We start from the raw sequence: 144,179 nt of genomic DNA on the forward strand, positions 1-144,179 counted from the left end.
GATAAATTCCAAAACTTTGACAAAATGTGTCCATGGTTTTCAGAGGAACAAAATAAAAACTTTGACCATCACTTCCCAAAGATTTATGGATCCAGGTGTGGCATGACAGGGTTGCGTAACAACAAATGTTTTACTAGTGCTTAAAAAAGGAATAAAGGAATAGGCCAGCTAACTATTTCATCCTTATGTTAGTGGAAGGGAGATTATTGGAAAGAATTCTGAGTTACAAGACAAATCTTCAATTAAAAAAGACATGGATGAATTAAAGACACCTAGGACAGATTTGTTAAGCAAACGACATGTCTGATTAACATAATTGAATTTTCTGATTGAGTGCCATTGAGGATTGTATATTTGATAATATACAATGATACTGGCAAGGGTTTTAATATGATCTCACATGCCTGACAGTTCGCAGATGTAACAGTCCATTGGATTCAATGCAGCTTCGGAAATCAAGTCTGAAATTGCCTCAGAGGCAACGTTCAATAAGGGAATCCAACCAATAACCCTTAACTTTTTATAGAATACCGTCACTGAATCTCCCACTATCAACATTATCATTATCATTGTGTAGACCAGTCACACAAATAATTTGGTTACAAGTGAAACTATAAATATGATATCAAGTAGCTCACTTCCCGACTTACTAAAGCCTGTTCACCATCTACAACACACCAGTTAGGAATGTTATGAAACAATAAATACTTATCTGGATGAGTGCAGCTCCAACAACACACAGAAAGCCCAACAGCACACATGCAAACACACAAAGAAGACAGGAGCAGGAGGTGATGATTTGGCTCTTTGAGCCTACTCCACTATTCTTCACAAGCATTGCTAATCACTTAACTCAATGGCCTAATCTTGTTTTCTCACAATAACCTTTGATCCCATTTGCCCCAAGTTCTATAACTAGTCGCCTCTTAAATGTATTCAAAGGTTTGGCATCAACTACCTCCTGTGTAATGAATTCCACAGGCTTATCACTCTCTGGGTGAAGAAATGTCTTCTCACCTCCATCCTAAATCGTCAGCCGTGAATCTTCATGCTGTGACCTGTTATGGAAACACCCACCATCAGGAACAGCCCCCTGCATCTGCCCTATCCAGTCCTGTTAGAATTTTATAAGTCTCTATGAGATCCCCCCTCAGTCATCTGAACTCTAGTGAAAACAATCCCAACATAGTCAATCTCTCCTCATGCGTCAGATTCGCCATCTCCAGCATCAGCCCGTTAAACCTTCGCTGCAGTCCCTCGAGAGCAAGAGCATCCTTTCTCAGAAAAGGAGACAAAAACTATACACAATACCCCAGGTGTGGCCTCACTAAGGCCCTGTATAACTGCAACAACACATCCCTGCTCCTGTACTTAACCTCTCGCAATGAAGGCCAACATACCATTTGCCTTCTTTGCCTCCTGCTGCACCTGCATGCTTACCCTCAGAGACTGGGGCACAAGGATACAAGTTCCCACTGCACACTCCCCTCTCCCAATTTACAGCCATTCAGGTAGTAATCTGCCTTCTTGTTTTTGCTTCCAAGGTGAATAATCTCATATTTATCTAAATTATTCTGCATCTGCCATTGCTTTGCCCACTCATTCAATTTGTTGAGATCATCTCTGCATCTTCATCACGCCCGACTTGGTAATTTCTGCAAACTTAGAGATGTTAAATTTTGTTCCCTCATCCAAATCATTAATATATATTGTGAATAGCTGGGGTCTTAGCACCAAGCCCTGTGCACCCACCCCACCTGACTAGTTACTGCCCGCGAATTTGAAAAGGACCCATTAATTCCTATTCTTTGTTTCCTCTGTGCCTATCAGTTCCCTATCCATCTCAATACACTTCTCCCAAACCCATGCGCTTCAATCTTGTGCATTAACCTCTTATGTGAAACTTTGTCAAATGTTTTCTGAAAGTTCAAATATATTACAATCGACTGGCTCTCCGTTTTCAACTCTAATAGTTACCTCTTCATAGAGTTCCAACAAATTTGTCAAGCATGATTTCCCCTTCATAAATCCATGCTGTGTCTGCCTAATCCTGCCACTATTTTCTACATAGTCTGCTGTAAAATCCTTGATAATAGATCGAGAACTTTCCCCACTGCTGATGTCCGGCTTACCTGTCCATAATTCCCTGCATTCTCTCTATCTCCCTTTTTGAATATTGGAGTGACAATAGCGACCATCCAATCTGCAGGGGCTGCTTCAGTGTCCATAGAATCCTGGGTGGTGACCACCAATGCAACCACTATTTCGAGAGCTATTTTCTTAAGCACTCCAGGATGTAGATTATCCAGCCCTGAGGATTTATTGGCCTTCAATCCTAACAAATTTCCCAGCACTGTTTCTTTACTGATATTGATCTCCTTTAGTTCTTTTCTCTCTCAAATTCTTGCATCCCCAACCAATCTGGTATCAGATTTGTGTCCTGTTTTGTGAAGGCCGAACCAAAAAATGTACTCATTGCTCAGCCATTTCTTAGTAAAAATTTCTTTGCCCCTTTTATTGCATTCTCCCAGTTCTGGCTGTTGGGGACCTACATTTGTCAGCGAATTAGGTTAATTACAAATATATTTATTAATGATTGTGTGAATTATTATTGAATTTACCTTCATAAAACCTGATCAAAACTGCTGGAACATATTTGCAAAGTATAGATGATCCAATCACATTTCAGCATCTTCACCTTTTGCAAACAAGCAGCAGAATCATTCACCATTACAATCTGCTGCTTCATTACTCAGCATATCTCCGACTCTACCATTATGATCAAACCAGGTGATCAATCCTGGTTCAATGGAGAATGCAGCAGGGTAGAGCAGCAGAATCATTATCAGCCTGACCACAAATGAGAGAGTAAAGACCAAGTAGGACCACTAGCATGCCAAACAGCTTAAACAACACGTGATCCCAAAACCAATAGGTCAGAACTAAGCTCTTCAGTCCTGCCACATCCAGTCATGAATGGCGGACAATTAAACAACACACTGGAGGAGACGTGTCCACAAATATCCCCATCCTCATTGATGGAGGAGCCCAGCACGTCGATTCAAAGGATCAGTTTGAAGTATTTGCAACAATTTTCAGCCAGAAGTGTCAACTGGCTGATCCATTTTGGGCTCCTTCAGTGGTCCCCAGCATCACTAATGCCAATCTTCAGTCAGTTTGTGTCATTGCACAGGATATCAAAAAATAGTTGGAGGCACTAAATAGAGTAAAGACTATTGGCCCTGACAATGTTCTGGCGATAGTACTGAGGACATGTGTTACAGAGCCTGCTGTGTTGCTTGTCAAACTGTTCCAATACATTTACAATACTGGCATCTACCTGGCAATGTAGAAAATTGCTCAGGTATGTCCGATACATAAAAAGCAAGACAAATCTAACCTGTCTGATTACTGCCCCATCAGTCTATTCCTGATCATCAGTAAACTGATGGAAGGTGTCATCTATAGTGCTGTCAGCATCTCCTGATCAATAATAATCTGCTCAGTGGTGCCTAGTTTATGTTCCACCAGGGCCACCTAGCTCCTAAACTCATCATAGCTCTGGTTCAAACATTGACAAAAGAGCAGAATTTCAGTTGAGCGGTGAGAGTGACAGCCCTTGATATCAAGGCTGCATTTGCTTGAGTGCGGCATCAAGCACCCTTAACAAAACCAGAACTTATGGCTATCAGGAGGAAAACTCTCTACTGGTTGGAGCCATAACTGGCACATAAGACGATGGTTGTGGATGTTGGATGTCGATCATCTCAGCTCTAGAACATCTCTGAAGGAACTCCTCAGGAACTCCGAGGCCCAACCGTCTTATATTGCCTCATTCATGATATGGACATAACTGAGGATTTTTGTTGACGATTGTACATTGTTCAACACAATTCATGGCTCTTCATATATTGAAGGACTCCACGTCCAAATGCAACAAGACTTGGACAATATCCAAGCCTGTGATGAATAATGTCAAGTAATGTTCATGCTACATAAATGCCAAGCAATGATTATCTTCAATAAGAGGCAATCTAACCATTTTACCTTGACATTCAATGGTGTTACCATCACTGAATCTTCTATCATCAACATCTTGATGGGTTATCACTGACCAGAAACTCAACTAGGCTCATAATATAACCACAGTGGTTACAAGAGCAAATCAGAAACTAGGAATACTGAAGTTTTTAACTCATATCCTGACTCTTCAAAGCCTGTCCACCATCTATAAGGCACAAGTCAGGAGTGTCATAGAATACTTCATGCTTGCTTGAATGGGTGCAGCCCCAACAACACTTAAGAAGCTTGACGACACCCAGGACAAAGCAGCCCGCTTGATTGGCACTACATCTACAAACCTCCACGTCCCTCATCCTTGATGTACAGTAGCAGCAGTGTGCACTATCAACAAGATGAGCTGCAAAAATTTACCAAAGACCCTCAAACAGCACCTTCTAAACCCATAACCACTTCCATCTAGAGGAACGAAGGCAGTCAATTCATGCAACATCATCATATACAAATTCCCCTCCAAGCCAATCCGTGTCCTGACTTGGATATATGTTACTGTTATTTTACTGTCATTTAGTCAAAATCCTGGAATTCATTCCTAACGGCATATCAGTCTACTGACAATACCTAGACTACAGTGATTCAAGAAATCAGCTCTACACCACCTTCAGCTAAGGACAAGCAATAAATGCTGGACCAGCCAGCAACACCCATGTACAATGGATGAATAAAAGGAAATTACAAGTCACTTAAAAGTTAACAAGTAATAACAAAATTACCACTGGTATAACATAAAACACCTTGAGTCCTGCAATATGTTACAGATCTCCAGCTAACTGCTAACTAGTATCTTTTCAGGGCAATCACTGATGAAACATAATGTTTATCTTCATTGCAATCAACAGCCAGGAGCACCTAAAATAGAAGCTGTTATTAATGCCTGGCTGTAGTTTGTCCAGTGTATATTTGTTTTTACTGACTGGGACTTCATGATAATCATTATGGCAGATTCTAATGGTGATACAAAAAAAAGATAGCTTTGTTGACCATGGGTCCCCATACATGCTTCATGTTTTAAACTGATATCTAATACTTTTTGCTTGCCACTGTAAAGGAGGGAAAATTGTTGTGTTTTAATGTTAATTATATTCTACGTTGATAGATATTTGGTGTTAAGAAACTATGGCAAATTGAAACAGAAGGGTGTTAAACTTGAGGGTAGCTTGTATCAAATATAATGTGTAAGCATCAGTTACGCTGAAATAATTTGATCTTGAATCAATTAATGACTAACACATCCAGATGATAAAATACACACAGCAGGGGTGCAGAACGAATTGCCTGTGGTGTAATACAGCCCCAGCTTGTTCAATCTGGCACATTTTATAATTCTTCGAGTTCTTAATCATCCAACAACATTGCAACTCAAATGTATGAATTTCAGCGACCTTAACAAATTCAGCAGCCTTAATTTCCTGAGCAGCTGAAACAATGAGAGGATTTCTGCAATCTGTGGAAACTCTGACTTGAAGCATTTTTTTTCTGGGATAAGATGGCTCCAAAGTTAGTGGTGTAGTGGACAGTAAAGAGGTTACCTCAAATTACAACAGGATCATGACCAGATGGGCAAAGGAGCCGATGAGTGGCAGATTGAATTTAACTTAAGTAAATCTGAGGTGCTGCATTTTGGAAAGGCAAATCAGGGCAGGATTTATACACTTAATGCCCTGGGAAGTGTTGCTGAACAAACAGATTGTGGGGTGTAGTTCTTATTCCTTGAAAGTGGAGTTGCAGGTAGGCAGGATAATGCCCACCTTTATTGGTCAGTGCTTTGAGTGTTGAAATTGGGAGGTCATGTTGCAGCTGTACAGGACATTGGTTAGGCTACTTTCAGGATACTATGAGCAATTCCCATCTCCATGCTCTGGGAAAGATGTTGTGAAACTTGAAATGGTTCAGAAAAGATTCACAAGAATGTTGCCTGGGTTGTAGGGTTTGAACTATAAGGAGAGGCTGAATAGGTTAGGGCTATTTTCCCTGGACATAGGAGGCTGAGGGGTGACCTTATAGAAGTTTATAAAATCATGAGGGGCATGGATAGGGTGAATAGTTAAGGTATTTTCCCCAGGGTAGTTGAGTCCATAACTAGGGGGCAAAGGTTTAAAGTGAGAGGGGTAAGATTAAAACGGACCTAAGAGGCAACTTTTCACTCAGAAGGTGTGAATGAAATGAGCTACCAGAGGAAGTGGTGGAGGCTGGTACAGTTACAACATTCAAAAGGCATCTGGATGGGTAAATGAATAGGAAGCATTCAGAGGGATATGGGCCAAATGCTGCCAGATGGGACTAGATTAATTTAGAATATGTGATCGGCATGGGCAAGTTGGACCAAAGGTGCTATACATCTCGTTGACTCCATGACTCTATTCCAATCTCAGTTGTGAAAGAAATGCAGAGCACACTGTGACGCTCCAGTAAGCCTTGGGAGAAAAGGCTAAATCACTTGGGACTCTACTTGCTGGAGTTTAGAAGAATGACAGGTGGTCTTGTTGAAACATACAGGATTCTTAGGGGGCTTGACAGAGTAAACGCTGAGAGAATACTTCCTGTCATGGGAATGCCTAGCACGAGAGGGTATAATCTCAGAATTAAGGGGCACCAATTTAAGACAGAGATGAGGAGGAATTTCTTCTTTCAGAGCCTTCTGAGTCTTTGGAACTTTTTGCCACAGAGAGCTGTGGGCACAGATTTTTTGTGTGCATTTAAGGCTGAGGTGGACTGATTCTTGAGGAATAGTGGAATAAAGGGTTACAGAGGAGATGTGGGAAACTGGTCATGAGGAATGTCAGATCAGCCATGATCCTATTGAATGGTGGAGCAGGCTCGAGGAGACTAATGGCCTTTTCCTGTTCCTCTCATGGTCTTATGTTCCTTGGGGAACTCAGTCACAACATGGTACATTCAAGACAAGGCAGGGCATGACCTTTTTTATAACACTAGCTGCCATATGGTAAGGTCTAACCTTTGTAAGATAATGAATGGACGAGTCAATGAATGGCAGTCGAGCTGGGTAGGGGAGGATCGTATGGTTTTGTCAGGGAGGGAAATAGTATTATGTCAGGGTTACATTTGGGGGTCTCAAGAGGCAATGAATCAGGTAGGATGGGTAGTTGTGTCCAATGAGTATCAGGCTTGGTCATTGAATGAATCAGGTGTTTGTGATATGGTTTGGTTTGGGAGGGTAAGAGGCTGTTGGTAGATAGGCCATGTAGGGGGGCCAACAGGTCGAGGTTATCAGGTCAGATTAGGAAGATTTTTGGGTGGTCACTGAGTACAGTCAGGTCAGGTGGTTGAGGTTGGATCAGTTTGAAGACAGTTGAAGGGTCAGAGATGAGGTGGTGACAGTTCGCTGCGGAATCATTCAATTGTTACACCAGGTTTTAGTCTGACAACCATTTTCTGCAAAACTGCCATGTAACTGTAGCACTTCCATGTAACTGCCATGAGTTAGTCCCATTAATTTCTCTCCTAAATCCCCAAGTCCAGTTTATAGTCAGAGACATTGGCAGAGAGTCCTGGGAGGTAGGGGTCCATGGGGAGGGATTTCCACATGGTTCTGAAACCTGTGATCTGTGATGATCTGATTGCTGGAAAGATTTGGCCTGATGTCCTTTGAAGTAACAAAATTAATCTTTTTCATGACACTTTTGTGATGAAAGCTGTTAAACATAACAAAATCAGATTTTTTTTGTCAATGATTATTCAGTCATCTTAGTTGCATTTAATACAGGCTGTTTGGAGTCTTGCTGATGAGTGAGAGACTCACACACCTTCCTTTGGGGAGGGCGTAATATATTAAATGTTATACCCAACATAACAGCAGCAATGGACCTTTCACTGAATCAAGGCGGGCTTGAAGAGCAGAAGACCCACCCAACAAAATCTGTTAGCCAATGAAGAATGTCAGATCTTTATTGATTGGCAGCTCCATTAGGGAGTTTGTGGCTGCTCCTGGGGCTTCACCCACCCAATGTTTAGGGTTGCCATTGATCGAGGTACAAGTGAGCGATGGTGTGGTAGCTGTAGGTCACAGGAGGATGGCCACAGTAGAGTGTTGGGAAGCAACTTGTCAGCAAAGCAAAGGGAATGATACTCACAGCAATACCCTGCCAATGCTGAGTTCTTCTATCAGCCACTGAGTGAATGGGTGAGCCTTTGATTGATGGAAACCCCACTGCCTGAATCCCACAAGCAAACACATTGCGCAGAATGCTAAACCAGTAAAATGTGTGAATGACAAATAATTACCTTATATACCTCAAAATAGAGATTCTGTGAAGACATGTGCATTTCCAAGTATTATCCAAGGGTTTAAAGCAGCCAATTTTACAATTTGGAATAGTTCCCAATGCTAAATATTGTAAGCATACTATCATATATAATTTTCAACCTTCAAGTTTGTATAAAACCTTGCAGCCAATAGTTTTATAAAGAAAAATAAGGCAATGTCCTTATGGGATCTGAGTTGATCTATTCTGAATTAAATTATAAATATCTTAATTTAGCCCGGGTTATATAATTTTGAATGCTTTGTAAACTTAAATCATAGATAGCCTTTATTGAACATTTTATTTTTGCTTTCAATATTGTGGGCTGTTGTAGAGGGTAATGGTTCTGAAAGGGTTAATAGTGGAGACTATGTTAAGGTTTTCCCAATCTGACAATGTTGTCCAGACTTGGCTCATGCCTGGCTCAAGATCCTGAGGGGGTCAGCCATGTCGTCATTGATTCTTGATGGTCTTGGCAATTATATCTAACATATGGGTGGCATGGTGGCTCAGTGGTTAGCACTGCTACCTCACAGCACCAGGGATCTGTATTCAATTCCAGCCTTGGGTAACTGTCTGTGTGGAGTTTGCACATTCTCCCTGTGTCTGCATGGGTTTGTTCCAGTTTCCTCCCACAGTCAAAAGATGTGCAGGGTCAGTGGATTGGCCATGCTAAATTGCCTGTAGTGTCCTGGGCTGTTTGGGTTAGACATGTGGAAATGCAGGGGTAGGGGAATGAGTCAGAGTGGGATTCTCTTTGGAGGGGTGGTGTGGACTTGTAGGGCCAAACAGCCTGTTTCCACACTGTCAGGATCCTATGATTTTAATAATAACATGTATTTATTTATTTCTTACATTCAATAAACATTAATTTGCACTAAAGACACATGCCTCTGCTTGTTCAGACTTCATGTTTTCTCATCTACCACTGCTAATTAGAAAAGCCTTTTGTTGTGTTTGAAGACAGGTTAACCTCACTGAGCACGAGGCCATTGACTGGGGTTATTAACCTGAGCCAGTCAGGAAAGTCCTGAATGACTGGTTTGGGAGGGGGATGGGAGCGGTGTTGGGAAGCAGATAGTGGGGGGGATTGAAATGGCTGTAGGGACATCAGCCAAATGCCACCTCTATGTTAGTGAAGCAATTTAATTCTGGGATGAAGTTTGCTGCTGCAACCATGAAAATGGCCCTGTATGGGTATGAAGCAAGGTTGATAGGAAGTCAGCTCCTGTCACTTACAAAGTATAGGTAGGTGGTGCAGTCCTGAACAAACATGTGGATCACCTGAATACTGTTACCTTACAAATGGGGTGGTGGGGGGGAAGGATGTAGTGATTGAAATCAGGCTGGCCTTGTTGACTGCAAGGTCATTGATTGGGATTGTTAATCTGGACCAGTCAGGAAAGCCCTAGCTGATCAATATAGCTTAGAGATGAGAATCTCCTTGTTTAAATGACTGACTCTGGGCTGTCAGGCTCGATAGCTCAATGTACTGTGCATAAGTTAATAAAGGGTCCAAAGCTGATAAGTCTGCCTTCCTGATCTTCTGATCCTGCCCGGCTGGCTGTGTTCCTTCAGCTCCATACTTGTTATCTCTAAATAAAGGGTGACTTGATGATGAGATGCTGGCCTCTGAGCAATCATTTCATTGTTAAACCAGAATATTGAATGGAGGATCAATTGTAGGCCTTTACCCTAACCAATAGTTGGTTTCACAAGTCAGATGACATGAGCTTTTATCTAAAACATTGGCAGTGATGACATTTGAGGATACAGATGGTGGATGATCAGCCATGGTCATAATGAATGGTGGTGTTGGCTTGAAGGGCCGAATGGTCTACTCCCATACCTATTGTCTATTTGGGGACTGCATTGTTCGACTATGTTAATGTTGTCCTCTGTATACAATAAAACATTTTCTGTCAAGTTGTCATAGTCTTGAGACCATATGTCTGTTCTCTCATGAGAGAGACAACTAGTGGTAATTTGACATGAATCACCATACCTCAGACTCGGGGAGAGGTTAAGAAGGACACTCCTTCATTGTAATCACAGCTGGTGATAGGATTTGCAGCCATGCTGTTGGCTTCACACTGCTTCACAAACTAGCCAATTGAACTAAGCTGACCCCCAACCTTTTTTTTATGTAGGTACTATGTCACTGGGATGTGGATTAATATAACACTGCTCATTACAAGAAATGATTCTCTAACTCTGTGGATGCACAGTCAGAACATTCCCCCATATCTCTTTTTAACTTTATATCTTACCATCTCCATACATAAATGTATCAAAAGCAAAGGGATACAATCTTAAGGAAGATTACTACCATTGCATAACCTTCCATACAACACATGCTAAGGCAATGTTTTACCTGAAAGTAAAATGCGCCAGAAATTTTCACATGGGCAGTGGATGTTGCCTACATGAACTTTAGTAAGGCATTTGGTAAGATACCTCATGGCAGGTGGGTGCAGAAAGTACCGTCACATCGTATCTAGGGTAGGCTAACTAGGTGCCCATGAAACTGGCTTGGTGATAAAAGATAGAGTAGTGGTAGAAGGGAATTTTCAAAATGGAAATCAGTAACTCGTGGTGTTCAGCCATGATCAGTGCTGGATCTTTATTTTTTGTAATATATAAATTATCTGGAGAAAAACAATATAGATGGTCTGATGAGAAAGTTTGTGGATGACACCAAAATTGGTGGAGTTGCAGATAGTGAGGAGCATTGTGAAAGGATACAGTGGGGTATAGACAGATCACGGATGGTGTTTAATCTGGCCAAATGCAAGGTGGTGTATTTTCGAAGATCAAATACAGGTGTAAATTATACTATTTTTAAAAAGATGAAGGCCAAGGGGGTGACCTGATAGATGTCTACAAAATTGAAGCATAGATGGGGTGGAAAGTCAGAGGCTTTTTCCCTAGCTGGAAAGGTCAACCACAAGAAGGCACAAGTTCAAGGTAGGAGGGGGAAAGTTTTGTGAAGAAGTAAAGGGAAAGTTATTCACAGAGAATAGTGAATGCACTGCCAGTCAAGGTGGAAGCAGGCACATGAGCAATGTTTAAGGCATATCTAAATTGACACATGAGCATGAGAACAGATGGATAAATACTGTTAAATGGACAATAAATAGCAGCTGCATATAAAAATTAGGAATTGCCACCAGGGCTGAAGGGCCTGTTTCTGTACTGCACTGGATTGTGCATGGTGGTAGTGATACCACTTCCAAATCCCCCAGCTGGATCCTGTTTTTTTTTCTGTGAATATTCCACTGTTTTAGGTAGCTTCCGGTTCATATCCCAAAAGATTTTTGTTTTGACTCCTTCCTGAAGATTTCCAAACATGTCTTGGATTCAATCTTTCGGCTCGGCATAGAAAATTTAGAAGTGTAGACTGGGGGACGTAATTGAGGAGAGGCAAATATTAATTCCTCAATGGAAGTTCAGTCTTTGTATTACATTCTCAACCTTTAGGTTGACCTTCTTTTCTAATCTTGATCTTTTGGAGCCTCTTTTGTATTTGTTAGCTTTCCATAAATACTCATTAACACCCCAGCTCCCTGGAGTTACATTCCTCGGTATTATTTTCGCAGGCCACAAGCCCATGAAGTCTGAGTTGTTTGTATATATGCCTATAGTGCAAAAAGTGAAGTCTGCCAGATGGGCAAGACTGTCCCCAAGTGAGGCAGACACAGGCTAATGCCAGAAAATCTGACTGTGGCAGGAAAACTGGGTTCATCTATAGATGTTCAAATAAAGATTGCTTGGGTAGAGAGGATAAGCACGAAATGGAACTTAGGAAGTGAGATTTATCAGGTCACTGGAAGGGTCCTGTGAAATAGACAAAGGAACTTGGGAGCAGAAAGGAGAGCCACAGTGCAAAGGCATGGACAGCAAGAAATATGGCAGCTACATATTTAGTGTGGGAACACAATGGGATAATTTGGCAAACAATGTGAAGTGAGAAACAGTAGATAGATTGAATAAGGGGCAGTGTAAAGGAAGGTTGGGCCTGGGAACCTGGATTGGAGTGGAATCCAGAGCTGGAATATCCTAGGGAATAGCGAAAGGGAATTGAATCAAAGACTGAAAAATACTGTCGCACAAGCTCTCAGTGAATGTCTTAGCACTATGGAGAAGCACTAACTGCAGGTAAAAGTTATGTACCAGCTCCTAAGGCTGACATTCCAACTTTATCTCATGATCCACTTAATTCTGGAAAGAAGGACATCTAAAGCTTACCAGAAGTGATGAAGGTGGCGGAAGAGGGCAAACCATACCACATTCAGCCTTGCAGGAGCCATTACAGGCCTAGATAGATGGCACAGTGGTAAAGTTACTGGTGTAGTTATCCTGAACCCCAGGCTAATAATCGGGAAACATGGGTTTAAATCTCATCTTGGGAAAATTTTAATTCAAATAAAATCCAACCTTAAATAAAATGTGAACCTAATGACAAATATCTAGCCACCACTGATCATGTTGTAAAAACCAAACTGAATTATTGATGCAATTTAGGGATGGAATTCTACCATAGTCACCCCTTTTTCTGATCTACATGTGACTCCAGAGCCACAACAATGCGATTGTCTCAGGACCAGTTAAGAGTCAATAAGCAATAAATGCTGGCCTAGGCTGTAGTGAATGAAGAAAAAAGTATCTGAAAATCTGTGACTGTTACACCAGCTGTAGATTCCAACCATGTAGTGTTGCATCATGGGGAATAATAAACGTCATTAAGGGCCACATTGCAAAATAAAAGGCTACAAAGATTTCACATGTATCAGGATGAGGAAAAGGATAACCAGATATGGTTCTTGGAGAATGCACCTCATTAGAGAGAGGCATTTGAAGGACAGACCTTTACCCATCAACTAGGTATTCTGTTAAGATCTCCAATGAAAATTAAACCACTAATTCCTGATCTTTCTTCACAGGTCTGTACTTCTATGTCAAATACCTGATTAACTTAACCCAACAGCTGTACTGGCATTGCTGAAGTTAAGGAGAGAGAGAGAGGAGGAAAAAAGAAGAGAGAATTCCCAGTGCCTATAGAAACAGAGGCAAAACTTTCAGGGAGACTGATGTTGTGAATGAACAAGCATCACATGAAGAGAGAAACCAGGGTCTTTAGTACCATTGAACAGTTTACTGGGAATGGGTGTACTGCAACCGTTCCAACTACTTGCAACTGTGTGAACTCAAATGTTTCCAGATGCATTTGTATGATGAATGACGCCAGCTCCTACATCTGCCACCTTTGGAAAGCCAATCTACAGTCATGCTGCTCAGTTGGCAGCACAATACCCATGGAACTGAAGATCATTGTCACATTGAAGTTCCAGTCCCAGCTTCTTACAAAACTCCACTAGAAATATGTGTGGCATCACCCAGTCATCAGACCACATGCATTTCTGAGTTCACTGATGCCCTTTACATGATGTCACACAATTGTTCAGTTCACTATGAACCCAGAAAGCCAAGGGATATAAGAGACTTTGTCACATCCCTCCAGATGCTCTTGGAAGAGTACTGCTCCTAATCCTCTAACCAAAACATTGATTGATTTTGAGATTGAGAAAAAAAATGTATAACATGTAAGACATTTGTTGATTTCAACATGTCTTTAATCTCCTGTTTATTTCAGCCTTGAATATACTTAATGACATAGCTTTAATGATGTTCTGTGGTAACAAATTCTACATTTTCACCACCTTCTGAGAGAAGAAATTCTCCCTCATCTGTCTTAGATATGTGACCCATTACTTTGAGATTATGCCCTCTGATCTTAGTCTCTCTCAAAGGAAAAATAATCTTTGCACACGCGCCCTTTCTAATCCCCGAAGAATCTTGTAGGCTTCAATAAAGGTCACTTCTCACTTTTCTGTTTTCCAATTAGTACAGGATGAATCCACTCAAACTCTCATCATAAGTTAATTCCTCCATATCTGGTATCAGCCTAACAAATCTTCTGTGGACTGCCTTCAATGCTGGTATATTTTGCCATAGTTAAGCGACCTAAAACCATTTAAGCTGTGGTCCGATTTGTGCCTTGTGTAACGTTAGTTCTCATCTAGGTCTGTCTGGTCAAGTTGCTGAAGAAAATGGGCCACAGTCACTCCCTTGGAATTGTCTGCATAAACTAAGGGGAAAAGAAGTGAGGGAAAAGGGTGGTCATTGCTACAGGAACTAGACGTAGCAACTTAGTCTTCAGGACTGAAGCTGCAAGCTCTGCAGAATGGAGGGTGACAATGATAAAGGGGGCACAACTATCTGCAATGGGATAATAAGGTAAAGTCTGACTGGGAATAGGGTAATGAGGAAGGGAGGTCCACTGTCAATAGCGCCCTGGCTTCAAGGTGGGGGAGGGCAATGGTGGCTCAGTGAACAATCACAGCTCGCATGTTCACCTCATAGGTGAGAGGCTGGTTAGGAAAGATGAACCAGTGTAGGTAAACGTGGATATGTTGAGGAGGGAGTTGGGAAACTGTGTGGGGTTTAGAGGGTGGGCTGTTAGGAAGGGCATGTGGATGTTTGGGGGCTGATTGATATGAGCAGGTTGAAGCTGAGGAGTTCTCACTTTTGCCTTCCATATTGCTGGCTATCAAAAGCGTGCAATGGGGAAGGAAATGACTGTGATCACTTCAGATTATTGATGCTATAATTACATCAAAACAAAGCGACCTTGCATCTGGATCCTCAGTGCATTCAGTGTGAAAAAGGCCAAATGCCTGCTTTAGCCTAGATTAAAGGGCATCTTTTGATTTGTCTTTTTCTAAATTGGCAGGTGACTCAATTCTAGGCAGAAGTGTATTAATGTTTTCTGCTCAAGGTCTTCTTTTTTCTCATTCATTCATGGGGTATGAGGGTCACTGGCTCGAGTAGCCCATCAGTATAATACAAGAAATAGGCCTTTCAACAAATCAAAGACATTAACGCAATTAATATGCAGCAGAAGAGTAGTACTTTAAAATGCACTATTAATTAGATTACGACAATGAGAGAGTATCTTACAGACATGCAGAAAATAACAGTATTTAACTTTAAACTCTTAATCACAATTCCTACCAAAAGGATTGCAATGCACTGTCACCATCCACCTTCCTCTCCCTGCGAGCTAGGTCAGAACTTTGGGGTCTTGGGGTTTATGCTCACTATTTACAATCCATCTTTGAAACACCAATAAATGTGGAGCTGGAAAAGCCAAGCAGATCAGATAGCATCTGAGGAGCAGGGAATTCAGTGTTTCAGGCCAAAATACTTCTTCAGGGCTTTGAAGTGTGCCTGGTTATTCTGGCTTGCCACACCCAGATCCTGGATGAAGACTTCAGATTGTGAAGGTTTTGCAGTTTGTGTTGAGTCTGCTGATGCAGTAAGGTGCATTTTGGGCTTTGGTGAGCATCTGAGTTTCTTTACTTTTGACAGGTTTTGTGATTGGTTTTTCACCTCAGGTTGGGATTGAGGACTTGTGGACTTGGTAGTTGACCTGGTTTGTTGGTGTTTGGTTCAGATGTTCGGGATCAGTCATTGAGGTTCTTGCTGTCGGTGTTCTCAGTTCAGAAGGACCCGTGTTCAGAAGCTTTGTTTGGATTACCTGGTTGGCTTCTCCCTCTCGCATGTCTTTTGTTCCAAAGAGGCCCTTGGTTTGGCTTTCCTGTGCTTGGTTTGGCCTCTGGGGTCATTGGTTCTGAAGCTGCTTATTTGGGAAGACTGTGGAGCAGCCGTTCGGGCGGAAGCTTGATGTTGGAAAATGCCACATAAGTTCTCTTGGATCAAGGTGTATCTAAGTAGTTCTTCTGATTCATTTAAAGGTAGTTAAGAGAAGATTCAACAGCATAAATTTTGTTTAAATATATTTATGTAAATAAATGAATGAAAAATAAAGTAAACAAACTGAATGAAAATGAAAGGGAGAAAAGCTTCACCCTGTTCTGCCTATGTGGAATCCATCAATCGATGACTGGTCTGGATGTTTAGATTTGATCCTGGAATAGTTCAGAATCTCAGTCCGAGGTGAAGTACAATGACTTGGAATTAAGCTCTCTTTCAAATACAACACAACAAACAGCTGTTACAGGAAAAAATACAAGCTGGTTGTGCTGGCTTTGTCACATATAGGAATGCTCACAGGACACATTCAAGGTCATGCAGCTGTAGAGTAGCATCAACAATTTTAACCGTTTAGCCGATCCTATGCAATCCACCCTGATGATATTTGACAGCGTACGTTAAAATTGCAAATGCAGATGCAAATCAGCAACAGCCGTACAAGAACGCATGATAAGTGTATTTAACTTACATTCGAAAATTACAACTACAAAGAAAATAACCAACAATATGAGCAGTACAACAATAGGGTATCATCAAATTCAGTGGTGAGTGGAGTTCCACAAGGCTCTGTCCTTGGGCCTCTACTGTTTGTAATTTTTATTAATGACTTGGACGAGGGAATTGAAGGATGGGTCAGCAAGTTTGCAGACGACACAAAGGTCGGAGGTGTCGTTGACAGTGTAGAGGGCTGTTGTAGGCTGCAGCGGGACATTGACAGGATGCAGAGATGGGCTGAGAGGTGGCAGATGGAGTTCAACCTGGATAAATGCGAGGTGATGCATTTTGGAAGGTCGAATTTGAAAGCTGAGTACAGGATTAAGGATAGGATTCTTGGCAGCGTGGAGGAACAGAGGGATCTTGGTGTGCAGATACATAGATCCCTTAAAATGGCCACCCAAGTGGACAGGGTTGTTAAGAAAGCATATGGTGTTTTGGCTTTCATTAACAGGGGGATTGAGTTTAAGAGTCGTGAGATCTTGTTGCAGCTCTATAAAACTTTGGTTAGACCGCACTTGGAATACTGCGTCCAGTTCTGGGCGCCCTATTATAGGAAAGATGTGGATGCTTTGGAGAGGGTTCAGAGGAGGTTTACCAGGATGCTGCCTGGACTGGAGGGCTTATCTTATGAAGAGAGGTTGACTGAGCTCGGTCTCTTTTCATTGGAGAAAAGTAGGAGGAGAGGGGACCTAATTGAGGTATACAAGATAATGAGAGGCATAGATAGAGTTGATAGCCAGAGACTATTTCCCAGGGCAGAAATGGCTAGCACGAGGGGTCATAGTTTTAAGCTGGTTGGTGGAAAGTATCGAGGGGATGTCAGAGGCAGGTTCTTTACGCAGAGAGTTGTGAGAGCATGGAATGCGTTGCCAGCAGCAGTTGTGGAAGCAAGGTCATTGGGGTCATTTAAGAGACTGCTGGACATGTATATGGTCACAGAAATTTGAGGGTGCATACATGAGGATCAATGGTCGGCACAACATTGTGGGCTGAAGGGCCTGTTCTGTGCTGTACTGTTCTATGTTCTATGTTCTATGTTCTAATGATTGCAGTGGGCTTTGGGAACTAATCCTTACACTCATGTATGCTGAAGGCCGTAATGGAACCACATTCCTGCTTGTATCCGATGGGATCAAAATTTAGGAGCCCATAACGAATTAGCATTTTCATGCTTATGCTACCATCAGTAACATTCTTAATTACAGTCACTGCACAACTGCACCACACATATCAATGCAACTTAATCTATTCTGGTTCTCATCCTGGGGTTGAGGACCCTGTTCATGCAGAGGGCCCTCAAAACCTGCAAGAGAGAGAGGGGAAAAGCGTGCCAGATTAGCTGGCTGTTAGCCAATTCCTTTCTGTTCTGGCATTTGGATTTTCCTTTAATTTTTAGTTACTGCTGCCACCAGATATGTGACTATGGTCTCATGTTTAATTGCTCTGCCTACTGAGGTAAGATAGCCTTGTCCTGCCTGTGCCATCGTGTAGTCATGGACTATGCCAAAGGCATTTTTACTGTCTGTGCAGATGTTAACTCTTTGACCTTTTCCTAGCTGGAGAGCAGCAGTAAGAGCTTTTAGTTTGGCTACCTGGGTGAGTGGCATCCTTCTATCCTCCGTCCTGCCAAAATTTCTCCTATCAAGTTAGCAAAGGCCCATCCCATCTGGGCCTTACTATCATAGTACTTCTGCACTCCATCTGTAAGCAAGCGTTTAACATCTGGTCCCTTTCATGGCTTTTCCATAACTCAACTCTGTCTCTCCTCTTCTGGCTCCATGAAGGAGATATTATCATGTCTCCCCTTCCTGATTCACATAACTTGCTGGGTTCTTCCTATTGCCTTTAACCACTCCCATGTACTTGTCTCCTGGCAACAGTGCAGCTTCCCTTTTGGCTTGCTGACTGTTCAGAATACCTCTAAGTTTGCTAGCTTCCAATGACTGGACAATACTAATGGGGAGTGTAATATCACCTTCCCCAGGGCAAGAATGTCGTTAGTGTACAAGTAACACATTAGATGGATAGGGAACCGAAGGGAAGGAAACACACAAAACGACACGAATGTTATCCCATCCTGACCGGATCCATTTTGCCTACGTAGTAACCCACAGGCCGGAGCTTGCGTCCATGTCCATGTAGCGCTACTGCAGACTGATTAACATTGCTTTCACTGCAAAAGAGGTGAAAAGGTTTTTTCTGGTCAGGGAGTCCCAGTGCTGGTGTGGAGGCTAGTGTCTGTTTGGTTTTGACAAAGGCCATCTCTTGCTAGGCCCCTATTCTGTTTTCTCTGAGCTACCCGCTCTCCCTTTTGTAAGTTCTTGCTGGGGTCTAGCTAGTTCGCTATAGTTTTCTACAAAGTTTCTGCAGTAATAAAATAGAACTAAGACTTGCCTTATCCCTTTAACAATAACTTTTATCATTTCCAACAATGCTACCTTACTGAGGAGACCAGAGTACAGTCTACATTTTTTTCAGTTAATCTACTATGACTTGCACATTCAGTATATTCCAGACTTACATTCATTAACTTATGATTTTTCCCCTTCAGTTCCCTATCCACAGATCACCTCACCCAATAACAACAGCAAAATAGCGTCATACATGGACTAAATTTCTCCAGCTCTCTTCATCGATATATGTTTTGTGGATGCTTCTACAATATGTTTCCCTCCATTCCAATTTTATGAATGATTGTACCATTGAGTGATAACTACTTCCATACACAGGTACCCTCTTTGAGTTACAATACACATGGTGTCAAACAATACAGAGCTAAAGTTCATCAGGCTTTACCTTCAACACATGCTTCCAGCCTTATATTGTTCACAGGGTTCCCTTAGCACAGCTCCTACATCACCTGAGTCTTTGTCCACCTTCTTTCACAAACACTACCTGTCCTAACACATTACAATTTCACCTACTGGTTCAAACACTGGAGTACATGCACCATGTGAACGCTCAAACTGGAATATCCATATGTCACCCAATGCACACTTTCATTCAGTACACCATTACTCGTCCCAGAGTCCACATTCTTTCATTCCTATAACATTTTGACATAACAGTCAATCACACTTTTTGTCTTGATTGTAATTCTTTTCATATCCCTTTAGCTAATACAATTTCCAATATTTCAAAATCAGTTCCTCATTGGGTAATGTGTCAGTGTTTGAAAATTTAAACTATTTTATGTTTACAAAGCCACACTAATCCTTTCACCAAGTAAGTATACATATCAGAGATCCGTTCTTTAGTGCATGTATTTTTTTTTTACCACATATTATCTCATGGTTGTTATCTAGAATAGAACAGTCACGTGCACCCGAATAAGTGCAGTGAAAAGTTTTGATGTCATCTCTCAGCACCATCTTGTGTAGACAGTACCTAGAATCTGAGGTAACATTCACTTTTTAGGACACTTACATTGGAGTTCCAAGACCACGTCACACATTCTTAACTCCCATATAATTTTGCCAAATGATCTGAGGTTTTACTTATTTCTCCACATATGGCCCCAATACCTCTGTTTGATTCAGGAAGAACATACTTTTTTGGCCCTTTCTCGAAGATGATCCACATTGTTTTCAATTACTTGATGACTCATTCTAGATAGTTGAAACAGCTCAATGTAAATTTGGACAGAATTACTATTCTGTTTACTCCCACAAAGTCACTAACCATTTCTAAAATTGAAACCACTGAGGCTGTGCGCACGCATTTTATTATTTCCAGAAATTCCTTTAAATTTTCAGGTCGCCATTCCATTTAAATTTTTTACAGTAGCAGGACATGTGTTTTTTTTAAATTTTTTTTTAATGATAAGCTTAAGTGTACCCAGGCTCAGTGGTTTCGAGATTCCTGACATCCAATGCATTTAATGTTTTCACAGTACTTCCCCAGCACTGCAATGTGTTCTTGTTGGATGGCATGATGGGTTGAGGGTGCCTCATTCATTATAGTGTTGCAATGTTGAAAACCTACAAACAAGTTCGGCATTCAGTGTCCCCAATTTCTTAAAAAAAAACCACCCTCCAACCGTTTCACATTAGGGAGAATGGTCAATTAGTAATATGGATTTTACATAGGTGTTGGGGTGTAAACTGTTGCATATAATTATGTCATCCATTATATTTTCCCTTTCTAAATTCCTCGCCCACAGACAGTTACATTTTCAACAATCCAATGTCCCTGTCACCTCGAATAATTTTACACCAAAGTACACTTACAATGTGCCAATCTTATCATCTGGAATTAAAGATTTGTTCGTTAAAACGATATTTGGGAGTTCACTTTGGCCTGAAAATGAAATTCCAAGCATGGTAATTTCTGGGATTAAAATTCACCCGAGGTTCTTTCCTCAGCCCAAACATATATGGAGCTAATTCCAAAGACTTTTTTTAACCAATATTTATGAACAAAATTTTTGAATCAACATTTTGGCTCAGATTTTTGCTTTACACAACCACTGATGGTTTCATAGAAGTATGTTACATTAACTATATATGTTCCACAATGATGCAGCACCGTACTTTCAAATCACCATGTGTTCCCAAAATACAAATAAATGCAAAATATCTCCAAATCTTGAGCTCCAAGGACGTAAAACACACAAATTGTACAGGATGACATTTAGCAACCAACAAACAAAGGTGCATTCAAACAAGATCACGAAGAGCTAACACTTCTACAAGGTTCAGTGCTCTTGCACAACACAAAAACCTGGCCTCCAGTTATCTCCTTTTTCCAGTTATAGCCATCCTCCATCCTCTTTGGGGGTCCTACTAATGCTAACATATTAGCTACAGACATGAATCCTAAATCTGTTGCATTCCATTCTGGAATACAAAAGGTCTCTGGTGTAGCAGGTTGTTTTTCCCTTTTCTTTAAGCATTTTCCCAAATCCCATTCTCATCGCCATTATTGTCTTGGAACACAGAGTATATCTGAATGGTTCTTTAGATTCAGTTAAAATATAGTTGAGAGAAGTTTCAACAGCATGGATGTGCTTAAATATGAACATTTATTAAGTAAATAAAAATAATGAAAAAGAAAATTAAGTAAATAAATTGAATGGAAATGAAAAGAATCAATAAATCTCACGCCCTTCTGCCTGCCAGGGACCCCTCAATCAATGGCTGGCCTGGGTGCTTGTGTTCATTTCTGGGATTGTTCATGATCCTGGTCTGAGGTGAAGCCCAACTGCATGGAATGAAGATGCTGGAGATTCCAAGATAATAAAATGTGAGGCTGGATGAACACAGCAGGCCAAGCAGCATCTCAGGAGCACAAAAGCTGACGTTTCGGGCCTAGACCCTTCATCAGAGAGGGGGATGGGGGGAGGGAACTGGAATAAATAGGGAGAGAGGGGGAGGCAGACCGAAGATGGAGAGTAAAGAAGATAGGTGGCAATGGGAGAGAGATTCCCTGAGGTTGGTCCGGAGGGAGGAGGGTAACTTCCAGGGATGCCTAACCTGAAGAAGTTACCCTCCTCCCTCCGGACCAACCTCAGGGAATCTCTCTCCCATTGCCACCTATCTTCTTTACTCTCCATCTTCGGTCCGCCTCCCCCTCTCTCCCTATTTATTCCAGTTCCCTCCCCCCATCCCCCTCTCTGATGAAGGGTCTAGGCCCGAAACGTCAGCTTTTGTGCTCCTGAGATGCTGCTTGGCCTGCTGTGTTCATCCAGCCTCACATTTTATTATCTTGGAATCTCCAGCATCTGCAGTTCCCATTATCTCTGATACTATTTTAACCTCACTGCGAAGCCTCTTCCAGGGATGCCTAACCTGAAGAAGTTACCCTCCTCCCTCCGGACCAACCTCAGGGAATCTCTCTCCCATTGCCACCTATCTTCTTTACTCTCCATCTTCGGTCCGCCTCCCCCTCTCTCCCTATTTATTCCAGTTCCCTCCCCCCATCCCCCTCTCTGATGAAGGGTCTAGGCCCGAAACGTCAGCTTTTGTGCTCCTGAGATGCTGCTTGGCCTGCTGTGTTCATCCAGCCTCACATTTTATTATATTGCATGGAATGAAACTCTCTCTCTTATACAACGTTACAAACAACAAGTACAGAATAAAAAACAAGCTGGTTGTGCCAGGTTAGCATGTATAGGAATGTTCACAGGACTCATTCAAGATAATGCGGTTGTCAATTAACATCAATTTCAGCCCTTTAGCCCATCCTATACACAGTTGACATCGGAGCTGGCAGTAGCATTGGCTGTGGCCCTGTAGTCTCTGCTAAATCTGAAGTTTTCATTGTGCTCTTGATGTTGTGTTTTGTAGTTAATTGGCTTTCCAATGGTTGGAGTAAGTGTGAATGGGGTTTAATCGAAGCTGAATGTCCAGTATCGGCCCCATACAACCTACGCCATGAAGTTCGAGGTGTAAAAGTCATCTTGGGCGAGGACCTGTTTGTTCTTTTAGGCAGGACGTGTAAATTGGGATTCCAGGATGAAGAATAGTCCTAGGCTATATCTGGCGACCTCCATTCCCAGGCCACCTTTGTTGTGTTGTATATTTCCTGCAGACTCAACCCAGCTGTCCCTTTTGTTTTAAAAGTGTTAAAAACCCAGGGTTCTGCCCAAAGGTGCAAGGGTTTGTCCAGATATTTTAATAATGGGGATCTTCCCCTTGATCTTACAATTGGATGGATTGCTAATCATACAGGCTACTTTGTTCAGATTATCCAGAATCTTCTTGATTTTGCATTCACCTAGTCAAGTGGAGACTGAGTGCTCCAGCATGGTAGATGGAAGACAGGCTTTAGGGGATGAGATGAGTTACTCACCACAGATTTCTGAGCTTTAACCAGCTCTCAGAGCCATAACATTTCTATGGCAGGATCAGTTATAAATGCTATGCTGAGAATTTTGATATTAGGAAATGTAACACTGATAATATTGTTGAACATCAAGAGAATATGATTGGATTCTCACTTGTTGGATAACTATTGTGTCGCACTTATGTGGAGTGATTGTTGCCTTCCACTTATCAGTCCAAGCCTGAGTGTCTCAGTCTATCTGCAAATGGCTACTGACCTTTATATTCCCAATAGCCATTCATAGAAGGAAGAATTAAAAACTAGTCTTTATCTGGAATGTTCAGAATGGATTTATTCCGACATATATTTAATATCTCTTAACTCCTCTCTGTACTTGTGTTAGTGAGACTTCTTTTTATAAATGCCCAAGATAGTTTCTAACTATCCCATACAACCTAATAGCAAGTAGGACTTGAACCTAGGCCTGATAATCTAATCAATGCCCTCCACCTGCATGCACTTAACTTCAATTGATATAATTAACACAATCTGAGCAGCAGACAATCTGCAATCATCAGAGAACATCCCACACTTTGACCTTTTGATGAGGGAAAGTCATAGATGAAATAGTTGAAGATGGTTGGGCTTAGGACAGTTCTCTGAGAATGAGATAATTGACCTCCAATAACCACAAGTATATTACTTTGTGTCAATTATGATTTTATACAGCAGAGACTGTTCCTGTTGTATCCTGTTAATTTCACTTTTGTGATGATTTCTTGATACCTCACTAGTCAAATGCTGTCTTGGTAACCAGGCACATTAAGAAGTCATATCACTGCCTAAAAAGGGGACACTAAACATGTCAATTCCCAATATTTAAAGGCATGCATATTAAAGTCAGCTGCAGCATATTTGAGGTTTATATGTATCAATGACAGACTACATGTACATCCTGGCAATCAGTATTTGCAATTTGCCTTCTGATGATATGGTTTCACATAAATCCCATTATTCAATCTGTTATCAGATACAAGAGTAATGAGAATTTATGTTATGTTTATGCTGCAACATTTTCCCTTGACTTTTGCTCATTAGAAAATTGTAATTTAACCAGCAATGATGAGAATCTCATACATTGGAAAACAGAACCACTGAAGAATAAGCTTTTACTGTGAGAACTCAAAATAATTTGCATATTGTGTTGTACAAACCTGTAGGGAATTTACAAAAGATATTGCTTCTATATCATTGTGTAGTAAGCTACTGCACCAAAATGTCAATCATCTTCCATAAAGAAATAAATATTTCCTGCCTCTAAATATATAAAGCCAATGAGATGGCACAACCTTCTTTTAACCTGGAAAATGCTAGCGCTTACAGAATTAACTGAGTGATCAGTCACAAGTTATTTAGGCAAACAAATATTCCTTTCAATAGCACTTTGCAAAAGATTTGAGAATCTACTCACAGAATTTTCAATGAGTAGCCTGTATCACATGCTTGCTGTACAACTGGGCAATAGTTATAAGATGGCAAAGGGTAGGTCCAATTAAAGCAGGCAATTATGTTTAATACTACATAAAAGTAGAAGTAAATTAACTGAAACAAAATACTCTTTTTAATTATTTGGATCCTGCAAATGTTGATAATCTTGAGGTTTTGAGAGTAGGGAGTGTATTGAAAATCTTTGGACCTTCTGACATATTTCTGCTACAGCTTCAGCCAAACTGTATGACAAATCCTGGAGATAGGATTCAGGTCATATCCTATCAGTGGTGTTGTGATCCAACCTTTTGAAAGGTAACCCAGGTCTCCTATGCCCTTTCCCTATCTACTCAAGATCCCATCCCCCCTTGGGACTTTACATCTTCCAAGTTGATTTATATCACTTGCTTATCCCACTTTCAACTCATTGCACCTGCACACCAATTCCCCCAATATACACTCTGCAGGGCCAATGATCAATGATGACATATTTGGCACTCCTTGGATAAAAAATTATGTTGCTGTTAAAGAAAACAAATATCTCTATAACCCTATAACAATCAGCTGACCAGATCTTTAAAGCAGCAGTAACAGACGGTGCAAATACTTGACACTTCCTTATATTGAATAAATAAATGATAAAGAACGACAAAGGAGATCATTAAAAGCAAAATTTATTATTACATCATAAATCAGTCAATTTTATCCCAATCTGTGTCAACAGAAGAAATTAATCCTTTCATGAGAGTCTGGGGTCTCAGCCAAAGAAACATAATAAGCCACGGCTAAGCACACGAAGAGTATATCGGCCATGGATTGTCCACGATGGTTCATTCGACTTGGCATGCAATCTACTACTTTATTATTATTCTTGGAATGTAGCAGGTCCTGTTCCAAGAACATTCTACACTGATAATCATTTGGTAGTATTGAACTGAGAATGATAGAAGAACAAATACAATTTTATTGAAGTCTTTCATCTTGCACTCATCATGATATTTGCAAAGAATACAAATATCCTGATGAACGCAAGCAAAAGCAGCTTTGGCAGAATGTGCATTCCTTTTAACAAAATCACCTGTTTTATTGAAGTTACAGTAGGTTGTGCTGATAGGACCATAGATTTGTGATCAAAGTATATCTAACCATTTAGGAGTTCTGTTGCCATTGTTTAGAAAATACTTAATAATTTGACAACCTTGTCAATCTACCAAGATAACTGTATTATTCCAGCTGATTTTATTATGATCAATTTGAGAATCTGGACAGTAAATGTTGACAACAGAGATTGTTAAGGTATGTACATGAAATCCCTTATTCAAGAAAAAAGTGAAATAAGATTGCTAGATTTTTTTTTCTGTTATAAACATAGAACAGAGGAATACTATGAGTTTCTTTGTTTTCACGCATTTTTTCTTCTGTGCATTTGCTTTCACTTATTTTGATGAATTTTATTTTTTGTTCTCTAACAGTGGTTGTGTTATTTGCTTCTCTTATCTATGACACATTTCACAAATACACATGACACATTTCCACTGTCTCATAATTTGAATGTATTTAAGGTCTTGTCATTATAATTAAGTGGAGATGCTTTTCAATCCTGTGATGTTATAAGAACTGTGAATGGGGCAGTGATGGATCTAGTTTCAAAGCTCTCGGTATTTTAACCAAATGAGGGTACAGGATCATGTATTGAATATGCTCTTGTCTAGTAACCCAGATACTTACACAAATAATCCAGAAAAGCTGAGCTTAAATCTCATTATGGTAGTTAAAAATAAATCACAAGATCCCTACAGTATGGAAGCAGGTTACGTGGCCCATTAAGCCCACACCAACCCTCCAAAGAGCATCCTAGACCCCCTCTTATTCCCATTGCCCTGCATTCCCACGGTTGATCCACTTAAACTTCGAACCCTTGGTCACTATTGGCAATTTAGCATGACTAATCCACCTAGCCTGCACATCTTTGGACTGTGGGAGGAAACAGGATCACCTGAGGAGACCCATGCAGACACAGCAAGAACATGCAAACTCTACAGTCACCCAAGGGTGGAGTCAAATCTGGGTCCATAGGTCTATGGGGTGCTTCATATCAATATAAAGTTGGAATGAGTAAAAGTGAACATGAAGCTGCTGGACAATGAATAAAGCTTAACTAATTGATTAATCTGTTTCAGAGAAGGAAATGTGCCACCTATATCTGTTCTTGCCTATATGTTACTCCAGCCTCAATCTAATTGCAAATACTCAACATACTCAGAAAACTCACAAGGGTGGATGTACTGGATATTGCAAAAGCTATGGGCCCTGACAAAATTTCAGTAAAAGTACTGAAGGTCTGCTCTTCAGAACTTGCTATGCTCCTAGCCAAGCTGTTTCAAAACAGCTACATTACTGGCAATGTGGAAAATTGCCCAGGTATGTCCTGTACGCCAAAGTCAGGGCAAACCCGACTTGACCAATTAGCACTGTAAAAGTCTACTCTCAATCAACAGTAGAGTGATGGAATGTGCCATCAACAGTGTTGTCAACAGCACCTGCATAGTAATAATTGGCTCAGTGTCAATTAATTTGACTTCCACCAAGGCCATTTAGCTGCTGCCCCCATTACAGCTTTGTTTCAAACATGGACAAAAGAACTGAATTCCAAAAGTAAAGTGAAATTGACAGACCTTGACATCAAGGCTGTATCTAACCAGAAAACCAAAACATTTAGGAGCAGAATTAGTCTATTCAGCCAACTGAGTCTGTTCTACCATTCGATCATAACTGATATATTTCTCAACACTACTCACTTGCCTTCTCGCGATAACCTGTGATCACCTTCCAATTCAAGAACCTACCCAACTCTATCTTCAGTACACTCAATGTCTGGCCCTCTACAGCAATGAGTTCCACAGATTAAGTTCTCAAGATATTCGTCCTTGTCTCAGTTCCAAAGAGCTCTCCCTTCACTCTGAAGTTGTGCCTTTGAGTCTTAGTCCCTCCTAATAATGGAAACATCTTCTCCATATGCACTCTATCCAGGCCTCTCAGTGTTCTGTAAGTTTCATTGAGATTGCCCCCACCCCTATCCTTCTAAACTCTATTGAGTATAGTTTCAAGAAGGTTCAGAGAAGCTATCGTCAATAGAAATCAGAGAAAAATAACCCTCTGATAGTTGTAGTCACACCTGGTATGAAGGAAGATGCTTGTTGCAGTTGAAGGTCAGTAATCTCAACTTCAGGACATTTCTGGAGGAATTCCTGAGGGAATAATCCAAGGCCCAACGTCTTCAGTTGCTTCATTGGTGACCTACCCTCCAACATAAGGTTAGAAGTGGAGATGTTTGCCACTGATTGCATAATGTTCAGCATCTTTTGAGACTGCTCAGATTCTGAAGCAGCCCACGTCCAAATGCCACCAGTCCTGGATAATATCCAGATTTGGGATAATAAGTGACATTCATGCCACATAAATGCCAGTCAATGACCTTCTTCAACAAGAGAAATTCTAGCCATCACCCATAAACTTCAATTCAATGAAATTATCATCATTGATTCCCACACTATCAACATCTTTGGGGTTACTGCTGATGAGAACTGAACTGGACAAGCCATATCAATACTATGGTTGCAAGAGCAGGTCAGAGGCTAGAAATCAGTAACTCACTTTCTGCCTCGCCAAAGCCTGTCCACCATCTACAATACACAAGTCAGGAGTGTGTTGACTCCCCAGTTTCCATAATGATTGCAGTTTCAACAATATTCACAAAGCTTGTCATGATTGAAGACAAAACAGCCCATTGACTGGCACCTGATTCATATGTATTCAATCTCTCCACCACCAAAGCTCAATACCAGCTGTGTGAACCATCTAAAAATCACTGCAGAAATTCACCAAGGCTCTTCAGAGAGTACATTTCAAACCCACAACCACTTCCATCTGGAAGTATAAGCAAAGCAGTTACTTGCAAATACCTCTATTTCCAAGTTCCCTTCTAAGCCATTCACCATACAGGATTGGAAATATACCACTGTTCCTTCAGTATCACTGGGTCAAAACCCTGGAACTCTCCCCCAACAGTATTTGCGTGTACATAATGGATTATATTGGTTCAAGAAGGCTCACCACCACCTTCTCAAGTACAACTATAGATGGGCAGTAAATGCTGGTGCAGCTGGAGATGCCAACATTGTATGAGTTTTCTTTTCTAAATTCATTTATATAAAACCACATTCAAGATCAAGAATCTTCACCACCACCTTCTCAGGCGAACAAGGGAATGGCAACAAATGCCAGTCTTACCAGTATCTCAAGGGCTTTTCTTTAAAAATACTGATTATTTGAAACACTGGTGGCTGAAGCACAAGGTGACATTAAATCCCTGCTAGTGTTTGCTACTTCATTGAAGCCAGGCAATTCATTATGCGACCCAACAACTGATAGTTTAAAATACTCTTTTATCATGAACTCTGAACTTAGAGCTTGATATCCATTTTTGTACTGGGAGATCATTAATAACATATTTTATGAACATTTTAATTCCATGTAACCAAGACAGGAAAGATGATTCCATGACGACAAATAGACTTGCTCAGTAATATTCCACTCTCTTTATTTTCTACCAGTTTAGATAAATTAGAGATTAGCGTATTTGATGCACTTTAATTTTGGTTTTGCTTCTTTAAAATATTATCATGATAATAAACTTTGATTCATTTAATGTTCAATGTTTATGAGTCAAATCCAAGGAACTGCACACCCTCCTAATGATTACAATCTATTAATTAATGAGGCTAATGGCTCAGCTCTGTGTAGTGTTATGACACAGTGTTGATGACCCTACCTTTGGGCCATAAGAGATGTGTTCATATCTCACCTGCTCCAGCAGTGTGTTGCAACATGTCTGAACACGTTATTAAAAATATCTACAACCATTTACTCAGCTGTATTCTTTAAATTACATGATTAAATAAGGATTTCCACAACCAAAACTTGTACATGAGACTCTGAACTTAAATACTCTTAAGTTGTAGAGGACTGCTTGTCTGGAAAATTAATCATACTGTAATTCTTTGAACTTTGCTTAATTTACCATGTAGCTCCATTAGGATGTTGTCCTGCTTTACTTAAGGGATATTGGTTAATCTGAAAATATCTTTAAATCTTTAGAGTTAAACCATTCGACATTTCTGTGAAGTGAAATCATCCATGTTACCAATCAGATTAATGCCCATCAATCCAAATAAAATACGCACTCCCTCACATATAACTGAAGAACGCAAAACTGAAGTCATTCAGAAATAATTCAATCGCTCACAAACACTAATTCACAGTTACAACAAAATTATATTTGTCATTCATTTTTTACCTGGTAGAGCTCAAATAATTGTCTCATTCCTCAAAAATGGGTGATGAGATTTCAAATAATTCTCCAAATCAACTTTGGCAAGTTATCAATTACCACTCAGAAAATTCACCAAACCATGTGGCTTAAACATGGAATTGTGTAGAAGGGAATGTAGGTCAAAGGGCTACATTTTTACAGCATCAATTTCCCAACATGTGGTTCCTTCAAAAACTGGTTCTAGGTCAGGCACAGGGCCAGTGGACACATTCTTAAGGTGGCCTGAATTATGTGAAAGTTCCAGCTAGGCCTATCCTAACATCAAGAACAACAAGCAACATTTTTTAAACTAAGGTCTAAGTGAGATTCTTGTTAGACTGCAGCGAGTTGTGTATTGAGGAGGAGTATTTCATGTTAATGAATTTATCAACTCTAGGTCTTACCTCATCAATTTGCAGCTTTCTATCATACCATAAGGAAACCTGGCACTGAGAATTCATGATGTGGAAGTCAAAGTGTGTACTTGGTGACTTCAGTTGACCATTTGCTTCAAAGGAGATCTGAGTTGGATACCAGGCACCAACATCCTAAGGCACACTCCATGGCCACCAGCCAATTACACTGATATTGACATTTGACATTGCCAGCCTTCAAGAACAGTCATGGCAAATCTCCAACCTGCTGGCAGTAAGCTCCTGCATTTCAAAGCCGTGCCTCAAGCTACAGCAGCAACTAACATTGTAATCGAGATATGCTGTGTTCATCCAATTCCACACTTTGTTAACTAGCATTGTAATGCTACGGTAAGGACACTTTGCAAAAATATGTATTCAACTCATGGATTGGACTAAGCTGCTTCTCCAGTCAACTTGCTTGCTTCCTTGGGGCTGTCTGATTTTGCATCGATTTAGATGGTCACAACATCCCTGTATTGTCTTATTTTGCTGTCTGCACTTTGCCTTTCATCCAGAGATACAAGTCACACCTTAGCACTCTATTGCCTTTCTCTTCAGCATAGAGGCAAACCCAGGAACCTTGCCTTGGTTGTCAATAGTTTTCACTTAAGTCAAGAGAGAAGAAAGGACTACCAAAAATATTTTCAGAGAGAGAAGCTAAATTTGGTGGGCATGTTTACAAGTAATGTCAAGATTACCTCTTTTTAAAAATGATTTAACTAAAATGATAAACAACAAGAGCATTTTTACATATATAAAAAATGGATGAGAGACTAAAGTTAACACAGGTGTCTTATGGAATGAGGCTGGAAAAATAATAAACCAGAACCAGGAAATGACAGGGGAGCTGAATAAACAACAAGTAGTGAACACAAATCATTATTTACAAATAATAAATAATCAAGGGGCAGAAGGATGAGAAGAAATAAAATCAACCATCACTTGAGAAAAAGTGCCAGGGAAACTAATGGGATTAAAGACCAATAATTCCCCTGGTCCTGGTGGGATGCATTAAAAGGTAGGGAAGTGGAGTTAAGCATTATTAGATCGGTCACGACCTCATTGAATGGCGCTGTGACCTCCAGGTAACAGCTCTGAGGAGCTTTAGGGCTCTTATCCTGGAATTTCTTCTAGTATGTATTCCACTTCCTATGCTCTATCCCCACACTTCAGAGTTTAAGCCTGTGTTGTTTCATAGCAGATCACCTCATATATCTTCCTTATCCTTCTTTAATAGGGTGGATGTCTCTATTCCTATTCTCCACCGTACATCCAAATCCTGAAATCCCCGCTTCTATTCATGGGTAAGCTTTTGATCCAAGCCTAAACATTGGCCAATTATTTCCATATATTTCTATTATTTCCATATCCCCTCATTTTTGTCTTGGTTTTTACCATCTATCTTGTTTGTTTATTTTTGGTTAACTTTTCATTCCTCCTCTATCATTTTCCTTGTGTCCTCAATCCCTCCCTCAGCTTTTCTTCTCCCTTCCTATTCTCTTGCTGTTGCCTCATTTTGAATCCCTAGCATTATCCTCAGTGTCACTGTTGACATTCTTTGTAAAGCTAATCAAGGTAGTCATCGCAGTCTCCTTGTCAATGGATCTGGAACTAGTCCATTTGCCTTTCTTGCCAGTGGAAAATCATATTCAGTGTCCAAAAAATTAAAAGCTTGATGATAATCTATGAGAGAAAACATTGGTTACAAGCTTATAATTTACTGACTTATCATTCCTGTGAGTGCCTCTCCGTGTCAGGAAATAGTGAATAAAGAAGCAACTTTAGGACAAATGGGCTCAAAGCTTGTGTCAGATCTGGCATTGTTGCAATTTAACAGCACAGCACTGCTTAACCTTGACTAATTAATTGTAATTTTCTGAATGTGCATTTCCCCCATCGTTTCATAATCATAACATATTTGAGGAGAAAAGTGACAGATCTCAAATAAGATACATCTTTTGCGGTGGGATTGTGATTTTATAGAGACCACAGGAGTGGTAAATGAGGGTTGCTGCGCAACAATATCAGAAAAAAATCAAGATTTCAATTTTTCAGTGCAATTGAATGCCTAGAATTCTCATTAATGTGAATCACATTATAATTACATCCCACCTTTGAGATAATATGAGCACCACACAAGAATATTGTGGTACGCTGTTCGTAACTGTTTAAAGTCAGCTTTGAGGAGTTGTGTGTGAGGCACATGATTTGCATTGTTGACCTTTGCAGCACAAGGGAGGGAAGCAGGAGAATGACATTGCACCCAGAGACTCAGGATGGGAGAGGGCACATCAAGTGTCAGGGGAAACTGTGCATGGAGGTTGATGACAGGTCATTGAGGAGTACAAAAGGAAGGGTCTAATTTCTTGGGTTTGGTAAACAGGGGACAAGCATGAAGTTGATAAAACATTATTGTTTTCTGACCGGAAAATAGGACTACTCTCTCAGTGGAGATATATGACAGGTGTAAGTTTAATATGAGGGTCATTATGGTTTAGGCAAGGGGAAAGATTGAGAAGGAGACTCTTTCATGCTAACCTCAGTTGGTGAGGGAACTGAACCCATATTGTTGCATTACTTTATATCACAATGCAAACACTGAGCCAACTGAGCTAACTGAGCCCCTTGGGAAGGTGGAGGGTAATGAATTCCAGGAGTACATGCAATTAGAATTAAAAATTGGAATGATAAGAATGCAGCCTATGGTGGGTAGAGTTTTGGTAGTAGATAATGGAAGGAGTTGGAAATCTCAATGGTCATCAGTTCTGTGTGTGTAATCTACGAGCACACACTATTGCCGTTGTCTTCTTCATAAAGCTCAGTTGCTAAAGTTGCAAAAGATCAGGCGTAGTATGATGGCTCAGTGGTAGGCAGTGCTCTTTCACAGCACCAGGGACCCAAGTTCAATTCCAGCCTTGGCCAACTGTCTGTGTGGAGTTTGCATGTTTTCCCCGTGTCTGTGTGGATTTCCATCAAATGTTCCAGTTTCCTCCTACAGTCCAAAGATGTGCAGATTATGTGAATTAGCCATGCTAAATTGTTCTGTATTGTCCAGGGATGTGCAGATTAGGGGGATTGGCCAGGGTAAAAGTGGGATTAGTGGAATGGGAGGGCTGGTTTTGGCAAAATGCTTGTCAGCGGGTTGGTGCAGACTCAATAGGTCATTTGGCCTCTATCTGCACTGTAAGGATTCTATGATTCCAAAATACTCATGCACATCCAATACTCCTGCAACCTTGGGAGCAGGAGGGTGGGATTAGACAAAGGAGCACCTTTAGTGGTCAACAAAAGAGACTGCAAAACTATTAACTGACAGCATCGCAGGAAGACACTGGTCAGAACCTAACCATCCAGGTGGAAGCATTGTGGAAGATGAGACTGACACTTTGGGGCTGATTCTGAGTATGAAGCAGAGCTTCCCTTTTTTCGCATGAGTGTTTTTTTACAGCCAGCCACCTGCTGTTTCATTGTCAGCTGATAGAGGGCTTCACCAATGAAAAGCTACCCCTTCTATGGAATCATGTGTGCTTCCGCCGTACACTGCCAGCACGTAGACAGATTTGAGTGGGAAGTAGAAAGCAGCTAGACAGCAGAAGTGACACACTATTCTCTTTACATCATTGGCAACATCAGGCCACAGTTCAAATTCTGTGTGTTGACTCTTAACAAAAAAAATCACATCAATTAATCCCTTTAAAAATTGGAAGCCTATGAAATATAATATTTCTTGTGACAAAAACTAATCAAATTTCAACAAGAGAAATGAGAAGATGAGGAATGGTGAAAAACAGATAAGAATCATAGAGTGAAATTTTCCTATTTTCTGTTGTTTTGTTGAGTGATTCATGGTGAACAGCGCACCGTGTTCCTGAGCGACTTTTCCCATGAAACTTCCACATTTCACCTCATTAATAACGCAACTGGAATCTTACAGAATTCTGAAAGAATGTGTGGCTGAACAGGCAGAAAAGCTTGCCAATACCTGAATCACCTGATGTTCATTATACCTATTTTGAGTTTTATTTTATTATTATCGTGGAAGGGCTGTTATTCTGAACATTTTATTTCTTTGTTTTTAATTTATTACTATGATTCTGTACATTTGATAGTCTGTAATGCTAGATTTTTTATTTGTTTTTTCTGATTTTTTTTTCTCTATGAATTTAAACAGAAAAATCTGTACTAGGATACCTTTGTACCTAAGACAATGCCTTAAGTGGTGATTTGTAAATTTTCACTGTACTTATGACAGCATTAATGACACTAAAGCTAATTCAATTTGATTCAGTTCACTGTCACTATGTTTAAAGATCAGCTGCAGAACACCTCATGCACTGGAAGCCAGGAACTACCCATCACACTGTTACACTTGAATGTTATCACTGAATACATGACTTGGAGAAAAGGAAAGCTCACTCAGCCACCTTACAGATGGGGACCTGGAGGAATTACTGGACATGAGCTGGAAGTTAGTGTAGTCCTTCTTACTCATGCAGATTGCAACAAGAGACTACATCACCAGACACCACCAGCTTGGATTCAAATTTCAGCCTGAACCCGTGGACAAAGGCTGGCGGCCTCCAAGTAGCCTCAATGTGAGTGAACATGAAGAAACTGAGATCACAGCTGTAAGACGCATCTTATACAGATGCATAAGCTGTGTGCAAAGCAACAGGACAGAAGTATGCAAACCTATAGATGCTCCTGAGTTGTAGTGTAAAGTATTGAAAGGATGATGTGGTGCAGAATCAAAAGGGCTGATGCAGTGCAGAGGTGGTCCAGGAACAAGTATAAGGATATGCTTACATATAGGTTTACCAATGCTGATTTGTATGATGAAAGAAAGAGTGGAATGGTGGCTGTTGAGCACGTGGAGACGTTGTTGTAAAAACAAGCATTTGTATAATGGTCAAGACATGTGTTTAGTAAATTGCAGTCACCATTTAGCTGCTCTGATTTATCTGTCAGGATCTTATGACATCTGGTTTCTCAGTGAAGTAGAATTGCGGTGTACCGATGAGTTGAATTGAGGCAGACATGAAGGTAAGATAGTCAATACTCAAAGGTAGGTTATGAAGTTATTATTGAAGGCTTGAGGTGAAAACCAAGAAACATTTCCCAACATCATAATTCTGATTATTTTGTTTTTGCTCCATTTTCCTAACTTCCTCATCTTTGCTCATCTTATTCATTGTCACTTGCATTTACCAATGAATAATACTGTAAAATACAGTGGAAAAGAAATAGAGTTGAATTAGGTAGACATATAATACAATGGTCTTTACACGGGTTGTGAAATCAATGGACTGGGGACTTTATTTGATGCATGATTCCTTTAATGGCATGTTTCTGAAACAGATGGATTTGAACCCAGGTTTTCTGATCTAGGGGTAGGGACATCACCAAGACAGTGCAAGAGCCCTTTCCATGATTCCTTTATTATTCCTTTAATTTAAATTAATTAACAGTCTGGTAACATACTGCAATCCTTGATGCATCAATGCTGTTGTTGTTTCATAATAAATCTCATGTTTTGCTTTAAAACATATTGTACTGGTACAGGAGATAATAAAATGTTTTACCTAGTTATCATTGAAATTAATTCAATTCAGTGCTGAGTACCGCAAAAGAATATAAAGGCAGTCGTCTAGCAGCATCTGTTTCAGGGAAAACTGAATTAATGTTTCCAGTCAAGTTTTCCTTCTGAAGAAAGGTCACTGGATTAGATTAGATTACCTACAATGTGGGAACAAGCCCTTTGGCCTGACGTGAAATGTTAATTCTTTTTCTCTTCACAGATGCTGCCAGATCTGCTGAGTTTCTCCAGCAATTTCTGTTTTTCTTTCGGATTTCCAACACCCACAGTTTTTCGTTTTATTACAATAAAGTCAACAGTATTGTTCAACTAGCTTATCTTACTCTATTATTTTCAGAATTACCTAATATGCCATGGAAACATTTTTGAAGACATGCTAGAGAAAATGTGCATATCAGCTAAACTGAAAAGAGCATTTACTGTTTAAATAATTCAGAATATCAATATCCTCTATTAAATAATTTAACATCTGTAAAAATGTATCTAATTCTATCAGTTAAGATTCTTCTTTAATTCTTAGAAATTTCCACAGATATTGTTCATATAAATTAATTAACAATAACTCGCAGGTCATCAGAATTGTTTTTACTGATGCTTGCTGGAATTTATTCCCTGAAACAGTAATAAATCCACAACTGGCATTTTCCCATTTAGATCGGTTGGATTGAAGTTTGATTCTAATTGGTGCTAAGCTGGTTTAAATCAGTGGATCTCATTGAACACTGACACTGCAAAAATGCTGACTAAATTGAACCCCATGAGTACAATATACCCAAGTGCGACATATTTGTCTAGCATTTTGTTTTCTTCCCAGGCTCCTGCCTGTTTCTCACACTTATGCTGTTGTACACTATAGTTAGAATGCTTTAAATTGCAGTGTGATGAGGTGCTTATCACTTGTGCAAAGCAAGAACCCACAACACTAACAATTTTTGAAGTCAATGATTTATGGTGCAGTGGAAATGTCCTATCTCTGAGCCAGGAAATCTGTATTCAAGTCCCACCTGCTCCAGAGGTATGCAATAATATCTCTGAACATATTGATCAGAAAATATCTACAAACATTATGACGCATGCAGCAAATCACCTCCAAAACCCTTGTTGAAGCTGTTTTCTGTTCCTTGCATTCCATCAGCATTTAAGGGGAAGGAGAAAGAGGGAGAATGAATTGTGAATGTTAATTGTGGCGGAAGCACTTCTGGGATGAATATCTGTGATGATGTAATAGGAAATATGGTTGTTCAGGGAGCTGAAGTTATCATTTTCTCCTCTGCCATTAGCTTGACTTTGAAGAAAAATATCACCATGGTGCCTGACTTATAATGGATTGTGCCCAATTATAGCTTTTACAAATGGCTCGTGACAGATATCCACCAATAAATGGGTGAGAAGCAGGCATGTACTCAAGATCTATCCTTTTACAGACTACTCTACCGAATAGAATAATCTTGAGGGGTTTCAGAATGAAATTTACAGACCATTATCTTTTATGTACTTCAGTCCCCTAAAAATCCTCAAGGCATTTTAAATGTAATTGATTGCAAGAGAAAAAGCAACAATATTTTGGCAGGTGATTAGTTTTCGAAGATTTAAACAGATACAAGATTGCTATAGGAAGAGCATACAATATTCAGATGCATAGATACACAAACTTATATTGGAAAATTTATTTTTAGAAAGTATGAGAGCTATTATGATGAACATTTGTCATGCCTCTGCTCTATTTTAACAGAGAGTAATCCATTCAAAATAATGGGTTAAACTATTTTACACAAGCCAGAAATGTCATTATGATGAAGGTGAAATTACTGTTGATAAAAATAGATGATTGCTTAACTTGTTCATATCATATTCCTCTGTTTTTACTTATAAGCACATTATTATTGTAAGAAGTAATTTCTGCCTTTATATTAAGTTTTAATGATATTTCAGGTCTACTGAAAATAATCATACATTTGCAATGTATTTTGAAGTTGTGATCTATCTCCAACAGATATTTGTTGAATAGATAAAATGAACCAAAGGATATGATGTGAACACTGCTGAATATCAGATAAGCACTCCTACCAGATGAGAGCCCCAGGGAATTGCAAATTTCCAATGTGACATCTTACATGCTCCAATACCACTAAAATTATAATCAATATGACTAATCTCTTACTGATGATATCAGTGTACACAATATTTCATTTGAATTGAACAGAAGGTTCAGTGATCACAACTTCACATTTGAAAAATATATTAACTTTTTAAAGTATATATTTCTTGCATGTTTCAAAACATACTTCTTTTATAATATCAAACCATGATGACATGATTTTTGTGTCTTACACCTGGAAAAATAAAGGATTTCCTCTCTAAAAAATTCAGTTGTTCAAAATTTGTTATGCACTTGGAATAATATTTCAGCTGGGAAACACATTCTGGATCAAAAAAAACATTCAGCAAATGTTGTTTGTCATGTGGAAATCATGATATGATCCAGTATCCAGGTGTTCAACAGGACCAATCGCTGTGAACAGAGAAATAACCTTTTGATTTGGATTCACACTCACTGAATGATATTTGATATACACAGTTTCCAAGTAATAGGTTTATATATAATATAATTAAGGCCTACCTTCAACATACTTGAATTGACTTTTAGTATTATTGTATTCTATCCATCTGTTTTTGAGGGCTCATTCATAAATGTAGATGTAACCTGTATTTAAGTAACAGATCTTTGAATTTTTAATCTGCTATACCATTAGTTGCTTTATGAAATATAACTAAAAGCCCAGACATGAGTATGAAGCAGCTGGAATTGTTAAGTAATGTAGGAAATACAGGGATTGTATGCTAAAGCTAACATAAGAATTCAAAATACACTGAAGAAGTACTCAGATGTGCAAATTTGAAATATCTGGAAATATCTCGTCAAGTGCTGGTGTCACACAGTTCTTTGGCCACTGGGAGATAAATGTCAATCCACTGGACTCCCAATTATTATGGGAGAGTTACCAATCCCATTTGTTTTCCAGGTGATATTACATCACTGGCAAGGCAAATAAATGCTTTGACTTCTTCCATGATCATTAAGAACCCAACTTCGCATCATAATTTGCGTTTGTGAAGCAATGAGTTGCTCGTTACTCCTGAACATGCCCAGACAATTCAAAATGAGTCCCTTACAAACGTGAACACACTGTCTGAACCTAACCACCAAAAACAATTCCACACAAGGGCAACTCTGTTAGTGGGAGCCACACTGACATCCAAATAGCATTTGAGTAGCAGCTACCTAAGTTCCCAATTTGTAAACACTTCTGTGCACTTTTCAACCATAAGCTGTAAATACTGAGTTACAAACTAAGTTTCAATCTGTCCCTATGAATTCTGTATCTGGCTTAACATTAACCCTCCCCGGTCCACTAGACATGCTCTTTCATATTTCTGTTCTACATTTCATTCTACAATTCCTCCTGACACTCACAAACAAATAATTATTCTTTCCCAGTCATTGGTGTGTAAATAGCTGTGATAGTCTTTACCTGCGTGATGACACAGTAATGCAATGAAGCACTTGGCTGAAGCTGCCGAACGAAAGAGTCTGCAGAAGTTAAACACATACCACTTTTACCATGCCAGCATATACCCTTGCAAAAGGTTTACACTGGAAGACAGTGTAGTGTGTCATGTTACAGAGCCTGCATTGAATGCCTGTGTGAAGGACCGGCAAATTGAGTAGGGGAATAAAACATGAAAACAAAAGACCACGAACACTGAGGATCACTAGGACCCTCCATCCTATCGCCAGCACATCTAGAATCTTTCGAATCAGTGGAATTCTATCCTCAGAAAGATTCAAAGGACATATTTTTACTAAATTTGACCATCAGTCTGCCAGTACTGGCACCAATTTATACGGCCTTGAATGAGATCGAAGGAAAAATGGATTAGACCAAGGAATCTGATAAAAGATCATTTCCTACTATCTCTAAATCTGATAAAAGACTTGTACTACGTACAGCAGTCACCTGAGCTGGGATAAGATCAGGGACATGGGGTGGAGGTTTAAAAACAAATTCACAGATATGTGTTAACCAAAAGAGCTGCGAATACTGTAAATCAGGAACAAAAACAGACGTTGCTGGAAAAGCTGGCCTGGCAGCAAACATAAAAAAAAATCAGAGTTAACGTTTCATGTCCAGCGACTGTTCCTCAAGTGTTACCAGACCTGAGACGTTAACTCTGATTTTTTCTTCCAGATACTTCCAGGCCTTCTGAACTTTTCCAGTGACTTTCGTTTTAGTAACAGATATGCAATGCCCTTCTGGTTAATATATTCCAATGCTTAATTGAGTCTCAGGAAAAGTCAACTACTAAAATTTACTAATTAAGTGCATGCATCAGGAAAAGTCAACTACTAAAATTTACTAATTAAGTGCATGCATCAGGTTATTTTAACTCAACATTTATTCTTAATGTCTTCAGAACAGGTTTTCCAGGCTTCGTCCAAAGAGAAAAGACAGTAAAGCTTGAGAATGACGAATACTGGCCCAACTAATTTTGGTCAGAATAGAGGCCCAGTCCAACCAGAATGTTAATTTCCAAATATTACTGGGGCTTTCCCTCCAGGCAGGAGCCCCAGCTGACGAAATGGGGTAAAGTGTGTCATACACCATGAGGTGGCACTGTGGCTTAGTGGTTAATACTGCTGCCTCCAGTGTCAGGAAATGAGGTTTGCTTCCACCCATGGGGCAACTGTCTGTATGGAGTCTGCACATTCTCCCCGTGTCTGTGTGGACTTGCTTTGGTTTCCTCCCTGGTTATGTGGGTCAGCCATGCTAAGTTGCACATAGTGTCCAGGGATATGCAGGCTGGGTGGATTAGCCATGGGGAATGCAGGGATAGGGTGAGGGGTTGTTTGGGTGGGTGATGCTCTTTGGAGGTTTGGTATGGACCCGCTGAGCCAAACGGCCTGCTTCCACTCTGTAGGAATTCTATGATGAAGGTAATTGCTCTTGTTACACTGCTTATAGGCTGGGAGGAGAGAGTGCTTCTCCGATAGTTCATTGCCTGTCGAGTTTACCTTAAAAAAATCTCACATTGGGAGCCTTGAAATCAGGAACCTCCCACCTCACTATGTCACGTTTTCCAGTAAGCTCAACTACCTGCTCTTGATAGAAGCTGACACCCTGAGCAGACAGCACTTTTGAGGGGAGGGTCAGCTGACAATGACCAGAAAATTGACCTTACCATATGTTCACAGTCACTTTCTGGTCTCTGGTCAGCTACATAGAACATAGAACATTACAGCACAGAACAGGCCCCTCAGCCCTCGATGTTGCGCTGACCTGTGAACTAATCTAAGCCCCTCCCCCCACACTAACCCATCAGTCTGAAATATATACCGGAAACACTTAAAACTGGCCTGACTGTTAAATTCTGCAGGAAATCTTTATTTCCACATTTAACTTAATAAAATGGCCTCCTCTCCCCCCCGCCAAACCCCGTCCTAGCATTTTCCTGGCAGCTGCTGAAGAATTATCAGGCTCCCAATGTAGACAAAGTGTTTCATGATTCTCTATTTCAATCATACGTCCTTTATCTCCCAGTTTTGACTTTGGGTGTAAGTTTTGAGTTCTTTCAAGATTGCCTTCTTGACTAGAGACCTTGGGTTGTTCTTGCAGGCAGTGAAGGCTGTTTGTTATCTTCTTGGAGGTCACACTTTAGCACCATTTTCATCAAACCTAGTTTGCATGGGATTTGCAAATCCTCTCAATCTTTTCAAGTCTGCATGCAAAGAGCCTGAAGAACTGTTCTTGAATGTTATATCGTAATCATGTAATTATAATACATATTGTGTAAAGAAAGGCTGTTCTGGCCTTTTGAAAATTGATAAAACAATTTAAAGAAGTCACATGACTAATCCTGTTGATTTTCTTCGACTTGAGAGACGAACAAACCAGTGTATGTGAAACATCGACCACAAAGGCAGCTACTTAAAATTTAATTAACCCGAAGATAAGACGATGGCTCCTTTAGGGTATAAGACCTTAAAGGATGGAATCTTCAAATTTTGAGATAATACATTTAATTCCCTCATCTGTATCACTAACATTGAGGGTCACACTGACAACTAGAATTGACACGCTGCTGTAGGGATACTTTGTGCACAGGGACAGGAACCCAGCTCACAGTTAGGACCAAACTGCATCTCAGGGCTGATTGCTTGTTCTCTAACACTTGCTCTTTTAGCACATATCTGCTTGTTCATAGCAACCTTGCCTTGCTGGGAGAAAGTTGACAGGGGGCAGTGACAGGGAATAGCAGCCTGAGGGCCAATAGCTGGGGCAATAGCATGCAAATATGTATGCCTTTCCAACAGAGTCTGAAGGTCTGATTCTGGCTCTCTATGGCAGCTGCCAGCTTCTCCATAGAGGCAACCAAACAGATGAGGTGCTGCATTGTGTCACCTTCTGTGTAATGAGACCTATTTCCCCCCACATACCTATCTGATTGAAGGTGAGGTAAGGTAAAATTGCTTTTCTCTTATGATCGCTGTTCAACTACAGAATCCATTGAAGCTGTTGAATTCTGACTTCAAGTTTTCAAGCTCTTCATTTTTGGAATGACAACTTCCAAGCAAATAACAGGCCTGCAATAATAAGTGACTGAGTACGCTTTCATCTTTATCTGCATCTTTTATTCATATCTGCTTTCAATCTTTGTGTATATATTCATTCTAATAGCTGAATCGTGTTTATATTTAGTAATTTTCAACAATGGTTGTGTTATGCATTAACATTTGATATTTTTCAATCGTAAATTTTTGCTGCTGGTTATGTTTAAACTGAAATAGAAGTGGAAAGACAAATGATCTTGATAACTTCACAGTTCACTGATCATACAATAGACACACCCGGTGTGGTCATGACAGCTTGGGTTTCGTAACTATTACTATGTGAATAAAAGTGAAATTTGAGCTAAAAGCTGGATTCTAATTTGTGATACAAAGAGCCATAATTTGAACTGCAAAAAAAAGTGAAGGAAAATAGATCAAATTATCAGAACCAGAAGAACAACAGAATGATTTGTTGTAGATATATTAACAATAACAAGATAGTGACCTTTGATACTGAAGTCTTTAATGAATAGAAGGATTTATGTAGACATAAGTTAACATCCTTAGATATGATTAACGTAAGAGTTATTGCTAAACTAGTAGGGCTTCAGATTCCCAATAAGAGAAAGACATAAGATCCCTGAGAATGTTGTTTGACATCTAGAATTCGATCAATGTCGGAACAGAGAGCAGAAGTTGAAGTTAAAAATAAAAGTCAATTTTAGTCAATTACTCTTATGGAGTCAGACCAGTTTTCTTTAACCTAAATGGATCACAGAAGACTGGAAACTATGCTGGAGCTTGGGGCTCAGAGAAAAAGGGAGGTGCAGCTTGCTAGAGAAATAGAACTAGAATTTCAATCCCAGAAAGATATGAATGAGCTGGAGCAGAAAGAGAGGGCTTGGATTTTCCAGGTACACAAGTTGGAATTGGGGCTGCCCATGCAAGCAGAAGGAGATAATGGCCACTTAAAGTTGGTAGGCAACATTTCATACTGCTGAATAATAGCCAAGTCACACATAACTTGAAAACAGCCCTTGAAGCCCTCAAATTCCCCAAGTTCAGGATGTGAGTTTGGTCGCTGAGCTGGAAGGTTAGTTTTCAGACGTTTCATCACCATTCTAGGTAACATCATCAGTGAGCCTCCGACGAAGTGCTGGTGTTATGTCCCGCTTTCTATTTATCTGGTTAGGTTTCCTTGGGTTGGTGATGTCATTTCCTGAGTTGGTGATGTCATTTCCCGTTCTTTTTCTCAAGGGATGGTAGATTGATTTGGAGCCAATGTGTTTGTTGATGGACTTCCGGTTGGAATGCCATGCTTCTAGGAATTCTCGTGCATGTCTCTGTTTGGCTTGTCCTAGGATAGATGTGTTGACCCAATCAAAGTGGTGTCCTTCTTTATCTGTATGTAAGGATACGAGTGATAGTGGGTCATGTCGTTTTGTGGCTAGTTGATGTTCATGTATCCTGGTGGCTAGCTTTCTGCCAGTTTGTCCAATGTAGTGTTTGTCACAGTTCTTGCAAGGTATTTTGTAGATGATGTTGGTTTTATTTGTTGTCTGTATTGGGTCTTTTAAGTTCATTAGCTGCTGTTTGAGTGTGTTGGTGGGTTTGTGGGCTACCCTGATGCCAAGAGGTCCGAGTAGTCTGGCAGTCATTTCGGAAATGTCTTTGATGTAGGGGAGAGTGGTTATGGTTTCTGGGCCCGTTTTGTCTGTTTGTTTGGGTTTATTGGGTTTATAAACCCAAACAAACAGACAAAACGGACTCAGAAACCATAACCACTCTCCCCTACATCAAAGACATTTCCGAAATGACTGCCAGACTACTCGGACCTCTTGGCATCAGGGTAGCCCACAAACCCACCAACACACTCAAACAGCAGCTAATGAACTTAAAAGACCCAATACAGACAACAAATAAAACCAACATCATCTACAAAATACCTTGCAAGAACTGTGACAAACACTACATTGGACAAACTGGCAGAAAGCTAGCCACCAGGATACATGAACATCAACTAGCCACAAAACGACATGACCCACTATCACTCGTATCCTTACATACAGATAAGGAAGGACACCACTTTGATTGGGACAACACATCCATCCTAGGAGAAGCCAAACAGAGACATGCACGAGAATTCCGAGAAGCATATCATTCCAACCGGAACTCCATCAACAAACACATTGATTTGGAGCCAATCTACCATCCCCTGAGAAAAAGAACAGGAAATGACATCACCAACGCAGGAAATGACATCACCAACCCAAGGAAACATAACCAGATAAATAGAAAGCGGGACATAACACCAGCGCTTCGTTGGAGGCTCACTGTTGATGTTACCTAGAATGGTGACGAAACGTCTGGGAACAAACCGGCAATCTCAGTGAACCAGCTTACATCTGGAACACAATAAAGACCAACTTTCTTGTGGACTGAGAGGAGGAGAGTGCTGTCTTGGAGGTGAAAGGAGGACGTCGCGTTGGCTGTGCACCCTTGTGACCAGTGGATCTTAATGCTGGCTTTGGCCTAACACTGGTTCAGGGGAGCAGCCAACCTGCAACGATGGCTGCGGCAAGTGCTCGTGCCCCAGGTCAGGGGGTCCGGAACACCATCCGTGTTTCCGTAAAGAAGGTGGATGAAGGTGCACCTGTGGACCGCACCTTCTTCGTGAAGAGGGTCCTGTTGGACTGTTGCGGGTTCGCTGCTGCGGACATTTACTGCCTGCAGGATTTCCCCGGAGGAGGCTTTTACGACATGACCTTCAGGAGTGCCAAGCTTTGCGAGCGCTTCCTGGAGGTTTTCAAGGAGAAAGGAGGTGAGGGCCCCCTCTCTGTATTGACCGCTGTCCCTCTGTTTGTGATGCCAGCGCAGAGGAGCCGTATGGTGACTGTACATATGTACAACCCGCATGTGCCAGCAGTTGATGTCCTGACCTTCCTTGGAAGGTATGTGAAGGTGGAAGGGGACCTAACTGACATCGTGGACCCCTTTGGCATCTGGACGAGTAAGAGGCAGGTCAAGGTGACGCTGAGGATGGGCGCAGACGGGAATGTCGCACACCCACCGTCCAGCTTCGCGATCGGCGGGAGCAGGGGCTACCTGGCCTATGCAGGGCAACCTAAAGTCTGCCATGCCTGTGGTAGGTCAGGTCACGTGGCAGACGTCTGCAAAGCCACCATCTGCAGGATCTGCAGGGAGGAGGGACACCTTGCAAAGGATTGCCCATGAGAGAAAAGCTGCAACCTTTGTGGGGAAGCGGGCCACCTCTATAGGGCATGCCCGCGGTGGGGGACCACCTACGCCCAGGTCGCCGGCAGGGGCAATGCGGGGCCAGCACCCCCGGAGGAGAGGAAGGCACCAGGGCCCAGCAAGGACCCCACGAATGTGCAGGAGGGCCAGGCCGTGCAGGAGGGCCCAGCCCCGCAGGATGGGCCCGAGGCCAGCAAAGCACCCCTGCCGGCTCCGATCCCCCCCGACAACCCAGAGTCGATGGAGGTGACGACAGGTGACCCAGGGGAGCGGACAACAGTCCGGAAAGCGAGGAGGAAGGTGCGTTGACGGGCCCAGGAACCGCAACCATCAGGCGGGAAGAGGCAGCTACAGGGGGGCTATAAGAGCTCCTCTGACGAGGGGGATTCGGAGAGGGCCCACCCGAAGCAGAAGTTAAAGATCTCGAGTGGGAAGGAAAGCAACACCCCGCTTCCAGGTGATGGGAGGCGTCCTGAGGCTCACTCCGACACCCAGTCAAGTGCCGCTGGAGCACTGGAGGGCCCCCCGGAACTTCCAGGCGGGAAGGAGGAAACAGCGCGTCCCCAGCCTGACCCGGAGCCGGACCCTCCTGCCTCTGCACCCCTGATGGGGGGATGCCACCCGGAAGGCAGCACGGACGGTTTCCTGAGCCTGGAGAGCATCCAGCAGTTCGCCCGGGCAATGGGCATGAAGGGACAGATGGAGGGGCTGGGCCTTGGACTTGGGGAGGGTACTGCAGTCACTGCCCACAATGGGGGTACGAGTTGCGAGCATTAATGTGCGCAGCGTCAAGTCAACCGCGAGAAGTGTGTCCATGTTGGCCTACCTGATCACCATCAAGGCGGACCTCCTGTTTCTGCAGGAGTGCGGGATACCGCACCTCGGCAGGTACGGGAAATGGCCCGGCGCCTGGACCTGTGGGCCTTCGATCTGGTCGGGGGGTAACGACTGTCGGTCCTCGGGCCTGGCTATTCTGCTGCGGGGGCGCAACTTCACCATCTCTCAAGTTCAGGAGGTGGTGGGGGGGGCGCCTCCTAGTGGCTGACATCACCTATAGGAACGCTCCCCTGAGGCTGATCAACGTGTACGCCCCAGCGGTACGGAGTGAGCGGTTGGCCGTCCTGCAGCGGCTTCCACCCCTGCTGGCTACGTCCAGGCCGGTCATCCTAGGCGGAGACTTCAACTGCATCATTGATGCAGATGGAAGATCCGGCGTGGGGACAGCGGGTGGGGAGAGTCAACTGGACGTCACGTCCAGATTCCTGATGGGCACAGTGAGGGACGCCAAGCTGCTCGACGTCTTCAGCACCCCTGCAGACGGAGCGCAGCAGAGGTACACCTGGTCGCGGCCAGACGGGTCTATCCGCTCAAGGATAGACTTCCTGTTTGTGTCACGGACGTTCTCGGTCAGGTCCACCGGCGTCGAGCCGGTGTTCTTCTCTGACCACTGCCTCCTGCTGGCCGACTGTCACTTACAGGACGACCAGCCGGCCGGCAAGGGGACGTGGAAGCTCAACACGACTCTGTTGACCCCAGAGAACGTCGAGGAGCTTAAGAGGGAGGACGCCGGTTGGAGAACCGTGAAACCCCTCTTTGAGTCTCCAGGCGACTGGTGGGAGACGGTGAAGGAGAACATCAAGAGGTTCTTTGTCCTCAAGGGTGTTCAGAAGGCAAGAGAGAGGCGGGGAAAGCTGTCGCGACTCCAGAAAAGGGTGCAGAAGCTGCTCCTTCTGCAGTTGATGGGGGTCGATGTCTCGGAGGACCTCCGCGAGGTGAGGGGCCAGCAAGCCTCGCTCTTCGCCGCGGAGGCCTCCCGGATAATCTTCCGGTCCAGGGTCCGCTCCGTGGAGCAGGACGAGACGTGCTTGCGTTTCTTCTTTGAGAAGGTGCACAAAGAGAGCTCCGTGCTTAGCCGGCTGAAGGAGGACGACGGCTCGGTGACGTCGTCTCGGCCTGACATTTTGAGGATCAGCAGATCCTTCTGTGCCGGACTGTACGACACGAAGCCCACGGACAGCACGGCCTCCGAGTCGTTCCTGTCATCTATCACGGAGGTCTTAGCCGACGGCACGAGGGAGTGGCTGGACCGGCCGATATCCCTGGACGAGCTGACCAGAGCCCTCAAGTCCTTGGAGAGGAATAAGACTCCCGGAAGCGACGGCTTACCGGTCGAGCTGTATTCCGCTCTGTGGGGCCTGGTCAGCCAGGACCTGCTGGAGGTGTACGATAGTGCGCTTCGGGCAGGGGAAATGTGCAAGTCCATGAGGAAGGGCATCATCACCCTCATTTACAAGAGGAAGGGGGAGAGGGAAGAAATTAAGAATTGGTGTCCCATTTCACTATTGAACGTGGACTACAAAATCCTGGCCAAGGTCATAGACAACCAGGTCAGGTCTGTCCTGGAGTCAGTGATTCACCCTGACCAAACCTGTGCTGTGCCGGGCTGGAAGATCGCTGAGAGCCTCGCGCTCATAAGGGATACGATCGCCTACGTACAGGACAGGCGGGTGGACACCTGCCTCGTCAGCCTGGACCAGGAGAAGGCCTTCGACAGGGTCTCTCATGCTTACATGAGGGACGTCCTCTCCAAATTAGGGTTCAGGGAGGGCATCCGCAATTGGATCCGGCTGCTCTACGCCAACATTGCAGTCTCGATCAACGGGTGGGAATCAGACAGTTTTCCTGTTAGATCTGGAGTCAGGCAGGTCTGCCCGCTCTCTCCTGCCTTGTTCGTGTGCTGTGTGGAGCCCTTCGCCGCCTCCATCGGGAAGGACATGAGCCTGAAGGGCGTGACTATCCCAGGCAGCGGAGGCCTTCAGGTCAAGACCTCCCTGTACATGGACGATGTCGCCGTCTTCTGCACCGATCGTCGGTCGGTGAGTAGACTATTGGATATCTATGGCCAGTTTGAACTGGCCTCGGGTGCCAAAGTCAATAGGGGTAAGAGCGAGGTCATGTTCTTCGGGAACTGGGACGACCGCTCCTTCATCCCCTTCACCTTCAGGACAGACTACCTGAAGGTGCTGGGTGTTTGGTTTGGTGGAGCTGGGGCGTGCACTAAGACTTGGGAGGAGAGTATCACCAAATTGAAGCAGAAGCTGGGCAGGTGGACGCTCCGGTCCCTCTCCATTGCGGGTAAGAACCTGGTTGTCAGGTGCGAGGGGCTTTCGGTACTGTTGTATGTGGCGCAGGCCTGGCCTATTCCCTGGGCCTGCGCCGCTGCAGTCACCCAGGCCATCTTCCACTTCATTTGGGGGTCGAGGATGGACCTGGTCCGCAGGGACACCATGTACAAAGACCTGGGAAATGGGGGAAAGGGCGTACTGAATGCCACCCTCGCCCTGACAGCTACCTTTGTGTGCGGCTGCATCAAGCTGTGCGTAGATCTTCAGTACGCAAACACCAAGTGTCACTACTTACTGAGGTTCTACCTGTCCCCGGTGTTGCGAAGGATGGGCCTGGCCTCGTTGCCGCGGAACGCTCCGAGTAGTTGGACCGTTCCGTACCACCTGTCCTTCGTGGAGAAATTTTTGAAAGGAAATACCTTTGACCACAAGGCCGTCAGGCAGTGGTCAGCACCTAGTATCCTCGGGACCTTTCGGGAAAAGGAGAGGGTGGATCCCCTCGTGTGGTTCCCCATGCAGACTGCCAAAGTCGTTTGGCAGAATGCCTCATCGCCAGAACTTTCAAACAAGCACAAGGACATTGCTTGGCTGGCGGTGAGAGGGGCACTGCCAGTGAGATCCTTTATGCATGCCCGGAATCTCTGCACCACCGCACGCTGCCCTCGAGGTGGCTGTGGGGGGGATGAGACTGTCGATCACCTCCTTCTGGAGTGTGCCTATGCGCAGGAGGTCTGGAGGGGGATGCAGTGGTATTTGTCGAGGTTCGTCCTGAGCAGCTCCGTGACGCGGGACTCCGTGCTCTACGGGCTGTTTCCGGGGACGCACACCGAGACCAACATCAACTGCGCCTGGAGGACCATCAATGCGGTGAAAGACGCTCTTTGGTCTGCCCGCAACTTGCTGGTCTGCCAGCTGAAAGAACTGACCCCGACCGAGTGATGCAGACTGGCGCACTCCAAGGCCCAGGACTACATGCTGAGGGACGCGCTAAAGCTTGGGGCAGCCACCGCCAAGGTGCAGTGGGGAAAGACCACGGTATGAAACCCCTTGTCCAGAATTAAAAAAAGGGCCCTATCTGGTAACTGGGCCCAGCTGGCGCCTTCCCCAACTGGTCAGGGGGCTAACTGGGACTGTGCGGGGTGACGGCTGCCGGGGCGGTTTCTTTGCTTTGTTTTTTTTTCTCTCTCTTTTGTTTTTTCCTTTAGTTGGTGTACGTACCCCCGGGTAACCCGGAGTGGCTTGCATGACTGGGTAGGTGTATAAATGTTTTATTTTTTGTACATTCTATGAATAAAGTATATTTTTTCAAATAAAAAAAAGGTGATGAAACGTCTGAAAACTAACCTTCCAGCTCAGCGAGCAAACTCATATCCAGAACCTCAACCTGAGCTACAAATCTTCTGAAAACTCGCTATCTCCAAGTTCATTTGAAAATTTGAAAAGTAAGATGTTTAATGATGTTGGATATGTAGCTGATTAGGTATATTTGTCACGAGGTGTGGGCATTGACAATCTGGATCAATTGACAAGAAAAACCCAAGGTATCTCTTCCAAACTATTCCATACAAGTAACTGAGATTTCATATAGATTTAGGGTGCAAACCTTAGTACCTCTGAACTCATGCTAGAAGCATATTATCAGCAATTCCAAAATTCAAGTAAGAAACCAACACAAACATGTCTGTGCATTAAATAATCAAGAGATTGTGTTCAATCAGTGAGTTTAGTCTTGAAATATAGAGTATATTTATGAAGGAATAAGAGATTCTTTTGTTGTTCAAGGTGTTCAAAAATAGAATGATGAACAGTTCTGGTGAAGGGTCCCGACCTAAAACATCAAATTTCCTGCTGCTCTGATGCTGCCTGGCCTGCTGTGTTCCTCCTGTTCCACACTGTGTGGTCTCTGACTCCAAAATCTGTAGTTGTTGCAATCTCTCAAAGCATCTCTTCAGCAAAGGCATCTGATGTGAAAATTAAGCCTACAAAGTAAAGCACAGCAGGAGTCAATTGGATACAGAACAGGAAAATAGACAAAAGGGAACTAGATCTGAAAGGGAAAATAATAGAGATAAACAAGAAAACTGGGAAAGCAAGCACATTTTGGGAACAAAAATGTCACAAGCAGAGTTACAGGACTGTGTCATGACTTCCTCAATGTGACAAACAAGATCCCATTAAGAAAAATTGTTGGCAGAGCAAGTAAGCAATAAGTAACCTACTCGCAGAACCTGTAGCCATAATAACTAAAGTAGGAGTCCTATTACTAGTAGTAACCTGTGCAACCATGATGGAATCCTCATAGTTTCAAACAACAGAGAAAGGAGGTTAACAAATTTTGGGATATTGAATGACTAAGGACATTGCTGGCAGGAGAACTGAGGACTTCTCATGTAGAAGCAGGACAAATTCAAAAGTATAGTCAAACAGCTAACTGCAGAAAGTGCTAAGGATACCAAAAGTGAAAACTCACTGAGAGAATTACTTCAGAAGCAGATTGGCGATAGCAGGGGTTATCCTAAATTTGCCCATGACACGAATTATGCTCCTGCTCGGAAATTACCCTGACAAGATCAGGGTACCATCCCCCGGATTTCTATAACAGGATGATGTTTCTGAACAGCCTCACCAAGAAACTGTTAAGGCTGTCAAAACCTTACAGGACTGATCCAAGCGATGAAAGTTCAAACCGTTTTACTAACTTTTATGCAATTAAAAACGGCACCAAGGAAATATTCAAACAGGACATCAACATTGAATGAAACATACTATTCAGTGAAAGAGCAAAGAAAGGTTCCTTATCCATGTAGAAACCTCTTGGCTGCTAAAACACAAATAGATTGCTAACTTGGCCCAACAGCAAGAGTTGCTGGGTATATTGGCCAAGTCAAACTCTGAAATCATAAAATCCCCATATCAGAGGCACTGCAAACACAATAGCTAGGTGCTAATGCAATAGCAAGAACTGCAGATGCTGGAGTCAGAGATAACACAGTGCAGAGCTGGAGGAGCACAGCAGACCGGAGGGGCAGATAGGTGGGATCCGCCCACCTCACTGACCAATCCCCACCACTCACCTATTACCATCCCACCTGCCTTCCCCAGCCCCAGCCCTCCTCTCTCTATTTATTTCGGAGCTCCCTTCCCCCTCTCCATTTCTGAAGAAGGGTCCTGAACCAATACATCAACTTTTCTGTTTCTCCATTGCTGCCTGGCCTGCTGTGTTCCTCCAGCTCCACACTGTGTTATCTATAGCCAGGTGCTAATGGCATTGGCATAATGTAAAAGACAACGCTTATATTGAATAGAGGATCTAGACCCGAAGGGTCAGCTTACCTGCTCCTCTGATGCTGCCTGACCTGCTGCGTTCATCCAGCTCCACACCGTATTTATTTATACTATTTAGACACTTCCAACAATTTATCCACTAAACAAGAGAGATTCCAGACAGAAAGGTACTGGGTCCTGCTACACAAAGAAATTGACAGTAGCAAGCCATCTAAGTGATTCAGAGATAGTAGGAACTGCAGATGCTGGAGAATCTGAGATAACAAGGTGTAGAGCTGAATGAACACAGCAGGCCAAGCAGCATCAGGGGAGCAGAAAGGGGCTTACTTTCTGAAGAAGGGTCTAGGCTCGAAATGCCAGCTTTCCTGCTCCTCTGATGCTGCTTGGCCTGCTGTGTTCATCCAGCTCTACGTCTTGTTATCTCACCTAAGTGATTAACTCTTGTTTCAAACTATTAAGTGTATCTCCCTGATTGACCAGAAGTATAGAAAGTTCCAGAAAACCATCTAAAAGATATAAAAACATGGTTCATCCACACACCTCACTCCTGGTGCTTCTCTTGAAAATGCACTTGGAATTGTTTGAATCCTTTCAAGAAGAACAGCATGGAGAGAGGCAGACACCAGCTAACCATCCAGACCGAGAGAGGAAGAAAGCAGCTTTGCAGGCCCAGAGACAGAGCCACACAGAGAGCGACTGTGTAAAGTTAGAAGAGACTCAGGAAGTATGGCAATCTTAAGGGGCCAAATAGGATTATGGATAGTATGTTTAGTATTAAGGATTATTGTAATTTTGTTCCTGATAAATTGGGACTGTTTTGCTTTGGTACTGTTTTGTGTTTGTGTTGATTTAACTGCTTTGGTATTGTGGGATACCTGGCCAAATTCATTCATAACATTCTGGTCGGAGATACCTGTAACTTGTTTGAAGAGGAACCAAACAACACACATATCTACTTCCAATTGTTGTACAGTAATTTTTCATTTAATAGCTTTGTCATGTGCAATTAACTAACCTCTCATTGTCTTTAAACTAAAGCTTTGTTGCTGCTTATTTGTTAACTGGAAGACAAAATAAATATTAATAGAAGGCTAAATAAGAATATAAATTCACAGCTCACTGACTGCATAATAGAGAGACCTGGTGTAGGCATTACAGTCATTACTGACAACTCACACGTAGTTAGCCAAATATTCTACCTGTATAAATGCTGAAGGAGAAATTATGAAATAGGTCAAACGCTTTCCACACCTGGATAGCCATCTGTCTAAAATGTTGTTGTCGTGGAGGAGTTCTAACAACAGACCAGCTGCAATATTTCAGCCTTCTGCAAACCACGAGTGTTTGATAATGAAGATCACTTGTTGCTAAGTTTCTACACTGGGCTAAGATCTGATCTGTCTATTATTGACACGTAAGAGCACTTGCAAAGCTCCATCATCACTACCTTCATCACATCTTCCAGATTCAGTCAGAGAATCATTGAATAAATGTTAATGTCTTTCTCAAAAACAGGACCACAGTGTTCAGGCAAAACCTTTGTAAAAAAATAATTGTGATGAACATATCACTATCTTGAATGGTTGAAAATGGTCTCTGCTGCCAGATGCAGATTTCTTTCAAATCTCTGATATTCCAGGGAACAAAACAAATGCTTCTAAAACACTTTGACACTCTCTTTGATGCATAACAATACCAACCTAAATGGCTGAAAGGAGCTTTCCATCAATCCTTCAGAAAAGCATCAACTTGATCATCAAAGATAATGGGAACTGCAGATTCTGGAGACTCAGAAATAACAAAGTGTGGAGCTGGATGAACACAGTAGGCCAAGCAGCATCTTAGGAGCAGGGAAGCTGATGTTTCGGGCCTAGGCCCTTCATCAGAAAAATGGTCTGACGAAGCTAGGTGGAGAGGAGAGTATAGGTGGGGAGGTAGGGAGGGAATAGGTCAGTCCGGGGAGGACGGACAGGTCAAGGGGGCGCTCGGTTCGCAATAAACAACTGCACCTCCAAGTCGAAGGTTTCGGGGCTAGACCCTTCATCAGAAAAATGGTCTGATAAAGGGTCTAGCCCCAAAACATTAGCTTTTGTGCTCCTAAGATGCTGCTTGGCCTATTGTGTTCATCCAGCTCCACACTTCGTTAACTTGACCATCAAGCTGATTATACTTTCAGTCCACAGCTCAATGAGAAGGCAGAGCAGTGGCAGAGAAGGAAGGAAAATAAAGTGAAACTTGTGCTTTCAGATCCTCTAACTTGTGTACAGTGATATGAAAATTGGCCTGTTCAGTCACATGCAAACCCAAAGAAAAATGTGTGATCTGGATGGATATGATCCTTGAAGCGAGGAACTTTTTATCAACACTAAATGGTTTCTACACAGTGAGTGGTTAGGATTCAGAAAGCACTGTGTGTGAGTGTGGTAGAGGCAAATTTAATCTGGTTTTTAACAGACAATTGGATAATTGTCTGAAAGAAAAACTGCAGGGCTACAGGGAAATAGCAAAGGAATGTGATTTGTTGAGTTGCTCTAGAAACAGCACAAAGATAACACACTGAATTATATTTTACTATGCTCTATCTGTGCTGTGACCAGAGATAGTGGGAACTGCAGATGCTGGAGAATCCAAGATAACAAAGTGTGAAGCTGGATGAACACAGCAGGCCAAGCAGCATCTTAGGAGCACAAAAGCTGACTTTTTGGGCCTAGACCCTTCATCAGAAAAGGGGGATGAGGATAGGGTTCTGAAATAAATAGGGAGAGAGGGGGAGGTGGACTGATGGTGGATAGAGGAGAAGCTAGGTGGAGAGGAGAGTATAGGTGGGGAGGTAGGGAGGGAATAGGTCAGTCCGGGGAGGACGGACAGGTCAAGGGGGCGCTCGGTTCGCAATAAACAACTGCACCTCCAAGTCGCAGGCCATTTTAACTCCCCCTCCCATTCATTAGGTGACGTGTCCATCCTGGTCCTCCTGCAGTGCCATAATGATGTCACCTGAAGGTTGCAGGAACAGCAACTCAGATTCCGCTTGGGAACCCTGCGGCCCAATGGTATCAATGTGGATTTCACATGCTTCAAAATCTCCCCTTCCCCCTACTGCATCCCAAAACCAGCCCAGCTCGTCCGCACCTCCCTAACCTGCTCTTTCTCTCACATATCCCCTCCTCCCACCTCAAGCTGCACCTCCATTTCCTAACTACTAACCTCATCCCCCCCCCCTTGACCTGTCCGTTCTCCCTGGGCTGACCTACTACTTCCCCACCTATAATCTCCTCTCCACCTATCTTCTCCTTTACCTATCTTCAGACCGCCTCCCCCTCTCTCCCAATTATTTCAGAACCGTCTCCCCATCCCCCTTTTCCATACATGCACCACACTCTGTGCGATAAAGTTGCCCTTTATGTCTCTTTTAAATCTTTCCCCTCTATGTCGTCTAGTTCTGGGCTTCTCTACCCTGGGAAAAACACCTTGGCTATTCACCTATCCATGCCTGTCATGATTTTATAAACCTCTAAAGGCCACCCCTCAGACTCCAACACTCCAGAGAAGAATGTACCAGCTTATCCAGCCTCTCCTTATAACTCAGTCTTGGTAACGTTTTTGTAAATCTTTTGTACACCTATCCCAGTTTAATTACATCCTTCCTATAGCAGGGTGACCAGAATTGTACACAGTACTCCAACTGTGCAACTGTGGCTGTACCAATGTCTTGTATAGCTGTAACACGATGTCTGAACTCCTGTACTCAAGAGCTCCTTCCTGTGAAAGTACATGCAGCACCTCAACCTTGGTGATTCCGGCACAGCTAGGATAGTGTTACCAGCCTTGCTGAGATCTGTCAGGAACTGGGGAATAACGTGGGAGAGTTATGAAATCTACATTGTATACGTGCTTCTCATTTCAAATGCATGATTAGAGTGAGAGCTATTCACTCTGCAAGCCTTTCTTATTCCAAATTTTTCCTGTTGGTAATGGAAGATCTATTTGAACTATTGTTAATTGCTCAGTTAATGGAAATATGTATTTAAGTGGTTAGAACACTTTTAGAAGTGTTACCACCACATTGCAAATGCCTCAGTTGCTTCATCATAACAGTAAAGGCTGGCTGCTAACTAATTATGATGTGGAGGTGCTGCTGTTGGACTGGGGTGAACAAGGTCAGAAATCTCAAATTAGAAATATAACCAGTCTGACTCCAAAACAAAGCACAAACAGATTCTAAACAAGGCCTCATACCTAACATGCATCGTCTGAACTAAAATGTCACCTATTTTTTACACTGATAGAAACTTTAGATCTCCTGGGACAGTGACTTGATAGAAATTTGGGGATTTACATGTACATATTAATCAACTAAAACCTTCTAATTGATTACAGATTTAACAGCATCTTGGATTTGTCTATATATGTAGTGTGATCCTTTGATCTTTTACATATAAACTCTGTGTCTGATACTACCTCTGTCGTTAATACCTGAAGAAGGAATAAGGTTCCAAAAGCTTGTGTTTTTAAATAAACCTGTTGGACTATAACCTAGTGCCATGTAATTTCTGAACTTGCTAATGAATTTAAGCACATTAGTTTTAAGCAATTATTTGAACAGAATCCAAATCACTTCAATAATTCAGCTAGACATGGAATTTTAGATATCTTGTGGCACCAGTTGCATTTGAACCAGATTTGCTGCCAATCTAAACTCAATAAATTGAATCTTTTATTCTTTCCTTTTCCAACGAACATAGAATCCCATCACTCAACATCATTCATTTTTAACAGGGACAATCACCAATATCAGGCAAATTTTGCTTACCAATTTTCCATCACCATAGAAGCCAATTACAAAAACACACCGACTATTTTGCGCACTTCAATCAATATATAGAGCCTACACTTATCCATCTGAAAGAAAAGGGCCCTGATTTCAGCCAGAGTCAGGTTTTAAGAAGTTCCTATCAGCTGCAGCAATTCAGAATACTAATTTTTAAAAAGTGGTTAATTGAGATGTTCTGTTCTTTAAAAAAAAACCATGACTTACCATTTTTCTTTTTATTTTATACTGCAGATATATCACACTAACATTACTGTACCTAATTTTATTGGTGGAGAGAGTTATTTCTAGTCAACAGTAAGGGGTTATTTTAGGAGATCACATGTATTTACCAACATCTTACAAACATACTCTCTATGATTCTTTGTGTTTTAAAGCTTTCAGATAGGTATTTCCAATTAATTATTTCCCCTACCAAGGATACAGACTATCTGTTATGATACCAGGCCAATTACCGTTCATGTGCGATCTTGGGTAGTGAATGCCAGAACTCTGACCATGGAAGACGTTGCAGCTTAATTTTGTCCTCATCTGACGTTTGGTTGTACATATTGACACCCAACCACAGCACAGTCAAAAACTGCAATTCTGACATCCTATTGTTTCACTCTCCTGCTCAAAGACTCTGAGGACAATTAAATACTCCAACCATTGTTTCTACTGAAACCTGCTGACTCAGCATAGATCAGGAATTGAACCTAGGATTTTCTAGGCCGTATAGTTCAATACTGCACTTGAGAATGCATTAGGGATGCATTGATTTAGCTTTTTACTACAAAAACGTAGCATACTTTCCCATATAAAAGGAGCACTGAAGCCTTATTCTCACAGTGTGAAATACTATAAGGCAATACATGTGATTTTCCTCAGCATGGAGATAAGAATTCATTTGATCACAAGGTAATGGTGTGCTAGGTCTGTTTGAAAGGATTTTCAATGTCATTTATTTCAAGTGAAATTGTAAAAGTTTTAGTTTAGAATGTATTTACACAATTTTTTCTCAGAACAAGGAAGGAAATCTCTATAAATGCATTTACAAGCTTGCTGCAAATAACTACCGGAGTCCTTCCTGTTGAGTTCAATGCATCTAACAAACTTCCCTATACATTGTTGGATTAATTGTTACAGTAACTTCCTCAGTGGACACGTGGAGAAAATCTGAAATTGGAGATCTTGTGTCACAGACGTCAAATTTGAAATACCCTCTACAAAAAAAACTCATTAATAACAGCGTGACCAAAAAGCTCAAAGAACAAACCGCACAACAGAAAATTCTAGAAAGTAAAAGAGCATAGGTGAAGGGTAGCCTAGCAACAGGTGGAAATATATTTTCCATTTAGAAAACATGGGGCATGCATAAAGAACAAGAAAGGGACAAGGCATTCAGTAAGGGAATGGTTAAAACATACATTGTTATACTTTTAATCGTTTCATTATTAACAGGATCAAAAATTCATAGAATAAACTGTACACAAACATGCATGGCCTGCGCATTTTGGCACGTGTGCAGGAAAAGAGCTGCAAATTAACATGTACACCTGCATTCCGCATGCAGATGGCCTCAAGGCCCTCCGCTTCTTCCTGTCCTGCAGGCCCGACCAGTCCCCCTCCACCGACACTCTCATCCGCCTAGCTGAACTCGTCCTCACCCTCGACAACTTCTCTTTTGACTCCTCCCACTTCCTACAGACTAAGGGGGTGGCCATGGGCACCCGCATGGGCCCCAGCTATGCCTGCCTCTTTGTAGGTTACGTGGAACAGTCCCTCTTCCGCACCTACACAGGCCCCAAACCCCACCTCTTCCTCCGGAACATTGATGACTGTATCGGCGCCGCCTCTTGCTCCCCAGAGGAGCTCGAACAGTTCATCCACTTCACCAACACCTTCCACCCCAACCTTCAGTTCACCTGGGCCATCTCCAGCACATCCCTCACCTTCCTGGACCTCTCAGTCTCCGTCTCAGGCAACCAGCTTGTAACTGATGCCCATTTCAAGCCCACCGACTCCCACAGCTACCTAGAATACACCTCCTCCCACCCACCCTCCTGCAAAAATTCCATCCCCTATTCCCAATTCCTCCGCCTCCGCCGCATCTGCTCCCACGATAAGACATTCCACTCCCGCACATCCCAGATGTCCAAGTTCTTCAAGGACCGCAACTTTCCCCCCACAGTGATTGAGAACGCCCTTGACCGCGTCTCCCGTATTTCCCGCAACACATCCCTCACACCCCGCCCCCGCCACAACCGCCCTAAGAGGATCCCCCTCGTTCTCACACACCACCCTACCAACCTCCGGATACAAAGCATCATCCTCCGACACTTTCGCCATTTACAATCCGACCCCACCACCCAAGACATTTTTCCATCCCCACCCCTGTCTGCCTTCCGGAGAGACCACTCTCTCCGTGACCTCCTTGTTCGCTCCACACTGCCCTCCAACCCCACCACACCCGGCACCTTCCCCTGCAACCGCAGGAAATGCTACACTTGCCCCCACACCTCCTCCCTCACCCCTATCCCAGGCCCCAAGATGACATTCCACATTAAGCAGAGGTTCACCTGCACATCTGCCAATGTGGTATACTGCATCCACTGTACCCGGTGTGGCTTCCTCTACATTGGGGAAACCAAGCGGAGGCTTGGAGACCGCTTTGCAGAACACCTCCGCTCAGTTCGCAACAAACAACTGCACCTCCCAGTCGCAAACCATTTCCACTCCCCCTCCCATTCTTTAGATGACATGTCCATCATGGGCCTCCTGCACTGCCACAATGATGCCACCCGAAGGTTGCAGGAACAGCAACTCATATTCCGCCTGGGAACCCTGCAGCCTAATGGTATCAATGTGGACTTCACCAGTTTCAAAATCTCCCCTTCCCCTACTGCATCCCCAAACCAGCCCAGTTCGTCCCCTCCCCCCACTGCACCACACAACCAGCCCAGCTCTTCCCCTCCACCCACTGCATCCCAAAACCAGTCCAACCTGTCTCTGCCTCCCTAACCGGTTCTTCCTCTCACCCATCCCTTCCTCCCACCCCAAGCCGCACCCCCATCTACCTACTAACCTCATCCCACCTCCTTGACCTGTGCGTCTTCCCTGGACTGACCTATCCCTTCCCTACCTCCCCACCTATACTCTCTCCACCTATCTTCTTTACTCTCCATCTTCGGTCCGCCTCCCCCTCTCTCCCTATTTATTCCAGTTCCCTCTCCCCATCCCCCTCTCTGATGAAGGGTCTATGCCCGAAACGTCAGCTTTTGTGCTCCTAAGATGCTGCTTGGCCTGCTGTGTTCATCCAGCCTCACATTTTATTATCTTGGAATTCTCCAGCATCTGCAGTTCCCATTATCTCTGCAAATTAACATGAGATTGGAATATCTCATGATTAGAGTCTACTCACAGTTTGTGTTCAGAAATAAATCCCATCATCTACTGCAATACTCATTTACCTCCAAACTCGACGAATCTCCTGCCTCGGCCTCCCACCTCCCAAGTTCAATAAAATTGAGAGACTTCATTCTAGGATCTGCACAGAGGTAGCCAAGAGGTGGTGCCTGCACTAGTATTTTTTTTTAATTCCCTAGCTTCAGGAAATCTTCTATTGGAGCGGAAAGCAGCAAATATATCCATTTTATTCAGGTAAAAAGAGAGGTGGAAGTCAAGAAACTATATACTAGTTAGCTTGAGAAAGATAGTAGGAACTGTAGATGCTGGAGATTCTGAGATAACAAGATGCAGAGCTGGATGAACACAGCAGGCCAAGCAGCATCAGAGGAGCAAGGAAGCTCATGTTTCGGGTCGAGACCCCTCATCAGAAATAGGGAAGGGGAAGGGGTTTCTGAAATAAATAGGGCAAGAAGGGGAGGCGGATAGAAGATGGATAAAGGAGAATATAGGTGGAGAGGTGATAGACAGGTAAAAGAGGTGGGTTAGAGCCAATAAAGGTGAATGTGAGTGGGGAGTGAGGGAGCATATAGGTCAGTCCAAGGAGGATGGAAAGGTCAAGGGTATGGGATGAGGTTAGTGGGTCGGAGATGGGGTTGGGGCGTGAGGTCGGAAGAATGGTTAGGGAGGTGGGGACGAGCTGGGCTGGTTTTGGAATGCGGCCGGGGGTGGGGAGATTTTGAAGCTTGTGAAGTCCACATTGATACCCTTAGGCTGCAGGATTCCCAAACAAAATATGAGATGTTGTTCCTATAGCTTTCAGGTCGCATCATTGTGGTAATGCAGGAAGCCCAGCTACTTAGTTAAGCTAGTTAGCTTAATGCCTGCCTTGGGGAAGGTGAGCGAATCTATCAATTCAATGGCTATGGCTGGGCACTTAGCATAACTGAAGCTAATCAGAGTCATAGAGTCGTACAGCACGGAAACAGACCCTTCAGTGCTACCAGTCCGTGCTGAACATAATCCCAAACTGAACTAGTTCCATCTGCCTGTACTTGGCCCGTATCCCTCCGTAGTTTCTTATTCATGCACTTATCTAAGTAACTTTTAAATTTTGTAACTGTCCCCATATCCATCCATCCATCAAAGTTGTTCACTTTAGCAGGAAGAATAAAAAAGTTGAGCATTACTTAAATGGAGAAATGTTGTGGAATTCTGAGATGCAAGCAGACCTAGATATTCCAGCGCAAAATGTTATTTTGAATGCATAACCTATGATCAAGAAGGTCAAAGGAATGCAATCCATTGTTTAAAGAGAAACTCAACAATGTTACATGCTTCAGTTTCATTGGGTACTGGTAGTGCCACATCTCTGTTATTATGTGTAGATTTTGTCTCCTTATTGAAGGAAGGATATGAATGCCTTGGAGGTAGTTTGGGGAGGTTTACCAGATGGATAGAGGAATTAGTGGTCAGAGATGATGGGAACTGTAGATGCTGGAGAATCCGAGATAACAAAGTGCCAGGCCCTTCATCAGAAGGGTCTAGGCCTGAAACGTCAGCTTTTGTGCTCCTAAGATGCTGCTTGGCCTGTTGTGTTTATCCAGCTCCACACTTTGTTATAAGAGGAATTAGTGGGTTGTGTTACAAAGATAGATTGGGCTTGTATCCATTGGTGTTTAGAAGAAAAGGATAGTAACTTAATTAAAGGCCATGAGATCTTGAATGATCTTGAGAAGGTAGACATGCAAAGGAAGTGGGTCAGACCAAAACGAAAGGGCACTCTTTTTAAATAGCAACTGCCCTTTTGGTACTAGGACAAGAAGGGTTTTTTTTATCTCAGAGAGTTGTATGCCTTTGGGTATCTCTGCCACAGAAGCGATGATGGCAGGTTTATTGAATATTGTTATGTGAAAGGCAGATAGTTTCTTGTTTGGCAAGAGAATTAATAGTGTCAGATAGAAAGAAAACACTACAGATGCTGGAGATCTGAAATTACAACAGAAAATACTGGAGAAACCGTTCTGAAGAAGGGTTATAACAGACTCAAAGTGTTAACTCCATTACTCTCTCCATAGATGCTGTCAGACTTGTTGACTTTCTCCAAAACATTCTGTTTTTTTTAACTGAAGTTTATACGAGGTCAATCAGAATGTAGAATTTAAAACATAAACAGATCAACCATGAACTTATTCAATGGTGGAGCAGGCTCATGGGACCAAATGGCTTACTCTGCTCTTATCTTCTATGTTTGTGTTGTAATTAGAAGAGTAGGTATAGGAATTAATGATTAAATAATTAATAGTGTGTCACATAGCTGTAAACATTGATACTGATGCAATTCACTGGTATTTAGGAGACTAAGAGATCTAATTGGAGTATATAAGATGCTAAAGGGGATTGACAAAGTAGATGTAGAATGAATGTTTTTCTTTGTAGGGCAATCTAGTCTAAGAGCTCAAAGCTTTAGACTAAGGTCTAGCAGATTTAATCCTTAGGTGAGGAAGAATTACTTCTGTCAAAGTACCTTGAATCTGTGGAATTCATTACCCCAATGTTTGGTTTATGCTGGGAAACTAATTATATTCAAGGAGGTGAAAGATGGATTTTTAACTAGTAAGGGGTTGAAGAATTATGGACAGTGTGGAGGAAGTTGGAATCAAGGCCAAGATCAAATCAACTGTGATTGTATTGAACGGTGGAGCAGGTTCAAGAGGTTGAATTGCCTACCCCTGCTCCTAGTTCTTCAGTTCTTAAGGGGATAAAAGGATTGTATATAATTTGCATTTACACATCGTAAGAAAATGTGTATATTACAATCAAATCATTTAACATTGGAACCAATCTAGACACAGTGAAGACAATAAAAAGAATGATAATCATTTACACACACACACACACACACACACACACACACACACACACACACACACACACACACTCACACACTCTCACACACACACACACACACACACACACACACACACACACACACACACACACACACACATACATACATACATACATACATACATACACACACACACACACACACACACACACACAAGCATCATTATTGAATTATCAGCAAATGCTGGGAGTGTTTGTCTTTACAATGCACTAGACAGAGTCTGACGATGAGGTGTAATCAATGTACACATGGAGAATAAAACTGCTGCCTAGCGTGAACCAGTAATCATGTAAGTTCATTTTATATTATATCAGATTGTATTTTTGGGAACACCTGAATTTCTGCTGCCTGTACCCTAGCTCACAAATTGTCACTTTGTACTTTGAGGCTAATGTTGGCTCCTGGTCCACCAGTTAAAAATTTTATAATTTCTTATAATTGGGTTCAGATTTTTCAATGGCATCACCACTTTGTTATCTCTTTACCTCCTCCAGCCTTGCAAATCTCCAACAACATTGCATACCTGAAGGGGATATGGATTCTTGGCCTTATTTTGCATTTTGAATTATGAAACAATTTGGTAATTCAACTGATGAAGGCATTGCAGTAAGATGTTGTCTATATGAGCTTCAGCAAGGCATTCAAAAATGTTCTGCATGGTAGACTAGATCACATGAATCCAAAGGGAGCTAGTCAGTTGGATCCAAAATTGCCTTGTGGATAGGAGACACGGGGTGATAACAGAGAGATTCATTTCAAACTGGACGCCTGTGACCCTGCAGTGTGCTGCAAGGATCGGTATTACATTCATTGCATCGTGTCATTTTTAATTTAAAAGGGACATGATGGGTGGCTTTTTCACACAGAGAATGGTGATGGACTAAATGAGTTGCCAGAGGTGATAGTGAAGACGGGTACAATTGCAACATTTAAACAGCTCCTGGATATGTGCATGAATAGAAAGGGGTCAGATGGATATGGGCCAAATCCTGTCAAATAGGACTAGATCAGTTTAGGATAGCTGGTTGGCACAGATGAATGGGACCGAAGGGTCTGATACATAATTCTATGACTCTATAACTCGAAAATATGCATTGACAATATGCATCTATAAATCGGGTATATAAAATTTAACTGTTAGGCAATGCTTCCAAAAATTTCTGGCCATTCAGTCAGTCTTTGGCATAAATTCAGTAGGAACATATTAGAACAGTCCTAAACGCAGCACAGTTGCTCCTCTATCTCTGCAATACCATCACATTAAGGAGTCAAGTCCAGGACTCATGTTTGTTTGTAATCCCTGCTTCAGTCCTGCAGTCAAATCCCAATATAAAGTGCACTTCCATCTGATTTCATGTTGTTTACTTGGCCCAAATGGTTGGAAATTATGCCCATTGAAGGAGGGGAGTTAAGTGATTTTTGAAGTGATTTGAAGCAGATTCCTTTATAAAGGGACATCTATGCTTACAATGATATTCTGCAATTATCAGTGACTAGGCAGCTCTTGGCCAGTTATTTCTGGATTCTTAGTTTCTCAATCAGATTTCACTCCACACTGGACACGATTATTTTATCCTGGCCTAGCTACTGGTTTCACATAGTTAAGTACATGCAGTAGCTGTGTCAGCAAGCAGATGTATCTGGAAGTAACAGCAACACAATGCCTTAACAGTAAAAGACTACTCAAATTGTTTCAAGAAAATTACTCAGGAAACGGTGTTCTCAAAATGAGAAGAATAATAGAAAAGGGTGTTTTTTTTTTATTAAGGACCTTAATGAAGGAGAAAGAGGTGGAGAGTTTTAGGATAAGAGTTCCAGAACATTTGGCCAAAGACAGAGGCAGTAATTTTCAGCCACTTGCAGCTTAAATTGCATCTATTGTTCTTTAAGTTTTAAGTAATTTTAGAATGTATAAAGCTGGCATTGAATGTTCATGTTTTAGATTGTGTTAGTAAATAAATAGTAGCATTTCATAAGGTTGCAAGTCAGAGTACTCATTATATTGAATTAAAAGTCCTTTTGGCGTATCAAACAAGTTAAATTGATTACTGTGCTTCAGATCCAAATTGACAGAGTTTGCCCTCACAAATCTATAATGTTTTGTCTTTAAACTCACTTTTGCTCTGCTGATTTCTTTACTTTGGTTGAGACAATAAATTGTACAACTAGTAAATGGGGAATATGGGCGATAACAGTTAGGTGAGGCGGTTGCCATGGTTCTCCTACTTGTTGATTCTAAAATAAGGCTCTATGTGTGGAAGACAAACCAATGTTTTCTGTTACTAATATGGACGATTTGTTGTGCTCTTTTTTGTCATTTCACATTTCCAATATTCATAGCTTTTTGTTTTTTTTCCTAGTTCATTATCTTCTCTGAACATGCCTGCGGATTACACAGACCAGTTGTCAAACCCGTCAGTTGCAAGGCCGCAGGGTTTAAAGCAAATACTGCCAAATTTAATATTCTTTTCCAATACTAAATGCTAATGTTACCTCAAGGAAAGAATGTTAGCCTTGGGATACAGAGGCAATAAGAAATATTTTTCCTCCAAGTTTTGCATGGTGGCTTAATCTTAATAGCTCTTCCAGGAAAACTTAGCTGTTTGGTAGAAAGCTGCCCAAGGACCTTGTAACAAGATATTCATTTAAAATCTCCCATGTTTTCTACATTTTTTGAACATCTTATTTACTTTAAAGGTAATAATGTTGAAATTTTCCCCTTTATTTAAATTCCTTTAACTCCAGTACTGATGTATTCTGCTAGTTTTTTTTATTTTTAGCCACATTGAGCTGTTTATTTCATTCAATATGTGTGTTATCTGGCTATAGGCCAATTTACCAGCACTATATATGTATTGAGAACAACCATAAAATTGCCATTCATCTCAATCACTGTAGAGCTGAGCTCATAACAAGACCTTCAAATGTCTCTGCGGATGTGACTTCCCTTGATTCCCATTCTAGCTGAGGTAGACTTTGGGCCTGCCTCCTTGCCCAACATGGCAATGGTAAACCGTCACTAACAAACACTGTCAAGGAAACAGGTCAAAATGTACATTGAGCAAAAGGCTTGACATTAAGCACATGAATAAATCAATAATAATGACTGAAATTCAGAAATGCTTTGTTATCTGATACTTGACAGCTCAATCTGAAGCCAGCAGTTACACTTGAGCAAAAGAAAGTCTGAAGGAATGAGGACCAAATTGGCTGAGATGCACTGGAAAAATACATTAAATAGTATGTCAGTACATGGGCAATGGATAGTTAGTTTTTTAAAGAATTATTACACCATCTACTGCAACCATACATTGCTTCAATACAGAGGGCTATGAAGGTAGAATCATTGAGTGTGTTTAAGACAGATAGATAAGCTCTTGATAAATAAGTGGATCAAGAGTTGTGGGGAGAAGGCAGGAGAATGAGTTTGAAACATGTAACAGTCATGATCTAAAGTCGCAGCAGACTCAATGGGCTGAATGGCCTAACTCTGCTCCTATATCTTATGGTTTTATAGAATTAACACAGCTGATGGAAACCTTTAATTTGATATCTGAGAAATGACCTAATCATATAACAAGAATAAATAGTCCGACTATGTTTGCAAGACTACTAAGGAAAGAAAATCTGAATCTTAAAACAGCTACAAACTTGTTTCACATCTCTGGGATTGTACATCAACATGAGAGGATGGCAAGTTTGTCCACAATATGGAGAAGCAGTTTGGATAAACGGCTCGATGCGTACATTAGCAGCTGAGAACTTTCAAGCACAGCAATCTGGAGAAAAGCATCCAGTATCCACAGAGGGACTGGTGGAAAGATTAGGCTGAAGATCAAGTTGCTAATATTATGGAGGTCATTACATAAAACAGAAGAAAGCATGTCCAGTGTGTATGGAAAACAATGTTTTAACTGCAAGAAGATAAACCACTTTGCACACAAATGTTTAGCTAGGAAGAAGATAAACGTACTGATATAGCCTCCAGAGACAATTGTTATAGAGACATCAAACACTTATTTTGCCAAATCAAAAGCGCCTAGGACAGGGATAATTCAGATGATTTAATTTACATGTTAGAACAGTTGGCACTATCAAGTTTAAAGGAGAAAAATAGTTTGTAACTATTACAATGAAGACAGTAGAACAACAGTATCAAGTGAAGATGAAGTGTCAGATGGACACTGATGTTTCCTGTAACATTTTGATCTTTGCAGAACTGCGTAAAGTTATACTGAACAGCAATCTCAAAATGGAACAGTCAAAGGTAAAGTTGCAGGTCTGAGACACAATAATGCTCACCCCAAGAAGATAAATGAATCTGAGTGCCAAATGCTATGATGAGAGTGAAGACCTGAACATTAGACATAAAGTTCGAGCTGGTCATCTCAGTAGATGCAGGAGAAAAGCTCAGATGAGTAATGCTAAACATGCCAGAATGGATTTACAGTTTTTCACAGACCATGTTGTCAGCCTGTCAGTCAAACAGAGTGAGACAGAAACTAAAGAATTGTTGTGAGTATGTCTTTAGCTTATCTAATGCAGTAATATTACGTTATCTCTTGTAACATAATAAACCAGGAATGGATAGCAATATTTTGAGGAATCCAACAGAACTGTATTAAACTATTGTAGAAAATCATTACATTTCTTAGACTGGAGACTGTCTGAGCAATTATTAAGCTATTCATGTCTTAATGGCATGATATTCCCAATATGAAAATAAGATGGGTGGGTTCCTCTCAGACAGTGACATAAATATGTGATTGCATAAAGTCCTGACTGTTGATACTGGTCCTTTACAAAAATCTGGCCTTTAAGAGTTACTGGTTGTCAGAGGCAGGGGGATCTAAATGCAAGCGAGGTACGTGTGGGGATTCAGGATGTAGAAATTAAGACACCTCAACCTTTGTTTTGAATAACAGAAACATAGTATTTGTTACTATGTGTATGAAAATAAGGACTGAGGGTGGATGGGTCAACTGATCATGGCACAACAGAGGAGGACTTTGGTCAGCTAGGAATGATGATCGCAAATGTTCTCTGGAGATAGACAGCCACCAATTGAGTTGATACTGTTCACTGCCTCCATGACCAAAAGCTCCAAAGATTGAGCTAGCTTTCTGGTGCCACAGTGAAGAGCATCTCTCCATTCCTGGATCTAGAGAGGCAAGTTTGGAGTGGGAGAGGCAGGAACTTTATATCATTGCTGGCATAGGCAATTACAGGATGGGAAAGACGGACAAACTAAGGAGATGTGCATGGTTATTTTGGATTCTTTTTATTCAATTTAATCTGCAGAATTGAGTTATCAGGTTTAATTTGATGCAGTTGGTAACTCTCAGGTTGGTCTGAAGGAAGGCAAAAAAATGGTAGTGATAAGGTAATGATAACTGTTGAGGGATATTTAGAGCATGCCATGATGAAGTGGATCTAGCAAAGTTTTCTGAATGAATTGGTCTTGAAAAGTTCTGGAATGTATGGGGGACCACTTTGGCACTCATTCGAACATCACTGATGTGGATATCTTGAAAGGGTTGTATTGGAAAGTGCTTCTCAGATATTCACTTACCATATTGAATCCCTGAGCATGAATAAACTTCAAGGCTTAAGAATGTGTCAGCCTTCCAGGCAAAATAACAGTAAATGTAACAACTATTCAAAAGAAGAACATCAACTAGCAGTCTGAAAGTGTTAGCAACTAAACTATCGCATTGGAAAATGAGTGTGAATTTCTTGAATTTGCTTTCTTCAGTGTTGCATGTGCCCAATGTTTGTTTCTAATATCCACATAGAATCCAGAATTTTCTGGACTTGCCCAGTGCTGTTAGGAGGACAGGTAGGGGAACTTAAATAGGTGCTAGGAAAATTGTCAATTTCCTAATGCTGGGTTAACCTTTCGTTATGACATTTCCTGTAGCTTTCAAATGAGTCAAATTTCCCAAGTACGATAGACAGGAACCTGATTTGCATTCATTAACATGTCATAGGTACTCATTCATGCTCCAAGAACAAGCACAATTATGTTAACAAAAAATAAAAATAAGCTGTCTCTTTACAACTCTGGCTAGTTTTAATACATCCAGCTACACCTGTCAGGATCCATTACTTCCTCCAAGGTCTGGTGACTAGAAATATGTTTCAGTAACTTGTCTTATTCCAATAAAAGCAATCTTAACTCAATTGCTGACAATATTGAGGCTGAAGTCTCTCCATGTGCAGCAGTTCAAGAACTTCCTCATTCATGTGCAAACTGCCAACTTGTCTTTATAATGTTCAGCTGAAAGACACCCTGAATGACGAGGCCAGGTAACCCAACTTAAAATGGAGAGCAATTTAAATTGGTGATTAACTTAAAGGAGGAATCGACCTAAAACAGGGATGAAGAGGACAGCTGGCCAGAGAGGTAACCTGGGTGGGAAAGAAAAGTGGGAAATGGAACATGAAGAGTGTGATTGTTGAGGTCACTGGAGAAATCCTGGGGAATTAGGGAGACAACTGTGATGTCAAGGGAAAACCAACATTCGGGGGGCATTGGGGACAACAAAGGCTGGCTACAAAGAATGGGGAACACAATTGGGTAAGTTTGTGTGTTGATATTAGAAATAGAGCAATGGAACTGAATGATGAGGGCTCTAAAGGACAGATTAGACATGGGAGTGGGATGTAGAAAAGACCAGAGCTACCCAAGGTGATATTGAATGGATCAATACTCAAATGATGTGATGAAAGAGGGTCAGAGATGATAAGTGGTGAAAGGAGAAGCCTATCAAACTTTATGTATGAGAAAATTAAGACTCAAATTCAAAGATTAACATGTGCATCTTGAGTCATCCTTTTTGAAATGAAGGTTTTAGAGATTGCATAGTGAAAAGGGAGGGGCAACAAATTTGCTGGCCAGGGTTTAGGCACAGCCAGCAAACAAGCAAAAGCATCAAAGCTGAAAATGCCAAAACTATTTTGTCAGCAATTTCTGATGAATTATGAAGAATGAACAAAAAATTGGAGAACAACTGCAGAATTTTGAAGTTCCGAAGAATTTAGGCATTCCAGTGAATCCGTCACAAAAAGTCGGTGTTCAGGTACAGGAAATGATTAAGAAGGCTTTGGAAGGTTGTGAAGTAGACCAAGAAAGGAAGGTTTCACATGTGCGGCAATCTAGAATGTGAGTACATTGTATTCGGTTAAGGGTTAGTAGATTTAAACAGGTGAGGAGAAATGACTTCTCTCAAGGGATCACAAATCTGTAGAATTCACTAACCCAGGGTATGGTGGACATCAGGACATTAAATAAATTTAAGAAGGAGATAGATTTTTTAACTAGTAATGAGTTGAAGGGTTATGGAGAGTGGCAGAAAAGTAGAGTTGAAGCAGAGATGAAACCATTCAAAATCAAATTGCAAAGGAGGCTGAAGAGGCTGAATTGGTTACTCTTGTTTCTATTATTTTCTAATGAGATGTTATCCTTTAATATGAGAGAAATTGAACATTTAAAAAAGTTATGCTTCAGGTTTACGGGGTATTGGTGATGCCACAGCTCAAATACTTCTATGCAGTTATTATTTTCCTTGTTTTGGGAAGTATGTTAATGAATTGGATGTTGCTCAGTGAAGCGTAGCTAAATTGATATCTAGAATGAGTGAGTTTGCTTATGATGATAGTTTTGACAAGCTTTGTTTGTTTCCAATGAACTTTAAAAAGGAATGACTTGACTAAAGTGTATATAGGATCTTGAATGGCCTTAATAAGATGAATATAGAGAAGTTGTTCCTCTTGTGGGTCAGTCCAGAATTAGGGTGCACTGTTTTAATATTGGGAGTCATCCTTTTAGAGTCAAGGTGAGGACTTTTTCTCTCAGCAGACTTTGCAGCTTTGGGACTTTCAATTTCAGAAGTAATGGAGAAAGGCAGTATTGAATAGATTCTTGCCAGGCAAAAAAAAAACAAAGATTACACTTGGAGAGTTGGAATGTTGAATTCAAACATGATCATGTCAGGCAGACATCACTGTTCATAAGGTGGAGATGTAAACAGACTGCCAGAACACTGATGGTCAAAGTCAAGAGTGATCACCTTACTCTTAATAAATAGAAGTAAGGAAGATGCTTTATCATGCTTCATGATGCCAGATTACTGAGTCTCAACAATAGATGGGACGTATATTACTGAGTAATGGAACAGACTTGAGGGTTAAATGTTCTACTTCTGCTCTGTATATTCGTAATTTTGAAATCTAATAGATGTAATCATTGGTTAATGGATTTTGTTCAGAAGAAGTTACTTTTACTTCCTCCAGATTATTCCAAGTAAATTGGAAAAGAAAAGCTGATTCTAATCAGGCAAGGTCTTTTCTGTTTGCTTTTTTATTATTAACTGTTTCAAGTTAATTTTCTTCTTCTTATTATTATTATTATTATTAATATTTTATTATTAACTGGTTTCCATTATTGAGGCTTGGCAATCTGGAATCATGAGGCTTGGGAAAGCATCTCATAAGCTCATAAGGTATAGGGGCAGACTTAGCCCATTGAAGTCTGCTCTGCCATTCCATCATGGCTGACATGTTTCTCACCCCCACTTTTCTGCCTTCTCCCCATAACCCTTCAACCTATTATCAATTTAAAGTCTATCTGACTCCTTCTTAACTTTACTCACTGTCCCAGCATCCACCACACTTTGGGGTAACAAATTCCACAGATTCACAACCCCTTGGGAGAAAAAGTTTCTCCTCAACTCTGTTTTAAAAATGCTTGCCCTTTTCTGAAGACTATGGCCTCTTGTCCCAGAATGCCCCACAGAGGAAGCATCCACTCATGTCCATTTTATCTCTACCTTTTATCATCTTGAATACCTCAGTTTGATCTCCCCCCATTTTTGTAAATTCGATCTGGGAACGATCTCGTGAAGCTCCTCTGAACTGCCTCCAATGCCACTATACCTTTCCTCAAACAAGAGGGGCAAAACTGTGCACAATACTCCAGATGCAGTCTCACCAATACATTGCATAGTTGCAACAGTACTTCCTTACCTTTATATTCTATTCCTTTGGCTATAAATGTCAACATTCCATTCACTTTATTGATTATCTGTTGTTCCTTTATGCCCATTTTCTGTGACTCATAAATGAGTATATCCAGATCCCTCTGCATTGGAGTACTCCAAAGACTCTTCCCATTTAGATAATAGGTCACCATCCCATTTTTCCAACCAAAATGCATGATGTCACATTTTTCCATGTTGAACTCCATCTGCCACATTTTGTCCCACTGTCCTAATATTTCCCCATTGCAATTTACTGTCCTGCCTATTTTTTTGTCATCTGAAAATTTGGCTATAGAGCCTTCGATCCTGACATCTAAGTCATTAATGTAGATCATAACTAGCTGGGACCCAAGGGCCCATCCCAATGGCACCCCACGAGTTACTTCTTACCACCCAGAAAAAATAAACATTTATCCCGACTGTCTGCGATCTGTCCATCAGCCAGTCACCTATTCAATCAGTCACTTAATAAATTACCCCAATCCCAAATGATCCAACCTTGTGAATTAAACTTTTGTGCGGCACCTTATCAAATGCCTTCCAGAAGCCCAAATATATGACATCTACAGGATCCCCATTATCCATTTTGTTTGATACATCTTAAAAGAACTCTAGCAAATTAGTCAAGCATGATTTTCCCTTCATAAAACTAACTCTGATTGAGAGCATTGAGACTTTTCAAATATCCTGTTATTTTTTCCTTAACTAATTCTAACACTTTGCCAACAACAGATGTTAACCTGTAATTTCCCACATAGTGTCCCCCTCCCTTTTTCAATAAGGGTGTTACTTTAGTATTTTTCCAATCCACCCTGTGTCTAGGAAAAATTGCAATATTGTATCCAATGGATCTACTATCTCTACTACCACTTCCTTTAATATTCTAGGATGTAGGTCGTCAAGCCCGGGGGACTTGTCCGCCCTGAATCCTAATAATTTTCTGAGTAAATCTTCCTTACTTCTACACATCAGGATCAAGAAAATAGCTCTTGTCTTTGACAATTAGTGTTCCTGAAGTCTGTTTTACATCTCCAACTTACAAAATAATGGAAGCCCATTCTGAAGCAGGGTCACTAGGTCCAAAACATTAACTCTGTTTCTCTCAACAGATGCTGCCAGATGCACTAAGTTTCTCCGGGAATTTCTGTTTTGTTTCAGATTTCCAGCATCAGCAGTTTTTTGTTTTATTTTACAACCAGTTAGCCTCCTTTCCATTCGTACTTAACACTTATTTTGGAGCTTGATATGCCACCCAGAGCTATTTGTTTCTTTTGTAAATAGTGGCTTCCCATTGCCAGAACAGGAAATGACCCTGAGCTGATCACATTACTCTGAACCACACCTGTTGCCTCACCAACTTAACTTACTACTTTTAAGCCTATTCCATCATGAAAATAAAGCACGGTTGATCTGCATCCTAACTGCATCCTTGTCTCGATGACGCTGCATACCATAACTGTATTGGTGGGGGTGCTGAGGAGATTCGCCAGGCTGTTGTGTCTCAGTCATGAAAAGAGACTGGACAGGATGGATTTGAGGAGGGTGCGTGGAGATCTGATTGAGATGTATCACATTATGAGAGGCACAGATATGGTAGATCGTGAGAATCTTTTCATCATGACAGACGTGTCTAAGACCAGGGGACATACATTTAGGGTGAGGAGTAAAGGGGGGAAAATATCACCTGGAGGGTGGTAGAAATATGGAATGGGCTTCCTAAGAGGATGGTAGAGTCAGATACTCTTGTAACATTTAAGAAGCATCTGGATGAAGATTTAGTATGTCAGGGAATGGACCAAATGCAGGTAAATGGAATTAGTACAGTTTAGTGCTTGTTGGTTGGCATGGAGATGGTGGGCTGAACGGCCCTTTTCTGTGCTTCATGACTCTATGACCTTACTGCCCAGGACCACCCAACTCTGCTGGACATAGAATCGCAATTTAAAGAATGTCATTGCTTTTATGGTGGGCGTGTTAGCTGTAGATTTCAAGGCCTGCTTGGAAATTGACTTGAACTGGCACTTAACAGCATGTGTGCAGGACTATATATGATGAAAATTGTATTTTCCTGTGATCTGTTTTTCCAGTGTAACTGTGACAGTAAGTACAGAATATCAATATCAGCTGCCTGGTGACTAGTGCACCAAAACAAATCAAGTTTCAAAGCTGTAACATTCCTTAAACTGAATCTTACTTTCTTTGTCTTTGTGAAATGATAAATTTGTCTACTAATGTTGCATTATTAATTACAACAGAGTCTCGCTGCCCACAGTGAATAAACATAATGGACAAAAATAAAAGTAACACTACCATGATGCAATGTGACAGCAATTTATTTTTATTGTGTTCCGGGAAGTGACCAGTTATTACTTGCAAATGTTAATTCTTGGAACATCTACCGAGCATCTTTTACTTTTAAACATATTTTTTTTCCACTTCCTATTTACATATTCATTGCAATCACAATAAAGTTACATCAAAAGAGTCAGTGGTGAATACAAATAACAGTACAGTGAAAAACAGCCATGTTCAACATAAAATATATTCAAGTCTATCAATCTCATGCCTGCCATCTCATACTTAGAGTTTAAATTACTTTCCTGGATTTTAAGATTACGTTCCCAGATAGATTTGTTATTTTTGCCGAATGCTTTTAGCTTTCTTCGCTGTCAAGTTCTCTTTCAGGGTTAAGCGTTGCTCATAATTGTACTGTGGATTGGGGTTTAGTGATGTGTAGTATTGATTTCGTTTTCCTTTTTATTCATCTAGTTGTTAATTCCCATGAATAATATTTAAAAAAATAAGCTCATTACAAAGTATAAAGTCAACATGATCATTAACCAGAAACACCTCTCGTTTTAAAGTGCTGGATATTTTCGTAACAGTCTTCCTGCTGAATTTTTATTATCAACTTCAAATTAAATATTGCTTTGGACGACATACCTCTGAATTTCTGTTTAAAGCCCAGTTGGTACTTTACATTTAAGATTTGGCCATGGCTGCAATCCAAAACCTTTAACTTGAATCTTGTAAAACTAGTCGTAGAAATTCCATTATTTTGGAGATTAAATTAATTTAGTTCTACTTGTATTGAAATAACTCCACTTGCAAAACACAAGAGTCACATTGCTAATAATAGTTTCATGTGAGTGCCACCAAGTTGTATCTTCACCTATTCATTGCATAGGATTTTCTCCAACATAGGGGCTAGGATTTCTAATACTCAACTAATTCCACATATGGCTCTCTGATGAAGGGTCTAGGCCCGAAACGTCAGCTTTTGTGCCTCTCTGATGAAGGGTCTAGGCCCGAAACGTCAGCTTTTGTGCTCCTGAGATGCTGCTTGGCCTGCTGTGTTCATCCAGCCTCACATTTTATTATCTCTAATTCCATATCCACCTGCATTCAGACATCAGGAGAATTTTAGAATTTATTAATCCATTGACAAGATATTACTATCACTACATAGTCATTTGGAATTAAACTTGAGAAGGTGGAGGGGTCTGATTTCTTGAAAATCTGCAATTCATATTGTGAAGGTAATTTTTTAATGTTGTTACCAAAGGAATGCCAATACTTTACCGAGTGACAATTGATTGATTGATTTATGGTCACATGTAGCAAAATACAGTGAAAAGCTTTGTTTATGAGTGATACAGGCAGACCATAGTAAGCAAAGGATGTACAGACCAAAAATACTCAGACAGAGGCATGCAAGTTACACTGTACAGGAGTGCTCCAGGTGAGATCAATGTTAGCAAGATCAGTGTTATTTGAGGCTGCAGTGTCCATTCATCAGTCTGATAACAGCTGGGAAGAAGCTGTTTCTGAACCTGCTTGTCCGTGTGTTCGGGCTTTTGTGCCTTCTGCCTAACAGAAGGTTGTAGGAGGTCATTACCGGGGTGTGATGAGTCTTTGGCAGCCTTTCAGCAGCAGCAAGCCATGTTGGCTTCTGTGATGGTCTGGACTGTACACACCACCTTCTATAGTTTCATAGTGTCCCGGGCAGAGCAGTTGCCATTTCAGGCCTTTATGCACCCAGACAGTATGCTTTCAATGGTGCATCTGTAGAAGTTGGTAAGGGACCTTCTGGATATGACAAATTCCCTGAATAGCCTGAGGAAGAAAAAATAAAGCCACACAGGATGGTGCATAACTTGAGGATGTCTTTGTCCAACTTACAGATTTGGAAAATGCAAGCTTTTGTTGCTGCAGTACATTTATATTATTGAACATACTACTTGCACCATCCACTAGAAGAAGTTAATGGTTAAGAGGGTGGAGGACAGCCAGCCTAACTAGCTGCTTCGACTTGGAGCAGGCCTGAGATCCTTGAATGTTGTAGGAGCTGCACGTAACCAGGCATGTGGATAAAATTCTATCACATTGCTGACCTGTATTTTAAATGTGTTGAGAAAGGTTCTGCGGATCAGCACAGAACTTCCTAAATCTGTTTTTGCAGCCATAATATTGAATTGCCTGGTCTAGCTCAGTTTCTGAGAAATAGTACTCACTCCAGGATGATAACAGGGATTTAGAAATTAGTGCCTTGAAGTGTCTATGGGACATAGTTAGCCATGCTCTTCTTGGAGATGGTCATTGTCTGGCTATTGTGAGATACAAATGCTCCCTGTCACTGATTGACCCAAGTTTGAAAAATTTCCAATTCTTATTGCAACTGGAGCACTTGAGTTGTTGTGACTTAAAATGAACTCTGTAAAATCGTCAATATACACCTCATTTCTGACTTCATGATAAATAGAAAAAGCAACTGAAAAGATGGTTGATCCGCAGACAGGATGCTGTGGGACTCCTGCAGCGACAGCTTGTGGATGTAATGATTGGCCTCCATCAATCACAACCATTTACTTCTCTGATAGGTATGGATTTAACCAGCAGCTAATTAAAATGAGATAAGAGCAGAACCAAATGGTAATCTGTGAGCAGTTGCAGTGACGTAGAGCTACATTGACATCTATCTTGATGCCCAGGCTGACTTACCCTCTCGTGGCCCGAGCTACATTCTGAGATAAGCAATAGACGATTCACACAAAGACTCAAATCATTGTCAATTGAAGCAGTTAAGATCACAAATATATTTTTGTTTTATGCCCATTCGACTTCTGTGAATTCATGCTTTTGTTTGCCAACTATGTACGGCACAAATTAGAAGGCAGTCGTTTCTGGTGGCCAAGAATAACATATTTACGCAGTTGGAAACTTTGTTTTGAAAATTGTTTGTGGGTTTTATACATTAAAGGCTTGGTGAAATAGTGAAGCTTATCTTTCCTGCAGTGAAAAACAAGCGAACAAAAGTGCCTGCCACCATTGTTGCTGCTTGTAAGACCGAGCAGCTTCAAGGTGTTGTGTATTTGTGTATATTAGACTATCACTTTATGATTCCAATTACATGACATAATACTGATATGTAGATGGAATGTACATGGGGTTTTCAAACACCGATGCAATTAACAAACATGTTGAAGTAGACCACATTCACATGCCACTCTGGTACAAAACCAGAAACCAGACTGCCCACTATGATGGATCCGATCATATAAATTCAGAGCGGGTCAGAACAGCAGTGCTTTAATGGAGGCTACACAGCACCGACAATGTCACCTAGAAAGGAGATGGAACATTTTCATGGAAACCAGTCAGCTTGGCGAACCAACCAACAACTCCAACCGCAACCCGAGCTACAGATCTTCATTAAAGCAATAATCACAGAAGCCTTCAGACTTTAGGAGGTAAAAGTGGTGTTTCTCTCAGAAGTAGAAAGCGCTTGAAAGAAGCCAATTCTCTTCGCCCACGAATTGCTGTAAATTGTTACTTTTAACCAAGAAGTCAGAAACTTTATAATTTGAGAACTTGTTGCTCCTTGACTCCTTCAAGGAAAAAAACAGTAGCTGGAGAAAGATTGAAGATCAGCAAGTAAGGGTCATCCTAGTGAGCAGCTGTAATCAGGAGCTATTGAACTATCTTCCCAGTACATTTCCTCTCCCCAAAACACCAGTCTTGTTTTGTCTGTCTGCGTCCGTCTGCTTACACAGGGGATGTTTATAAGTGTGTTAGAGTATTAAAATATTGAATTATATGTCAACAGTTCATAGTTGTTCACCTGCAACTAGAACATATTTGCTAATAATAAATAGCTCTACATGTTAAGTACAGAAATCTGGTCCACGTTGTCAGCTAATCTAAATCTACAAAGATAGATGAACTGGGGAGTCTGCATACTTTGATAAAATCTTTAACTTTTATGATGCCTCCGGGAACATCAGGACTTGATTTGCAGCATGCTACTCCAGTGAGACATGACAATTCAATGAGCATGTTGGCAGCTTGATGATAGGCCAAAATTCATTGAGATCTGTACTGCTGTTGGCTGACTCCCAGACCTTGGATGACACCAGGCTAATGTAGAGTGACCATAACGGTATGACAAAAATAAGACAATGGATCAGTCCTGTTGATCTCTGGCTTTCATTGAGAAAGCTGCTTACTCAAGAAATGTCAACAAGAAGGAAAATACTGAAAAGGCGGTTCAATGGCCCTGATCACTGGGCTCACTGAGATGATCCTTATGCTGTCACAACTTGCAATATTATTTTTGCTTCCGACAATAACTAAATTATCACCACATTTTCATGATTGTAAACCTGTGTTATTATCAAAAAGAAAATCAAGTTCAATGCTTCTCTGTGTTACAACCTTTATAGAAGATATATAATTATGAAAGAGGTTTACAATGATGGAAGTGACAAAGGTTAATAAATGTGTCAAATCAAGGATAATTGCTTACTTACAAGAAGTTGAATGGCAGTATGATGTTGTGACATTTAAAATTCTGTGACCAATATTAAACATATAAATTAGCCACTGCATTAAAATGATTTTCTAATTAATAAAGAAACACGAATATATACTGTTATCATATGAGCAGAATCAAATCACCCCACTGGCTTTGTTTGAATGAGCCTAAATTGTAAAAATGGAGAAATACAATCGTGAATTGAAAGGCTCAGAGCAATATCAAAACTGATAAATTAGAAAAGGTCCTGATTTTATGACAAATTCTGTATTAAATCTAACCAGAGTTGACAGAATTTGCTGAGCAAGAGTATTTTGATCAGAATATCCAAATGTCTGCTTACTTATAAATGTTTAGGCACAAAAGAACTTAAAAAAAATGTTGCAATTATTTCTTGCCTTGGAAGAACATTTTCAAGACCAAAGCAGAGCAGAAATGTACTTAGTGCAGCCAGAATAGAAAGTTGAGACTTCACTTGATGAAGGGCCAGCCCTCTGAAAGCTTGCGATTTCAAGTACAGCTGTTGGACCAGACCACTCTCTCCGTGAGTCCCTTGTTCGCTCCACACTGCCCTCCAACCCCACCACACCCGGCACCTTCCCCTGCAACCGCAGGAAGTGCTACACTTGCCCCCACACCTCCTCCCTCACCCCTATCCCAGGCCCCAAGATGACTTTCCACATTAAGCAGAGGTTCACTTGCACATCTGCCAATGTGGTATACTGCATCCACTGTACCCGGTGTGGCTTCCTCTACGTTGGGGAAACCAAGTGGAGGCTTGGGGACCGCTTTGCAGAACACCTCCGCTCGGTTTGCAATAAACAACTGCACCTCCCAGTCGCAAACCCTTTCCACTCCCCCTCGCATTCTTTAGATGACATGTCCATCATGGGCGTCCTGCAGTGCCACAATGATGCCACCCGAAGGCTGCAGGAACAGCAACTCATATTCCGCTTGGGAACCCTGCAGCCCAATGGTATCAATGTGGACTTCACCAGCTTCAAAATCTCCCCTTCCCCCACCGCATCCCAAAACCAGCCCAGTTTGTCGCCTCCCCCCACTGCACCACACAACCAGCCCAGCTCTTCCCCTCCACCCACTGCATCCCAAAACCAGTCCAACCTGTCTTTGCCTCCCTAACCTGTTCTTCCTCTCACCCATCCCTTCCTCCCACCCCAAGCTGCACCTCCATCTCCTACCTACTAACCTCATCCCACCTCCTTGACCTGTCCGTCTTCCCTGGACTGACCTATCCCCTCCCTACCTCCCCACCTATACTCTCCTCTCCACCTAACTTCTTTTCTCTCCATCTTCGGTCCGCCTCCCCCTCTCTCCCTATTTATTCCAGTTCCCTCTCCCCATCCCCCTCTCTGATGAAGGGTCTATGCCCGAAACGTCAGCTTTTGCGCTCCTGAGATGCTGCTGGGCCTGCTGTGTTCATCCAGCCTCACATTTTATTGTCTTGGACTATACCTGATGTTGTGTGACTTACGACTTTGTCCATCTCAATCCAACACGGGCATCTCCACATCATGTTTGATCACTTCTGATGAACTGTGAGGAATTTAACTCCAGAAAGGCATTTGCCATTGGGATTCCAGTGGCTTTGCTTCAAAAATTCAATGCAATAACAAACTAAAAGTTGTTATTTCAATTCAATGTAGATTAAGATTTTTTTTTAAAAAACTCACAAATTTGGAATTTTATTTTAGTTTTGTCACAATATATATACCTAGCATCTCCTTTTTCTTACAGTTCTGCTTTAAGATTGCAACTACACTCTATTATCAATCCTTCCTGACAATCATTGTCCGGTATTTTATCACACACTTGATCTCACAATATACCGGTAAAAATTTAGAGAATGAGTCAAATTCTGGGGGTTCAGATGCCAAGCAGGCTTAGTCTCAAAAATTACTTTGCCAACTGAACCTCAAGCTTAAATTGTATCTGAAAATTATTCACTTCATAACAAACATTAATTTCAATGGCATTCATCATTATTAATGGCTAAACAATAAGTTTAATGGAAGATGAGATGCAAATAGTTTGAAGAACGTTGAAATTGAAATAGACCTCAAGTCTGATCCGACATTCTGTTAAACCTGTAGCTCAACTCCATTTCCTCACTTTTCTTTAACACCCTTTGATACACTAAGCCAACAACTATATATTAATCTCAGCTGTGAAAATTTTCAATTAATCAAAATTTCACAGCCATTTGGAAGAATGAATTCCTGAATTTCTTTATCTTTGTGTGAGAAAATGGTTCCTAATATTGCTCCTAAATGGCCTAGCTTAATAGAGTTAAACATGGAAGCCATTTAAAATGCAAGCCAATGCAGAGTTTGAGCTTTGCTGATGTATGTTCTGAAATATTAGCCAGTCTTTAGATGCCTTGTGGTAGCTCAAAAGCTGGAACTTAATTCAAAACAAAATTTTGGCATTAAATTGCTGAGTTATTTGAAACAACAGGCTAGAAGCATTCATTTGTGCGTTATTGATATTCCCACTGTAATTGATAATGGTACACTGTTATACAAACTGTCAAAGTTTACGTGTCTTAAGGGAACAACTTTCAGAACAATAAAGAGTCACGATGTAGCCTCGAGTGATCATCTAATAATCAAGGATGTTGTCAGTTGTTAAATGCCTGAATGTTGCAAGAACCAACAATCATTATTTCAGTAATGCAGTTAGTGAACATAATCAATTACATTAATTGAAGCATCATTATTAGTTCATGTACTTCACTCTACCCAAATTAAGAATTTAAACTGTGTTGGTGCTGAATTTCCATTACAGCTGAACACAAGCCTGTTTTTCATAATATGATGAATTATTGCTCATTTCCAGTCACATTTGTTAATACCATTTGTCAAATGATTACATTAATCTTTTTCACATCTATAAAATATTTTCTGCAAAGCTATATGCATATATTATTGCTCACATTCACTCCCATCATCTGGTAAAGCTAATTCAAAGTAAATTTTATATATTTTCAGAATTTGATCAATTTGTCCTTAGAATATTTTACATCATTTACACAATTCTCCTGTGCAGATTTACTTCAATTTAGGTCAGAACTAAAATATTTTTCAACTGGACATTGAGGGGTGATCTTATCGAGGCATATAAAAGCATTAGAGGCAGAGATAAGGCAAATAGCCAAGGCCTTTTCCCAAGGGTGGGGAAGTTCAAAACTGGGGGGCATATTTTTAAAGTAAGAGGAGAAGGTTTTAGAAAGGACATGAGGGGCAACTATTTTACATAGCGATTCGTGTGTGGAATGGCTGCCAGATGAATTGGTGGATGCAGGTACATTTACAACATTTGGATAAGTGCATGAATAGGAAAGGTTTGGAGGAACATGGGCCAAATAAGGGGAAGTGGAACTAGTTTCATTTAGGAACATGATCGGAGTGGAATAGTTGGACAGAAGGTTCTGTTTCCATGCTGTATGACTGTATGAATTTTGGTGAAGGCAGCAACAAGTTGTAATTTTAAACTAAACAAAATATGTTCCTATTAATCAAATGTCCAAATCATCTTGGCAATTAATTCATCCAGGGAAATTTCATTGTAATGTTGTAGCCTGAGGTCTGGCTCAGATCTGTCTGGCATCAGATTCTATTATATAGTAAGTTGCTTATTTTTGAACGTTCACCCATTTCCCTTGGAAGATTTGCAAGTTGTTAAACACTTTTCAAAATACTTAAATGAGTGGCTCGTCTTTATGGCAAGAAGCCTTTAGTAAATTGCAGTGAAATGAGAGGAAAGGATCTGTGCAAAGCCACCAGATCTAAGCTTCCCACTGGATATCATTGCAGAATTCAGACAAGAAGAAGAATCTTCTACTATGCAAGCAAAATACTGACGGTGCTGGAAATCTGAAACAAGCAGAGAGAATACTCGAAAAACTCAGCAGGTCTGGTAGCCTCTGTGGAGAGAGAAACAGAGTAAATGTTTCAAATTTGGTTTGATGCCCCAGAACTACATCAGCAACTACTATTGCTGCTCCTGCAGTGCTATTTCCGCACTGATACCTCCTCAGCTACACAAGAGACAGCATAAAGGTAGGGGTGCTCTGTGCAATAGGATTACAGAATCTCTACTGTGTGGAAGCAGGCCTTTTGACCCACTGAGGCTATGGAACCCTCTGAAGGTCATCCCATCCAAGCTCACCCCTACTCCTGTAATTCTACACTTTCCATGGCTAATCCGCCCCCTCTTCATATCCCTGGACACTATGGGCAATTTAGCATGGCCAAATCCATCTAACCTGTGCATCTTTGGACTGTGGATGGAGATTAGAGTACCCAGAGGAAACTCACGCAGATAAGCCATGAGGTCCACACTGACAGTCAACTGAGGATGGAATTGAACCTGGGACCCTGGTATTGTGAGGCAACAGTACTAACTGCTGAGCCATTGTGCTGCCCCAGTACTGTCAATAATCCTGTCAATTTCTGGAGATGTATAAATACAATGTACTGATCCATACAGTCATCATTTTCTTTGAGGTTTGCCCTCAGGTATGCGCCCATTACAGCCCTACTAAATCTTCAATGCAGTATTTGTCCACCCTGGGTTCGTCCTTACCCATTATACCCACCATGTGCGTGTTCATCCAGAGGACAATCAAGTGCATGGAGACATTGTACAGTGTCTGTGGTCTTTCCAGCATGGCCATGAACATCCCTGTATGCAACAGTCAGCTTTGCTGAGTTTCTGCTCAAAAGACTTTCTCTAAGATTATGTTCTTCCACTGCTTTGGAGATGCTTTTCAATTTAGTCATTAGTGCTGCCTTGGAATTGTTTCAGTTTGATCTGCATACCCTATTGCCAGTCTTCTCAGCAGCATTGGAGCAGCTCATGGAGCTCTAATATGAACCTTTGATAAGGTACAACAGGAATAGTATCAGCTAGTGGAGCAAATCTATGCCAACTGAACAAAGAACTTTAACTGACGTGCTTCATTGCAATTCACTGTTCTCGAGAATTAATCAAACTGACATCCACATTCATACACCTAGCAATTTAATGAATACTTTTTTCAAAATCAAAATTCATCCACCTTATCTACTCTGCTCATTACAACCTCAAAATAAAGCTAACCGATCTGTCAAACATTGCTTGCTTTTCATAAACCTGTATTTACTATGCTGAATCATATTATTATTTTATAAATGCTCTGTTGTCATACAGTGTAAGGCAGTTTTTGATCTCAAAACAGTTTATATGTCTTGTGCTTTACATACATATACTGGCTAAAAGAAAGATGCCTGGATTTCAGGGGTTAAGTTATGAGGAGATGTTGTACAAAGTAGGACTGTTTTCTGTTTAATTGAGAATGTAATCTGATCGAAGTCTTCAAGATGCCAACAGAAAAAGACCGGGTACGTAAATATCAACTATTTCCACCAGCTGGGTATTCTAGAACGAGCAGGCATAGTCTGAGAATTAGGGTCAGACCTACAGGAGAGATGTTTGGAAGCATTTCTACACACAAGGGGCGGTAGGCATTTTGAATTCTCTTCTATGATGGCAACGGATGCTGGATCAGTTATTAATTTTAAAATCTGAGATAAGTACAGTTTTATTCAGCAAATGTATTAAAGGGTATCAGCTAAAGGAAAGTAAATGATCAGCCATTATTTTATTGAAGGACAGAATAGGCTTGAGGGGCTGAATGGTCTACTCCTGTTCCTACATTGCTTACTTGTTTGTTACGTTTACACCAATAATTTAATGGGTTTTTTTACTATAGCAGAATGCAGCCAGTTTTGATGTAGATTCTGCACGTGGTTATCATGTGGTTGAATGATAAAGTGTTTAGGAAATGAGAGGAGACAAATTCTGATTGAAGACACTAAATTGTACTGTCGGCTATCTTTAAGGTGCGACTGCCATTCTAGCTGTGTGGTGTGGACTTTTGAAGGTACTCTTCATCTTTGAACAGCAGCAGAAAGCTTTGTACACAGTGAAACCACTAAGTTATTACTATAAGATGCATAACCATGGCTGTACCCTATAAACAGATGTTCTTTTTTTCTCGCTTAGCACCATGATAAACAAAAGACATCCTTTGCTGGAATGTACAGTGAGAGTCACCAGTTGAGAGCAGGCAATACCATATTTAAAAACCGAAAGAACAACCGATGCTGTAAATCAGAAATGAAAACAGAAATTGCTGTAAAAGCTCTGCAGGTTCGGCAGCATCTGTGGAGAGAAATCAGAGTTAATGTTTCAGGTCCAATGTCACCTCCCTTGCGGATTAGTGACGACTTACACCAAAAGTGGAAATTTTATCCAATGTTTGTTCTTTGTCAATAATACCGACAGAATGAAGTTCACACATGAGATTGTAGACAGATCTTCACAAGTCTTAAGATCCTGAGTAACAGCTTTGAGTAGATTTCCTGCTATGGTTGACAGGCTAAGGTGCCTATAGTTCACAATTTTCTATCTCAGTCCTTGAGAACTGGGCTTCTGTTTGTTAGTTTGCAATCCAGGTAAACCAGTTGGGGTTGTAGGGATTGCAAGTTTTCAGGAGCTGGGATCCTCACTCCCTTGTTGTAGAGGCTGAGAGCAAGCCTAGGCCAAACATCAATAACAAGATGGCACCAAATGTGGCAACATTTTGTCAGCTCTCCTAAGCAGATCATCCTCTCACATCTTTTATAATTGTTCTACTTTTTAAAATCCCAATTGTAAGCCTGTCAGAATCACTAACAATGTTCTTTTAAATCTGCTTACAGGTCTGGTAATCTTTCGACCTCTGGAAACAACCAACAGCCTGAATGGATCTGACCTGAAGGAGACCAGGACTCCCGGAGTGCCAGGCTGCACAACCAACAGGGCCTGACTGATGATGCCGCTACTACACCAAAATGACAAACTGACCAGCCGCTTACTGGTGTTTTGAAGGCCCGGCCAGAGTGAGATCAAGAATCCCCCTCCTCTGGCCCATCCCCAACCTCCTGAAACGTCCGAGGTTGAGATCAGTGCTCAGTACCCAACAGGATGTACCCACTTACCTTCCGCAATGGCAGGCCATCCATTCTGACTCCGGGACCCACCCAGAGGCAGTCCCTTACCCAGGAAACATGGGAGACATGTCCTGCAGGTTGGACTGAAAACATGGTTTCCAGTCCCCCTTCCTCAGCACATCCCCAGCAAATGTCCAATCTTTTAAAAGCATGCTGAGCGAACCTAAAGCTGGATTCACCTCCCAAAGGGAATTGAAAGGCTGCAGTCTGCTGTGTTTTAGAGATAAATGGCTCACAGCTGCTAAACCTGACTGTGCCTTACAACCTAAGGGGGACCAAATGGTGTGCTCAGGCAAGACAAAGGGTGGAAGGGTTTGCCTTCTGATTACCACTTCTTGGTACTCAGGCATGTTAATCCTGGCAAGTTACCAGACCTAGGATATCTGATGGTGAATTGTGGTCCCTACTACCTGCGGCGCAAGTTCACCTCCGCTATCCTGACAGCAGTTTACATACAGTACCTCATGCAGAAGTGCAGTGCACACTTAGCCTTGAGACAGAATTCCCGTTTATCTCAGCCAGTGACTTCACCCATGCCAGCCTCAAGTGTGTGTCACCAATTTACCACTAACACATCTCCTGACCCACCAGAGGCCCAGAAATCCTGGACAATTGCTACAGCACCATCAAAGAAGCCTTCTGTCCCATCCATCACACGCATTTTGGAAAATCAGATAATAAAGCTGTGCTCCTTCTCTCAGTTTACAAACAGAAGCTGAAGCATGTGGATCTGGCACACAAGGTTATACTGGTCTGAGGTAATGGATTTGCTCCTATGAGACTGCTTGGAGTTGGTGGACTGGTCCATATTCAAGAACTCAGTGATCAATCTAAATGAGTATGTCAATACCGTCACAGGCCTCATCAGTAAATGTGTTGAGGACTGCATGCCAAAGAAGCTAATCCAAATACTCTCCAACTGGAAACGCCCATGGACGAAATGGGAGATCCATTCCCTACTGAAGTCCAGGTCTGAGGTATTCATGTCAGGTCAGACTGACCTACACAGGAAGCCTAGGTATTGTTTGGAAGTTGGGTAGAGTAATTGTGAGGTAGAAGGCAGGTGGCTAAAATGTACAGTTCTTTTAAGAGATTTGTGTTTTGCCTGGACTCAGAAATTTTTAAAAAAGTTATGAACAGCAGCTGAAGTTGCCAGTACAAAGAGCCTCGAAAAGTGAAACAAGTGTGTCAACGCTTTACAGGTGGCAGGTAAAACAACGGTCTGGTTTTGACATTGCGACAATGAATTTGAATGTGTTCAGTTTGAAAGAAGCACCTAGACATGAAAGCCAATTCAATTTAAATCCCTTGGCGTTGACAACTTGAAACCAATCATCTTACAAGAATTTGATAATGTCATTACGGGTATATAAGATGAGGGCATTACCCTATTAGGGACAGCCAACTGCCACCTGAAACAGAGAGACACTGTCACCTGCCAGGTGAGCACCCTTCAGCTCTCAGAGAAAGTCCATCTAATGAATCAAAAGTCCTCATTGGAGAAATTATAGTGATAAAACATCCTTGACAGCAGAATTAATGGAAGAAAGGTGTTTGTGATGAGACCAGAGATGACAGAATATTCCACAAGACAGTCAATGCGAAACTGGAGACACTAAGTTATAATTTATTGCTTCTTATTAATTGGGTTTATATTAGCGGTATTGTTTTTATTTGAACAGCACTGCTGTAAAATTTAGACCTGTTATGGAGTAGTTCGTAGTCTAACGGGGAATTGTCAGTTTGTTAGTAATTCTGTTAATTTGTTCTTTGTTGGGTGAAATAGATTGTTTCTTGTTACTTGTTAAGTGGAGATCAGGGATTTTCTTTCTTTTAATTACTCTTAATAGATCACAAGGGAAAAGCCGAGTTTCTGTGGGTGTTTAAGGGGTAATTATTAGAGGGGATTCCCTACTCCTGTCATAGCAGATTGGGGCTTGTGGTTTAGTTTAATTATCACCGGGATTCGGCCATTCTCCATCGTAACAATATGATCTTTGCAAAGCCATCAGGGACACCAAGAGACAATGCCAGACTAAAAGGGACCCAGACTAACTGCACGAACAAATGTTGACTGCGGAAAGGCTTACATGATACAACAGGCTACTAAATGAAATCGAATAGAAATGCTGACAACAACACATTTCCCCCTCTCCTAATGAGCTCAATGCATTCTCTGCTCATTTTGAACAGAAGTTCGGTGAAATGATGGCACCTGCCATGACAACCTCGGGTGCACCTGTACCCATAGTGACTGCTGCAGATGTCAGATCGACCTTTTTGAGGGTGAACCCATGGAAAGGACTGACTTGGGCAGAGTCCTTCGACATGCACTCAGATCCCTGCGCCCACCAGCTAGTGGGAATATTTTCTGACATCTTTAACTTCTTCTTACTCCAAGGTTCCCAACTACTTCAACAGCACTACTGTTGTTCCAGTGCCAAGGGAAAATCATGCAGGGTGCCTTAATGACTTCTACCTGGTTACTCCGACATTCATCATCTGTTGAAGATGGCGCACATCAACACCAGCGTCCCAAATTGCTTTGGTCTGCTTCAATACATCAACTGTTACCAGAGGTACATTGCAGATACCATCTCCCTGGCCATACACCCATCCCTGAAACATCTGGATAACAAGGACATGTACACTAGATTCATAATTATTTACTTTAATTCCACCTTCAGCACCATAATTTCTGAAAACCCCTCTCCAAACTCTAAGGCCAAGGGCTCTGCTCCCCGCTCTAAAACTGGATTCTCAACTTCCTGACCTGCAGCCTGCAATCAGGATGAATAGGCAACAACAGCTCCTCCATAATAATCCTCAATACCGTTGTCCTGCAACGCTGTGTACTCTGCCCCTCACTATATTCCATATACGCTCACGACTCTGTGGCCAAATTCAGCTCGAACTCCATTTACAAATTTGTTGATGACAGCAAAGTAGTGGGTCAGATCCCAAACAGCCATAAGACAGAGTACGGAAGAGAGATATGCAGCTTAGTGGCAAGGTGTCAAGATAACCATGTCTCCCTCAATGCCAGCAAAATGAAGGAGGTGGTCATTGACTGCACAAAGTGGAGTGAAGGGCATACCCATATGTAGCAACAGTACTGAGGTGGAGGCTGTCGAGAGCATCACGTTCCTGGGAGTAAGTGTCACCAACAATCCATCCTGATCCATCAGTGTTGACACCACAGTCAAGAAAGTACAAAAATGTCCCTACTTCCTCAGGAAACGCAGGAAATTCAGCACGTCCACAAGGACGCTTCCCAATTTTTACTGATGCACCACAGAAAGAATCCTATCTGAAACATCACAGCTTGGTATGGCAACTGCTCTGCCCAAGACCGCAAAAAATTACAGGGAATTGTGAATGCAGCCCAGTCAATCATGAAAACCAGTCTTCCTTCCATTGACTCCATCGATACTTCCCGCTGCCTTGGGAAAGCAGCCAACATAATCAAAGGCCCCTCCCACTCCAGTTATACTCTCTTCTACCCTCTTCCATTGAGTAGAAGATATAAAAGTTTGAAAACATGTGCCGAGAGATTTAAGATCAGCTTGTTACCTGATGTTATCAGACTTATGAATGGACCTGTCATATATTATTTAAAAGCTGCCACCCAGATGGATAGAGTTGTTAAGAAGGCGTATGGTGTGTTAACTTTCATTATTAGAGGATTGAATTCAAAAGCCGTGAAGTTATGTTCCAGCTGTAAAAAACCCTGGTTCAGCCACATCTGGAGTATTGTGCCCAGTTCTGGTCACCTCATTACAGGAAAGATGTGGAAGCATTAGAAAAGGCACAGAGGAGATTTACCAGGATGTTGCCTGGAATGGAGGGAAGGTCTTACAAGGAAACGTTGAGAGAGCTAGGGCTTTTCTCTTTAGAATGACAAAGGATGAGAGGTGACTTGATAGAGGTGTACAAAACGATCAGAAGTATAGATAAAGTGGACAACCAGAGACTTTTTCCTAGGGTGGAGGTAGCTATTACGAGGCGGCATAGTTTTAAAGTGAGTGGAGGTAGATTTAGGGGAGGCGTCAGAGGTAGGTTCTTTACTCAGAGAGTGGTAGGGGCATGGAATGCAGTGCCGGAGAGGGTAGTGGAGTCGGCCTCATTAGGGGCATTTAAGCAGCTATTATCTAGGCATATGGATGATAGTATAAGGTAGGGGTGGACATTAGATAGACCTTAGGTTTAGGGTGAAGTTTTGGCACAACATAGTGGGCCAAAGGGCCTGTACTGTGTTGTACTGTTCTATGTTCTATGTTCTATATTAGACTTGGTCTTTCTACGCACCTTCTCTGTAACTGTAACACTATATTCTGCTTTCTGTTCTATTACCCTGACATACTTATGTAAGATCTGATTTGTTTGGTTAGCACATAAAACAATACTTTTCACTGTATCTTGCTGAATGTAATAATAGTAAATCAAATCAAAATCAAACCATTTGGTTGACACATTCTACGGCCATGAGGGCCATTGGGCCATTGCTTGAGGAAGACCTCCCCCAGAGGAAGCCCCATGAGGAGTGATGGTTACTGCAGGGACTGCAGCGGGTCCTGATGAATATAGGCTGCTGTTATCTGGGTTAAAGTATTTTCTGAGATGGTGTGGGGAACCTTCCTGAGAGTAGGGTGGCAGGCTTTAGCTTGAGGTATGGAGAATAAGCAAGAGTGAAAGGGGTAAGATGGAAGTGAGATGCAGGTGAGGGACTCCAATGGGAGCTGATGGTGCCCAGAGCAAGTCGCTCCTCTGGTTTCGCTGGTCCACAGCTTCACCACTGAAATCTGTCAGGCTGCACACTCGTTGTGAGCCTAACCAGCTGTTAATGAGATGTTAGTGGTGTCCAATGGTGTCATTTATAGGGCATTGATCCTTCCGTGGGTGGACAGCCCTCTTAGTGTGAAGAGAATTGTGACTGGGTGTGAATTGGCAGGTGGGTTCTCAGAATGGTGCCTGTGCCATGGTGCCAACTGTTCTGGCTCATCCAACCAGCACTCACCAAGTTGTGTTGCTGCGTAGCTGCTGGCAGGCTCCATCCAGTCTGATCGCTGTCAGACTCATCAGCTTCCCCTTCCAGAATTCATTGCTGCACGTGAATCTCTGCAGAGCAGAAAAGGAGGAATATTGTTTCAGACCTGCCACCAGGAGAGCGCAAAATCTAGCTGTAGTTAATTCTGAAAAATCAAATTCAATTCGTCCTTTATCTCGGCAGCGACTTCTTTTAAAACCAGATTATCCAATCCAGTGACTGTGATTGTCTGTTAGTTTGCGATTTTAATTTAAACTCTCTAATTCTCCAGTTGTACCATAGACCAGACTTACTGTTCACATTGAGGGTCAGGTCAAAGCTTCAGGAGCAGAAATCTGTTGCTAAGTAATGATGGCTGGCTGAACCCAATTCCATTGTTGAATTCCATCCCTGGTAGCCAGAGCTCTAGTTCTCCAAAACAGGATGCCTTCCAGAAAAGAGCTGACACAATGTCAGTCCATGATGAGATCTGAAATGTCACAGAGCCACCAGCGGACCATCTCTTTGTTAAGCCAAGGTTCGCTATGGAATCTCCTCCAAAGTCACTGACGTATCTTGTAACTGGTTAGCGTCTGAAAGTGTCCATACTGGTTGTCCAAGGCGGCCATTGATGAACTGCTAACCACTGTTTACTGCAACCACAAAAGAGCTTTCTGCTTTGATAGATATGTGACCCATATTCCTTTATTTATTCACAGGATGAGGGCACCACTGGCTAGGCAGCATTTATTGCCCATTCCTAATTGCCCAGAGGGCAGTTCAGAGTCAACCACATAGCTGTGGATCTGGAGTCACATGTACCCCAGACCAGGTAAGGATGGCACTTTTCTTCCATAAATGACCTTAGTGAACCAAGATAATAAAATGTGAGGCTGGATGAACACAGCAGGCCAAGCAGCATCTCAGGAGCACAAAAGCTGACGTTTCGGGCCTGGACCCTTCATCAGAGAGGGGGATGGGGTGAGGGTTCTGGAATAAATAGGGAGCGAGGGGGAGGCGGACCGAAGATGGAGAGAAAAGAAGATAGGTGGAGAGGAGAGTATAGGTGGGGAGGTAGGGAGGGGCTAGGTCAGTCCAGGGAAGACAGACAGGTCAAGGAGGTGGGATGAGGTGGTAGGTAGGAAATGGAGGTGCGGCTTGAGGTGGGAGGAAGGGATGTGTGAGAGGAAGAACAGATTAGGGAAGCGGAGACAGGCTGGGTTGGTTTTGTGATGCAGTGGGGGGAGGGGAGATTTTGAAGCTAGTGAAGTCCACATTGATGCCATTGGGCTGCAGGATTCCCAAGCGGAATTTGAGTTGCTGTTCCTGCAACCTTCAGGTGGCATCATTGTGGCACTGCAGGAGGCCAATGATGGACATGTTGTCTGAGGAATGGGAGGGGGAGTTAAAATGGTTCGCGACTGGGAGGTGCAGTTGTTTGTTGCGAACCGAGCGGAGGTGTTCTGACAATGGATACAGTATACTGGATGTATATTGTAACCAGTGAGCCAGATGGGTTTTTTTTCCAACATTTGACAATGGATTCCTGGTCATCAACAGACGCCTAATTCCAGATAGTTATTGAAAAAAAATTCCACCATGGGAAACCCTGGTCTCCAGAATATTATCTGGTCTCTGGAGTAATATTATAGCAATAATACCACTAGGCCTTTGCCTCCCCCATCACCTGGAGACTTCAGACCTGAGACTGTCAGATGGCAACCACTAGTGTCTAAGGCTACAGGACATTGTAAGCAGCTGTCTCCATCCAACACATCCACAAGGGCTGGGTCACATGTTGCTGTAACACTTGAGAACAAAAGGTCACTTAGATGCAGTTGGATTGCACTTCATAGTGCTATTGTTGTTGAAACCTGTCTGATGTTTCCTCCTCAAGAGTGATTTAGAAGCACAAGGGACATTATGAGTTTCCTGTCTATTTGAGAAGGTTTCATCTCTGTAATAACAATGGAAGCACAATTTGAAGGCTTCATTGCAAGTATGTACCTCATTCATAGTCAGATTGTAAGCATGGTGACGTATTGAGTTAGTTGGAAACAGGTATGTTAAGTTTCTCCCTTGCTTCCTATGTGTCTTTCTCAATGAGCCAGGCGTAAGACCATAAGTCATAGGAGTGGAAGTAAGGCCATTCGGCCCATCAAGTCCACTCCACCATTTAAATCATGGCTGCATTAACTGCATGTAGGTGGTTTGGTGTTTCTTCAAAATAAGTATCTACATCTCTGTCCTCATCAGTGAGATTCGTGCTACCTGTTCTTCCTCCAGCTTGAGACTCTGATATTTTTGCATGATGAGGTTGTGAAATGGTAATCTGTGAAACCTTCACTGGATCATAATACAGCACCTCCTTAAACATCAAGTCAACAGGACAGTGCATCTTTAGAAGGTCTTACTTGTCTCTTCTTTCTTGACATTTCTTCACAGACAACCTTTTTGTGAAAGTTGTGCTCATTAGTTGCAGGCCTCTGGTGCCTAGTCAGATTCTCCAGTGACAGTGAGTGTAGGAGAAGATGTAGTCACCACTGGATGCGGGGGGATCAGTCCTTCTCTTTTATCACTATCATACCGGTTCATTGCTCAGCCTTAAAGGTGTCTGCAGCACAGTTTAACATCTATGGGCGGCACAACCTATGGCCTGGGCTGCCCAATGTTGACTGTCAATGTGTCACAGAAAGAGGACCAAGTGGTGCATGAAATGTTTGTGTCGGGCCCTTCTGTTCCATTTGCTGATGATTAGCTCGTCATACGATACAGTTGTGGGCAGATGATTGTTGTCCGTCCAAACAATACGATCCAGCCAACACAAATGTTATGAGGGAGAATGGCCTTAGTCTTGGTGGTGCTGGCTGTCTCCAGGACATTTTTTTTTGTGACATGATCCTACCAGTAGATCTTGAGGATGCTGGGGAGGCAGTGCTGGTGGAACCGCTATGAAAGGCGCCTGATATTGATAGTATAGGATCTGTGACTCAGGACAAGGGGTAAGTGAGGACTGCAGCCTTGCAACCGTTGTACGTTGTCTGTGGTCTGAGTCTGAGGCTGTTCCACATTAGTTCATCAAGTTTGCTGAAAGCAATGTTTGATTTAGAGAGCTTATTATTTCATATCTCAGTGCCGATACAGTGATGGCCCACGTAGAGCCATGACTAGCAGTGTAGCTCTCCACCTCATGGTGCAGGTACTACCCATAGTTATAAGCTTTTTTTGGAGCTGAACCTCATTACAAAAGAAATCAATGGACGAACAAGACACAATAGTTTATCAAAATATGTTTTTTGCCTTAGGAAAATACTGCAAGGTGAAACATCCAGATTGCTAATCTGAGTGTTTGTGAAATAAAATGCAGCAACAGGAACTATCAATTTTGGAAACTTAGACTATGATTATTAAGAGAAGAGTTTTGAACTGAATGACATAGATTCACATTGATTCACAAAATAAAACACTGCACAGAAGCAGCATTTGTGCAATACACATTGTAGTGGAAGAAGAACCATTGTCTTTAAAGATTGAAAGAAACCAATTATTCTTAACTTATTAGTAACAAGTAGCAATGGTAAACACAGCAGGACGTCAATGAAACTCCGCGTTCTAAACTCTTGTTTATTAAAGTAACAGCCTCCTGATTCTAAAATTAAAACTTGTTTCAATTCATTTCTAAACACTTGCCTCAGTCCTCAGGCTAAAGATGGTCTTCTAAATAAACAGTCTCAACACTGCCGCAATTATTGTTAGTTAAGTGAATCAATCAGAACCATGCTTCAATCTCTTCCTTCTTTTCTCTTTAATGTTTTCCGTGCTTAGATTCTTTAGGTATTTCCTTCCCTGTCTGAATACACGCTAATGCTTGGCCATGGATCTATGCTCCCCTGAATTATAATTTACATGGGCACACACACTGTTCTGCCAGTGGTGGCTGGAGAGCTGGTTACAGGGAACTCAAACCAAAGACCTGCTATCTAACCCGGGAAGGTTGCATCAAACAGGGTCACCATACCACTTCATCCCTTCAGTGTTTAGAACTATATCTAAATCCTTCTTGAAAACATTCGATGTTTTGGACTCAACCACTTTCTGTGGCAGATAATTCCATAGGCTCATAATTTTCTGAGTAGAAGGATTTCTCCTCATCTCAGGCCTATGTAACTCACACGTATCCTTAGACTGTGAACCCTGGTTCTGGATTCTCCTGATGACCAGAGAACATAACTTTAAGCATTTGGAGTAGGCCATTTAGGACATTACTTGTACCAACCATGCCTATTAGGTAACATGAAACCAATAGTGGGAGAAATTAGACACTGATTTGCACATTTTTGGACAAACAGTAGGGACAAAAAGTGATCAATTTTATGCCAACCCCAAACATGTCCAACGCAGACCTGACTGACACATCTTTAATAGTGCTATCCTCTCACATATGAGGGATCTGATCCTTATTGTAGGATTACTCTTATAACTTTGTCATTGCTGCAAAATGCATGTTGCACTCTTATTTCAATGCAACCTAACCAACTGTTAACTTGCGCTAATGCAATTGGGCAGCACGCTATGAACAATCCAGAGTGCGGTAATTTAGGATAATCAGTTCAGTTTGAAACACAGCTTATTTATGCCTGCCGGATGGTACATACAATCATTAGCAGGAAGTTGTATGTGTAAAGAAAAGCAGTGGGTATAATCTTAAAGGGGTCTGAGCAATATGGTCTCCATTGGGATCTGGGGCAGAGTCAGACGAAAAGTCCAACAACGCTGATCTCAATGTTGGGAGTATCTCACTCAATCTATCATGCTTTTTGACAAGTGGCATGGTGAAGAAAGGCTCTCACTAGGCAGGGGCAAGTTAACAACTTGTATTAAGCATTATTGTTCATTAAATGCCTTTAAGTTACCAGGTTCTTACCAGACCATAGGTCTGTTCGCTCAATAGAGAGAGATGACTGATGGTAGTTTAACCTGAGAGTCACCATGTCTCAGCAGTGAAGGAGGTTGGGATAGACAGTCCATCATGGTAACCTCAGCTCATGCAGGGATTGAACCCAAACTGTTGCCACCACACTGCATCACAAACCAGCCATCCAGCCAAGTAGCTAGCTGACCCCCAACAGCCCAACATGCCTCTTCATTACTCAGCTTTCTATTTTACCAAACTCAGCAAACAAACTAGATGTTGAGAAACAAAATCAGAAATTGCTGGAAAAACTCAGCAGGTCTGGCAGCATCAATGGAGAGAAATCAGAGTTAACGTTCCAGACCTAGTGACCCTTCTTCAGAACTGACGGTAGCTAGGAAATGTTTGATATTTTGGAAGAGGTTGGGGTATGGGGAAGAGGTGAGGAGTAAATGAAAGGTGGAACTATAGCCCGAGGAGAGAGAAAAGCCAGGCCTGCAATTTCTGTAGTAGTTGCCTATCACTTCAACACACCACTATGTTCCCTAGCCAATATTTCTGTGTCAGGCTTGCTGCAGTGCTCCAGCGAAGTTCAACACGAGCTGGAAGAATGGCACCGCATTTTCTGCTTGGGAACTCTGCAACCTTCTGGACTTAATATCGGGTTCAACAATTTTAGTGCTTCAGCAGTTTCTCATGTCTCCACATACCAGGCTATGTCATCACATGAGCTGCTACCACACATACTTCATTGTCAGCTAGTAATAGCCTCCAATAGCAGTTATTCACTCCCCCAGACTAACCACTACTCGCGCCTTTGTCTGTCCAACTGTTTTGCTCCCTCTCTGGGCTCTACCTCCACCCATTGTTTACTCCTTACTCCATTTGTTCCCAACCCCACACTCAATCTTCTGCATATATACCAACCTTTTCCTAACCACCACCAGTTCTGAAGAAGGGCCACTGGATCCAAAGCATTAACTATGCTTTCTCTCCACAGATGCTGCCATACCCATGGAAATTTTTCAGCGATTTCTATTTTTGTTTCTGATTCCCAGCATCCACAGTTATTTTGTTTTTTTCTTTTTAGAAGTTGACAAAGCTCAAAGTAGAAGTTGCAGTCAGTACCTGGCAAATTTAGCTCATCGCTTGCTTCAAAGGTGTTCCACGTTGGACACTAAATGCTAACATCTCAGAGGGTGTTCATCGTGTCTAACTTACAAGTGCCCACAAACATAGGAACTGGCATCGATAGGTACCAGCCTTTAAGAACACACCTAGCACATCTCTGACCCACTTACAAGATGTTTCTGCATTTCAGGGCTGCACCTAGGGCTCCCCCAATAGCTACCATTGGAATACTGCAGCAAGGACGCTGTGCACTCGGGGATATACACCCAGCTCTTTGACTGGACCAGGCTCATCTCTAGGCTCTCCACTCATTGTCATTGCGTTCCTTCACTCAGAGCCTACCTGGTTGCTTGTGGCAACCCCGCCTTGTGTTGCCCTGCCTTGCCATTTCATTTTTGATCCTCAGCCAAAGGTTCCAGGATCAAATTACTTCTGTTTCTTCAGCTTGCCATTTGGCACAGACACAAAGGAAGAAAGCTTCTTAGGGTTGTCAGAAGGCCTCGGTCAAATCAAATGGGACAGCCCTTGTTCAGGAGGTCTCACAACAGTTTCTCAAGGATAGTCCCTGACGCCGCTCCAGGCGTTTGGACTAGAGCTCAATGGGCCAGTCAGATGATCAGTCAAAAATGCTTTTCGTATCAGAGACGAGGTGTTTGTGGTGCAGTGGTAGCATTGCTGCCTCTGTACTGGAAGGTTAAAATTGTATCTGTGATAATGGGAACTGCAGATGCTGGAGAATCCAAGATAATAAAATGTGAGGCTAGATGAACACAGCAAGCCCAGCAGCATCTCAGGAGCACAAAAACTGACGTTTCTGGCCCAGACGCTTCATCAGAGAGGGGGATGGGGTGAAGGTTCTGGAATAAATAGGGAGAGAGGGGGAGGCAGACCGAAGATGGAAAGAAAAGAAGATAGGTGGAGAGGAGAGTATAGGTGGGGAGGTGGGGAGGGGATAGGTCAGTCCAGGGCGAGCAGTTTCAAGGCTGAAGAGATTACAAGAGAGTTGCAGTGTGAGAGTGATTCCCTGAGGTTGGTCCGGAGGGTAACTTCTTCAGGTTAGACATCCCTGGAAGAGGCTTCGCAGTGAGGTTAAAATTGTATCAGTGATAATGGGAACTGCAGATGCTGGAGAATCCAAGATAATAAAATGTGAGGCTGGATGAACACAGCAGGCCCAGCAGCATCTCAGGAGCACAAAAGCTGACGTTTCGGGCCTCTCCACCTATCTTCTTTTCTCTCCATCTTCGGCCCACCTTCCCCTCTCTCCCTATTTATTCCAGAACCCTCACCCCATCCCCCACTCTAATGAAGGGTCTAGGCCCGAAACGTCAGCTTCTGTGCTCCTGAGATGCTGCTGGGCCTGCTGTGTTCATCCAGCCTCACATTTTATTATCTTGGATTCTCCAGCATCTGCAGTTCCCATTATCACTGATACAATTTTAACCTCACTGCGAAGCCTCTTCCAGGGATGCCTAACCTGAAGAAGTTACCCTCCTCCCTCCGGACCAACCTCAGGGAATCACTCTCCCACTGCAACTCTCTTGTAATCTCTTCAGCCTTGAAACTGCTCGCCCTGGACTGACCTATCCCCTCCCCACCTATACTCTCCTCTCCACCTATCTTCTTTTCTCTCCATTTTCGGTCCGCCTCCCCCCTGTCCCTATTTATTCCAGAAACCTCACCCTCCCCCTCTCTGATGAAGGGTCTAGGCCCGAAACGTCAGCTTTTGTGCTCCTGAGATGCTGCTGGGCCTGCTGTGTTCATCCAGCTTCACATTTTATTATCTCTGTACTGGGACGCCCAGGTTCAAGCCCTAACAGCTCCAGAAGACTGTAATCACATCTTTGAACAGATTGACTAGGAAAAATAAGTATACTGAATGAGGAGCTAAAGCGTAACTCTTTCCACCCTATGGGGGCTGTTTATCTCACAGAATGAGAGGGAAGCAGGTATTATGGGAGTAGGGGACATAGCTGTTACTTTTGGTGCAGGTGGAGAGGCGTCCCAAGAGAGTGAGTGTGTAGCACAGAGGGCTTGCAGGGTTCGTGTTGCTGGGGGCCAGTTTAGGTGAGGGTGAGCAAGCGAAGATGTTGCAGGCATTAATAGACTAGTCAAGCATGAAACATGATGAGAGGTAGCAGAGATGGAGTGAGTGTGCGGTATCAGGGAGAAGATCACAGAGACAGGAGGTCATTGACTTTCTTCCTAAGGTGCTGTTGTAGGACTGAGTTTCTATTTTTTAAAATACTGGGCCAATGCTTCTGGATTTTTAACAGAACTTTTAAAACAAAGGGCAATTGGGCTATGCTCTGGAACACACAATCACAGGGATAGCTGTCTGGAACCAGAACCAAGATCTCAGACAAACATCTGGGAGCTGTCAGAGATACCAAGGCATTCAACTTCAATTAATATTCGTTCAGAGAACACTGGGCATTCCGTGCAATCAAATTACATTTACACTGACTGTAAACAATCAGGAAACATATTCAACTCCAATTAAAAGACATTTTGCACCTACTCGAAGGGTCGGGAAGCCAACTCACCTCCCAAAGAGCAACAATAGTAGTATTACTAAAGGCAGATTTTACACCAAGATAAATGACCTGCAATTTAGTATAATTGCAGGCACCAGTCTCACCTGAGAGAGAAATAGAAAAGCCAAAAGAGAGAAGGAGAATGATTCCTCACATTTACAAACGGAAGAAGGACTCCACAGAGCTACTGCACTGAGGAAGACTCCTACAGCCATCTCCAACCACCAGCAACTGACCATGGCTTGTAGAACTAAACACAAACAACTTAGGAGAACCACCAACCCTATCAACACAACAAGGACTCAGACACATCCTGAGATGGAAACCCACTCTCAAAATTCACCAAAAGTAAGAAACCCAAAGCACTTACCCAATACATTCCACAACACATCTCACCACATCAGTGGACTAAACCCAGACTGAAGGCTTACACTGCCCAAAGTCTTCAGTGAAGCACCTGCTATGGCAAGTGGAAACAGCCAGCTGTAATTCCAAATCCCTTCATCCACTGTGCTGAGCCTATTTTCCTGTAGACCCAAAGTATCCAACCTAGCTAGAAGGGAAGGAAAGGTGTGCTGGTGACAGTGTTGGGACCTCAAGGTCAAGAAGTCTGACTAAAATGTTTGTATTTAAACTACTTTATAGTTTATGATACTAATTAGCCTGTATTAATAGTTAATAACTGATAATGACAGTTTCACTGTTTTGCATTTTTTTAATCTCCTGTAATTTATTCGCCTTTGTATTAATTCCCTGTTTATTACTATGGCCTTTATTGTTTTTTTGTGAGATTCGCACCCTGGTATTTAATAAGCACAGAGATTCTTTGCCCTGAAACACTTGCCTCCTGATTTATTACTCCACCTTCACTAACCTAAGTCCAGTGTCAGAAGCAGGGGTATCCTGGTGGGTGATCGAGGCTGCCTGAGAGTTCCTGCAGGGTTACTGATCATACAGACGAGAACTCCCCCACTGTCCATCCCCATAGGTGGCTGAAACTGCTTACAACCAGGTAGCAATCTTGCATTAGGCTGGCATGGCCAGCATTCTGGCTTGCACTGTTAGTCCTAGTGGAAGGGGACATTCCACCTCTCCACCACTTGGTCCAGCAGAATTTCCATGTCCCCGCCCATGAAGAGTGGTGCCAATTTTCCCCTGTCTGTCATGTTCAGGGCAAATGTCAGGAAGTGTGCAGGCAGCTCCAGACTGACTGTGAATGTCTGGTTTGACTGCAGGCTTTTAACAATGGCACAGATACAAAGGAAGCCAATGAATTTTGGGATATCTGCTGAGTGGCAAATAGATTCAGGAACAGCACATAGTAGGATGGGTTGGAATCAGATAGGGGGAGGTGCATCATAACGGCAGGTAGGTAATTATGGGAAACCTTCTCAAAACCTCAACACAACTTGGGAATTAGCCAGAAAGGCCGAAGATTCAGCCCTATATGTTCAAGCATCACAAGTGGTTTGATTCCCCAGGATCTCTGGAAGCCTATAGCTATCATTGCTTTCTTCATGGCAAATCATTGGTCCATTAGAATGCATGTGCTAACTAAATAGCACTCTTTTCTCCTGTTTATGTGTTAAGATCAGCTCAAATTTGGCATTCTTTCTTTTATCAAGTTGAGTGTAAGTTGAAAACTTCAGCAACATAATCAATTGTCGCTAACGCATCACCGGATATTGACACAAAGTACTACATTTTTCATTTCGATTGATGTTATTGTACAGTCAAAAAGAAGTAATTGTACTCCTCCTGCTGTGTGTAGTAATTCTGCAGACTCCTTACATCATCCTAAAAACCCCCTCCACAATCCTAAACACTACCTCCACAATCCTACTGACCCCTCCACAATCCTACAGATCCCTGCCCATGGATGTAGTAAACTGGAATTATCAAGGTCCCTCCAAATGAGTGATTGACATCTACAACATTATTCTCAATTATTCTAAAGAGGTCTGAAGCCTGATTTTAAATGAGTTGTCTGATTTTCTAGCATGTGCTCTAAATGCTTTGATAATTTTTGGATCTGAAAGTGAGCCTAAACAAGTTGGTGATCTGTAAAATATTTTATTCAAGAAGCTGATATTTCACAGCATTTAACTGTGATACTTTAAATTATATAAAGGTTGATTTCACAACTATGTGGTCCCAGCTGGAAATTTCATCTGCTTGGTGTGTTTGCGAGGAAATCATGACCACATTCCACACATCATTCCATCCATTGAACAGAAGCACGTAGCAATACTTCCTGTTGATATGCAAATTGATAATATCAGCTTGATGATGCTTTTTCACAACACATCTCAAAGTGCTTCACAAGTAATTAATAATTTAAACGACTGTGACTGCCGTTCCACAGGAAACACAGCAGCCATGCTACAATCTCCTGCAAATTCCAAATTTATATATCAGGTGTATCAACTTGGCTAAGTGGTTGTGCAGTCGTTGCCAAGTCAGAAGGTTGTGGATTCAAGCCTTTACCAAGTAAAGTAGACTAATACTGCAACACTGAAGTGAAGGATTGCTGCATTGGTACATGGACCAATAAACATTGAGCTCTTATCTGGGATAACAAGACTCTTCTACAGTACTTTACCATTCCCATTCTAGGGAGTCCGCATTTTTACTAACTATTTTCAGTCCACTAAACTAGACACAGGTCAAGCATTTGATGGAATACTCTATACCTCCCTGGACAGGTACAGCTCCAACAGCACTCAAGAAGCCTGACACCATCCAGGATACCGCAGCCAGCAGAATTGGCACCACATCCACCAATTATCGGTGTCCATCATCAACAAGATGTACAGCAGAAATTTTCCAAGCATCCTTCGACAACAACTTCCTAAACCAAAATCACAACCTTCCAGAAGGACAACCGCAGCTGATGCACAGGAAAGCCACCAACTGCAAGTTCCCCTCCATGCTACTCACCATCCTGACTTGGAAGCATATTATCATTCCTTCAACGTGTCTGGCTAAAAATCCAGGAACTCCATCCGTAACAGCGTTGTTGACCGACATACTTCAACGAATTGCAGTGGTTCAAGAAGGCAATTCACCAGCACCTTTTCAAGGGCAACTAGGGGCGGGCAATAAATACTGCCCCAGTCAGTGAAGCCCATGCCCCTCGAATTAATTCTAATAAAGGAAAATACAGAGGTTCCTCTCCCCCTACTTGACCATTGACTTTGATATCAATGAAATGGATGTCTTGAGAAAACAAGAAGAGTTCAAACAAATAATCCTTCTGAATGGATAAATTCCTTCTGGTGCTGAGAGCAATAAGATTGAGACTTGTGAAGCCTTAGCAATTGGTATGAGTTTGTCACTTGTAAATTCTGATAGATTATAGCAGTCAGTATGGACTCCAAGTGATGGGAGTAATTTTAAAACAGATGCAGACTCAAAATCAGACATCTGTAACTGCAGGTTTGTTGCTGCATGTTCTGTAACAGATTTGATTGCTGATTGGTGTTCTGAAGTGACCTGAAACGTTAACTCTGATTCTCCATCATAGATGCTGCCAGACCTGCTGAGTTTTACCAGCAGTTTCAGTTTTCAGTTCTGATTTGATTGCTACAGTGGATAAGAGGTTTATTGATATCATATAATCTAGTATACTGCTGTCAACATGAAATCACAAAGATGCTGCCTTACAGTTTTGAGAAAAGGTAATCTGAGTAGGTTTTTGGAGAAAACAGTATTATTAAATCTTCCAGAGTGCATTTGATAAAATTCTGCATTCAAGATTGTCTATTACATTTAAAAGTTGGACACAGTTGTCGAATGGAAAGGCTGAAGCATATGTATCCAACATCCCAAAATCAGTTAAATGTGCAAAGGCAGGCTCTTGCTCGAACCCAGTGGGAATAATATATCAGGAGGCGAATACGGCACAACAGTAAAGCCACTGCACTAACAATGGGTTAATAATCAGTTTGAATGACTTCATTGCAGATTGTGAAATTTTAAATCATTTTTAAAGAAAAGTAGAATTTAAAGAACAAAAATGGTAACTGTTTAATGATTTCAGGGGAGAAAGATGTGCAGGTTAGGTGGATTAGCCATGGGAAATGCAGGGCTACAGGGGCAGATGGGTGATGTGGGTCTGGATGGGATGCTGTTCAGAAGGTCAGTGTAGACACGCTGTGCTGAAATACCTGTTCCACGCTGTAGGGATTCTATGATGCTATGGGAGAAGCTTACATGGTCTGACCTACACGTGACTCCAGACCTACACCATCCTGACTGCCCTTTGGGAATTTAGAGGTGTGCAATACATGTTGGCCTAACCAGAAATGTGCAAATCCTCTGGATGAATTTAAAAAAAAGCAAGAAAGCCAGTGAATAACAGAAATGTTTAAGATAACGAGAGACACGAGGGAATGATCACCATTGAAGGATAAATTGTAAGTGTTGGTGGTTCAAGGAAGGCTTTACCCACAGAATGAAGAGAGAATCCTGGGATTTAGTGGGCTTATTCATTCACTTGATATGCTGAAGAAGCTTTCCACCTACAAAATGTTAAAAACTTTCATGTAGGGCTGTTAACCCTTCACTGAGCCAGGAGACCTGGGTTCAAATCCTACGTGCTCCAGAGGTGTGTAATAACATCTCTTAATAGATTCATTGGAAAATCTCCCAAAGACTTTAATATAATTAAATCTACACCAGTTATGTAGCTACCTGCTCATTGAATCTTTCTGCCATTGAAAATGCACTTGATTTGCAAACTATTAATTGAACACTAGAGGGCCTCGAGATGGGGAAAGCATACAACGAAAAAATGCACTCCTGGATTTCCTCATATTGTTTTCTATATCTAAATGAGAAATTCTAAATTGGAGTCTGAAATAGGAACAGTTTTTGCATTACCAAGTCAAATACATTGTTAATCATGCATGACAGTTTTGTTGGCTGGGCTAGCTGGCAGGCTTAAAATCGAGTCTTTGGATTCAGGAACTCAACACAAATTGCTGGGACCTGCAGATAAAACCAATCACAAGGCACAATGCAATTGGGGAAGACGGGCAGAAATAAGCTGAATAACAAAAATGTGGAGAGAACAATAGCAAATGAAATTGAATATAGATGCATGTAAAAAAAAGAAAAACATTCAAACAAATCTTTCTTTGAGTGTTGCTGAGATGGAGATCCAAAGAGACTTAAACAAAAAAAATGTTCATGTAATTTGGAGCAGTATTGACATTGATCTCCTCAGCAATAGAATATTTGTTGTTGCTCTTTTTCTTTTATTTTAAACAGGTATCTATATTCAATTTCATTTACTATATTCTCCCCACAAATATTATTTACCTTAATTCTGCTGTGTTGTATTAAGACAATACCTTGAGTAAGGTATCTTGTTCGAGTCAAGAACAAAGAAAATCAGTTTCTGTGGAAACCTGAAGGCCAGTTTTTTTTTAGTGTTGAGGTATAGGGAAAAACTAGTTAAATATGTGCAGCAAATTAATTTGTGTAGCCACTTGAGTTTCAAAATCTCACATACAACACATGAACAAACATCCCTATAACATATGGAATGAATAGCAAAATGCCAATAGTTAGGCAACATCATCAGTGAGGGAAGGTTACATGGGACCTAAGCACAGGAGCTCTATTGACCTATGGATTAACCAGGTTTTTGCACACAGTATAAATTGTTAATAATTGCTCATCAGTTTGTATTAATGTATCCGATTCTCATCTGTCTGAGGGTCTCAGACTTGTAGGGTTATACAAGACGGAAAAGACTCTTTGATCCAACTCGTTCATGCCTACCAGATATCTGATACCTACCAGACAAACTGATCCAGTCCCATTTGCCAGTATTTACCCCATATACTTATTAACCCTTCCTATTCATGTTGCCATACAGATGGTAAAGATGAGCTCGAAGCTTCATTAAAATCCATGTGAAAACTTGATACTGAACTCATACGTGCTTCCTCACAATAAATGCAGGTTGTTTTTAGACACTCTGGATACATGAAATCATTTTTATTCTGTATCTCCATTAGCTTTCTTCTGTAGGTCTCTCCTAATGAATCATTTGCAGCAGAATTCGTATATAACATCAGCTAGGAATGTCCCCCGCCTGTCTGTGGCAGCTCATGTCTTGTCTCTCACCACCTGCTGATGCTGCCTTTGGGCTTCAACATGCTGTATTAACATCTGAGCTGGCAGCAGTGAGTATGAGAGTGAGCAGTGGGGTCCCTCTTTACCGCTGTCTTCCTGCTTTTCTGCCACTGTTTGGCCAATAGCAGTTTGCAGCTGTGCCTTCTGGATCCCATATGCTAACAATAAGCACACTTTCGACTTCAAATGCTGGAGCTTCATTGAATGTGTTTCTTATAGTTCTCATAGAAATATACACGCCAGGCCATTTAACCCTTCAAACCTGGTCTGAATCCAAAATGATCAAGGTGATCCTCTATCTCAATGCTATATTCCCACCATTTCCCCATACCCATTGATAGTTTTAAAATCTATATCTACCTGCTTCAACAACTTTCTCTGGCAGCTCATTCTATATACGCACCACTCTCTGCATGAAGAAGTTGCCCCTCAGGTCCTTCTTAAATCTTTTCCCTCTCACCTTAAACCTATTTCCTCTAATTTTCGATTCCCCACCTCTCGGAAAAAGACTATATGTATTCATCCTATCTATACTGCTCATGATATTATACACCTCAATAAGGTCACCCCTCATTCTTCTACATTCCAGGGAATAAAGTCTTATCCTGGCCGACCGCTCCCTATAAATCAGGCCTACTAGTCCTGGCAACATGCCCGTAAATCTTCTTTACATACTTTCTAGTTTAGCTATGTTTTCCAATAACAGGGTGACTAAAACTGTACACAATACTCCAAGTGCGGCCTCACCAATGATTTAAAGAACTGTAACATAATATCCCACCTTTTATTCTCAATGCCTTGACCGATGAAGGCCAGCATGCTAAATGCCTTCATCACTACCCTGTCTACCAGTGACACTACTTTTAATGAACTATGTACTTGTACTCCTCATCTCTCTGTTCTACAATACTCATCAGGACCTTACCATTTGGTTGGATTTTTCAAAGTGCAACACTTTACACTAATCTGTATTGAATTGCATTTGCCAATCCTTAGCCCACTTCCCCATCTGATCAAGATCTGTCTATAAATTTTAATAACCTTCCTCGCTATTAACAATACCTCCTAATGTTGAAATATCCGCAAACATACTAATCATGCTTTGTACATTCACATCCAGATCATTTATGTAAATAACAAATAACAAAGGTCCCAGCACCAACCCCTGTGGAACACCACTATTGACAGGCCTCCAAACGAGAAACAACCTTCACCCTACTGCTTCCTACCATTGAGCTTATTTTGAATCCAACTAGCTAGCTCTCTCTGGATCCTACGCAACCTAACCTTCATGACTCGCCTGCCACATGGAACCTTGTCAAAGGCCTTTTTAATATCCATAAAGGCTACATCCACTGCCCTCCCATCTTTTATCCTCTTGGTTATCTCTTTGTCAGGAAGTCAGACATAACATATCCCGCACAAATCCATGCCAGGTAATCCGATCTTGACTATCCAAAATTTGGTTGGTCCTATCCTTCAGTGTCCTCTCCAATAGCTTGCCTACCACTGATGTCAATCTCACTACCATGTAGTTCCCTGGCTTGTCTTTGCTACCTTTCCTAAACAATGGAAAAACATTAGCTGCCCTTCCGGAACTTCACCAATATGGAACAAAAACCTCCGCAAGGCCTCTACAATTTCTCCCGAGCCTCCTGCAACATCTGAGGATGGACTTGATCAGGCCCAGGGGATTTATCCACCTTAATGTGATGTAAGGCTGCAGTCACCCCCGCTTGGTAATTTGTATGTGGCTCATGACATCCCCACTTATTTCCCTTATTTCCTTAGCATCCATGATTCTCTCATCAGTATACACTAAGGAGAAATATTCATTAAAAATCTCCCCCATTTCCTGTAGCTCCACACACAGACAGCCATGCTGATCGTTAAGGGGACCTATTCTCTCTCTAGCAACCCTTTTACTCTTAATATAGCCATACAATATCTTGGAATTATCTTTAAACTTATATTCCAGATCGACCTCTAATCCTCTATTTGCTCTTCTGATTTCCCCCTTAAGTGGTGCTCCTACACTTTTTACAGTCATCTAGGGATTCACTTGAGCTCCATAGCTTAAACTCACATTATGCCTTCTCTCTCTTGCTGACCAGAGCATCAACATCCCTTGTTAGCCAGGGATCCCCAAACCTGCCAGCTTTTCCCTTCATCCTAACAGGGACATATTGTCCCTGGACTCTTGATATCACACTTTTAAAAGCCTCACATTTGCCGGTCATTCTTTTTCTTTCAAACAGACTCACCCAATTGGCCACTGCTGGAACCTGTCTAAAGGCCCAAGTTAGCCCTGCTCTGGTTTAGCACCTTAACCTGTGGACCTGTCCTATCATTTTCCATAACTATGTTAAAACCAGGAGAGTTATGGTCACTAGACCCAAAGTGCTCTCCAACTGATACTTGGGTCATTTGTCCGATCTCGTTTCCTAAGAGCAGGTCCAGTGTTGTACCCCGCTGAGTAGGAATCTCTACATATTGAATCAACTTTCTTGGACATATTTGACAAATTCCACCCTGTCTAGGCCTTTTACACTCTGGTCCAGTCAATACAGGGGAAATTGAAATCTCCAACCAATACTACTCTGCCATTCCTGCGTACATCTGCAATGTTCAATTTTATAAATGCATAAATTTAACTGTAGCAATTATAATATTGAGTAGATGTTAGTTCAATGCCATGAAGGAGCAAAAGATTTGTGGGTGCTAATTCACAAGACATTAAGGCTGATAAGGTCATTCTTTTCCAAAAGCTGTTTGAATTCCAGGTTTTATAACAACTATTATTGAATATAAAAGCCAAGTGATAATGACAAGTCATTATAAAAATTTAACAGGATATCAGTGAGAGAGCTTTATGCAGTACTAAACTTCACACCATAAGAAGAATAATGAGATTTTAACAAGCATACTGTCTGTAGTTTTATCTAGAATACTGCCTGGAATGTAGCATAGCTAACATGGGGAAAAGTTAGAAAAATTGATTCCTCTTGATGAAAAAAAACAATGCAAATCATGAGATAATATGAACATTTAATTTTATGAAATTATTTTGTTTTTATTTATTCTTTGATGGGATGCATTGTGGCTCAGGCAGTATTTGTTGACCATCTCTGGCTTAGGGGGACCGACTGTGGAGTCATGACCAAAATCAGCCTGGTTAAAAATTTAAAGGATTCCTGGGTGAGTTTGACTCAGCTGAAATCCAGAACATAACCTTAATTTAGACCAAACACATTAAACAGGCAAATCAGGAGGCATATATTCCAGCAAAGTATTGTAGAAATCTGCAACGGTCTCTGCAAAATGTTTTTGCAACATTGGTACCTTTCGAGAGCAAGGATTTTGTTGCATAGAATTTCAAGGCAAATAGAACAGTGACAGTGGAGGTAAGGTTGCAGAATGGTTACTGTATGGTAAAATAGGTTTGAGGGGCTAATATCATATTTCTGTTCTAACTTTCCAAGACACCCCAAATGTACAAAGGTAAAATGTTAGACTGAATGCACACCAGGACAGAATTACTTTGGCTAATGTTGGTTGCTAATGTGATCACTGTTACCCTAAGGAGAAAATCTGAACAAAGAGTGGAATTTCCCCTTCCCTAGTGTGATGTACACAATAGCAAAGAAGTTAGGATAGTATTAGTGGTGGAATAGTGGCTCAGTGGTTAGTAACTGCTGCCTCATATCTCCAGAGACCCAGATTTGATTCCACCCTCGGCCAAGTATCTGTGTGGAATTCGCACTTACTCCCCGTGTCTGAGTGGGATTCCTCCAGGTGCTCCCATTTCTTCCCACAGTCCAAAGATGTGCAGGTTAGGTGATTGGGCATTGGAAATTGCCCATTGTGTCCAGGGATGTGCAGGTTACATGGATTAACCGTGAAAAAAGTAGAGTTACGGTGATAGGGAAGGGGGTTGGATCTGGGTCGGATGCTTTTTGGAGGCTCAGTGTAAAATTGATGGGCCGAATGGTCTGCTTCCACATGTAGGGGTTCTATGGTGAGAATAAAAATGATCAGTTTCTCACTGTTGAAAAATATTTCAGATTTTTTTTTACACAACATGCACCTCCACTGCGTGGCGACTAGCTTATTTCCATCTAGCTGCACCTCATTATATCCCAACTTGCCTCATTTATATGCCACTTCTAATTCTCCTCTCCTACAGCCAGGCACTAAACCTTGCAATTTTCTGGCATGTGACTCTGAGCAGGTATCTCATAGCAGTGGATGATGATTTCCTGTCCCAGCCTTCATACAACAGGAAGTGCTACACCTGCCCCCCACACCTCCTCACTCACCCCCCCCATCCCAGGCCCCAAGATGGCTTTCTATGTCAAGCAGATGTTGACCTGCACATCCACCAATGTGGTATATTGCATCCACTGTACCCGCTGTGGCTTCCTCTACATTGGGGAAACCAAGCGGAGGCTTGGGGACGGCTTTGCACAACATCTACACTCGGTTCGCAATAAACAACTGCATCTCCCAGTCGCAAACCATTTTAACTCCCCATCCCATTCCTTAGATGACATATCCATCCTGGGTCTCCAGCAGTGCCATATTGATGCCACCCGAAGGCTGCAGGAACAGCAACTCATATTCTGCTTGGGAACCTTGATTTCACAAGCTTCAAAATCTCCCCTCCCCCCACTACATCCCAAAACCAGCCCAGCTCGTCCCCACCTCCCTAACCTGTTCTTCCTCTCACCTATCCCCTCCTCCCATTCAAGCCGCACCAACCTTTCCTACCTACCAACCTCATCCCACCCCCTTGACCTGTCCGTCCTTCCCGAACTGACCTATCCCCTCCCTACCTCCCTACTTATACATTCCTCTCCACCTATCTTTTTCTCTATCCATCCTCGATCCGCCTCCCCCTCTCTCCTTATTTATTTCAGAATCCTCTCCCCATTCCCCTTCTCTGATAAAGGGTCTAGGCCCGAAACATCAGCTTTTGTGCTCCTAAGATGCTGCTTGGCTTGCTGTGTTCATCCAGTCCCACACTTTGTTACCTCTTCATACAAATGCTTCCTAACAACCACATCTCCACTTGCTTATAGCCTCCATCCTCCTTTTCATCCGCTCCAAGCCATATTATCATGCCTGATATCAGACCAATTTTCAAACCACTTCAGCCCCTCAACACTTTCCTTTGGATCTCCTCCATGTTACATGCTGCCGCAAGGCTACTTGTATTCAGGACATACAGACCCATCTCACCCTTCAGCACAGAGCTATGCACTTACGGCTCTTACTTTGCTTTCTCAATGCTCACTGGCATTGTGTTTACTTGGATTCTGCCAGTCTCTGTATATTTCACAGACAGCATGTGATGGTGGGGAACACTAAACAGTCATGGGATGGATATCTTGCTGAATGGCGCAGTGTAATGTCAATGTCATGCATACAGCATGTATCAGCAATTACATGGCAAGCAGGCTGCATGGGGTTCAAGCAAATGACGAAGTGTGAAAGTCAAAAGGGAGCAGTCCTTAATAGGATGAAGGCGTGTACAGTCAGTTAGAGGGCACTGTTGTAGTCAGTTAATGGCTCACTTCATATGGCAATGTGGCCTCCTGTTGCATCAAATGGAAGACAAATAGATCTTCTTCTACCATCCCAAACACAAAGACATCCAAGTCTATATCCACAAATCAAGGAAGTAAGCTATCTTTTTGTCAACATTATGTCCCAAATTTAATGGCTTGGGCACCACAGCACGCTTGCTGCCTGGCTTGCAGCATTGAAGTTGATATGTCGCTGGACTATAAATACAATGTGCTGTACCATGGAAGGTCCTAGCAGTGTTGTAGATTCAGAAATTACCAAAAGGGATATTATGCAGCAGATTTATTTTCTGTGCAAGCAGTTGGGGTAATGTCAACAAGTACCCTACCTGCCAAAACATTGTTGAGCCCATTGAAATGCTGCCTTTTGTATCAAGAATGATTAATCCTGAAGTATTGTGTATTTTTCAAAATATAACGAATTGGCTTTGAATATAGTCTCACAAGGTTTAACGCAGATTATGCTGAATATTTTCTATAGCATGAAACAAACATATTCTGAATTGCTAGTGCATTCTATATTCACAAGACTGACTAACAATCACATTCATCACTTTACTAGACCCCATAGCTGGTGAGAAACAGTTGCAGAATTACTTAGGGACAGAATTAATCAGTTCAGGTAAACCATTTTATTTTTCAATCTCTTTGGACAGATAAACAGGAGTCAAAATCTGACTTAAACTGAGTCCTTATTATTTATTTCACCCATGCTTAGCGACCTATCCATTTTCTATGAATTTCAATTGTTCAAAGTTATGAATCCTGAAAATTTGGGGGTTGGGGAAAGGGGGTGGGGGCTAGTGGGAAGAGGATAGAGAGGGAGGTGATGGAGATGAAACAAGGAAATTACTCCAATGGGAGCCAAGTTTTCAAGCAGAGTCCTGATCTGCCAGCCTTCTACTCCATAAAGTCAAGCTAAAGAGCCATCCAATTGAAAGGTCATGCAGAAAGCTAAAGGAATCCACAAAAATGTATACACTGATAAACATTGCAAGTGAAAAAGAGTAGGTCAATGGGAAAACACTCATGCAAACGTTATGATAGTGATGGTAAGAGAAGCTAAAGCAAAGGGTGTACTGGCTATGATTGCATAGGTAGGATTTTAACCCAGGGAAGAAAGACCTATGCATCTGGAAACTTTGGACTTAAATAACGTCAAAAATGTGAAAGGTATTGCAGAGTTTTGGGACAATGAGAAGTAGCACTGCAGCAAGATCACAGTTGCACCAATTGTTAATAACTCTACTAGGATCATTTCGATAGTGTGTGAAAGGTCAAAATCTAATTATTGGAATGAAAACACAAGAGTTTCAGAAGTCTTAACGGCAGTGGCAGCTGCTACCATTTGATTCGAGAAAGATATCCTCTCAGGATCAAGTGTTTCCACATGCTCGTCATGAGACTGAACAGGCTACTATTGACCTCCAGATCTTTGCATGGGATGTCCGATTGGGCAGTGGGATCCAGGCTGCAGGAGTTTCTTCCTTCTCTTTCTTTCTCTGCCAAAACTTTGCTTCAGCTGAAACTGAAAGGCATTTCCCAAAGAACAAACACAAACATGCAGCCACTGGTTTAACAGCTAACAAGAACTAACACATATATCATTAAAAGAACTGGATGTGGGATAATGTCCTCTCCACTTGGAGAGTAATTGAAAACTTTTGTTTCTATTTAGCAACAGTGTAAACAAACAAATAGAAGCTGCATTTGCCTCTGGAAACAGTCGGGAACAGCTTTCCTTTTGACCAGGAAAAATTTACAGTCAATGAATGGTCACTTTACCTTGCTCTCATCAGCTGTAATCAAGTATCAATTACATTCTGTTTGGTTTGTAGCAACAAATGTTGTAGCTCTCTTTCATTCTCATGGTCAATGTCATCCTATAAAGTCTGCTGCTGCTGTTCCAGCTCTTCAGAGCCCGTCACAGTCCCCACCTCCCCACCCCCCTCCCCGTACCACCCCAAAATTCCCTGCTCCAGGTTTGCAGAGCACAGCATGCAAGGATCATGCAACACACTCTGTCTGGAGTGTAAGACAAAGTCCCCTCAGACTGATCCAAATATTGGAACTTGATCTCCAGACCAACTGTTTGCCCCATGATGGCCTTGGTTGAAGAATGTCACATTGAATCTAGGTAGAGTCATCAGTCACGATTTTAGAAGGTAACCCTTGTCTCCCAGTATCCATTCTTATAAGGCATTAGGCCCTTAAAATGAAGGAACAGAATTCACAAGGATATAGCCATCATGCCATCTCCAGTTGCTGCACGCTGTTGTCTAAGCTATGGGACCAATGGTCACAAATCATTTCTATGTTGATGGAACGGAATTGCTTTTCTGTTCATGAAGACAGCTGCATGACAATACCATACTACTATCATGACATATAGTTTTTTTACGTTCCTGCTTCTGGTCCAAGGGGAGGCCATGGGTACCCAAACGGGCCCCCGTTATACCTGTGGTGTTCGTGGAACATTCCTTCTTCCAGTCCTACTATGGCCCCCAACTCCTCCAGTATCCACATCCAAAGGATAATTAGCTCCAACTTCCACTATCTCAGCAGGAAGCCATCAGCAGACATATATTCCCTCTTCTCGCTTGTCAGACTTCCGCAGGGATTTTTCCTTCTGGGACACCTTGGAACACTCCTTCTCTAGTCACACTCCCACATCCCCATGGCACCTTGTTGCAACCACAGAAGGTGTAATACCTACCTGTTTACTTCATCCTCCTCAGTATCCAAGTCTCCAGACAAACCTTTCAGGTGAAGCAATGTTTTACTTGCATTTCACTCAACCCAGTCTACCTTATTCACTACATACAATGTGGTCTCCTCTACACTGGGGAGACAAAGTGCAGACTCAGTGGCCACTTTGTAAAACACCTACATTCTGTTCACAGAATGTCCCTGAGTTTCTAGTTGCCCACCGTTTCAAAGCACCATGTGTTCCCTCGCTAACGTCTCTGTCCTGGGCTTGCTGCAGTGCCCCAGTGAAGCTCAGCGCAGCCTGGGAGAACAGCATCTCATTTTCTGTTTGGGGACCCTGCAGCCTTCAGGGTTTCAATAATTTTAGGGTCTGAGCATCTTCTCCCACGTCTTTACCCTAACTCCCACACACCAGACTTTGTCATCACATGGGCTGTTACCACACATTACCCAATATCAACTACCTATGGTCCCCACTAGAAGTTACTTATTTTCCCAGGCTGACCTTTACCCACTCCTCTGTCTGCCCAAGTGCTTTTCTCTCTCTCTCTGCATGCTGTATCTCCATCTATCGCTTATTCTGCCTTCCGCTCCCACCCCATCTTCAGCATATATGGCAAGTTTTTCCTCGCTACAGTCAGTTCTGAGGAATGGCCACTGGACCTGAAATGTTGACTCTGATTGCTGTCCACAAATGCTACCAGTTCTGCTTAGATTTTCCAACAATTTCAGTCTTTTGATTATGAAAATGTGACCTGAACTGGAGAGTATTAGTTACCATGTAAGATTTGACGGGATTGGATTGGTTTCTTTGGAAAAGATGGGCTTGGCCAGAGATTGAACTTAAGTGTGTTAAATGATGAGGATTCTCAGTCCTATTCCCCTTGATTCAGAGCTCCATACCAGGGGAGGTAATCAGAGAGTAATCGGTAGAATGTTTACAGGAAGTTCAAAGGGAAGCTTTTCTCAATCAGTGTTTTTTTGAGGACTTGCAACTTATTGCCATAAGCGGCAATAGAGATTAAAATCATCATAATTTTTAGAAAGGTGTTTTGATATCCAATTGAAATGCCATAACCTACAGAGCTATACGGAAAGAGGGATTAGACTAGATGTTGTTATGTTGTTTGACATCAACAGCTGAATGAATTCATTCTGAGCAGTTAGTATCGATGATATGCCTTTTAACAGACTAAACTCACAATACAGGTAACAATCTTTGAAACTCTGAAACTATTCAATCCTAATCCTTCCGAACATGGCTCCTTGTATTCACATCATTCTGTCGTGGCTGTCATAATTTTTCAGCTGGAGAGAAAACAAGACTTTCCTGCCTCACTGACTGATCAGTTTAAAACTGAAAATAACTTTCCTCCACATCAGTAACAAGGTAGTTAAAAATCTACCATTTCACTTGTGACTCAATGCCTTGAAAAATATTGACTCAGAGTCACCAGTCAAGTATTACTTGGAATTCACTCAGCAATTTTAAGTGAAAAATTAGTTTTGTATTTTCAGCTACTTTACCACTCTTGTGTAAATATCATGGGAATTGCATGTTGAGTTAGCCCTTCTGTTGTATTTAATAAAAGTAACTAACTCAATATTATAGGCATGGGCTGTACTGAAATATGTTTAAAAGAAAACCTTGTTTCTTGTCTCGAAACAGGATTGTCATGGTATTTATGCAATTTCTTGCCTAAATTGTTTGGTTATCCAGACAATTAATCCATGTCCATGTCTGTCACGGGCAGGCAACTCCTTGCGGAATGATCTTAGCTTCATGGCGGCTTCATAGTATGAATTTTTGATAGGATAGGTAAAACAATTTGAAATATGACAATGTTGAAGAAATATGTTCTCATTGCTCTCTGTTAGACCTGAAATTGAGAGGAGAAGGCTTTAAGAAAATAGCTGGTAGATGAAAAATAATTTCAGCCCAAGGAATACAGAAAGGCCCCATTTTAAGAAGCAACTACTTCCCAATTCCTCCGCCTCCGCCGCATCTGCTCCCACGATAAGACATTCCACTCCCGCACATCCCAGATGTCCAAATTCTTCAAGGACCGCAACTTTCCCCCCACGGTGATTGAGAACGCCCTTGACCGCGTCTCCCGCATTTCCCGCGACACATCCCTCACACCCCGCCCCCGCCACAACCGCCCCAAGAGGATCCCCCTCGTTCTCACACACCACCCTACCAACCTCCGGATACAACGCATTATCCTCCGACACTTCCGCCATTTACAATCCGACCCCACCACCCAAGACATTTTTCCATCCCCTCCCCTGTCTGCTTTCCGGAGAGACCACTCTCTCCGTGACTCCCTTGTTCGCTCCACACTGCCCTCCAACCCCACCACACCCGGCACCTTCCCCTGCAACCGCAGGAAATGCTACACTTGTCCCCACACCTCCTCCCTCACCCCCATCCCAGGCCCCAAGATGACATTTCACATTAAGCAGAGGTTCACCTGCACATCTGCCAATGTGGTATACTGCATCCGCTGTACCCGGTGCGGCTTCCTCTACATTGGGGAAACCAAGCGGAGGCTTGGGGACCGCTTTGCAGAACACCTCCGCTCAGTTCGCAACAAACAACTGCACCTCCCAGTCGCCAACCATTTCCACTCCCCCTCCCATTCTCTTGATGACATGTCCATCATGGGCCTCCTGCACTGCCACAATGATGCCACCCGAAGGTTGCAGGAACAGCAACTCATATTCCGCCTGGGAACCCTGCAGCCACATGGTATCAATGTGGACTTCACCAGTTTCAAAATCTCCCCTTCCCCTACTGCATCCCTCAACCAGCCCAGTGCATCCCCTCCCCCCACTGCACCACACAACCAGCCCAGCTCTTCCCCCCCACCCACTGCATCCCAAAACCAGTCCAACCTGTCTCTGCCTCCCTAACCGGTTCTTCCTCTCACCCATCCCTTCCTCCCACCCCAAGCCGCACCCCCATCTACCTACTAACCTCATCCCACCTCCTTGACCTGTCCGTCTTCCCTGGACTGACCTATCCCCTCCCTACCTCCCCACCTACACCCTCTCCACCTATCTTCTTTACTCTCCATCTTCGGTCCGCCTCCCCCTCTCTCCCTATTTATTCCAGTTCCCTCCCCCCATCCCCCTCTCTGATGAAGGGTCTAGGCCCGAAACGTCAGCTTTTGTGCTCCTGAGATGCTGCTTGGCCTGCTGTGTTCATCCAGCCTCACATTTTATTTACTTATAGAGAACTAAGTTTTCCCATTTAAACGTATTTAACGTCAGGAACTGTGTTCCCAAGCAAGGGTTACATCCCCAGTACGTAACTTAAACATGGTACACCACTTTTTTATAAGCCCACAAAGCAAAATCCACTCTGGATAGCGTGCAGTTCTCAAAATTAATATACACCAGTACAGTCAAGGCAGAATGATAATCTCGGTTTGCATACCTTTGAAAGACCAAAGTAGTTTAAAAGAAAATGTATTTTGATGGTTGTGAATGTTAGGTACAAACAATGACGAGATTTTCTTGTAAATTTCAATAAAGGATTACTGCTTATTAGTCAACACACAAAATGTCTCTGCAACATCATACACTCATACAACCCATCCACACACACACCATTAAGATTATGAAAAGGATTGCATGCACTTGGGTCTTTAAAGCCCGAAACCTCACTGTAACATTTGCTTCTCTCAACATCAAGGGCTAAATTTTCCCATTTACGCAAAGCAAAATGATTTTTTATTTCAGTAAAATTCATGACAGGCAATCTGCCTTGACCTAAGTTGACTTTTCTCACCTAAACATTTGCTGTTCAGCTCATTGTCAAAACCAAATCTTTTATTGTTCTTCATTTTGATTTGTGAACAAAAAATAGAAAAATGGGAAAAGAAAGCTGCTTTAAATTAACTAGCGTAGAAGGAAATATTGCAATTTAGAAATGTGTTACTGAAACTCAGTGAGTTTTTGTAGCTGTTGCTTTATTCAAGAGATGGGGAGTAGATGTTTAAGATTTAAAGGCACCACAGATGTGTGTACAGTGTAAGTTTTGTCAGAAACAGAGTGTCAATTGGTTTATCAGTCATGGTCAATTATCTAGGAAAGGATTCATCGCCAAACATCAACTCTTTGGCTCTGTAACTGCTCAGCCAGTGTGTGAATAATAGAGGCAGATAAGTTCTGGGTGCAAAAAGATAGCAAACAGAATCTTCTAGGGGTCTAAGTGATGTGAGATATGGCAACATTCATGGAAGAATTGAAAGGGAAGTTTGTTGAGCTTTTGTCAATGCCAGGAGCTGCATCTTTTCTGCATTTGCTGAGTAGTGAGGCAAGTTTCTTACGAGGCAGCAAGATGCTCGTCAAACACATCATGAATGCCACATCTCTTCTCCTTAACAGTCAGCTTGTATCTTTCAAAATGTATCTAACAATTTAGATCTTAAACATGCTTGAATCTTAAGCAGATGCCTGGTGAATTCAGCTCATTGCTTGCTTCGAAGGACAATGAGCACCAGCATACACTTCATGGGCACTGGCCACATGCACCCACATCCACCTCCACAGGCATGCAAGATATGCAGTCTCTTTGAACCACCATGACAAATGTCTGGCCACTTACAGTACACCTCTGTATTTTAAAGCTGTACCTCGGGCTGTACTGGTAACTGTCACTGTAATGCTGAAACAAGGCCTTTGCACTCAAGGGTATATGCTCAGCTCATGGACTGGACCATGCTGCATCTCCAGGTTCTTCACCTGCTGTTCAAACACACACACCCTCTCAGCCTACCTGGATGCTGGCAGCATCCCTGCTTTGAATTATCTTACCCTGCCTTTTGCGCTTTGCCTCATCAGCCAGAGATACAGGTTCATGTTTCTCTGACTTGCCTGTCTGTTTAGGGCAGACACATTGGCAAGAGCTTCTTGCCTTTGTCATCAGGTCTCAGGCACGTCAAGGGCTCCCAACACAGTAAGTCAGGGGCAATCTCCAAAACTAATTGAGGATGTGAACACCCAGTCAGGATGCCGTCCCACGAGGGGTGAGAAGCCAAATGTCAGACAGGCTGCGACCAGTCTTAACTCTTTCTGTCCTGCTGTGAGCTGTTTTCCTCCTGGAATCAGAGGGAGAGAGCAGCGGGCATTGAAAGAATTGTTAGTTTGCCACTGTTTTAAAATTTGGTGCAGACAGGGTTAGTGCTGTTAGGGCCTGGGGTGAACGACACTGCATCAGGGAAAACTTTGCAGTGAAAACGACCGAGTCTGAGCCTCAATGTCTGGTGAGTGGACTAGCAGAGGTAGTGAGTGTGAGGGATAAGAGAGAAAGTGGCTGGCAGAATGCAGAAAGACATTGAGCTTTTTCCTCAAGTGCTAGGTAATCCTGCAGACAGATGCCTGAGATTGCTGTCAGAAATGGTGTAGGGTCTGACTATGCTTGTCTGAGTGTAGATAGGTGCAGGCGCAAGGGATACCAAACTTACAGCTGATGTCTGCTAAGTGATGCGTTGTTCAGCAAACAGCATGGTAAGATGGGGCCAGAATTGGACAACAGGGACACTTCAGGGTCTGGGTGGTTTGTTAATAAGGCACATTTGGGAAGATACGACAAGAAATCTCACTGCTGCAAGAATTGCTCTAAAAAGCTTGATGAAACTCATACTTAACCAAACAAACCCAAGATTCAGCTGAGTGAAATGAATTCCAAATCAACTCATTCATCCTGGAATTTGGTTTAAATTAGATTCAGCTTGGCTTCTCAAACTTGGCAGTGTATAACCCTGTGATGGTCCCTTTGATGTCCCTTACACTTAAAGTCCTGATCCCCATCCTCAACATACTGCTCTTGATTCCCCTACTTTTTGTTTTCTGCACCCAGGGCATTATTCTCCTTTGTCAGCTCCAGTTGTGAAGGGCCCAGCATGCCACAAAGTTGTAGCACAAGATTTTAAGGCTGTAATATAAGGCTTGCTAAGGTAGTTCAAACACCAAACGCTCATCTTAAGGGAGGCTTTGGCCCCGTGGAGGCCTGTTCTCGGTCTGCCTGAGGGTTTTGTAAAGCAATGTTTGAGTGAAGTAGCCTTTGGTTCCTACCAGCCATCTCTCTCAGGCCCTAATAGGGAATCTGTGATGTCTATCATATATATGCAATGCATCTCTCAGGGTAGCTTGTGCACAGCTCTAAAATCTGGCACCAGGGTCACAGATAATCTGGATAGTGATGGAAAAGTGCATTTTCAATTGATGAACTTTTCAATTTGGTGACAGGCAGTCTCAAGGCAACATAGATGCCTTCTATTGTCCCTTCAAAGTGGGTGAATCTCACTGTGTGAGCTGTTTGACTCTCCCTATTATAAGGGGGAGTATTGGAAAACATGGCATCAGTGACATCACAGATACACGTGTGGGATGAGGTTTGGCATATCTCACACAGTTTCCCATTGTTCTTTGGAGCAAGCTGTTGGGATAGAAACTCAAGGCTGATGTAGATGCAGCTTCAGATGACCACCCATTGTTTTTGAACACAAGTTCAGCACTAGCAGATAACAGAAGTCGATGATGATGCCTTGTCCTTCACCTCTGCGAACACTGGCTCTCTGACAGCTTTGGAAAATGACAGCAGGGCCTGTAGATTCAAAGTCTAGTCATTCTCCCCTATCTCCTTTGAGGATCTTCAGCTGCCGCATCTCCTTTTAGGGTCAATGCAGCAGCTACTAGAGATTGCAGTGCTTGCTGGGTTTGCTCACAATATTGTAATTGATGCCTTCTTTGACACTGTCATCTGATTTCTATCAAGGCCGCAAGGAATTCCGCAGGCACGGGTTCCATCTTAGAAGCATGAGCTGATAATCTGTGGGAAACGTCAAAATTGAGCAGCTTATCAGTATGTTAATGGATCTACTATCTTTAGCCTCAGCACATAAACCTACTGGGGTATACTTATTGTCAGATTAAGCCCTCAAGTGAAATAAATTTCAGACAATTAAAAGAATTTAGGCAGCTTTACCAGGAAAGGGCTAGCTCATGTAATGAAATGTCATTCCCTCCAGGAGTATGAAAGCCCACCAAATTATCTCAGGGTAGAACGTATCTACCGGTATACTGTAGCAAAAATAACATTTTTTTTGCATTTACCAATATCAACATTGAGAATCTTATCTTCAGATTTCTAGGATAGTGTAGATTAGATGCTGGCTTGTGAGGATTTAAAATGAGACTACAACTCTTCTGTACTTGCTTATGAATATTTATTGCAAGACTCAATTCTCACTTACAAATAATAGTGAACACTGTCTATCAAAAACTGTTGTGAGTTTTTGATTTAAAATTTGTACATTGTTTCAATCCACCTTTAAAAAAGTGCTAGGGTATTCGTTCAAATATATATATATATTTTTTTAAAAATCTATGTTCACAAACCAATGTAATCTCTTTACGTTGTCTTTGCTCAAATTGGGGAGTTCCTTTAAAAATCTAACCTCTCTTGTGTCCAGCAAGGTGGGTGTTCCTCTTTCTCTGTGTGTTATATGTGAGTTTGCCTTTAAAAACTTATAGTCTGTCCCTGTGGCAGTTTAAACAAACTCCCATTGTCCATTGTATTTTAACAAAAACACAGTTGTATCACCTGTCCCTGAAATTTAAAAAAAGACAAAGTTTCAGTTTATTTATCTCACAGCTGTTCTTTTCCAACATTATTCAAGGTTGTTCAAGATTTACACTTTTCTGCATAGTGTTTATTGGCATCTGTTCAAATGTTGGATATGAAGCACTTTCTCGAAAATAATCAATATTCATTTAGCTAACACTTTATTTTGGACAATACCTTTGCAAGGCTACTCTTGATCTCTCATATCAATCACTATGAAGTGTTATGATATGGCCTGACACAGTGTGAGATGGAGGCTTCACAAGGAGACCATTGTCAGCGGTTTACATTCAAAGAACTGAGCTCTGTCCCAGAAGAGAAAGACAGTAATTTACTCCACCTGTTCTGCGTGTGGTGGCAGCCATTTGTGTGTTGTCATTGCACAGTTCAATTTGATGTGAAGAAGGTAAGATTTCAACTTTGTTCTTGTGGATGAGTTGTAGGCTGTGCCTCAGATGCATGATGGTTCCTCTGTCCTTGATGATCCCTGTTGTGTTGCTATACCCATGTCTCTGATGATCTTTCAGCCTCCATTCATTTACATTCAGCCCCTTTATATGATCATTAATATTTCCCATTTGTCCCCTGAGCTAATGACTTTATGAATTCCCATGCTCTTGTTGATCATACACTCATCTCACACTCAGGCAGAAGTGATTGTGTCATGAGAATCCCACACACTCGCAACTCCTGCGTATCCTGCCACCTCTTACGGTCTATGAAATCCCATCTTTCTGTCACAAATTTCCCCCTTTCACTGCCATCATTCCTTAACCCACATAGCCCAATAAACTCAAAACCCTACTCATGATCTTCCCTCTTTGCCAAAGACTCATTCGTCCATCCCTAATAAGCTCCCTGACTGTTATGAACATACAAAATGGGAACAGATGTAGAACATTCAGCCCCCTCAAGCCTGCTCCATCATTTAATAAGATCATTGCTGATCTGTTTGTGTTTCAAATTCCACATTTCTATCTACTTTCTGTGATCCTTGACTGACAAAAAATTCCAAAACCTCCAGGACCGATCATGTCCCACTTGACCTTGGAAGATAGCGCTGGATGACTATGGTCTAGCTCCAAGGCTAATGTCTCTACAAAGTCCAAACTGTTGTAGCTGTGATCCCCATGACTGGTTGCACATTACCTACAAGCCTGGCCATGGCCACTCCTGGGCTACAAGGGCACTTAACCCTGGGTACTGGTTAGACCAAGTGCTTGGCTGACTGTGGCCAACTCCTTTGTGGGACCATTTTAAGATTCTAGACTGAATGTGGAGGCATGTGCTGACTGACCATGGTGCCCCCTTCACTCCATAAAGGGCAGATTTCAGATGTCATCATTTCTCAACTCAACTTCTGAGTCCCAAGAAGAAAATAAGGATTTTTTTTTTGATGTTAGAAATCTGTACTTTCCCAAGTTTACACTGTTGCCCTCACTGCTCATACCAGCAGAAATTTCCACCCGCAGTCCTGTCTCAGGCCTACAATTTCTTGTTGGTTCGCTGATGAAATAGACATTTGAAATTTGTGACGCTTCATTCATAATGGCTTACTTCCAATTGCTCTGGCTTCACTTCAGGTAAGGTACAGTTGACTACTTACAATGAAACCCAGACGTGCTTCTTCTAGTAGCTAAAATAAACTAGCCTGAATTTCTGGCTGTTGATTAATCGTGGGAAAAGTCCTGTTATTTTGCAGTTGTTTATCTCTTTCTGCACTGGAATGTCCATTATTATAAAACTAATTTGTCATGTGAACGTGGCATCTGATTTTTATTGGCCTCACTAATGCTCTCTGATGAATTGACCATTGACACACAGTAGTGTTTGAGTTCCCTTGTGATTCTTCTCACACCCACTCTCTCAAATTCTGCTCAACAGCTAAAATATTGGCAAATCCATTGTGAACTAGTTTCTGTAATTATTTGGATCAGGGCAGCAACAAATCCACAGGAAAAGTGTAGCAGTTTAGTGCCTTCTCAATGAAATATCTCAAAGTTTGTTTGCATTTTAATGCCTTACCCAGATATAAAGCTCCCACTCCAGTGTATGTGTGGTTCTATCCATAATGACAGGGAGGTGAAAGGATACCTGACTCCTCAACTGCATTTGTTAAATATCTATTCACTACAATTCCATCTGTGCATATGGTATGAGAATGAGAACACAGATGAAACAAGGTGGTATTTGTTCTGTCTCGTATTCTGGTTCTGGTAAATTGTAGCTTGAAGGAATGATTGAATATGTTGTTTCACTTAGTGCCCATGCTTTACAGGGTACAGCTCCCTGAATATCTGGTAACTTGTTTGATCGCTCTGCTTTCCTTTAACCTTCTTTCCAAAGGCTAATACTCTTCAAACATTTTTCAGTGCACGTTCTTGGAACGTGAAAGTCATGAAGAGTTGCAACGTTAGTTGCTTGCTCGGTTTTGCTCTTGCCCTGACAGTGTTTACTCCGCTTAGACTGTAGCTGCTCCTCTTCGGTTAGTGCAGTATCATGACTCCAGCTTCTTCTCAGTCTTATTTTGGTGCACTTTTGCACTTGTGTTCAGTAACAGAGTTAAACTCATCTTTAGCTGGCATATATCTTGTGCATTTTTATTTTCTTGTGGATTGAAACCAATATCTTCCTAAACATTATCTTAGGAAAAGGTCTTGTCTCTTCTGCATTGAAGATTTGCTGCCTCCCTCACTCATGATGGCCTGTAACTCAGCAAGGAACTTACTGGCTGCCATGTTATCTGCACTCGCAGCTTCATCCTGATTTGTGCAGCTTATGCCAGTCCTTAAATCTCTAATACTAAACACAGCTAGCAATAATGATTTGCATGATGATCAAATCTCACTCACTTGCTGTTACAACTTATTGAGCCATCTTTTCTTAGATAGTCTGCGTGTTTACTGGAATGTCTCCTTGGTTCTGCTCCTCAATCTGTTGTATCATAAAGATGCAATATTTGTCGGAATATTGGTCAGAAAGATGCAATATTTGTCTCTAAGCCATAAACACCTATGGTAGATGTTAAGAGTGGGAGAGTTTACTGCACTGGCAGAACCAAGTAGTTAAACGTAGAAGATAGGATCAAAAGGAGGCAATTCAGTCCTTCGAGCCTGCTCCACCATTCTTCGTGATCATGGCTGATCATACAATTCAGTCGCCTCATCCTACTTTCTCTCCATAAGCTTTGATCCCAATCATCCCAAGTGCTATATCTAGTCGCTTCTTGAATACAATGTGTTAGCATCAATTATTTCCTGTGGTAATGAATTCCACAGGCTCATCACTCTTTGGGTGAAGATATGTCCCCTAATTTTCGTCCTAAACCATCTACCCAGAATCTTCACACTGTGACCCCTGGTTATGGACACACCGACCATCTGGGACATCCTCTCTGGATCTATCCTGTCTGGTTCTTTTACAATTTTATAAGTCTTTATTAGAACTACCCCACCTCACTCTTCTGAACTCTGGGGAAAACAATCCCAATCTAGTCACTCTCTCTTCATACGTCAGACCTACCATCCCAAGGATCAGCCTGGTAAATCTTTGCTGCACTCCCTCAAGTGCAAGAGCACCTTTCTTCAGAAAAGGACACCAAAGCTGCAGACAACATTCCAGATGTGGCCTCACTAAGGTCTTGTACAACTGTAACAACCCATCCCTACTCCTGTACTTAATCTCTCGTAATGAAGGCCAACATACCATTTAAGATAACAAAGTGTTGGGCTGGATGAACACAACAGGCCAAGCAACATCTTAGGAGCATAAAAAGTGACGTTTTGGGCCTAGACCCTTCATCAGAGAGGGGGATGGGGAGAAAGTTCTGAAATAAATAGGGAGAGAGGGGGAGGTGGGCCGAAGATGGATAGAGGAGAAGATAGGTGCAAAGGAGGGTATAGGTGAGGAGGGGATAGGTCAGTCCGGGGAGGATTGTCAGGTCAAGGAGGTGGGATGAGGTTAGTAGGTGGGAAATGGAGGTGCGGCCTGAGGTGGGAGGAGGGGATAGGTGAGAAGAAGAACAGGTTAGGGAGGCGGGGACGATTTTGCCTTTTTTACTGCCTGCTTTTTTGCTGCACCTGCATATTTACCTTCAGCGACTGGTGCACAAGGATGCCCAGTTCCCACTGCACACTCACTTCTCCCAATTTACAACCATTCAGGTAGTAATCTGCCTTCTTGTTTTGCTTCCAAAGTGAATAATTTCATATTCATCTAAATTATTCTGCTTCTGCCATTGGGTGAGTGGGCAAATCAATGTGTTGAGATCATCTCTGCATCCTCATCACATCCAACTTGGTATCATTTGCAAACTTGGAGATGTTACATTTTGTTCCTTCATCCAAATCATTATTGTGAATAGCTGGGGTCTCAGCACCGATCCCTGTGGCACCCCACTGGTTGCTGCCTGCTAATTTGTAAAAGACCCATTAATTAGTATTCTTTGTTTCCTCTCTGGCAATCAGTTTCCTATCCATCTCAATACACTTCCCCCAATCCCATGGGCTTTAATCTTGCACATTAATCTCATATGTGGGATTTTGTCAAACACTTTCTGAATGCCCAATATACTGCATCGACTGGCTCCCCATTGTCAACTGGACTGGTTACATCTTCATAAAATTCTAACAGATTTGTCAAGCATGCTTTGCCCTTCATAAATCCATGCTGACTCTGTCTGATCATGCCACTGCTCTCTACATGCTCTGCTATAAAATCCTTGACAATGGATTTTTGAATTTTCTCCACTATTGATATTAGGCTCTCTGGTCTATAATTCCCTGTGTTCTCCTTACCTCCCTTTCTGAATATTGGAATGACATTAGAACAGTCTGCAAAAGGGGAGGGGCCATCTTAAAATTGATACTGTTGCAATCAAACAAGATGGGCTCAAGGAGTGATTAAAGAAAAGTGCTACTTCATCTCTTTTCTTGCATATTTGATCTGGAACAGTAAGAACTGGCGGACTTCACCAGGGCTCTGGCCATAGCATGTGGAAGTGAGCCTGTTAGAATTTCTGTTTTCACTCCAGCATCATCACATGATAGCAATTTTCACTTCCACTCCAAACTAATTCTTTGCATCTCCCTTTACCACATTGTGGAATCCTTGTCACCTAATGCACGTTTAATTGGCAGATGGCAAACTTCGCTAATGTATCACAGGGGGAAGTAATAAAGCACAATAACACAATGCAACAAATACACCGTGATCAGTTTGTACGTTTTTATGGCTAGTGAGGAGGAGTGAACCAAATCTCCTGTTTTTAATCCTCTCTGTAGGCCACAACATGCTTTTATGTTCTTTTTAGGACAAGACTGTGCTTCTCTCATAAAACTATAGTTACACAATGTCGATTTTGTTAGTAAGGAATGAATTAAAAAGTTTTCTTGAATTAAGGGAAGCGCTAAATTAAAGTGTAAAGTTAAGGAGGGATAGTTAAGAATGATGAAAGAAGTATACAGTTTTAGTCCTTCGAGTATTTTTGAGGCATAAGTAGTTTAATCTGAGAATTTAACTAGATGTTTAATATTGCAAATATTTCAGTTGTCCTTGACATTCTTGTATTTCATTTTAAATCAACCCCACCATCAGGTATGTTTCCCCTTTGAGAGTCTGAGACAGAGAAAGCACTTTCTCCAATAGTTCCAATCACAAACCCATCTCCTGTGCCCGACCAAAATCTTATCTGTGAAAGACTGTCTTGTTTTTGTGCATTCTGTCTGCAGCAGCTAGATCTCTGTTGTTTTGCTAATTGTAAGCAAGACTCCAGTTCCACTTTGCAAATGCATTAATCAAAAATAGTAGGCAAGCATGTAAAATTAGAAGAGGCATTGATAGAATAGTATCAGAGATAATGGGAACTGCAGATGCTGGAGAATCCAAGATAATAAAATGTGAGGCTGGATGAACACAGCAGGCCAAGCAGCATCTCACGAGCACAAAAGCTGACATTTCGGGCCTAGACCCTTCATCAGAGAGGGGGATGGGGTGAGTGTTCTGGAATAAATAGGGAGAGAGGGGGAGGCGGACTGAAGATGGAGAGAAAAGAAGATAGGTGGAGAGAGTATAGGTGGGGAGGTAGGGAGGGGATAGGTCAGTCCAGGGAAGACGGACAGGTCAAGGAGGTGGGATGAGGTTAGTAGGTAGATGGGGGTGCGGCTTGGGGTGGGAGGAAGGGATGGGTGAGAGGAAGAACAGGTTAGGGAGGCAAAGACAGGTTGGACTGGTTTTGGGATGCAGTCGGTGGAGGGGAAGAGCTGGGCTGGTTGTGTGGTGCAGTGGGGGGAGGGGACGAACTGGGCTGGTTTAGGGATGCGGTGGGGGAAGGGGAGATTTTGAAGCTGGTGAAGTCTGCATTGATACCATTAGGCTGCAGGGTTCCCAGGCAGAATATGAGTTGCTGTTCCTGCAACCTTCGGGTGGCATCATTGTGGCAGTGCAGGAGGCCCATGATGGACATGTCATCTAGAGAATGGGAGGGGGAGTGGAAATGGTTTGCGACTGGGAGGTGCAGTTGTTTGTTGCGAACTGAGCGGAGGTGTTCTGCAAAGCGGTCCCCAAGCCTCCGCTTGGTTTCCCCAACGTAGAGGAAGCCACACCGGGTACAGTGGATGCAGTATACCACATTGGCAGATGTGCAGGTGAACCTCTGCTTAATGTGGAATGTCATCCATCTAGAGAATGGGAGGGGGAGTGGAAATGGTTTGCGACTGGGAGGTGCAGTTGTTTATTGCGAACTGAGCGGAGGTGTTCTGCAAAGCGGTCCCCAAGAATAGTGTCTTTTTCCCAGACTGGAAATGTTAAATTTGAGGGCCATGGGTTTAAGTTGAGAGGAGGGGAAGTTTAAATAAGATCTGTGAAGCAAATCTTTTACACAGAGGTTGATAGTTCACTGGAACTGCCAGGGAAGGTAGTGGAAACAGATGTGGTAGCAACGTTTACGATACATTTAGACAGAGAATGAACAATCAGCGAAAAGAGGGATACAGACCATGTGCAGACAGATGGAATTAGTGTAGAATGGTCAAGCAGACATAATGGGCTGAAGAGCCTGTCCCTGTGCTGTACTGTTCGATGTTCTATTAAGGGATTTTTCATACCTCACCGAGTTTCTGTACTTTCTAATAAAATGTTAGTTTGAGTTCAGACTGTCTGTTTATCCCATGTTAGTTTGTGTAGCTGGGCTTATCTAAGTGGTCAGCTGATTGTTGTGGCCATATTACGTCAGTATATTTTTCTTATTCCTTTTTAAAACCATTTCAGTCCATGAAAATCCAAGGTATTAAAATTAAATGATGGAACTTGAAAATCAATAGTCCATCTTTTATCACTATTGTGACAACATGTGCAGAATCTTGCCGTTCCTTGTGGCGTCCTTCATGAACATGAAAAGCATTAACTTAGTTGTACGTCCTCTGTAAACAACTATGGAGCAAGCAAGATGTGTAACAAAGAAATTAGGAATGCTTTGTTATCTATTTAATGAAATTGCTCAGACATTACTTAATATTGGAAATGCATCTATTTTGTCAGAGAAGAGAGAGCATGACTGGTGGAGTTTGATATGGCTGTGTCAGATTTGGCGCGGAATAGCTAAATCCATCTTAATTTTCCAGTGGTTAATATGTGGAGCCTTGTAAAATAATTAATCACATTAAGATTTAAAAGAAGGAAGGTGAGCAAGGACATGTAAAGGTGAGACACAACAAGGTTTCGTGTAGAACAGATAAACATGCAAGAGCTTTCTCATTCAGAAGCAGCAGGTCAGCAACTGTGTGCTTGCTAATGATTTCAGACTGAGATAAAACTGTTTTTGAAATTATATTATGTTTCTGGTTTTGATTCTTTAATGTGGCAAACAGCATTTGAAGGCATAAAACCCCAGGATTACAAATGATATTTCTCAAAGTGAACACAGCGATTCATGGACAAGACAGGAAGACTGCAGCATAGGCTTCACAAGATTTGAGTTATTAGAAAAAGCACAATAGGATGTCAAGCAGTATGTCTGGTATGACTTTACCATAATGTGCATAGCAGACAGTCTGTCTTTCAGCAAGGGTAAGAGCTTTATGTCTGAGATTATGCTGATCTACTGAAAAGCTTGTTCGGCCTTGAAATTGACATGTTTCACAATGTCAATATAACTGTTTAACTACTGTGGAAAATACAATCCTTTGGGGTGAGTCATAGATGCCAAAAACAGGTGAAATCAGGGAAATTGGGGACAAAGCACTCTACCCATCTCTAAGTTTAACAGAGGCATGATAGGCTGCATATAAATGATCTAGTCATGTAACCCTGGTTTAAATTTTCTAATGAACCTGTTCAGAGATGTTATAACACACCTCTGAAACAAATGGAATTTGAATACAGGTCTCCTGGTCAAGAAGTAGAGATATTACTACTGCACTATGATGGACCTCTGGGTTGATTACTAGCACTGGAGATCAATCCTTATCACAATAATTTCATCATTATCCCCAGGAATTGATCCTTATCACTGACAGCTGATCATTATCAGAGGAAATTGATCATTATCACAGCTAGGTTGATCATTATACAGAAAATCATATTTTATTACAGACAGTTTGATAATGATCATAGACCCATGGGATGTATTTGAAGAGATTTTAACAGGATTTAGCATTACTGCCGCAAGCATAGGTTTCCAATGGTTGTGATATCATTAGTGAAAAGAAGAAGAGATTAAGCAGCTCTTCATGGAATTGTTTTAAGTTCTGGTTGCCTGATAGAAATATGGGCACAGTATTTACAGCTGCATTGTTAGTTCCCTCCAGCAAGCATTTTATGGGGAGTTCTTGTGTTCATAAATGTTTTCACAAAAAGATTTTGCAAAATCAAATGGGACAGCATCAAGATTAGATGCCAAAAGTGTTTTTGATAAAATATTGATGACATCGATCTGGAGGAATTGTTCAGTACTTGCCTAAGATATTTTGATCTAATTCCTTTGTATTTTGGAGTACCTCATGGCTTCATGAAATAATTCAGTTGCAGAATCAGAGCTGGCCTTTGTAAGACTAGGAGGTGGAGGAGCACTTGAGTGATGCAAATGATTGGGAGCACTTTCAGCAGAGTTCCCAACTGTATGTCCCCTTTTACCATCATTCCTCTTCAAGGGTTAGAGCTGAGGGTTATGCTGTGGGTGAATAAATGGTCAGATGCATGAATGCAGGGAAAGCAAATGCATGGTGTCATGGACCCTGAAATGGCAATGGTATGCGGTGTGATGCATTACTTTTGGCCGGGAAGAATAAGGCAAGGGACTAGAAGGATCACAGGGACCTTGGTGTACTTATTCGTAGATCCTAGGAAGCAGTGGGTCAGGGAGAAAAGATCAATTATTACCACAAGAAATTGATCATTATCACAAGAAATTGACCCTTATCACCGGAAGCTGATCATTACATGGAAAATCATATTTTATTAGAGACAGGTTGATGATAATCAAAGAGTCATGGGGTACATTTGAAGAGATTTTAATGGGATTTAGTTTTATTGCCTCAAGCAGAGATTTCCAGGGGCTTGTGATATCATTAGTGAAAAGGAAGAGAGATTAAGCAGCTCTTCGTGAAATTGTTTTAAGTTCTGGTTGCCTGATAGAAATACGGGCACAGTGCTTACAGCTGCTTTGTCAGATACTCTAAGAAAACATAAGGGGTATTTGCCATTGAATACAAGAGCAAAGTGACTATGATGGAGCTGCATACATTAGTTTGGTCCCAGCCAGGGTATTATGTACAGTTCTGCTTGCAAAATTATATGAAGCTTGTGAATGCACCAGAAAGGGTTCAGAAAAGATTCACAAGGATGAATAAGCTATTCCTTATTTACCTTATCTCTGCCTCTCATAGCTTTGTACATGTCAGTCAGATCCTTACCCCCTGCCCAGTTTTCCTTAGAGCAGAGAAGGCTGGGCAGGGGGTAAGGATCTGACTGACATGTACAAAGCTATGACAGGCAGAGATAGGGTAAATAAGGAGTAGCTTTTCGACTTAGCAGAGTGGTAAATAACCAGGGAGCACAGTTTAAAGGCATGGGGCAGAAAGCTTGGAGAGTATTTAAGGAAAACTTCTTTCACCCAGAAAGATGTAGGTATCTGGAATTCACTGCCTGAAAGAGTGGTGGAGGCAGGAACCTTAAGGTATTTAAGAAGTATTTATACGTGTAACACCATTGCACACAAGACTTGGAAGGAAATTCCTGTGTCTTTGCAGTAGTATCTCATGGTTCAAGTCCCACTTGATCCAGACACGTGTAATAACAACTCTGATTAGAAAATTCCTGCAAGGCAAAGGGCCAAATGCTGGCAAGTGAGAATAGATAGATGCTTGATAGGTGGCAAGGACACGATTTGCAAAAGGGCCCTTATCCGCATTGTTAAAAACTGTCTCTCTGTAAGGATGCTGTCAGCCAAAGAATGTTGGTGAATCAGGAATTGTGCTTGCATTTCTATTATGGAACGTAGCAAGTAGAACACTGCATTGAAGATTGATCAGCAAGATGGCAGCAGAGCAGGATGCTCCAGTCGGATCTCCTCAGCTTGCCAGTCCCTTTCACTTTTCTTTCTTTTTTTCTTCTCTTCCTAGCTTTTCCTTTCTTCCCCCACCCCTCATCTGCCATGACTAGAGATAAGGAGTGGAGTGTGTGTGGGCCGAGTCCCACATCAGAGTGAGTGTGGGCCAAGTCCCACAGCAGAGTGAGTGTGGGCCAAGTCCCACATCAGAGTGAGCATGGGCCAAGTCCCACAGCAATGTGAGTGTGGGCTGAGTCCCACAGCAGAGTGAGTGTGGGCCGAGTCCCACAGCAGAGTGAGTGTGGGCCCAGTCCCACATCAGAGTGAGCATGGGCCAAGTCCCACAGCAATGTGAGTGTGGGCTGAGTCCCACAGCAGAGTGAGTGTGGGCCGAGTCCCACATCAGAGTGAGCATGGGCCGAGACCCACAGCAACGTGAGTGTGGGCTGAGTTCCACGTCAGAGTGAGTGTGGGTCGAATCCCACAGTAGAGTGAGCGTGGGGCAAGTCCCACAGTGGAGCAGGGTAAATGGACCAAGTCCCACAGAGGCAGCGAGCGAAAGGGCTGAGTTCTCTGGAAGAGCAAACAGGCTGATTCCCAGAGCTGTGGCAGAGAAAGTCCTGGATAGACGCCAGCACGTGGAGGCAGCATGGCTTTGTGCTCTGGGGCTGGCAGGCACATACCGGAGCTAAAGTATTTATTGTCACTTATTCTCATTCTGGACTTTTTCAACTGTTCCCGTGCTCATCTAGTTTCTTTTACTCTGCAACTACACTTAAAAGTATCTGTACCTAGGTCTTCTGTACCTATGATGGCACCATAAGGTAGCATTACAAACTTTTTGCTGCACTCATTCGCGTACACGTGACAATAAAGGTCATTCTATTCATATTCTATCTGCACTATCTATAGATTATTTACCCAAACATAGGTTTAGAGGCAGTTCCAAGTACTTAACACAGGAATAACATATCACAAGCTGAGACTATTCAGGAAGTTTGGTGAGGAGTGCTTACTGAACTCGACACAATGATCAGAGTCAGCTATCTGTCAGCAGTGCTATTGGCAAGCCAATACTTAGATTTTAGGCTACCTAAGTTTCAAGAATGTACTAGCTGAATGGTGTTCAATGTTGGCATGATATGTAAGTGTAGGGAGTGTGGGCTGGTAGGCATTGAGGCACCCATTACTGTTCCAAAGTGATATTATTTTTGTGCTGACTAATTATAGCTCAATTTAGCTATGGGGATTCTGTTGACTTGAAGATTTGCGGTGAGTTTATTTGCAGCTGAGTTAATACTCGCAACAGAGACTAATTGCCAGAAGCAGCCTGTTCTTAGTGTGCTATAGTACAGAGAACTGGTGACCTGTGGTCATGTGGTAACATCTAGGTATTTGGCTCTGTTGCACATTGAGCTCTGAAAGGGACATTACTCCAAAGGCACTAATGCTGACACCCACTCGTATTTTCTTCCAAGGAAGAGACAAGCAGTTCATCCACCCTTTGGTAAATGGAATGGAATAAAATGGCCATTTCAGAGCTTCCTCTTTCCAGTGTTGGCATTTTGCCACTCAACACCTTGCTATTGGTAGAGGCGGTTTGGTTAGCTCAGTTGACTGGTTTGTACAGAGTTATGCCAAGAATGTGGGTTCAATTCCAGTACTGGCTCAGGTTACCATATAGGTTCCATGTTCACAACTTCGTCCTGCACCTGAGGCACGGTGACACTCAGGGTTAGTCACCATCAATCACCTCTATCTAATGAGAGAGCAGCCTATGGTCCTCTGGGACTATGACAAATTTATTGGATGGAAGGGCCATTATGTTCAGGCACCTTGTTCACAATGGAGGCTTCTCCCATCCTCCACAGAGACATTTAACTCCCTATCTCACCTATCTCATCCCAAGTGCAGGCTATTTGATTGACCAGCTTCTATAAGAGGTGCAGATACCTCCTGGCTTGTGGAATTAATCTCACACTGAACCAATTAATGATCCTGATGGCAGTTGACTCATTTGATGTCTTTGCAGCCATGTGAAGGTTGTCTTTTCAGTGGTGTGGTGGTTGTGGTTGGAGTGGTATGTGCATAACTTCGGGGATGTGAAAATCTGTACACTAGAGGAATAGCCTGTGTGGCAGATGTGACTGGGAGGCACCGTTTGAGGTTATCATATCCATGGTGCCCAGATAAAGCACATACCGACAAAGGTAGTAAACTATAAGGAGTCACACAAACTCGGTTTACTGATCCATTCATACAGGATAGCTATTTTACAAAGTGGCCATATTCCACTTTGAAATGTCAAATCTTCAGGGCAAAAGCCTCTGATTGCCATGAACCAGGCAAAATATGTGAAAACATAATTAGAGCTGTCAATGGCTGCAGGCAAGATGTTGTGAGAGGGAGATGTGGAATGTATCAGCCATAAATCTTGATTGTTTATAATCACTTTGCTCAATTTCTCTTTTTAAGGACTGAGAGGTAAACAAGAAACGCTTCAGATCAAGGACCTTTCTTCAGAACTGTTGAGCATTTCCACCATTTCCTTTCTTATTTCAGATTTACAGCATCCACCATATTTGACTTTTATTCTTCAATGGACCTCATATCCTATTTTAAAGTAAACTAAATAAAATGCTTTTGTATCCTTTTCCCATCCAATGTCCTTTGTCCTTTTTTTCAGTCTTATGTAACCTATTGACTAGGGTTACATGTTAGGGATCAATGTATGCCTCTGAGGTAAATGGTTGGAAAATGGAAATGCAAGATTGAAGAAATAAAACTGAAGACGACTGTCAGTCATGTAATATTTTAGAATTTTTCCAGCATAAACAAATATGCAATATTATAGTCAATAATATTTTCTTATGAAGTCAAATTTCCATAGAGTATATTTGTACATACTAAGCTGACTGCAGAGACAAAAAGAGCAGCTGGATGCCATAAAACTGGCAAGTGTAACTAGCCATCTGAGAGCACTGAGCTGCAGCTGGGGCACAATGAGAAAATCATGGAGATATTCTGCATATTATAGAATAGTTTTGTTTTTTAACCATGGCTTTAGCAGACATCCTTGCGTCCTGCATTATTTGCTCACCATATGAGACCTGTGTGGAAAGGTAGACAGACTGCATTTAAAAGAGGCGTTTGTTGCTAAAAGTTCTCAAGATCTGAAACAGTTTCATATATAGAATATTTATAGCACAGAAGCAGGCATTTGGTGAATTGAGTCTGTCAGCAATTTCAAGGTGCAATCCAGTTAGGCCAACTTATTATTTCTGTCTCTCTATGCTGACTTCTTTTCCCTATCTATCCAATTTTCTTTTGATGATATTTCCATCACCTTATCACAGAGTGCACAGTAAATTCGAATTGCATAACCAAGGTCAAAGGAAGTTTAGCCTTGAGTCACCATAGGTTTGTTTGTCAAACAGAGCTTACTGCATAGCTTCTTATTAAAGATAACTCAACCATTGAAAATAGTATCCCTTTATTTCCTCCATCTAAACTCACCAAGATCTGGACAATCCTTTATCAAATCTCCTTTTAACTTTTGTGTTCTAAGGCAAATAACCTCAGCTTCTCCAGTCTTTCCACCTAGCTCTAATCCCTTATGCCTGGAACTAATTTAGTGAATAATTTCTGTACCCTCTTCAAAAACTTCATGCTCGTCTTAAACTTGTTCCACCATCCAATTACGCTATTTTTGATCTGTATCTTAAGTTCATCTACTTTCTTGGTTCCAGATCCTTTAATACCATTGAATAACAAAAAATCTATCAATCTCAGTCTTTTTCTATTAGATTGACCTAGCCTCAACAGCTTTTCAGAGAAAGAGAGTTTCAGATTTCCATTACACTTTGTGTGAAGAAACAACATTCTACTTGAAGGATCCATATCTAATTTTAAAGTTCTGCCACCTAGTTCTGAACTCTTTCCCCAGAGTAAATAGTTTTTATTCAACTACTCTAAAAAATCCTCTTAAACATCTTAAATATATCATGCCTGAAACTTCTGCATCTGAATGAATATAAGTTTTGTCTACGCAAACTGTCATTATTTCACCCTTTAGGATAGTGGTGAATTTGAGCTAAAATCTGAGAGAATTGCTACTAAAAATGGAAAACTGAGCAGAAGGATCTAAAAGGTTCTTTCTCCAAACCAGATTAGCATGGTAAAGTTTGTTTTCTTTTAATTCATTATCTCTCAGACAATTTTTAGGCTGCAAGATATTTACCCGATCAGTCATAAACAACCACATTTATAGCATGCTTTCAATTGATAATATTCAAAACAAAATTCTCAGCATTTCCTGATTAATGTACCCTTTGCTAAAGTAAACTAGAATTCATGAGAACAGGCTTTTTTTTCCTTCTCCTCTCCTCACTTTCACATCCTTGTTACCTTTCTGAAGATCTAACAAATCATTAATTAGTTCAGTGATATACTTAACATGCAAACTCCTAACCTAATCCTGAGATGAACGCTGTATTCCCCTCTGTTTAATTTCCTCTCTAACGATGTGTGTGCTTCCTGTACATGTGTCCCTTGTGGATACTTATGAGTAGAATACTATCATGACTTTCGCTACTGAAAATCTGTTTACAAATTACAATAGCTTCTCCGTATTGCTTCATTATAGAGTTTTGTTTCTTTCCATTATTCTGCCAATTTGTGCACCTCTTTAGTAGATTTTCCAAGAGCATGTTAAATAAGTAACCCATGCCTTTAATCAGACTTGTCAAGCAGAAACTAATAAAATTTAATTCTCTTAATTAGAAATTTCTATGCCTAGACTGCCTATCCTGTGGTATGTTTTTGTGTCAATAATTTTACTATTCAACATTTCCTATTTAACCATCTGCCTTCTTCAAACCCCAGGCCCCTTAATAGCTCAGGCTCAAAATAGCAATCTATATCTTCCATGGACCCTGACAAGCTGGAAGACACGGAGTGGGGTGGGAGTTCAATTTGCCACTTTATTCTATACATTTCCAATTCACAATATTGAAGCTGTAATGGTTTAAATATTCACGGTAAAATGTTCTTTGCCTATAAAAATGCCACTGACTACCTGTCAATATTGCAAGCAGAACAAGCAGAACATGAAGTTATTTTTGGCAATCAGTCTGAGGGCATTTATTGAGCCGGGAATGAAACTCCAACAACTTCTGGCCCTGCAAGGAGCAAAGACTTTTAAAGAGTGATTATCCCCACGCTGGGCTTTATTCTATGATCTGGTCAGAGCAAGAAGATCCCATCATATTAGATGACAAGCTGATTGTAATTTCCTCGGAAACACAGGAACATCACCTAAATCAATTCAAATACTCAATAGACGCACATTGACGGCTATTGATCAAAGAATTAACTGCTTCTCCTTCACCTCTGTGGCATTTCTTACATAGGACAGAGATGAGTTTTACTTCTCCTTACAGCCTTCCCTCCTCCCACTGGATCTTCTTCCTTACCTACTTTGCATATTATTTTAGATTTAAAAAAAACCTCCAGATAAATGTAAAGAGGTATGTGTTTTCGTATGCTTTTGTATCAATCTAGTTATAGTCTGGAAACATTTAAGCCTTTTGATTTATTTTCTGTTATTGTTAAGACTACAATTTTACAGTATACAGAACATTTTATGATATTGTTCCTGTGAGCTGAATGTTGTTTCTGCTGTTTGGTTTCATTATTTAAGATGCGATTGATGTTAGCACTTTATGTTCACTTCACCTGATCTTCCTTTTCTGCCACTTAGGGATGTTATACATTGTCTCTACATATGTCTCTTGTTTCTACTTTTGTCCTGGGAAAATGTCATTGGCTTGTCAATAGAAAAGCTTTCAGGTTTGGCTGTTACAATCTCTAGTCTAGCAGACTATATTGTGTACTCAAGGTCTGCTTCCTGGAAGATTGCATTTATCTTGTCATGTTTTCATTTAAGAGCTCAGTAATGTGCAAGCCGCATACAGATCCTCACGCCTCAAATACCCCATTCTTGACTGCTTTCAAAATGACCTGATATGTTTTGAAAACTATATCAAAAGGAGCTGCAAAGGTCATTGTACATCTTATTCTTAGATTTTAAGGAAGAGCGGGGCTACCTGTGCTGATTGCAGTGTGCAACTCCATCAGTGAACAGAATTTTTCTTTCTGAACAAGATGTTCTATTTCTGTCAGCAAGGTTCTTGTGTTCACTGCAAAATCTTTTAGTTGACTGTTTTGAAACAATTGTTTAAGTTTTATCGCACATGCTGTATCATCTTGAAAGTGCTTTTATTGTTAGACACTAACCATGATTGATCTAGATCAGGTGCAGGAAGAATTTTGCCCTCACTCATCTGAGTGCATCAGTGACATTGCTGGGTGAATTCTGCCTACCCCTAACCCTAAACAGTGGTTGTTAAAGTTGGCAAGTCATCATAACAAATCTGCACTGTGTTAACCTGTTACAATCAAACACACTTAGAATAACAATGTCATTCCATGATGCAGCAGTATATAAATTGGTTGGCTAACTTGGCAATGAAATACTCAGATAGGGACTGATTTTCCACACATGCATTAGCATAATGTTTTGCGAAACAGTTGTCCCACTCCAAATAGAAAGCTCACATAATGCAATGGAAAGCTTATGGGATAGTGGTGCTTTGGGCTTCAATTCAATCTCGGCAACCAGTGGACTATACATCTATTTAATGATTCTGGAATTAAAGGTTAGTCTCAATAATAATGACCACAAACTACCATCAACTGCCATAAAACCAATCGTGTTTACTAATACCCTTCAGTGAAGGACATATGGTGGTCTTACTCATTCTGGCCTACATGGATTTCCAGATCAATGGCAATGTGTTGACTTGTATCTGCCCTCTGTGGTGATTTAAAAGTCACTCTATTAAAGGATAGAATTGGAATGGGCAAAAAACACTAGCTTTGTCAGTGATGGGCAGGACCTGATTTTAGGATTTCCGATCCTATTTCCAGCACTTAAAAATTTTTGCCAAGCCCGCATATAATTGTTTATCGCCATGATGGGATGCCTTGTGTGTCAATACATTTCATATTACCCCACGTCCCACAATTCTTTTGGAATTGTGACTTTTGACACACAGCCCCTCAGGGGAGTAACCAATATCGGCCTCGATACATGAACCTTTTGAAACAGTAAATTTGAAAAGCCTTATCCATACCATCTGTACCCACCAAATGTTTGTACCATAGACAGAACCATTTGGAGAAATAGATGTCTGGCTATCTCAGCATTCTTCAGCTCGAGAAACTCAGCAGGTCTGGAAGCTTCTGTGGAGGAAGAAACAGAGTTAATGCTTTGAGTCCAAAACGACTTTTCTTCAGAATTTCAAGTTTCTGCTGAATTTCTCCAGTATTTTCTTTGTTTTTTTTTTCTATTTAACTCTCTCTGTTGACACAGTTCCTAGACGATTACCTTGCAGCGTGGCTTCATATCAAGGCCATCAAGCAAACAATGAGTTCAAACAGGTTGTCATGGTTGGATTTATTGATTCTTATTCTTCTGAAAATAATTGCAAAAATAGCAAACGTAGCTAAATGCTGACTGGGGTTCATGCTCTGTTAATTGTCTGTCCAGGCAGTAGATAACTCGTTTGTCTACATCTGATTAAATATGCTGATGTTGCTGAATTCCAGATATCACCGGGCTTCTTTGGAAATGTAACTTATTCAGTCTATGGTCTCAAATTATGAGGATAAGACAGATACCCTCAGTCTACATATTCTAGGCCAGAAGGAAGAGGAGGACTCTGTGGAGAGGAGAAAGTAGGAGGTACCTTGGGCCAGCAAGAAGAGCAGGAGCCTGAACCCTTGTTCTGTCTGGTACGAGAGAGTTGTTGCAATATTATGAATACAAGTGATAGCAATGAATAGAGCATATTTTCTACCAATGGTTTAAAGGCTGGTGCTTGTAGTTCACAACCACTGAAGCAGAACAAATGACAGTTGATAGACTATGACAATATTCACAATTAAACCAGAACCCTGTCTCATGTACATGACAGGACTTCTCTTGTTTTCCTTCCAGTGGTCACCTGCTCCAAAAGGTGAACAGAGGAATGGTGAAGAAAATGAACATGTTCCTGCCTAATGTATGCATGGAAATCAGCAGCCATCTTCTCACAAGTCAGGTGAGTTGGAAGGTCGGTAACAGTTGACAGACTAATCGCTACTCTGATTGCTTGTAACATTGTTTAGACATTCAATAGCAAAACACACCTTCTGAAAGCTGGTGAGTGCTGCTGGATGAGTGATGGGATGTGGTGCAGTCTGAGCACTTGGTGGCTAGTGGGTAGGAGACATATTGTGGCTGGTGAATAGTAATTATTATGATCATCCTGGAAACATTGAAGCCCGTTGGATATTCCAGAGTGCAATGCAATCGTTACAGTCTAGGTGAGATCTAAATTGTTTGCTGAAGCATCAGAAATCAGATTAATTTCAACGACAAGAAATCAAATTTTGTGAATTTGTCAGTCATCACTGCAGTCCGTTCTTCCTTTGCAATATCAAACATCATTTCTTGCAATGCAAATGCTTGTTAAATGTCAGTCAGATTCAACGTATGTGGGCATTCAGTAGATCTTTCAATGGCTATGGAAACTACTAAACTAATTACTGTAATCTGCAGACAGCTCACATTAGAAGTTTTAGTGGGAATCATGCTGGTGATGGTAACCATGAATTATCCAGCAGGAGTATAAGTGGATTGACAGCTTCATAACTGCCTAAGTCTCATGTTCTGGAGAAATCTTTCTAGACCTCTCAATCTCCTTTTCTTCTCCAAATGTGAAGCTCATTTATTTTGTCAAGCATTTGGTAACCTCTTCTGATATTGTTTTCTTAGCTTTTAGGGTCCATGTTTTTGATTTTGCCTTTTAAACAGGCTGTAGTTATCATTCTATATTAAAGTCATTATGCAGGTACAAATAACTTTAGTTCTGTGTGAGACAGCAAGTATTTTATAATGTCAGCACCAGCAGCCCGTCCAGCATGAAGACATTGATTGCACCAAGAGCTGACTGTAGAAGGCAATCCTTGGAAGGCCTTTAATGTGGCGACAGATGCATTTATCTTCTTCATTTTGTTGAAGACGTGACATAATTTTGACAAGATGCTGATGATTTAAGGATTGTGAAAAAGTACTAACTGTTTCAGCTACCTGCCTCAGTGGAGACTGACTCTGGAGGATCTCAGGGTCTTTGGGGGAAACAGAGGCACCTGACTTTGCCCTTTTTGTGCTCCTAAGATTAATTCCATCTTGGGATGAGAGAGGTTCATGCTGTCCTTCATGAACTTTGTGTGGTTGCCCTAATTTCTCATTTTGAATCATAGATTTGTTTCCTTCTCACTTCGCTTTGAAGCGTGATATGCTTTTTAAAAAATTCTGTAAAGGATGTTAGTGTTTCAGATGGGTTTTTCTAACAGTTGACAATGGATTATTGGTCATCATTAGACTGTTTAATTCCAGATATTTATTGAATTCAAATTCTACCATTTACCATGGCAGGATTCAAATCTAGGCCCACAGAACATTACCTGGGTCTCTGGATTAACAGTCCAGTGATAATACCATTGTTTCCCCCAAATCCTGAGGCAGTATTTGATATGCTGTTGACAAATACAATTGCATTCAATCATCCGTGGGTCACCAGTGGAGTTCATCTTTGATAATGACAAGGTGATGGCCCAGGGTTCATGAAATAGGACATTGGATAATTCAACTGAGCTTAAGCACTACATACAGTTACCAAAAAAAATCGTTGTGAAATAACTCCACAGAAGCTGGTATCCCATTACTAAGTCACCTTTCATCTACATGTCATTGATCCAACTCCCTCGGAGCCAGCTGTCAGAGTGAACAGGATGCCTAACACTCCTATTTATGTCTGTCAGCCAGGCTCCCTGATTGGACCAGATTAACAGCCCAAATCTGGGGACTCATATTCTGTGAGGTCCATCTGGCTGACCTAACTTTGGCACTGACATCATATATACAAAAGTGGGAAAGGGCAATACAGAAATGTGCAAAAAATGACCTAATGTCTTGTTAGTTTCGGGTGAAATTCATCACCATCAGAAGGACAGTGGATCTGAGTTCTGGTTAAAATGTAAGCCATGCCAATATTTCAGAAATCATCCGAAAGTGATTATTCTAAAACGGTGGCTAAACAGTTCCTTGTGGAATTGAAACTTCATACTGCAACAGAAAAGAAAATCTGCCAGCAGGCAATTAATTGCCTGATGCAAATCAATTGCTGCAGATGGGGTTGAAGGAGGAGTTGTAAGTCATCAGCTGAAGTAGGGCAGTAAGTGTTCATTAATTACAAGTTTCCTTGTCAATATAAAAGCAAAATACTGAGGATACTGAAGATATGACAGGCAGAAAGCAACATCTGTAGAGAGACAAACAAAGTTTACATTGCTGGTCAATGACCTATCTTCTCTACAGTTGCTTTCTTGGCTGGTTTTCTTCCTCAAATTGTACCTTTATGTCATGAGACTTCATTAGAAGTAGAGTCAATGATGACGGCTCGCAGGACAACATACTCCTCACTGTATATCACTGCGCCACTACCAGTGGTGGGTCTGTCCTGACGGGGGTATAGGGCCTGCAAGGGTTAGTGATGCTGTTAATTGGGACATGATCTAAGTGTCTGATTCTATGAGTACTAACATGTCAGGTTGTTACTTGACTACAGGCCAGTGGGCCTGCCATCAGTGATAGGCAAGTTATTGGAGAGGATACTGAGGGACAGGTTCAACCAATATCTGGATGGTCAAGGTTTGATTAGGGATAGTCAGCATGGATTTGTGCGCAGGAAGTCTTTTATCTGACAAATCTTTTAGAGTTGTTCAAAGAGGTAACCAAGAGGATAGATGGGGATAAGGCAGTGGATATTGTCTTTATGGACTTTAGCGAGGCCTTTGACAAGGTCCCACATGGCTGGTCATGAAGATTAGGTTGCATGGGATCCAGGGAGATCAAACTAATTGGATTCAAAATTGGCTCAATGGTAGAAAGCAAAAGGTGATGGCTGAAGGTTGTTTCTCGGATTGGAGACCCGTGACAAGTGGTGTGCCACAGGGGTCGGTGCTGGGACCTTTATTATTTGTTATTTACGTAAATGGATGTGAATGTACAAAGCATGATTAGTAAGCTTTCAGATGTTATAAAAATGAGGAGGTATCATTGATAGTGAAGAAGGTTATCAAAAATTACAGATGGATCTTGACCGGATGGGTAAGTGGGTTGAGGATTAGCAAAAGAAATTCAATACAGATAAGTGCGA

This window comes from Stegostoma tigrinum, chromosome 1, assembly GCF_030684315.1.
Source record: "Stegostoma tigrinum isolate sSteTig4 chromosome 1, sSteTig4.hap1, whole genome shotgun sequence".
Classification (NCBI taxonomy): Eukaryota; Metazoa; Chordata; class Chondrichthyes; order Orectolobiformes; family Stegostomatidae; genus Stegostoma; species Stegostoma tigrinum.